General features: G+C 46.8%; 1 protein-coding gene across 1 annotated transcript; it reads left to right on the top strand.

The window, feature by feature from the left end:
* Positions 1–44,536: 44,536 nt before the first annotated feature.
* PCP4 (Purkinje cell protein 4) lies at positions 44,537–104,821 on the top strand. The gene is made up of 3 exons (XM_042903124.1): positions 44,537–44,669; positions 71,062–71,113; positions 104,421–104,821. The coding sequence occupies exons 1-3, from the start codon at positions 44,661–44,663 to the stop codon at positions 104,546–104,548; spliced, it is 189 nt and encodes a 62-aa protein (XP_042759058.1). The 5' UTR covers positions 44,537–44,660; the 3' UTR covers positions 104,549–104,821.
* Positions 104,822–126,205: the final 21,384 nt, after the last annotated feature.

Genomic DNA, 126,205 nt, shown 5'->3' with positions numbered 1-126,205 from the left:
CTCCAGATCATGCCCGAGTGCAGGAAATTCCACAGGGGTCTGTGGTGCTGCCCACACCAGGGCCTTTGCACGTGCTTGGAACATTCACTTCCTCCCTCTTCACTTTGTCCAACTGTAGCTGATCCTTTGGATTTTCCTCGGTGGAGCCACTGTGTCAGCTAGCTACTCTTCCCACTATAGTTTTGGGTGAGGGCTGGCCACAGAGAAATGTGCCCAACATCTGGGAGGTGGGTGTGAGGGCCCAGTGGCCACACATTCAGAAGGATGAAGCCCCAGATGCCCTTGAAGCTCACACGTGCTGAGGCTGATTTGCTGACTCTCTGGAACTGCAGCCCCTCGGGCACCCCCATCCCCATGACCTCCTTCTGCCCCTCTGGGTCCTGAGCATGGGGCGTGTGCAGTCTGAGGGGTAGGGAGCCGGTTTCCCCACAGCGCCTGTGTCATGGGGGTTAGGAGAGCTGGGAGAAAGGCAGGGTCCCAGTTTTTCTTCCCAGGTCCAAGTTTGTGTCTCTGCTGTCCCAACTCTTCTTGCTGATGGTGATGACCACAGGCCTATCCTGGACGCAGAGGCAGGAGTTGGCTATGGACTTCTCGTTGGCTTCTCTTCACGGTCCCTGCCTGGTGGCTCTCATGATCCTCTCACCTTCCCCTCTGGGCATTTACTTCCCCAGCATCTCTTATGCTTGTGTGAAGTCGAGTCCCTATAATGAATCCTTTACTCTATGTCACATGGGGCATTTTGCTTCCTTGATGGAACTCTGACAAACCTACTGCCTATTGGGTTCATGCCTCGACTATGTTTGCACATCACCTTAGACTTCGTTGTGCTACCTAATGACGTAATTGTTTGTATGATTAATGAGTTACCGAACGCCTACTTTCCCATTAAATTCTGCGGAGGTGGGCAGCTCTGTGTCTGCCCTGTTCCCCTCGTGGCCTGGGCACCACTTCCATCAACCAGCACATTCCATGTGGTCAATAAATACTTGCAGAATGAATGATTTATTCCAAAAGCAGAGAGGGGACATGAAAATTGACTTTGTTTACATTGCTTTCAGAATCTCTAGGCTGTCAAGGTCCGTGGACTCATGCACCTTAGTGGCCAATTTCCACTCATTGGCTCACCTGGTGTCACAAGTCAAGGGGGCATGGCACCCACCTGCTGCAGAAAGACCTACCAGTAAGGTAATCGCCATGATTTTTTTTTTTTTTTTTTGGCCAGGGAGTCATTTAGAGTTGGATTTGCCTTTTTGGAGGTCTGGAGGCCCCCAGAAACATGATACAGGGGAAAGAGCTGGAAAGAGGCAACAGAGCTTGCTGCCTGTGTGACCTTGGGCATGTCACTTGACTCACGTGAGCCTCACCCCATTGGTGAAGGTGGGAGTGTGGGTGGGTGCTTGAAATTCTTGATGATTGACAGGTGGCAGGCAGCTGAGGGCAGGTTTCCTTGGGAAAAGCCTGCAAAACCTTTCAAATGCTAGATGGTGATAGATCTGTGTATATGAGCTTGCTTTCCACTAAATATCCCACAATAAATAAAAACATAAAATGTGTTTGTCGTGCATCTAAGGTACCAGATTTTCCATGAACGCAACTGCCATGGAAATTGAGGGCAGATGGCAGTGGATTCTATGGGAAGCTTCATGGAGGGTGGTTTGCCATTTTGGAAAATGGCGTCGGCAACAGCACCACCGTTTGGAGCATCTGAGTTGCTGTCATGAGACACATGAGTCGCTGGAGAGTTACAGCTGCTGCATTCCTGGTAATTCTTTAAAAAAAATTTTTTTAACGCTTATTATTGAGAGACAGAACATGAGCAGGGGAGGGGCAGAGAGAGGAGGAGACACAGAATCTGAAGCGGGCTCCAGGCTCCGAGCTGTCAGCACAGAGCCTGACGTGGGGCTCGAACTTATAGGCTGTGACATCATGACCTGAGTCAAAGTCGGACGCCCAACTGACCGAGCCACCCAGGTGCCCTTGCATTCCTGGTAATTCTAAGCGTGGAGGCAGGGATGTGACTGTCTCACGTGTCCTCCTATGGAGTTCCATTGATCACTGCATTTGCTGTCTTATCAACAGCTTCCCGGAAAAATAGATCACCAAGATCCATTTTATTTATTTTTGAGAGAGAGACAGAATGTGAGCAGGGGAGGGTCAGAGAGAGGGGAAGAAACAGAATCCAAGCAGATATTCAAAGATATTAAGATATTCAAATGCACTCTCTCATGTAAATAATTTATGCAAGTATAGGCAGATTCCAGCACTGATATCCCATAATTAAAAATCTTGAATTTTGTATCTCTAAGCTTATCAATAACAAAGCAGTCCTCTAATTCCAAAATTTCTTTCTCTTTTTTAGATCAACCTTTTCATGTACCAGGAAACATACATATGACCAAATGACCAAAACAAAACCAAAACCCAGTAAAGCCCCAAATTCCCCAAACCAAAAGACCCCTGGAGTTATAGAAATTCATCCCTTAGCCCTATGAATATTTTAATATAGACATTTTCCCAAAGTATATTTTTGTGTATTGTAATACACAAGGAGTGTTGTTTGTTTCTTCTTCTTTTTTTTAATGTTTATCTTTGAGAGAGAGACAGGGAGAGAGAGCGTGAGCAGGGGAGGGGCAGAGAGAGGGAGACACAGAATCTGAAGCAGGTTCCAGGCTCTGAGCTATCAGCACAGAGCCCGAGGTGGGGCTCAAACTCACAAACCATGAGATCATGACCTGAGCTGAAGCCGAGTGCTTAACTGACTGAATCGCCCGGGAGCCTCAAGGAATGTTACTTGAATACTTGTTGCTTTAACATGATTTGTGTTAGTTTAGAAAACAGAGAGGAAAACTTCAATGAAATACTTTTCTGTCATGTGAGTCAGCAAATACTGTGAGTGGGAGTTATGTAAAAATTAAAAATGAATAGCCACAGAGAGCTTGACCGACGTTGGATGATCTGACTTCGAAGGCAAACCCTTGGTTCCCCCTGGGGTATAGCTTCTCTGGGACCATGGGAGTAGCATGTGGATGGAGGGCCAAATCTGCTTCAGAACCTTTATTTTTCTGTCTTCAATGGAAGCTAAAGAGTCAGCCAATCAACGTTTATTGATTTTCCAAGGTTCCTTAGGATGCAGAGAATGATACTGCCGCCCACACAGAATTTTTGAGTCATTGGTTTCATCAAAGTGCTGTTCTAAGGCTGACTATGCTCACGATGGTACCCTGGGGACCTGCCGTGGGTTCTCACGTGAGCTATATCATCTGAAAGAGAGATACAGCTTCTCTGCTTCTCCGGTCTGTGTACTTTACATTTCTTCAAAGACTTGCTATACTGCAGCCAACGTACAGGTCAGGACTTTCGGAGGGAGTAGGGACATTTTCAGAGGGTCCCAAATTGTCACTTAATGTTAAAATTGGCTCATATCCAGTTACCTCCTTGCCCAATATCCTGACTTGCAGGCACAGAATTCTAGCTCAACTCTGAAGAAGGTGATTCCAGGAAGCAGGAGTTAGGGAGTAGGGAGACTGAGGCTGGGAAGGAGGAAGACAGCGGGTATGGACGTTATCCCCAATGTGCACAAAGCCGGTAAAGTTGGCGACTGTGACACTGAGGGCTCAGGGGATGGGGGGGTCCTCCTGCAAGGACAGCAGGCTTATTCCCGCTCCATTCTCACTGAGTGGGGACATTAACACCCCCCTCCCTCCCTTCCAACTACCAGAGAAGGTGCTGGAGTGCAAACAGGGGAGGGTTAGGGGGCTGCCTGAGATGGGGTCCTGCAAAGCGTGGGGTGAGTCTGAGTGCACAGGGCGCTCTTTACCACACCCGTGACAGTGTGTCTGAGGGACGGGACTCCGGTCCCGGCGGCATTGGCCTCAGCAGCTTCCTCTCCCCTTTCCTTTTCCTGTCTGACTCCATAACCAAACAAGTGAAGATCAGGAAAGAGTAGAGGGGGGGACTCAAGCTCCTGGCACCAAGACTTGAATAATTTAAGTCCTGCTTTCTTGGCAAATTGCTGAGTGAGTTGCAGCTGTGCTTAGATCATGATGATTATAAGGAAACAAATTAAGGAAGAAGCCTGGGGGTATTGACGAGACCTTTCTTCCATTGTAATTGAGATGAAGTAGTTCTCCTGAAGACCCATAGGGCTAACCACATTCAAAAATTTACCAGGGTGATGTGCTTTAGACTTAAGTATCTTTTCAGGGCAAACAAAGGCAGGTGTGATTTCAACCTGCAAAATGCAAATTTTAGGTCTGTTTTCTGGAAAACGCACAACTCTACCCTTCAAAGACCAACGGCCAGCAGGGGTGGAGGGCACTGGCTACAGCTGGCCATGTTTTAGGACAGGACCAACATACCCTTGACTTTCTATTTCATCGTCAAGATAAAAATGCTAACATCTATCCGCCTGTGACACTGTGTGATATAAAGCTGTGATGTGTGCCTTCTTAAAAGCTTAAAATATAGAAGACATCACTGAGGGGAGAGACTAAATAATGTCAGGTCAACTGTGAACTGTTAAATGAACGTTTAAGGAAGCAAGTGATTAGCCTGATTACCAAGTGGCAAGGTCGTGAGTGTGGCTATTAGTGCTCATGTGTAGGGAAGGGTGGCTGCGAGATTTTGCTGCTGTTTTCCTGCAGTAATGAGTTCTTTTGGAGAAATGGAGTTCAAGGATGCTTACGTTTAGGAAGAGATAGTGATAAGAGAGCATCCATGGCTAGCCTGGGGCCCCAGAGACGACTCAGAGATGGAGCCCTGGCCAGTGGTACACCGAGCCCGTTTTCTGGAGAAGAGCACACATTTTGGGCAACGTGAAAGAGTTGTTGTTGGAAGGCAGGCTCTTAGTAATGTTGGAGGAATGAATAAAGACGTGGTATGTGACGTGCGTAAGTCCGGGGAAGGGGGGGGAAGGCAACAGTGAGGTGGTGATTTACTGTGCGAGGGAGGAAGGGGGCCAAGGATAGAGAAATCACCAAAAGAGGAAGAAACACTACCAGGGGTCAGAGGATAGCCCAAGAGAAGCTGAAGCAGCAGACAGTGGTCCCGTGAGGAACAGGTGTCCGTGAGAAGCAGGGTAGAACCCAGAGTGGGGAAGGAAACTCTAGGAAGGACGTATATTTGGCTGGGTCTTCCATATTCCATGCGTGATGGGTTACTGAGGACATTCCGAGGGAGATTTCTTTCTAATGTTTATTTATTTTTGAGAGAGAGAGCCAGAGCGTGAGCAGGGGAGGGGCAGAGAGAGAGGGAGACACAGAATCTGAAGCAGCTCCAGGCTCTGAGCCATCAGCACAGAGCCCGATGCGGGGCTCGAACCCACTGACCGTGAGATCATGACCCGAGCCGAAGTTGGACGCTTAAAGGACTGAGCCACCCAGGCGTCCCTTCTGAGGGAGACTTTTAGAATGGCCAGATTCTCTTTGGAGAGCTTTGACCGTGAATCATCTTCCGTTATGTGACCAAAGTGCTGGGTGTCATCCCTCATTCTCTTGGTGGTAGAAGCTGGTTGCTGGTGACTTGAGCTGAGTCTGCATGGAAACAGGCCTCCTGGTAGGAGGCCCTCAGTCCTGGCCGAGTGCACAGTCAGCAATTTCTGCAGGGGATGCTGTCCGTCTCGGGCACGAGTCTCACTGCAGCATTTAAGGGGGAGGGGTGTACAGGACACAGCAGCCCTGGCAAGACCTCCCCTCCCCCAGCCTTCCTTCCCGAGGATGAAATGAGAGCTGTTTACTTACTTTCTCCTGAAAGATTATCAGAAATAATCTCATCAGTCTGTACGTACATCTCTCTTTGGCTCAGGCTCCACCAGAACAGGTTTTTGGTGTCTTTTTCCCATCCTGACTTGTGTCCCGTAAGGTTCTCTATATCTCTTGAGAGGACTTGGTCTGCCACCCCTCAGGACGTTCCACCATGTCCTCTGCAATCTTGTCTGTCACCAGCCAAGTCTCCTGGACCTTCAAGCTCTTCTCAGAAAGTTTCCTTCTTTCTCAGAGTGGGAAGGACACTCCCCCAAGGAGGGGGGGACACTGTAGTCCTCTTGAGTGTTGGCTGTTTCTTCTCCAATTCCCCCTGGAGCACAGGGCCAGGACGGGGTTGGGCATCCTTTCTGCCGCGAATGGCCTTCTCCCCACCAATTTCTTCCTGCTTTCCTCAAAAATTCTGGCCTTGTCAGGTAACTGCTGTTACCATGTGTATCAGTCTGGGTTTTCCAGTGAAACAGAACCCACCTCTAATAATAGAAAATATTATTATGTCATATTGTAATGTATATAGGATATACTGTATATATATTTACTATAAGGAACTGGTTCACACGATTATGGAGGAGTCCAAGACCTGTCATGGGCAAGTGAAGACACAGGGAGCTGGGGGGTGTAGTTCTATTCTGAGTTCAAGGGTGTGAGAACCAGGACAGCCAATTTGTGTGAGCTCCTGTCTGAATCTGAGTCTGAAAGCAGAACACTAATGCCTCATTTTAAAAACAGTGAGGCAGAGAGAACAGACTCTTTCTTATTCTGCCTTTTATTCTATCTGAATCCTCAACAGGTTGGATATGGCCCACCCTAGTGGGAGAGGCCATTGCACTTTACTCAGCCTGCTGATCCACATGATAATGTCATCGTGAAACCCCCTCACACACACCTGGAAAAAGGTTTAACCAAATATCGGGGTGTCCAGTGACACGTACAATCAGCCATCACACCAGATTGTCCTGTTACAGTCCTCAGCTCATCTTCTGGTCGCTTCTTGTTCATTGAAAATTGGATACTCCCTTCATTATTTTTATCTGGGGAACTGTAGAGAAAAAAAAAAAAATATATATATATATATACACACACACACACACATTTATGTTTCTGCATAGTGAGAACGTTCTGAGAAAATTTTATTAAACTCAGGGCTGGGCTAAAAAAATAAGCCTTGGAAGTTGAAGTGTGAGTAGACAGGGAGAACTTTCCGGAAAGATTCGCCTCCCTGGAAGTGTATGTTTACAGTTCAAGGTGGGGATGAGACCCAGGGCCCTCCCTAGGTTATGAAGCTGGAGACACTAATCTCTTCCTCTTAGAGTAATTTATTTACATTCCAAAGGGTGAGAAGCCAGGATTCTTTCCAAGGAGAATTTATTTACACTAGAGAGAGTGATAAAGATTCTTTGCTTGACCAAACTTTAGTCAGGCTCCTGAACCTTCTCCTAGACCGGCTGTGTACTTCCTTGTAAGATCTGGTTTTAGCAAGAACGCTGCCATGTCAGTTCAACCAGCAGCCCCCACCCTGGGTTTCTGGTCAAGTTCCTCATCCTCCCCTCCCTGCCCATGTGGGGTCTGATCACCTGGCCTGCTTTCAACAACAGTCCTGTTAAGTCCATTTTGCCAGAGTCCCCCTTACCCCTGGTGTCTCCTCTTAGTAATTTTCATTTTCATTTTCATTTTATTAAAGTTTTTTTTAATGTTTATTATTATTTTTTTATGAGAGAGAGAGACAGAGTGAGAGCAGGGAAGAGGCAGAGAGAGAGGGAGACACAGAATCTGAAGCAGGCTCCAGGCTCTGAGCTGTCAGCACAGAGCCCGACGCAGGGCTTGAACCCATGAGCCAGGAGACCATGACCTGAGCTGAAGTCGGCCACTCAACCGACTGAGCCACCCAGGCACCCCTTAGTAATTAAAAAAAATTTTTTTTTAATGTTTATTTATTTTTGAGAGACAGAGAGAGAAGTGGGAAAGGGCAGAGAGAGAGGGAGACACAGGATTTGAGTCAGGCTCCAAGCTCTGAGCTGTCAGCACAGAGCCTGCTGTGGGACTTGAACCCACAAACCGTGAGATCATGACCTAAGCTGAAGTTGGACACTTAACCGACTGAACCACCTAGGTGCCCGTCTTCTTAGTAATTTTTTATCCACTGTCTCATACCTGCTCCTTGGCTATAATTTTCATTTGCCATATCAGAGTTTTAAGCCTGGTCTATAGTGAAGTCTCTTTTCCCCTATTTTAATAGGTCTGAATAAAATCTGTTTTTACCACACCAACTACTGTCCAACTCTGGTTTTTCTTAGACAAGAGATAAGTTTTATTTTCCTTTTGCAGAAGGGGAGGAGGGCTATGACATCCTATACAACCACCCAGATTTATGCTTTTATTTGTGGACCACAGTGTGTGTAGGGGGACATCTGATGTAGCTCTAATTGTATCTCACTGTATTACCCCAGGGGCAAGAATGGGGGTGTGAGGAAGGAGGGTGGTTACTAGAAGTACTAATTAATCTGTCCTTGTTCTGGAAGCTCACATCATCAGCCTGATACAAACAGCTATGGCTACTGCATGCAGAACATTGTCTTCAACGCTGCTCCAGCATTCTTGGGATAACAACACTCATGTCAAACCACCGCATTCGGTCTTCTCGGGTCCTTCATTTCCTCACGGTGCACACATTTTTCTCTACTCCACTCCCCACCCACTGCTTTGATCATTTCTCACACCTCCAAAATTTATTTTTTTTATTTTTATTTTTTTCAATATATGAAATTTATTGTCAAATTGGTTTCCATACAACACCCAGTGCTCATCCCAGCAGGTGCCCTCCCCAACACCCATCACCCACCCCCCCCCCCACCCCCCATAAACCCTCAGTTTGTTCTCAGTTTTTAAGAGTCTCTTATGCTTTGGCTCTCTCCCACTCTAACCTCCTTTTTTTTTTCCTTCCCCTTCCCCATGGGTTTCTGTTAAGTTTCTCAGGATCCACATAAGAGTGAAAACATATGGTATCTGTCTTTCTCTGTATGGCTTATTTCACTTAGCATCACACTCTCCAGTTCCATCCACGTTGCTACAAAGGGCCATATTTCGTTCTTTCTCATTGCCATGTAGTACTCCCTTGTGTATATAAACCACAATTTCTTTATCCATTCATCAGTTGATGGACATTTAGGCTCTTTCCACAATTTGGCTATTGTTGAGAGTGCTGCTATAAACCTTGGGGTCCAAGTGCCCCTATGCATCAGCCCTCCTGTATCCCTTGGGTACATTCCTAGCAGTGCTATTGCTGGGTCATAGGGTAGATCTATTTTTAATTTTCTGAGGAACCTCCACACTGTTTTCCAGAGCGGCTGCACCAGTTTGCATTCCCACCAACAGTGCAAGAGGGTTCCCGTGTCTCCACATCCTTGCCAGCATCTATAGTCTCCTGATTTGTTCATTTTGGCCACTCTGACTGGCGTGAGGTGATATCTGAGTGTGGTTTTGATTTGTAGTTCCCTGATGAGGAGCGACGTTGAGCATCTTTTCATGTGCCTGTTGGCCATGTGGATGTCTTCTTTAGAGAAGTGTCTATTCATGTTTTCTGCCCATTTCTTCACTGGGTTATTTGTTTTTCGGGTGTGGAGTCTGGTGAGCTCTTTATAGATTTTGGATACTAGCCCTTTGTCTGATATGTCATTTGCAAATATCTTTTCCCATTCCGTTGGTTGCCTTTTAGTTTTGTTGGTTGTTTCCTTTGCTGTGAAGAAGGTTTTTATCTTCATAAGGTCCCAGTAATTCATTTTTGCTTTTAATTCCCTTGCCTTTGGGGATGTGTCGAGTAAGAGATTGCTATGGCTGAGGTCAGAGAGGTCTTTTCCTGCTTTCTCCTCTAGGGTTTTGATGGTTTCCTATCTCACATTCAGGTCCTTTATCCATTTTGAGTTTACTTTTGTGAATGTCACACCTCCAAAATTTAAATTCTAAACATATTCCTCTTAGACTTCCCACTTCTTCCTTATCTTTATTTACTGCAGTCCTTCTTCTCCCATGATGCTTTGGTCTGCATTGGGACCACCAATGTATGAACCTTCCTTCTGCTCTTATCATTACTCCTCCCCCCACCCCCCTTCCCCCAGGTTGGAGTTCTTGGTCCTTAAATATAACTAACCGCTCCATTGCCAACACACAGTTCCTTTGCCCCTCTTGACATTGCTTGGCAAAACTCCAGCCTTCACTACGGTAAATTTTCTGGCTATTTCACACCTGCTTTCAAGCAGCAGCATGTGGTGCTAACTGGTCCCATTCTGAATTCCTTACACAACCTCACATAGCTCTTCCGCACTAGCTGCTCCATTGTGCCTGGATCCTGTCTCCTTTGGCCATGTCAGGTGGCCTCCCTGCACTGTTGGCTTTTCCTTCTCTCCTGAATCATTCCCATCAGCCAGCACACTCTATTCCCTGCACCGGAGCATCGTCCTTGTTTGGTTTCTCACCCTCTCTGGTCTTTCTCACCTCATCTGCTGTTCTTTATAGCAACAGTCTTCATTAAGAGTTCTCCAAAACACAGTTCCCACTCTCTTGCTTCCCAATTCCAAACAAGCTTTTGTCCTTTACACCAAGATCATGCTGATCAAGGCCACCAATGACTGCCATCTCGTCAAACCCAGTGGACACTCGGCACTCTCCATGACCCATCGGTGGCATTTGGTCACTTCCTCCTTGAAATCTCCATCCAGTTTCCATGAAGCTCCATTCTTAACTTTTCCTTTCATTAACTTTTCCTTCTGTGTTTTTCTGTTTGTTCTTTAAGATTCTCCTCTTCCTGTGATGTCTAGATGTTGGTTCACTATGGACTGAGTTTTATTGTTTAATTTTTTTTAGTGTTTATTTATTTTTGAGAGAAAGAGACAGAATGCAAGTGGGGGAGGGGCAGAGAGTGAGGGAGACACAGAATCCAAAGCAGGCTCCAGGCTCTGAGCTGTCAGCACAGAGCCTGATGAGGGGCTTGAACTCACGAACTGCGAGATCATGACCTGAGCCGAAGTCGGAGGCTAACCGACTGAGTCACCCAGGAGCTCCTGGACTGAGTTTTAGATTCTTAATGTATAATCTATCCCTAGGTGGGTTCATATTTCACTTAGTCTCATGGCTTTAAAAACCATACATAAGCTGATAGTTCCTCATTTTGTATTCACCCTTGACCTCCCCATGAAGGCTGGACTTGTTATCCACTTCTTGGCATCTCACTGGGTTGTTGAATAGACTCCTCAAATCTACATACCAATACTAGGTTTCTTCCCAACCTCACTGCTCCCTGTGTCAGTAAATGATGCCACCTATATAGTCTGGCCAGGTGACTTTGGTTTTCTTCTTCACATCTGTCATTCAGTGTCTTGTTGGAAATATCCTTCAGACACATCTAGAATTCACTCATTGTCACTGCTTCTGTGATTGGCAGAATAGTGGCCCCCCCAAATATGTCCATTCTGTAATCTCCAGAACCTAGGAATGTCACTTTACATGGCAACAGGGGCTGTGCCCATGAGATATGGTCACAGACTTAGGGGGGAGGTTATCCTAGATTATCCGGGTCACATGGGTCCTTAAAAGTGGAAGAGGAAGACAGAAAGGTGGGTCAGAGAGATGTGACATGAGTAGGAGTCAAGTGCTGCTGCAGGCTTTGAAGATAAAGAAAAGAGTCCATTAGCCTAGAAATGTGGCATCTTCTGGAAACTGGGATAGCCCTCATATCACAGCCTGCAAGAAAACATGGACCTTGGCTCTGTAGCCACAAGAAACTGGTTCTGACAACTCAAAGGAACAGGAAACACTTTCTTCCCTGGAGCCTCTAAAGAGGAACACCACCCTGCCAACACTTTGATTTTAGCATCGTGAAACTGTTCTGGACTTCTGACCTGCAGAATTGTAAGATCATACGTTAATGTTATTAGATACTAAGATGCTATTGAATAGTAAGTATGAGGTAAGTATGATACCAAGTGTGCTTGTCACAGCAGCAATGGGAAACTCATACAGCCTCTATTACTGTCACCCTGTTGAGGGCACCATCAGTTCTCATTGTCAATAGTCTCCTATTCACTTCTCCTCCACAAGACAACCAAAGCGATATTTTCATATATAAATCAGATCATGCCATTCTCCTGCTCCTCTAAAAGCCTCTCAACACATTTAGAAAAAAATCCACTAAAAAAAAAAATCCAGGTCCACAAGGCTCTGCATGACTGACGCCTGTAGAGCTTTATGATCTTGAATTCTTCTAGGCTCCTTCCTTCTCATTTTGCTCCAAACTCACTGGTCTTCTTGCAATTTCTACAATACACCAAGCTCATCACTGTCTCAGAGCTTTATCCTTGCAGTGTCCTTTTTCTTGAATCTTTGCTTTTCCCCCAGATATTCACCAGATTGGCTCCCTCATTTCATCAGGTCATGCTAACATGGCACCCACCATGGGCAGGACTTGTCTGTCAGCCATATTTATAATTGTCTCCCGTCCTACTCCTCCACCTCTATTCCTTCACCTGCTGTATTATTCTTGGTAGCATTTACTAGTACTTGAAACAAATATTACGGACTCATTCCTTTGGTAATAATTGCCTGTCTCTTGCACTACAAAATAAGTTTCATGAGGGCCCCTAAAAGTTTACCTTGTGTATGGCTGTTTTGTGCGTTACTGGCTAGAATAGCTTCTGGTATATAATAGGGTTCAATATTTTTTTGTTGAATGAATAAGTGAAGGGCAGTATCTGAGTCTTTGATTTGATAACCCATTTCTTCCATACCTAAGTGCTAGGAGAAGGAATGGAGACAGATATTCTCAATGTTATACATAATTAATTCATTATCAGATCAACATGTCATCAGGCTCCCCAGGTCAAGGGTCTTTGTAGGGCCATGGAGGGCAATGGTGCTGGATTGGGCTTGCATGTTGCACATATCCCAATACAGCAGAATCAGAGCCAAGGGGAGAGTCAAACAGGAAAGCATTTGATGGGTTTTAGTCAGCTGCTGCCTAAGGGTGTGGGGCTCGGAGGTGCGAGAGGTCAGAGCGTTTTGCTTGCTCCTTTGGTTTTCTGCTGAACTCACAGAGTTTTTGAACATAATGATGACTGGAAGAAGGTTCTCCCCCGCTCCTGTTTACAAAATGAGCCTGTACCATGCTGTCACAGCCTACAGGAAAGGTCACTGAGTATGACCTTCCAGTTAAGTCACACATCTAGCATCTCTCATTTCTGACGACATCGCTGAAGTGCTGAGACATCAGGGCATGGGATTTTTTTTTTTTTTTAAACAACAATTTATTCATGGAACAACTCCTTCACATAGGGAGGAAATTCCAGCAGGTGAGCCCTTGGGTCTACACAACCAGCAGAACTCCTTTGTCTCATCATCCACTTCCTTCCACCTATGCTTCAAGACCCAGTGGCACAGCAGGGCTCAAGCTTCTGTAGGCTTCTTTGTGTACATCACAAGTTTTCTTGTAGTTTTTTTTTTAACCTTTACTTGTCTATTAAAAAATAGTAATTTTGTCCTGGTCAAGTTACTCCTTTCCTGGATGAAGTTGTATTTTGGCATGCATGTTGACTTTCGTATTTCCATCTGTAGCAATCTACAGAGTCATGTAGAGCTGCACAGAGAGATACCTTGTAATGGATAATGATACATGATGACATTTCCTAGAGCTTACTATGTGCCAGGCTCTATGCTAAGAGTAATACAGTAAAACCTTGGTTTGTGAACATAATTTGTTCTGGAAACATGCTTGTAATCCAAAGCACTTGTATATCAAAACGAATTTCAAAAACCATTGGCTCAGTTGTGATCATGCGATGTTTGGTGTCACGTACTACACGTATTGCAAGACATGGCTCTTTATCAAGTTTAAATTTATTAGAAATGTTTGCTTGTCTTGCAAAACACTCACAGCACAAGTTACTCGCAATCCAAGGTTTTGTTGTACTTTATATGGATAGTCTTTCCTCCTCCATTCTCTTGACTTTAGTCCAGCTTCTGTTCCCAAGACAGCAGGGAATCTGTTCATGTTGAAGTCAATGACTGCCATCTTGTTAAGACTCAAGAGAGCCACATGGTTTCTCTCGCTGGCCCTCTTGGCCACATTTGACCCAACTGACCACTTCCTTCTTCCGAAACGTTTTCTTCTTTCACTCCCATTTTGCTTCATTCTCTTCATTTTCCTTCTTCCTCAAATTGCTTTCTTTTTTTTTTTTAATATTTATTTATTTTTGAGACAGAGAGAGCATGAATGGGGGACGGGCAGAGAGAGAGGGAGACACAGAATGTGAAGCAGGCTCCAGGCTCTGAGCTGTCAGCACAGAGCGTGACGCGGGGCTGGAACTCATGGACCGTGAGATCATGACCTGAGCTGAAGTCGGATGCTCAACTGACGGAGCCACCCAGGCGCCCCTCAAATTGCTTTCTTTATTGATTGTTTTTTTTACCAGATTTCATGTTGGGGAAACCTGATCCATGACCCTTTTCTTTTTCTGTTTACATGTTCTCCTTAGGTGATTCATTATGGTCCTATGCCTTGATATACCATACCTATGCTAATAACTTCCAAATTTATCTTTACTTCTGACTTTTCCCTTGAGCTCTAGCTTCATTTATGCAACTGTCCCCTTGACGTCTCTGTTTAGATGTCTACTATGATTCTCAAACCCAAAATCCCCAAATAGAACTTTTAGTGACACCTACTATAAAATGGAAAAAAAATTTAGAAGCCATTCTGGACTCAACTTTTTGCAACATCCAAATCCATTAGGAAGTCCTGCCAGTCTACTTCCATAATATACTCCCCCAGCTCATCCAGTTGGTACATCCCCATGGCTGCCACCATGGTCCAAGCCACCATCACCTCTTGTCTCGATAACTACCCTAGCTTCTTTACTGGTCTCCTTGCTTTTACTCTAGTTCCAGTCCAAATAGCATGAAGTGTTTAAAAATGTAAATCCGATCTTATTTATTTTTTTGTTAAAACTATCCAAGAACTCCTCATTACACTTTAGGAAAAAAAATTCCTCCAAGGTCTACTAATCTGGCTCTACCCTATTATTATGACTTCAGTTGGCACCCCCTACCCCTACTTTACCTGCCCCTGCGCACACACACTGTAATATCATGCTGCAGACTCTGTGGCCTCTTTTGTCTTTCCCTGTTGGTCAATTTTGTTTCAATTCCAGGGCCTTTGTGTTAGTTGCTCCTCTGCATTGGACACTGTTCTCATACATGTCATTCGAGTCTTATATTTGTGCCACCTTTTCAGAGAGGCCTTCCTTGCCTGATTGGGAAACTGAGGCTCAGAGAGGTCCAGTAACTTGCGTGAGGCTGCTGTGCTGGTAAGTAACATGTGTGAGATCTGATCTCGGGTGGCCTGACTCTACTTCCTGTGTTGTGACCACTGTTTTCTCAGTCACTACTTTCTCATAATAGGGGCTTGTTAATTAGAGCTGCACTTGCAGAAGGTACAAGGGATGAAAGGAAGTGGAGGAGTTGAATAAGGAAGAAGTGAGTCCATGAGCATTTCTGGCAACAGCAGCAGAGCCCAGTAACAGAGCAACTGGATGCTGAATAAAGTGAAGAGTGAGCCTGTTAAATCCTCAGGGCAGCCAAGAATAAGACATTACATCATTATCCACAGCTTACAAGATCAGGACTGCAAAACTAGCCTGCTCTCCCCAGCTAGGGAGGTATTGTTTATTTCCTAGGGACGTAAAACAGGCGTAAGAACCTAACGTGTGCTTATATCTGTGGTTAGCACCTTATATTTGATTTAACAACCTAGCAAATACCCTCAACAATTTGTCACAGTGTGACCGTTATTCTCAACTAAACCCTTTAGTTTAACATTGCTATTAAAATATTCCCCATGGGTATTGGTTGAAGTAGAAATACTTGAAACTGGTGAGTAACATTGTCACAGGACTGGAATCAGAAAAGGTGATGGAAATAATAATAGAAAGAGTGGATGTATCAACTCTTAGGTCACCTAAGTGTTCCTTTTGGGTGATCTCTAGCCCAACCTTCTTGGGAGGGAGAAATACAGGAGATCCTTATGAGGTGGCCAAGAAGGAGGGCTATTCCATAAACATACTCAGATGCCAGCATAATCTTTTAGAGCATGCACCTAGTTTAATAGGTTCCTCCCCGAATGTATGTCCATCTAGAACCTGTGAATGTGATCTTATTTGGAAACAGATGTACTCAAGTTAAGATGAGGTCATTAGGATAGGCCCTAAATCCAAAATAACTGGTGTCTTTACAAAGGGGGCAATTTGAACACAGAGGTGTGGATGCACAGGGAGAAAGCTGTGTGAAGACAGAGGCAGAGACGGGAATGATGAGGTTATAAGCCAAGCGCTGCCGAGGACTTCCAGCAACGTCCAGAAGCTGGAAGGGGTGAGGAGGGACGCTCTGCTAGAATCTTCAGAGAGAGCATGGCCCTGTTGATGCTTTGACTTTAGACATCTGGCCTCCAGAACTGTGAGAGAATAAGTCTTTGTTTTTATAAACCATCTACTTTGTGGTAATTTGTTACGGTAGCCCCAGGAAACGAATACAGAGTGACTAGATAATTGGCCACAATGAGATGCTCAATTTAAGTAAAAATTCCTATAAAATTTCAAAAAATAATATAAAAAATAGAAAACATGGTTTTCTTTTAAAAAGGAGTTTCTAGCAGTCTATGTGAGCAGACAGTGCATGCCCATGGTGCTCACATGAAAATCACTATGGGAATGCGTGAAAAGCACCCCCTCCTTCCTCTGCTCCCACTTACTCTCTTCATGGGCAACAGTTTTATTAGTTTCTTGTGTATTCCTCCCGGACAATTTTGTGCATATACAAGAAATTGAAGGACATATTCTCCCCCTATTTAAAAAACAAATCATAGCATCCTATATATACTCTGCCTAGCATCTTGCTTTTTTCACTCAATTATTTATCTTGGAAAACTTTCCATATGCATATATAAAGAGCATCTTGATCCATTTTTATAGCTACAAAATTTTCCATTGTGTGCTTGGAATGATAATTTATTTGGCTGGCCCTGTCATGACGGTCATTTAGATGGCTTCCAAGATTTTGCTTCCCCTCCTCCAGACCCTGGAAACCACCAAAGTACTTTCTGTCTCTATGAATTTGACCACTCTTGGCACCTCATACAAGTGGCATCATTTGATGCTGTACTTTTAATCTGGTGTATTTCATTAGCATGATGCCTTCAAGGTTTTTCTATGTTGGAGAGTGTGTCCAAATTTCCTTCCTTTTTAAGGCTTTTACATACATATTGCACTGTATGTAGAGACCACATTTTGCTCATCCATTCATCCATGAATAGACTTTTGGCTTGTTCCCACCTTTTGGTTCTTATGAATAATGCCACTATGAATATGGGGTTACAAATATGCGTTCAAGTCCCTGCTTGCAGTTCTGTTGGGTATCTACTCAGAAGTGGAGTTGTTGGACATGATAACTCTATCATTAAACTCTATGTTTAATTTTTTGAGGAACTTTCATACTGTTTCCACAGTGGCTGTAGCCTTTTACATTCTTGCCAACAGTGCACCGGGGTTCCCGGTTCTCCCCGTCCTCGCTAATACCTTGCTTTTTTCACTCAATTATTTATCTTGGAAAACTTTCCATATGGATATATAAAGAGCATCTTGTTATTTTCTGATTTTTTAAAATAATAACCGTCTTAATGGGTGTGAAGTGGTATCTCATGATTTTGATTTGCTTTTCTCTAATGGTTAGTAATATTGAGCACATTTTTATGGGCTTTTTGGCCATTTGGGTGTCATCTTTGGAGAAAAGCCTATTCAAGTTCTTTGATCATTTTTTAAAAGGATTTATTTATTTATTTATTTATTTATTTATCAAGGATGAGCAGGGGAGGGGCAGGGAGAGAGGGAGAGAGAGAATCCCAAGCGGGCTCTGCACTACAGGTGCAGACGTGGGGTTTGAGCCCACGAATCATGAAATCATGACCTGAGCCAAAACCAAGAAACAGACACTTAACCAACTGAGCCACTCAGGCGCTCCACTTTTTTATATATTTAAACACCACGATACATTTGTTACTTTTGATAAAAAATATATAACAGGCAGTAGTTATAACATAATGACTTTTCTGCCTCACATTAAACAGAATTTATCCTTTCCTTTCCAACTCAGTGATGTCTTGCCCCAGTGACTTCACCACTCTGCAGGACAGGAAAAACTGAGGTGTCGGCCATGATGCAAACATCCAGATGTTGCTGTTGTCGAGCCAACACTTTCGACTTCTTGGTGTAAGATTTTCAGTTCATTTATTTAACATTTAATATGATCCTGCTATAGTGGGCACTGTTCTTGCAGTTGACAAAAGGAAAGTGAACTAGAAATTGTTACTGTCTTTGTAGATCTTGCAGATGAATAGACAAATAATTATAAGAGAAGGTGCAAGGGCTGTAGGTCAATGGGAATGCAGGGAATGTTCTTGGGCATTACTCTAATTAGAAATGTCTTGGGCTCTATCACGTGAGTCCAAAGACATAGAGGACTGTTACTCTATAAGATAATCATAAATTAGAACCAGAACAAAGGCTATATGCAATGTCTCACCCTAAACTCATCACTTTCCTATAGGCTCTTCAGCTACAAACTGGTACAAAGGTGGGGTATAAATTCATAAAGTCACAAGAGTAGCGAATAGTGGAGATGAGTCATTCTAATTAAATTTTTCTTGAACACCTACTGGATGACCAATATTGTCTTAGGCAGGGTCAGAAAAATACTTCTCTGATCTTCTCCACCTCAGCCTTGTAGTAAATCCACCTCCTGGGGCAAGACTGACAAAAATGGCATATGGTGCTTATGACAGACATCACCAATTGATGGTGGCTTTTACCCACTTAGTCCGTGGTGGCTTCCCAACCCATGGCCATCAGTCAATAAGAGTTGGCATTATAGATTAAGCCCATTTGCTGTTTGGTTGCTGAGGTCTCTATTTGGGTCTCCTCAAATTTGGGGGTCTCTATTAACGTCTGTTGCTTGGAGGAGAGCAAACTTGAGTGATTCAGGGAATGAAGCCAGAGAGGCTGTCCCCTTCTGGGCCTGGATTCTGGTGAGTTAAGGTTGCCACCTCTTTTTTTACTCCTAAGTTTATAATTTCTCTTTAAAAAATATTATGTTTAAGAACAAAAGCTTCAATGTGCTGGTCCTTGAAAAGAAACAGTCATTGCAGGCTTTCATTTGACTGATGTGTTCACGCATTTGTTTTCATCCTGTTCGTCTCTGTATCCCGAGCTCCTGCCATAGTGCTTAGGACATGATAGGGCTCAGAGAACATTAGCTGGATGAATGGCTGAATTTACAGGAAGCCAGAGTGTTGAGACTACCCATTTGGTTAAATAAAAGTACACGTAGATGGTAGTATAATTACCAAGTCACTGTTTCCCAGGCAAGGAGGAGTGTTCTCTGATAAGATTGCTACTTGAAAGCCATGTATTCAGGTATTCATCCATTCATTTATTCATTCAGAGTATGTTTGTCTTGGGTACTTGAGGGCAGACCAGGAGCATGATCCCCCAACCCCATGGAGCTTCCAGTCTAGTTGAGGTGACACACCTTAGACAATTAAATACACAACTACAAACTGATAAATACTGGAAGAGAGAGTTCAAGAAAGATGCAGTTTAGATGGGGTGTAAAGTAATCAAAACCACAATGAGACACCACCTCACACCTGTCAGAGTGGGTAACATGAACAACTCAGGCAACAACAGATGTTGGCGAGGATGCGGAGGAAGAGTGTTTCTTTTGCACTGCTGGTGGGAACACAAACTGGTGCGGCCACTCTGGAAAACAGTATGGAGGTTCCTCAAAAAATTAAAAATAGAACATCCCTACGACCCAGCAATTGCACCAATAGGTATTTATCCACGGGATACAGGTATGCTGTTTCGAAGGGGCACATGCACCCCCATGTTTATAGCAGCACTATCGACAATAGCCAAAGTATGCAAAGAGCCCAAATGTCCATCGATGGATGAATGGATAAAGAAGATGTGGTATATAGATACAGTGGAATATTACTTGGCAATCAAAGAAGAATGAAATCTTGCTATTTGCAACTATGTGGATGGAACTAGAGGGTATTATGATAAGCAAAATTAGCCCAAGAAAGGCAAATATCATATGACTTCAGTTATATGAGGAATTTAAGAGACAAAACAGATGAACATAAGGGAAGGGAAGCAAAAATAACATAAAAACATGGAGGGGAACAAAACATAAGAGACTCTTAAATATGGAGAACAAACGGAGGGTTACTGGAGGGGTTGTGGGAGGGGGGATGGGCTAAATGGGGAAGAGGCATTAAGGAATCTACTCCTGTAATCATTATTGCAGAATATGCTAACTAACTTGGATGTAAATTAAAAAATAAATAAGTTGTTAATAACAAAAAAGATGGGGTGTAAAGAAAGGTTGGCTGGTGAAGAGGTGGGGTGGAACTCGGCACTCAGTCCTTCACCTGGAGGTCTTCTGAGCCCTGACACACGCCCCCAGAAGGAAGGACCAAGAGGTACAAAGAAGCTGCTCTTGTTGTGTCGGAGGCCCCTGGGTTCTTAGAGTGAACTGTTGTCCTCCATGAGTATGCGGTGTCTTATCTAACATGCTCTACCTGTGGTGGGATCGGAGTGTGCTTTCCAACATCATTAAAATTTTAGCTGCTCAGACTTTGGTTCCAGAGAGGCAATAAACTAAATATTTAAGAGGGCCTAGGATTAAAGTAGACAGACAACCCCAAAAAAGTCTCCTACTTTGTAATTATAAAAATTAGCATATTTTCCACTTCATGAAAATGTACGCTTACAGTTTATTGGTTTTCACTTTATGGTGGCTTAACTAAATCTGAGCTTGGATTTTTAAAATTCCATAAAAATAGTGACTTGATTCTGTTCTATTTAAAGCTTCAATTTCTTTTCTCAATTTTATGAAACAATTTTAATTTTATGTCAGATTTCAAATCCTGGTAAGACTTTGGAATGCTTATGCTATTTGATTGGCTCCCTCCCTCCCTCCTTTTCTCCTTTTTCTTCCTTCCTTTCTTCCTTCCTTCCTTCCTTCCTTCCTTCCTTCCTTCCTTCCTTCCTTCCTTCCTCTGTGTTCTCTCTCTCTTTGCAAAATATAGAATTTGAACCTAAAAAAAAACCTCTAAAATTAAACTCTAAAAAAAAGCTAGAACCCGTCTTCTCTTCACTAATACACTCTGTAAAGTTTTTTAGTTATCTCTAGAGTAAGACAGAAGAGACCATTTTACAACCCTGTCTACCAATAAGGATAGATGTAGGAAACAAAATGTTTAAAGACTGATTGTTAGTATTCTCTGTTCATGTGACCATACTATCGACTTCCAGGAAGTCAATATTCATCAACTTTCCATTTGCTTCTGCATAACCAAGTCTTCCTATTATCTATTTTTCATCCCTGGTATCCGATGTTTGGGCCCACTTGCTGCTCCCTTGGCTGGGACAGTGCTTCGACTTCCTGAAAGTCCTTCTCAGGGTGGTCTTTGCAGCAGAGGATCAAGATGAATGTCCCTGGGGTTCTGGCGATAGCCCAGGATGGCTTACCAAAGGCATGAGGCTCTTGTGTGATCTCGTAGTTTCATATTTCCCCTATAATTGCATTTTTATTATGTTCCTATTTGTTTTAAAAATGTTTATTTCTCCAAATCTTCAAGCAACCTTGATGCTTTCAGATGCTTTATCAGGCACTTGTGCCCTACAGCTGTGTGTCTGAGGAACAGGGAGTACTTGGCCCAGATGTGCTGCACAATGTCTAGTTAAGGTTGATTGAATGCTCTTGGTGGTGGGCGGAGACTGGAGCCTGACCTTCTCATGTTGCCCGAGGAGCCAGCAACCTGCTGTCCCAACTGTGAACACAGTCCTACTCCCACATCTTCCCCACATGGCTCCTCAAGTGAGTCCACAGGAACCAGCAGGAAACTGGAGAAAAGAGGGCCACTTACACGTGGCTCAGTCAGGGCACTGTTTACATTTGTAGGGAGAATCTCTTTCTTGATAGAAGGCACCAAATGCAGCTTTTTCAATATCCTCCCACGTCTCCAAATGCCATCTCCTGCCTGAGGGACCTCCTTTATTGCCCCAGCTAGAGATGGGATCCTCCTCCTTCAAACCCACATGGCAAAAGCAAAGTGGAACAAAACAAAAGAAAGAGACAGAGTTGAACAGAAAGTGATCGAATTAGAGAATCATTATTTTGTCATTGCCACTAATTGGGTCAGGTGAAACCATGAGCTGAAAAGTTTGGGAGCAGGGTCATCATGCCGTGTCAGAGTAGCACTCCCCAGGCTATTTATTAATCACAAGGGGAAACTTCCCTTCCCATCCCAGCCACCTGTCAGCATCAGGGTCAGGGGAGAAGCTGACATCATGGGCTCCTGCTCTGATGAAAGGAGAAGGGCAGGCATCAAATATTTAGCATTCTGGCCCAACACGTTGCACCTGAATCTAATAATGAGGCCACCATGAGACAAAATCAGACTGCATGACATTCTACAGAACAATAGGCTTGGACTCTTAAAAAATATGGTACTAATGAAAATGAAAACAAAAACAGAGGCAAGGGATCTGTTTTGGGTAAAAGGAGACAAAAGAGGCATGAAGATTGTGTGGTCCTTGGTAGGGGTCTTGGATAGCTGGGACATATGAATACACACTGTGCATTTGATAATGTTATTTATCAGTGTTAAATTCCTCAGGTGTGACAGTGATATTCAAATTATGTAGGAAAATATCCCCCCCTTTTTTTTTTAAAAGAAACATTTGGGGATGAAACCTTTGGGGATGAAGGGTTATAAAGACTTGAACTTACTTTCAAATAATAGATAAATAGATAAGGATAGAGCCAGCACCAGAAAGAGAGAGGGAGAGAGAGAGGGAGGGAGGGAGGGAGGGGGAGAGAGAGAGAGAGAGAAAGAGAGAGAGAGAGGAGGGCAAGCAAATGTTGGGGAGATGTGCATAGTTGGTGACGTGGGTTCAAAGGTATGTGAGTGTTTATTGTATTGTTTTACTTTTTTTTTGTAGATTTGAAGTTTTTCACACTTAAAAAAAAAAGATCCATGGCAACATGGCAACATTCCTATCTACAACTCTCATTTGGCAAATTTTAAATCTTGTGCTCCAGTTGCTTGTGGGTGTTCTACTGTCCTAGTAAGATGCTGACTTTTTCTCTCTCCTGCATTCTACAAGCACCCAATGAGGCTAATTCATGGCTTGCAAGCCACCATACAGATTCCATAAATATCACTTGCATGAGTGCTGTGTACTAATACCTTGAACATTGAGTAAATGAATGAGCTTCTCCTCTGGGGCAAGTCTCTCTTGCAAAATCTCTTTCGTAAGGAATTTTCACCTCTGTGGTCATGAAGGTCTTGTGGGTCCTTTCAGCATTCAGGCTCCACGTTCAGGATGCTGTAGGTCTTGACCTTGAAGGCCTGACCTTCATCTACACAAGGTGATGGGAATTTTTGTGTGTGTGGCTTATATGAGAGAGCTGCCCAAATAACTTGAAAGTAATGGAATAATAAGGCTTTTACAATGGAGGAGAGATGAGGCACATTTAAGATGATAAAGTTTTTATGAAGTTATGTTTTAAGCACGGACAATAGAAGGGAAATGCACATTTAAGTTAGAACAGTCAGTTTTTGCAAAACAATATATTTATTCAAGGTTCAGGAACCTTGTATATTTTTCTCATTTCCATTTGACTTGGGAAGCACTTGTTAATTTTATAAAGGGACTCTGTGATGGCGATGAGAGGCTCTCAACCTTCACATCACATCCCAATGAAGTCTTGGGACTCTCACGATCTTTTTCTCGAGTACCGCACAATTTGTTGCTTTTCCGAACCCATCCTGGATGGAGATGAAAGCATATAGCTTCTTCACTGAAGAGACAGGTTGATAGTGAAGGACTGCTCCCCTTCTCTTAGGAGGACTGGTGTTTTTCCAGTGGGGTTCCTTCATGAGTTTTGAATTCTGAGCACCTCCAGGTTGGGCTGGATGCTGATGGGGACTCCTGCTGCTGCTGAGGCTCCAGGTGGAGGGGTCAGCACTGTTCCTAGGGATGTACAGGAAAGCAGACACTCCACCTATAGTTCAACCCCATTATCAGCCAGACGGCCAGCTGACTGCCTTCCCTAGCTCACCTGCAAAGCAGGCACACCTTGCCAAGGTGAGCGTTATTACTTCTTGGAGACAAGGCAGTTGGTCTCACCCAATGAGAGGGATGTTGCTTCTACAACATGACCTTGTTGTTGCCCCCTTGCAAAGCAATAAACCCTGGTATGATTGTGCCCAGGAGTGTTTGGCTTCTTCCCAGGGCCAGCTTCCATTACAGGAGCCTCCTTGCTGGCTGTGAATGGGTTTGTCTTCATCTGCAGGAAGGAGGACACTATTCTAATGAGATTGTTTACCTCCAAATCTTTCCCAATGATTGGAACAGTGTCTGTGTTCTCAATTCATAGGCTTGCAAGTTATTGGAGGATATAATAAAATTCGACCAAAGCCCCCGCTAAATTCTACGTGTCATGCTTTGCTTTTGTTATTGTTTTTGACTCTATTTGAATTTTTTGATTCCAGTCTGGAGCACGAAGAGATCCCCCTCTTCTCTTCCAATTTCATGGACCAGTGGGGCTGAAGGGTATATTCACAGGGCACACTGTTGTTTCTCTCATCTTGGGTCCTGTGGTGTCCCAATGATTGACTTATTTGAATATTTAAATTTTACTTTATATTAATTTTTTAAAATAGGAAATATATTTGCAAGACTTGAAATTCAAAACAATGAGATGTTTCCACCCATTCCATCTCCCACCTGCCCTGTGCTATGATCCTCTACTTGCCCTCAATGTCCATTTTATGCTCTCTTCTGCCCTGTCAGCCTAAAAGCTGCCCTGTGAAGTGCACTGACTAGCCTTCTTGCCCATCAGCCAGGAGGAGGTGCTGTCAGGGGGTCGGGGAGAGTGCTGGAGGGAGCCTGGGTGGTATATATGTATACAGTTTTACTCTCCTCCTTAGACGAAGGGCGGCACAATTTTCACTGGATGGTATATCTTGGAAGTACAGTATATCAGTGCATAAGGAGACTCCTTCTGTTCTCTCTCCTTTTCTTCTTCTTTTCCTCCCTTCCCTCCTGCCCTCCCTCGTTTTCCCCTTCCTTCCTTCCTTCCTTCCTTCCTTCCTTCCTTCCTTCCTTCCTCTCCTGCTCTAGTCCTGCCTGAATTAATAAAGTTTTTGTTCACATTTGCTGTGTGTGTCAGGGTTGGGGGCGGAAGGTAAGTTGTATGTCCCGTGGTGTGGTCCCACTGAGTGGGAGAGGGAATCTGTGTTTGGGTTCGGATGTTCCCAAATCCACCTCCTTAGGGGATTGAGCACCAGGATGTTTGGGAGCTAGAGAGAAAAAGAGATTGGGAGAGTGGCAGGGAAGGCCGAGAGATAGGGATGGGTGGGTAGGTGGGGGGAGGTACAGTGTCTTTGACCACAGTGGGTCAGCACTGTCTTTTGCTTCACCTTTGCAAAGCTTTCTCCTCAGCCCTTTGGTCTACAATGTGTGAGCCCAGGGGAGCCCTTGGTCCTGTGACCTCAATATGTGCTTGTGGTCTGACAGAGGAGCTAAAAAGCAACCTGCATTAGGGTCTATCAAATGAAAAAAAATGTTTTAGCTATATTTGACTCAGGTTTTAATTTATTCATGGGGCTGATGGCCTCCCAGCATGTTGCCCATCTGGCATCGCTATCTGGGAGCACTATTTAATCTGAGGAGCTGAGAGCCTTTGACCCCCTTCTACTTTCCATTCCCAGTGGCTGACTTACTTACGCTTATCAAGTAAGAGTTACTAGTTCAATTTCCCTTCCAAGAAAGGAAGGAAAGAAAATGGCCATTCTGGAAAAAAGTGGGAGGCTTTCTTAGAAGAAGGTTTTTGGGGGAAGAAGTCACAAGGTATAAACAACTCAACAAGAGCAGTGGAAAGCCGTTGTTCTCCACTGGGAAGTTCTGCCAACATAACTATAGGGTCATGAGAGAGGAGAACTCTCCTGCTTTCCCACCTGGAAATGTTTTCCTTTGAGCTTTTTGACTGAACAGAAAATCCATCTTGACTTGGAGGTGGGCAGTACAAGTCATTCCTACCTGCATTTGGAGACCCAGGCTCTGTCAGGGGCAAAGCAGGCACAAGCTTCCAGAGAGAACAGTCTGAAAGGGGATCTCAGGCAGGACCCAACTTCCAAAGGTGACCAGCATGCCCACAGCTTCCTTTTCTGCTAGGCTTAGGTGCCCTTCCTCCTGAAGTTATTTAGAATAACATGGCCCCTAAATCTAGAGCCCTGGCAAACAGGTGTTGGGTATGGCTGCCCTTTCATCAAGTTTCTTGAAACCAGAAAAGAAGAGTGGAGGCAGAGGTATACTTTTATCATCACCCTTTCTAAACTGCAAGAAATAATTATTGAGGCCTTTTTTAAACACATTAATTCCCTTGTCTGAATAGAGATTGAAATTTGTTAACTGATAATTAATGTCTTTTTTGCCTTTTAATTAAAAGTTAACTGCCAGTGGAAAGTGCCAAGGAAAATTCTCATGCTGTACGCAGTCAGTTAATGCTTCTGTGCTTTCCTGACCCGTGGCCAGTTGGAGGGCCAGAGGGTGGCATCTGCATGCAAGTGACAGGTTAGGGACTTGGGGAGCTTGAAATAAAAGTTATTTCTTTTATGCAAAATTATGCAAAAGGTAAGCCTGGAATAATTAAAAATGAAATCCATGTCCAAGCCCATAACCCCTTGAGCTACCATTCCAAGACCTGATTCCTGCTTGCTGGGGAGGAGAAGAAAGCTTTGTTTTGTCTTCCTGAGGAAGACTGATGAGTCATCACAGATAATAGCTTTCTCCAGTATTTTCCATAAGCAGAGGACAGCTGGCCACCATACTCTAAGTCTCCACTGGGATGATACCTCCTTTTTGCCCTTCCAATTGTCATGAGCTGTCACAGATAGCGTTTAAAATTTCCCCAAAGGATTTTCTTCCCACCATTGTTTATACCTTAGTTAACGGCACGTGCTATGTTGTGCCCAAGGTCAGGGGGTGGGACACAATGTTCTTACCTAGAAGTTATTTTTTTTAGTGCATTTTGCATCATCCAAGTTTAATTTGCATCCTTGTAGGATTCATATTTACCATTTATTGACTCTTATTATGTGCCAAGCGCTGTGCTATAGCCCTGAAATGTTGGTTGAAACCCTATGAAATTGCAGATTATTCAAGTGTTTGACCTATAAAACTGGACATTTCCTATGGTTCAACCTAATACCCAATTTCACCTAATCCTCACAATAGATCTAAGGGGGAGGTATCATTTAATTCAAGCTTTGGATGGTGAAGAGCCACGGGTGAGGGAGATTAAGGTATTTGCTTCAGGCCACATGGCTGGTAGGCTGGCAGAGCCAGCCATCTTATTCTAAATAGCTTGTGTGTTTCCACCTTGCTCTGGGGCCAGGACAGGACCCACACATGTGTGTTTCAAAATGCTTGGACTGAAATTCGGGGCTTTTCAACAGGATGCAACACTGTATTCTGAGGAGGCACTTCAGGGGGCTGGTTTAGTGTCACAGTGACTGGGGAGGGGGCCCTTTTGGCATTTACTAGGTGGAACAAGGGGACTAAGTAAGCTGCAAAGTGTGCGGAGGTCCTGAACAATGACCAGTCATTGTGCTGCAATGTCAACTGCTTCCTCTTTAGCAGCGTGGCCCAAATGAATGCCAGGTTTCTTCAGACAAAAAGATCTGAGACTGCCAGTGTCAGGGCCAGCCGCTGGGGCCATGATTTTTTTTCCTGGACATAGTCAAGCCATCCAGGGGTGGGCACCTAGCTAAGCTGGGTTAATTTCTGGGAAATCTGGCCACATGTACACACAGAAACCCTGTGCAGCAGAAACCACACATGTGAACTTGGGCTTGTGGGTGGCCATCTTCTATTCATATGTGACCTTGAGTACCTGGGAAGGCCAGTTAGTGAGGAAAGAAGGTAGAAGCCAATCATCAATACCTGCTGGTTTCCTAAATCCGTCCCTCCAGGGACTCTCCAGGTCCCAAGTCCAGCCTCCTTCTTGATCACCTGCCTTCTTGTCCTTGGATTCTAGGACACAGCCCACCTCCCTGCAATCAATCCTTCTCTTTGGCTGACACCAGTTGGAAGTGGCTGCTGGTTTTGAAACTAAGATAAGCCTAAGCAAGAGAACTGTACCTGCTCTACCTTTGTGCACACATGATAGAATGTGGAAGATGAACCATTCTTCAGACTCTCTCGTCAGAAAATAAAGTTATCTTTCATGCAAATGAGAAGACACTCATCAATTTGACTCCACGGGAGGTTAATATTTTTAGAGCAGAAAAACTTAGCTTCCATTGTTCAAGGTGAATTTTCCATAATGAAAAAGGCAAATTACCTGTGAAACTGGCAGCTGTTATTAACTAAACAATTTCCAAAGGAAAATTTCCTGGTTTCTGTACTTAAAAACATTTTTACCCCTTTGAAATCCTTCTTTGAATTTGGTCTTGTTGTTCATCTGGAAATGTATCCAATATTTACCTATTTATTGTGTAGCTAATTTTCATAAAATGGAAATACTTTATTATAATTGGACTTCATCTTGAAGTAAGAACATGGGTGCTTTCTACATCAAATAACCATTGCGTCCGAATCCTTTTCATCCCGTGGATGTTTTGTGGGCAATAAGAGTAGCTATTTTCCTTGTGCTTGGATCGGCACTGCTTAAGTATTCCAGCTTAATTATCTTGAAGGCTTTATCTTCATCAAAGTCACCAAGCTACTTGGAAATAATAGCTCCAACATTGATTAACAGAATTATGTGTGAATAAATCCCATCCTCAGATGCTGAAAGGAGCCATGACAACAGTAGACATTTATACCACTCTTATTTTTATAATTACAAGTATTAGATCCCATCATTGTGGAAAAAGAATACACTTCATTTTTTTTTTAATGAAATGTGCCTATTATACAATGGGAATCAGATTCTCAGCTCATCAGGCACTTGGGGAAATTCTTGGAGATCTGAGAGTTTCTTGGAATTTTTTTGCCAGCATCAACTGTCCAGGTGACTGATCAGCGTTCTAGGTAACTTCTGGTGTTTTGGACTGTAACCCAGCTCCTGCAGAGCCCGTGGCTGTACCCCAGGCCTCCATCTGGATGATTCGTGTCTGAACCCCATTCACTCATTTATCTTTGCTCACACCTCAGGGGGCGAGAGGATGGCCTGTTGAATAGAGTTGGGATTTCCCATGGTCCAGAGCTTCAGGATGGCAGAGTGTGTGTGTGTAAGAGACACAGAGAGGTAGACTGTGATGGTGGCTCTGTCCATCCAGAAGCCCTGGCACACACACATCTGTGCAGATGCCCTCTCAGCTCTAGGCACTGTAGCTGCTGTCGTAGTAATCCTCACACTTTCATTTCTGAGTTGTGGGATGTGGGCAGGGAGGCCAGCAGAATAATGACTTCCACAAATATGTCTGCATCTTTTTTTTTTTTTTTTTAATTTTTTTTTCAACGTTTTTTATTTATTTTTGGGACAGAGAGAGACAGAGCATGAACGGGGGAGGGGCAGAGAGAGAGGGAGACACAGAATCGGAAGCAGGCTCCAGGCTCTGAGCCGTCAGCCCAGAGCCCGACGCGGGGCTGGAACTCACGGACCGCGAGATCGTGACCTGGCTGAAGTCGGACGCTTAACCGACTGCGCCACCCAGGCGCCCCATGTCTGCATCTTAATTCATGGGACATGTGAATATATTACCTTGCAGGGCAAAAGGGACTTTGCAGGTGTGATTAAGTTAATGGTTTTGAGGTGGGAAGATTCTCCTGGATTATCCACATGGGTCCACTGTGGTCATAAGCGTCCTCCGGGATCTCACTAAGACAATTCAGGGAGAAGACGGTGAGGCTCTGGAGATGATGTTGAAGTTCATGGAGAAGACAGTGTGACTCATGGAGAAGACGATGTGGCTTCATGGAGAGGATGGTGAGGCTCAAAGAGATAATGATACAGCTTGACAAAGATGCTCTCTTGACCAAACTCTAGTCAGGCCCTCTGAGCCCTCTTTTTGACTAGTCTTCAACCTTGGCTTATAAAATCTGCAGACTCTCAGCACAGATGATTTCACCTCCCACCCCACACTAAGAGACTTAAGCAAACACTAGCATAGTTTCTAACAGCTCAAGGCTGTGTCTCTAGGATGATGACTGCCCTCCCTTAAGTCCTGTCTGGGGGAGCTCAATGCTTCCAAAACCTGGGGGTAGGGAGATAGCCCTCTGAATCTCCTCACAGAGCTGCTACTTTAGAAAGCTTGTCATTATAGACATTATATGTCATTATAGACATTATAGAAAGAGCATTCTTTCTCTGCCCCTTGGAATATAAATCTACCACATAGAGCTATATTCTCAAGGGCCCCAAAGCTGTCCTGGGGTAACATTCAAGGAGATAACTCATTGCTTGCTCCTTGCTCTCAGTCCCTGCGGGAGGGTGAGGGCCTAACGTCAGTGGATGCCATACTCTAACCTGTACCACTGCCCTCTCTCCTAAAGACATGTGAAGTTTGTTTCTCTGTGAATAAGCACCAATGAACAAATCCAAGTGGCCTAATCACATGGACCAATGCCACTTAATACCCCTTAGTGCTTTCTATTAGCACATCCAGGCCTTTACAAAGTCCCTTGATTTTTGTCCAGGAAGTTGAGTTCAGTTCATGCTGGACCCTCTTCTCTATTGGAATAATTATGACTGAATGAAGTTTGTCTTTACCACTTCTGGTGTCAAGCTTGTTGATCTTTGACGAGCACACAGGAGACAGTGGAGTTTCATCTGTTTATAGCCCTCAGGCCTTTACTCCAGAGAGGGACAGACTTATACCACATTTCATCCAGCAACTTTCCTCGGTCCCTCATCACTGCAAAAAGTCTCACTTCTTCTGAAGCTTCAAGCCAAAGCCCCTTCACAGATGGATAAGGTGAACAAAATTTAGACACTGTTGAAGGGAGGCAGGGACTAATGCAATCAGGTAAAACCTCCTTGTTGCTCATGCCTCTGGGTCCAGACTGAGAGAAGTACTTCCTTTTTTTTTTCTGCTCTGGGAACTGTACTCTGCACTTTCTGAGGTGAGTGAGCCCAGTGATATCCTGGTCCGGTAGACTAACCACACCATGCATTCAACTGGAAAAGTACAATGGCCAGTAACAGAAGATGCATTCCTGGCAGATGTATGTTGAGTTGGTGCTCGGTCAACTGATACTAGTACCCATGGATTCCCTTTTTGTTAACCTGTTAATTCAGTCCAGTTTTCACCTATAAGAATTCTTCATGCCCATAATTACCTCCCTTCTGTACCTCGAGATGCAGTCTGGCCTCCTGACTCCAGGATGCTGACGTAGCTGGCCCTGCCTAACTCTTCTCATTTGGAGCATGATTCACTTACTCATAATCTCAGGCCCTTTCTATCCCTTGGCTCTGGGCTTCTCTGTCTCCTGCACTCAGCAATTCTTTGGGTGACCTCTAGGGGAACTTCCACTGGCTCCTCCCTTCCTGTGTCTTGGCTCCACCCTCTCCTATCTTCTCCAGTCCTTGGTCCTCCCATGCCAAACTACATACGGTGAGTACCACTGGCCTGCCACGGAGGCGCTGGTGGGCCCCCTCCCTTCTCCCAGGGGCGAAACCCCTTCCTGTAGCTATTCACCTAATTCCCTATATCTCTACCCCCTAGGCTGGTATTTTCACAAGTTTCTGGCTGCTCTTTCAATAGTTGAAATACCTCATGTAGTTCTAGGTATTTTTCTGTGGCACTAGAAATCAAAGGGTGCATAGGACCCTAAAGGATTACTTCTGTCCATGGATCTTATTAAAGGCATTGCTATTACAATTAAGCGGTATGTGTTTACGTGGGAGTGGGCAGTGAGCTTGTCTACACTGTAATGTTCTGGGTAAGGATGTTGCTGTAGATGGCATTCTGGCCCTTAGACTGTTCAGGCCAAAATTGGGCCACTGAATGGAATGTTATTACCCAAAATGTTTTTGACTTGCAGGTATGTGGTTGCAGAAACTATTTTTTTTTCAGAAGAGGAAACCATTTTTTGGAAGCCTTTTCAGAAGCCTTTTTCTGGTCAGTTTCTCTATATGATGAAAATGGCCTTGCCTTTTGGGATGCAAGTGTCTAATGGCGTTTATGCATTCTTAAGCTTCAGTCACCACAATGATGCTTTCGTCAAACTATCTCATTTACGAGGCCAGTAACTCTGAGGCTGCTCTGGTGGAACATTCTACTTGCTGCTCCCACCCCTCAGCTGTTTAATTAGGGGATTAAATTTTTCTAAAGACTTTTAGTTTCCTGCGTTTAATTGACTGAGATTTTTCCTAATTTTACAATGTTGGTAATAAGTTCTCCAGCATGATTTAGTATTTGGAATTATTTAAAGCAAGTATTCATATTAAATGGAAGGAACTTACCACTTTTTATGCTAATATTTTATAGTCTGGAAAGAACCAAAATGACATGAAGGTTTTGCAGATTAATTTTGGACCTCATTTTTGCTTTCATTTTGAAAGATATTAGCACAATTTCCCAGCATTCTACTGACATATGCATTAGGTCCAGATAGTGATGACCATATATAATTCTTTCATGACCCACTTAAATGCTGTACAAGTTGGTGTAGGAGAAGATGCCACTGGGAATATATTATGGTTGTTTACTTACTGTCGCCCCTTTCCCCAGCTTCCACATCACACACACACACACACACACACACACACACACACACACACACCATGTCTTTGTCTTGCTTTTGTATGCAGTATAACTCCTAGTACAAGAAAGATTCTATTAAGGGGCAGGAGAGAACAATATTAGTGGTATCCACTGTGTTAATACATCCAAGAAGAAAAACCATGATCAAATTTTAAATTTTGATTACCATACAAATTTTTCTTGAGGGAAAATAGTTGGATTGTCTGAATTCAGGGAATTGGAAGTTAATATCGTGGGTAACAACAGCTAAATTACCCATGTCCCTGGCATTTTTATTTCCAAGATCACTTGGAGATTCTCACATAGACACTGAGATGTGAGACTCATTGCCTCCAATATGACCCACATTGCCTTCTCTGGGATGCTCTTGTAATCGTAAACTGCCACTGTGATATTTATGAATTCTACCAATCCCTTGATAGCCCTTGAATGGACATTTCCTTTGATATCAATGAGTCCAACCATATCATCATATGTGCTCCTATGCAGGAATTTTTCCATGGTATTTTCAAGCACACAAATTTTGGAGTCAGACTGCTTATTTCTAAAGGTAAGACTTCACAGTTACTAACTTTGGGATTCTGGGGAAATTACTAACTTCTCTGAACTGCATGTTCTTTGAAAAAAATGAGGTTAATAAAATTGCCTATCTTACTCAGTTTTGTGGGAACTAAGTGTAATAAGTCACCTGCATCAGGGGCTACACAGATGGGGTCATCAGGAGGCAGGAACCACACTGGCTTTCACCCAGACAAACGTTTGTATAACAGTTGATAATGAGCCGTACAGTTGCTGAATGGCTGACCAAAGAGGCAAAAAGAGAATTCTAAGTTGTCATAGAGGTGTCTCTTGAAGGCAGCTATCAACCTGGGGGCTGGTGAACAAAGGGAAGAATCTGGGATTATTAAAATCTAGAAGCTTAGGGGAAGGACCTCAGGGAATTGAAGTTCAGACCTCTGTCAAGCAGGTGTCGTTCTGCTGGTGCAGTGTCTCTTGTGGGGAGTGTAGGGAGACTGGTTCTGCAGATGTGGGGAAAACCACTAACTAGATCAAGTCTGGAGGAATTGCCAGTCTTGAGGTGAAGAAGCACGGCCACCAATGGGAACAGGGATCAAACAGAAGGAGCAAGAAGGGAACAGGAAGGAACACACCCGTCCTGCCACCTCCAGGCTTGCAGAATCCTGACCATCCATGCTCTCCCTTGGTGGATTCTGGAAGGGAATGGCTGGCCAACTTGAAATGTGGTTTGCAGAATCCCAGATATAGAATCGTAGAATGGGGCTGTATGAAAGAGAGTCTACAAGCCCACCATCTCTGCAGTTGTGTCTATGAAATGAACAATAGTTATTTTCATGCTTTTTTTGCATGCCTGGTCATTTTTGGATCCTCGACATTACGAATGTCATATTGTGGGGTGCTAATTTTACTGTAGTCCTTTAAAGAGTGATGGGTTGTTTTCCTGGCATGTAATTAAGTGAACTGTGGGTCACTTTGAGTCTTTTGAGGGCTGGTGTTAGGCTCTGTTGTGGCGAGCCAAGAACACCCTTTATTCAGGAACTAATTTAACCCTACTTCTAAGGCAAGGCCTGTGTATTTCTTTTTTTTTTTTTTTAATTTTTTTTTAATGTTTATTTATTTTTGAGACAGAGAGAGACAGAGCATGAACAGGGGAGGGTCAGAGAGAGAGGGAGACACAGAATCTGAAACAGGCTCCAGGCTCCGAGCTGTCAGCACAGAGCCCGACGCGGGGCTCGAACCCACGGACCGCAAGATCATGACCTGGGCCGAAGTCGGATGTTCAACCGACTGAGCCACCCAGGCGCCCCAAAGCCTGTGTATTTCAAGGTCACTCCATTTTGGCTGGTGGGAACAGGAATGATTTCCAGTTCTGTGGCATCTCCAGGAATTGTCCAGGGGCTCTTTCCCCAGCATTGGGAAGTTTCCTCCACTTTGGTTTCAGAGGGTATTTTTTGCAAAGATCAGTATTCAGTCCAAGGCACCAGGGAACCTTCTGCAGCTCTCTCACTACAGCAACCTCTTCTCTGCCATCCAGTCTTGCAAACCTTGGTCTCCCTGGTGCCCCCTGGTGAAAGCAATGCCCTCATTGTGTTTTTCAGACTTCCATGGTATACACTCTCTAGCCCTCTATCAAACCTTGGCTGACATGAAATGCAACACTGTCCAAGGTGATGTTATGCAATATTCTGTATCGGTGGATTAAATGCTCTTTAAACCTCCAGACAGTGGTGCTAGAATTGGATAGATAGAGGCCTGTGGGCAGCAAAGGAAATACACCAGAATATATGCCCATTCCAGTTAAGGTGAATTACTGTCTCTTCCAGGGTAGGGGTCTAAAGATGTCAGCTTGCAACCAAAGGGTTGGCTGATCTCCTTGAGGGATGGCGTCATATCAGGGGGCTCACACCTTCTAATCTTCCTTTTATTTTTTTTTAAGTTTATTTACTTATTTTGAGAGAGAGTGTGCAGGCGTGGGAGGAGGGGAGGGGCAGAGAGAGAGAACCCCAAGCAGGCTCCATCCTGTCAGTGCAGAGCCCAATGCCAGGCTTGAACTCACGAACCTTCAGATCATGACTCAAGCCGAAACCAAGAGCTGGACACTTAACCAAGTGAGCCCTGTAGGTGCAGCAGTTCTCCTTCTTAATAAAGAAGGAAGACAACACACTTGCCAGATCAATGACCACACACCACATACCTGAGGCCACATCAGTCTCCTCTGGGAGAGATACCATGTCTGGCACAGCATGTCGGTTAAGCATCCGACTTCGGCTCAGGTCACGATCTCACAGTCTGTGAGTTCGAGCCCCGTGTTGGGCTGCTGTTTGGTTGGGATTGTGCAACTCTACTGACGTCTTCCAGGGTCTGTCTGGCTTCTGTAGAGATCAGACTGGTGAACTAAGTAAAGATAAGTTGGAAACCAACACTCCAGTCTCCTTTTGGTCTTTAAGGGTGGCACTGATCTCTGCTATTCTGTTGGAATATGATACTGTTTTTTTTTATGATCATTTTGGCTGGGGTGGGGTGGTTTCAGAGATTTTACTTGGCTGTCCCCACAATGAGAGCTCTTACACCACAAGCATGGGTCCATTGTGGAGATTCTGCCCATTGCCAAATATGTCTATTTCCAGTGGACCCACTCTGTGTTGCACCTGTGCCGGGACACCATTTACACTCAGCTCCCTTATACGCTAACAGACAGGCTAATGCTTTGAGTTCCCAGTTTCCACTTGTACCCTGTATTCAACAGTCGTCTAAATTTTAGGGTATTCTCTTTTTTATTTTATAGTTACTCAAGAAAATGGTCATGGGTCCTTCTGAGGAATAACTGGGAAAGTTAACACTACTCACTATGGCTATGATGTGGGTGGGTCCTTTTCCCTGGAGACCTGGCCCCCTTTTCGGTTGACTGCTTCTGAGTCTGTGAACTGGCTCAGATTGAAAACTGGGCAAGGAATCTTGACTTGTTATTGGGATGCTTGCCCTCAGCCTCTTGATTACTCACCTGGGGATCCTTGTACAGATTTGTATAGATCCTCGTACAGACATGTTTACCTCGATTAGGGTTTCTCATCCTCAGCACATGTTGCCCCAGATGATTCTTTGTTGTGGGAGACTGTTGAGAATATCATAGGAAATTTATCAACAACCCTGGTCTCTACACATTAAGTGTCATAAGACTCTCCCTGACCTGATCTCACAAATGTTTCCTCCCAGTTGCGACACCAAAAAATGTCTGCAGACATTGCCAGCGTCCCCTGGGTGGGGGTGGGGGGGCGGTCCCCTTGATCCTCCTCTAAGAAGCACTAGTATAGACTGAGAAAGGCCCTTTGTGGTGCCTTTATATGCTGTGTCTATGGATGCTGTGTTCTGTTAACATCTATCAACATAGCGCTCTGTGAGTCAAGCCCACTGGCTGCTCTCAGACCCTTCCACTCATCTTGATTATTGCACCCACCTGCTTTCAATGGTTGACTGTTGCCACTTGGCCTCCATTATTTCTGGATCCTATCATCCCTGTTGCCATCAGGAAGCCTGGTTCTGTATTGGCCCTTGCAACAGTCCTGGCCTGAGTAGAATAGATACCACTGTGCTACTCAGTGCTGTTGGAAGCACATTTCTTATTGCCTTGGTAAAGGCAAAGCCCTCACTGCATATTTATCCAAAGTTATATGGTATGATAGCATATACCCCTAGCATGCCCTCATCACTGAGCCTTTTGATCCTCTCTTCCTCTTTTTTTTTTCCCTTAGCAGTTCTGGCATTTCTACCTCACTCAGTGTGAACCACCACTTCCTTCAAGGTTCCAAAGCCATTCGAGCAGCTTGTTGGAATCACCTCTTGGGGTCTTGGCTGAATGATGAGTGTTCCATCATAGGAGAGTTTTCCCATCTCAATAAACTTTCTCTTGTCCCCACCTCTGGCTTTCTGCCTCCATCTAAAACTCAGAACCCAGCTGCATATGCATTTTCATCATGGCTTCTGCCAGTACGTGTTGGCCAAGCCCCAAGCTCCTTTGAGTTCTTCCCTTACCAGGCTCAACACTTGTGCCAGCTTATATAGTGATTTAACTCTGGTTATGAGTCTGGCAGTCAGGAAGGGAGGCGGGGAAGGCCTGGCATAGGCATGTGCTGTCTTGCAAGAGAGAAGCCTCCGTACCATCTTCAAGTACCAAGAACACTAGCCTTCAACAGGGAGGAGGAGGCCAGTGCTGTAGTCCCAGAGTGATCAGAGGGACCTGGGGGCTCAAGATATTTGCATGCATCTACCCACGACTCAGGATCTTTTTCCCTCCCATAGACCGTGACTTTGGCATAGATTAAGAGAACTTGCTTTCTCTGGCATTTGGCTACACTGTAGTTAGTCTTGGGCGTGTTCCTCTTTTTCTGCCCACAGTCATAGGACATGAGAATTTCTGTTTGCTGCTCGAGAAGCCCTGGGTTCCACACTCAGCCTTCATTTCCTGGTTAATCACTCTCGGCCTTGCCTTATTTTTCTCTATGGCCTTGACTTCCCCAGCAACAGCCTTCTCCTTCCATTGTCCTGCTAATTGTCTTTCTCACCTATTTCTGGAATGGCTCCCTGGAGAGAGGGGGATTCAGGCTGTGATCCAGACAGAACAAATGCCTCAGATGATCCAACAGGAAGCTTTGGAGCTGGAATGGATGACCCTGTAGAGTTGTCCTGAGTTGAGATAAGGGGCCAGGCATTGGTTGGATGTGGAGCTGACAGAACTGGATGTGGGTGGTCACCTGAATGACATGATGACCCTGAGCAAACAGGGCCCTTTGGCTGAGAGCAGCCTCCGAGGGAGGACTGAGTCGAGGGCTGAGTCCCTCACCAACACCCAGCACCTTGGGAACAAGCACTTCCATCCTAGGAGTGTGCGGGCCAGGGGGCTCCCCTAGAGTGTCCTCTAGAGAGAACCTCAGCCGTGGTCCAGATGTCTGAGTCTGCTCAGGCCACCACGGCAGAAGACCACACACATTTATGTCTCTCAGTCCTGGAGGCTGGAAGCCCAAGATCAAGGTTTCAGCAGGGCTGGTTTCTTCCGAAGGCCTCTCTCCTTGGCTTGTAGACGCTGCCTACTCCCCATGTCCTCACACGGCTTTTCTTCGTGCATGTGTGTCCATAGTATATCCTCCTCTTTTTATAAGAACGCCAGCCCCTTTGGAGTGGGGCCCCACCCTTATGACCCCATTTAGCTTTAATTGTGTCGGTAAAGACCCCATTCTACATACAGCTGCATCGGGTTTAGGTCTTCAAGGTATGAAGTTGGGGGGATGCTATTCAGCCTATAATGCCAGACAAGTGGGCTGGCTCTTCAGAATCACTGATTTGAAATTTTGGGAAGAGTTGCTGAAGCATGAACTGGAGGAGTTCACCTGTGCAGGAAGTGCACGCAGGGAAAATAGTTAGAAACTCAACAAAGCACAATTCTGAGAGCCATCGTGACTGCTGGGAGCAGACAGCCTTACCAGCAGGACAGGCATGGCCTTCAGCGATGGGCCAGGGATCCAGGCGTCAGAGATGGGATTGGGGGGGGGGGGCTCTTTGAATGCAAACACCGCTGACCTTTTCATCAAAGAGGGAGCTGAGGAGGGTGACATGGGCTCTGCGAGCTCTCCAGGCAGAACTTATCCCCAGGACAGCCTTGGACCTTTAATTGAGCTAAAAGGGACTGCAGGTTGTAAGATGACCTTTTCCTCCATAAACGGAGTAATTTAAACCTGAAGAACAATAGTGGCTTCCGGTGGGCCTGTAGCACTTGACATTGGAAGATAAGACAAGACAGGTGCCCAGATCTGACCTGTCCGTGTCTGCCTCCCACACCATCCCCTTTTCTCTCCTATTTTCTGGTGACTTTTAAAGAAAAAGTGACCTCACAGCGTGCCAAGGTGGGCTGGAAATTGCATATGTAGTAAACACAAGTTGTTTCAGGAAAGTGCGAGCCATGGAGGGGGAGGGATGGAGGGAGGGGGAGTGCCCGAGGGTAACAAATTTCCAATGTCTCCAAGAAATAATAAGATGTACACATCTCTGATGCAGAGTGCCCAGTTAGGGGTGACAGAAGAGATGGGGAAACACTCTTGCTGGATGGGAATGAAGGGGGCGGGGCAGGACAGCAGCCGTGCAATATTATTTGCTAAAACCTTGGGAAGCCACCGCCTAATGTTTCTTCTGTTAATCTATTTTTCCTTTAATTTAAAAAAATGTTTATTTATTTTAGAGAGAGAGAGAGATCATGAGTGGGGGAGGAGCAGAGAGAACAATACTGCACTGTCAACACAGAGCCTGAAGTGGGGCTCAAACCCACAAACCGTGAGATCATGACTTAAACCTAAGTTGGACGCTTAACCGACTGAGCCACCCAGGCACCCCTTTTTTCACTTTTAAAAGACAAAATTCTTACCTTGGAAGGTAAATCTTTTCATTTTATAGAGAAAAGAGTTTTCTTTATTCAGCAGCTTCTATACTCAGTGGCCAGTAGAAAACTTACTTGTTTGGAAGTGGGCTTTTTTTTTTTTTTAAGTTTATTTATTTATTTTGAGACAGAGACAGAAAGAGAGAGACAGAGAGAGAATCCCAAGAAGGCTGTCACTGTGGGTACGGATTCCAACTCAGGGCTCGAACCCATGGAACTATGAGATCATGACCCGAGCCTCTCAAACTCATGGAACCCTGCGATCATGACTGGAGCTGAAATCAAGAGTTGGACACTTAGTTGACTGAGCCACCCAGGCGCTGTGTTTGGGAGTGTTTTTGACAACTAACTCCGTGCACACATAGGGGATGGGAGAGAGAACAGAAGGGGATGGCCTCACCCTCTGTCCACAAGCTTAAAGGCCAGGAGGGGAGAATCAAGACCTGTGCAAGCCAGCACGCACCCGAATCAGTCGTTGGAATAAACAAGTGTTTCCTGGAGAGGTCTGTAGAACTACATTGCATGTCTACAATTGTGGCCATAGCCAGAGTGGCTTCCTGGCTCTGGGCCACGTGGCCTCCAGAGGTTGGCTGAGGGCTAGAATCTGCAAAGGAGATTAAAATTCAAGGCAGCAGGACGCAAGGTTGGGGACCAAAAGCAGGAGCTCACTGGGTCCACCCTTTGGACTAGGGAATGCTGAGCCTTAGGGATGGGGGCTGCATAGACACCCAGGGACCGCAGGGGCCTCCTGTTTGGGGGGACAGTGAAGGCAGAATGGAGGGAGGGGTCCAGTCACCGACGTTGGGCCGGGAAATCTCTGTCCTAGGAGGATGACCTCCTTCTCCCTCCGTCCATGCCTTCCACGTTTAGGGACGAAGCCCGTGCTGCACCTGTGCATGGCGTTCACAAGGAAGTAGAGAAGCAAAGGCAGGAAAATGACGCAGGGTGTCGGTTTTTTTTAAAGCTCCCACACCCTCTGAAATTGTATATATATGATGCATTTGGTATAAAAGTCTGATGAAAAGCCCCAGGTCATCAATATACAGTGGCCCTATAAATAACCCTAAAGGAGGATTTTGAAAGATTGCTTGGTTCAAGTCTGCACCTTCAGGCAGAATCACGCTCCCAAGAAGATGAAAATAATCTATCCATATTATCTGTTTTTTTTTCATAAATTATAGAGCCCCATGTCTGGATCTTAACTCAGCAATGTTGAAGTATTCCCCAAGATCTAATATATGAAGCTGTGCGTCTAATTCTCCTGAAGTTCTTTCAAAATTTATTTCTCAGCTCAATATATCTGTTGTTTCTATTTTTGCTTAGGTTGGCAGATGCACAATTTTAATATTTCTTAAATTAATTTTTAAGATTGAAAGCACCAGTGGAGGAGATGAGACACTGAGGAATGGTGAGGCTTTGCCAAGGTCACGTGGAAAACCATCGCTCAAGTCAAGGACTCAAGTTCTAAGCTTCTGGTTCATGACTCCATCTACCATGTAATACAGTGTTTGGCTAACATGACTCATGTGAGAGGGCCACATGGATTCTAAAAGGAGGTAGAGGGAGGAGGATGGGCAGGAGGCAGGAGGGAGCGAAAGTTTGGAAGGAGTGCGTGAGAAGTGTGTGTGTGTGTGTGTGTGTGTGTGTGTGTGTGTGTGTATTGTGTGATCACTGTTCTAAACAATGATCCTCAAACTTGACTGCTTATTGGAACCACCTGGAAAAGTTTAAAGACCATCTACTTACTGCCCTTATCCCTTGGGATTCCAAGATGAGGTCCAGGGACTCTTTGCAATCCTTGGTCTGATGGCTGGTCTGTGGGGACACCACTGCCCCAAGACAAGGGATGGGGCTGGGAGCTGTGGTCCCAGGGCCTACCTGCTGGGGAATGATAGAAGGAACATTCAGTGCCCGAGTGCCTGTGCAGCTGTCCCCTGAGCAAATGTGGAACCAGAACTGTGTGGGGTGCACCCTGGGATGCATTATGTGTAACCCCCAGGTCCTGGTTTCCCATGGCTGCTCTATGGGCACACTCAACTTCACTTTGTGTTTAAAACAGCTCCATGACCCATCGATTGGAGATAACTGTGTTATGAACGGTGTCCCAGGGAAATCCACAGGGTTAAGTTGCATGCTACATGGCAAATACTGGTCTAACTCCCCTTGAGATCCTTCTATTCTTTCCCTAAAAGTCTTCTCCAGCACTTGCTATGACATCTGTATTAGTTTTCTAGGGCTGCCACAAAGTACCACAGGCTGGGTGGTTTCGACGACAGAAATGTATCCTCTCACGATTCTGGAGGCTGGAAGCTGGAAGGCCAAGACCAAGGGTTGGTTTCTTCTCAGGTCTTTTTCCTTGGTTTGTAGATGGCCATCTTCTTCTCCCTGTGTCTTCACAGGGTCTTCCTTCTGTGATGGGTCTGTGTCCTAATCTCCTCTTCTTATATGGACACCAATCCTATTTGATTAGGGCCCACCCATATGGTCTCACTTTAGCTTACATACCTCTTTTATGGCTCTATCTCCTCTATTTCTAAATACAGTCACATTTTGAGGTACTGGAGAGTTAGGACCTCAATATATGAATTTTGGAGGGGACGTAATTCAGCCCATAATGCCATCTATCCTCTCTTCCATACCCTTTATAACCCCCGATTTGTTCCAAATTGTATACTCTCCTTGGCAAAGCCACAGCCCATCCCGGACACCAGTTCTGGCCCCTCCCCTGGAAACACTAGCAGCCGTTTACTGCTCCCCAAACCCCAAGCTGTTGTAAATCCGTATGTGCACTTGTGTTATGAGAAAATTCATGTCTGCACTACAACCAGGCCAGCAGAGCACTGGCTGGTCCTCTGTGTCTCCTCTATTTGTCCCCTCTGCCTGAGCATAGCCTACAAAACCACACAAGGGACCCTCGTCAGGCAAGCACTGGGTGCTCAAAATCCCCAACCAGACAGGCTTTCCCTGGGGAAGGTGTGGTTTTGCCATTCATGCAGAGAAGGGAGCCCCGTCCCTCTTCTTCCAGTCGGCTGCGCCTGGGCAGACCCACCCTCCTCTGTCTCCCACTCCCAACCACTGGGGGACACTAAAGGCATCCTGTCTGGGCCCTCCCACGTGTGACAAGGAGGGGTGGGGGAGGAAAAGAATGAGGAAGATGCTGTAAGAATGTGCTGGCAGGCAGCTCCTTTGTTCGCAAAAGATTCGTGTGGTTGGGATAGACAAATAGGTAAACAGTAAAACCTCGGATTGTGAGTAACTTGTTCTGTGAGTGTTCCGCAAGATGACCAAACAGTTCTAATAAATTTTAACTCGATAAACGGGTGATGTCTTGCAATATGAGTAGCACGTGACGGGATCACAACTGAGCCAATGGTTCTTGAAGTTTGCTTTGATATACAAGTGCTTTGGATTACAAGCATGTTTCCAGAACGAATCATGCTCGCAAATCAAGGTTTTACTGTATATAACCCATCTCTGTTTCTCTGTGAACGAAGAGTTATTATAATGAATGTACCTGTCTTCCCATTGGAAGGGGACTTTCTGTAGACACATTCCCATGTAAAGTGGCTATAAGTTAAGAAGATTGGCTCCCACAAGCCTTAGGAGTTTTGTGTTTCTTGCTGCTTTCTGTTTGTGGTCACTCACATTCGTATGGTAGATGCAAGAGCTCTGAGCCCTGGCTCCCGGCCTCAGCCTCCGCAGGTGGCGTGTACTCGCTGGTACCCACTGGGGATGTGTGGCTTTTCTCTCACTCGCCGAGGTAGCCCTGAGAAAGGAGGTGAAAGGAGAGGCCACTGTGGCGTTGGCCAGATAGAAGACAATGGAGGGAATCAGAGACAGGCCCGAGCTCAGTGTTGGTTCATCATACAGCTATTGGCAGAGTCTCCCCATGTGGGGTGATGGGTGAGGCCCCCGCGGGGCATCTGAGGACTGTAATAACTGCCCAGTTTCTCGTGTATTTACCCACCTGGTAGCTGTCACTTGGATATGCTTGTATCTCCCATAGGTCCTTTGAAGAGTTATTAGTCATCATTTGGCGTATCCGCCATGACAGGGCGTCACTGTCCGAGAATCCCGCGTGAACCCAGGGCCAACCTGGAGCTGGCAAGTTGCCAGAGGGTGTCCTGATCAGCCCTGGGCCAACGAGACAGGCCGCGGCACCCACCTCATTCCCTGCACTGGCCATGATCCCGGTTGTGAAAGTCAAGGCTTCACTTGGGTGCCGTGAAGGCTCTTCGGGGTCTCACAAGTCCAGGCAAAAGGACTGAACCTCTTTACAGAGGGGCTGGACAGGCTGCAGCAATGAAATCTTTAACAGATTCCACGGTCCAGCCCGCATCTCCCTCCGGATGCTGGTGAAGTTTATGACCACACAGATAAGGCCGGAGACTTCCTCTCTTGTCACAGCCTGACTCTCCAAGTCGATGTCCCAGCGCTGCTATGACCTCTTGCCAAGGGAGGAGGTGCCCGGGATACGAACAGCCTGGCAGATTTGGGGTTGGGGCGGGAGCAGTGGAGAATGTTCTCCTGGAAGTCTGGGATCTGTGCCACAAAGAACAGGGGAAGCCGCAGCTCCTGGGAAAGCGAGGGGGAGAGAGAGAGAGAGAGAGAGAGCGAGAGCGAGCGAGCATGGGCTGGTGTTTCCAGAACTGCCCTTCCTCTGAGATGCAAACATTCTTTTCACTGACGTTGAAAACGTATTTGAATCCTGGACCCTTGAATTAGTAAACGATGGCAAACCGGTGATGATCTTTGTACCTCTGACTTTGACCTTTAAAAAAGAAAAAAAAAAAACCCACGCACAAATCTAGCAGCTCTTTCCCTTGGCAGAATGTGGGGCTGAGACCCAGCTCACTTCCCACCTGGCTCCACTAGGTGGCCCCTCGTGCTCTCGGATGTCTGCGAGGCGTGCAGACAGGTGAATGAATCTCATTGGCTTACGGGAGGCATGATGCCACCGGGCAGCCCTTTTTAAGAGAAAAGCCAGGACCGGTGGAAGAGCGACCCCTGAGCAGCGATCCGGGTGCTGAGCACGGTGCTGAGCGCAGGGATCCCGCGGCTGCCGCGTTACAGCAACATGAGTGAGGTGAGTGGCCCTCGTCCTTGGAGAGGGAGACTTGGGGGTGACCAGTGCGCTGGCCACAGTGGGTCTCGGGAGACGCCAAGGGTCTCCGGGTGGTGGTCGATCAGCCCTGTGACTCTTTGCTCGGAGGGCTGACCCCTGTTGCTATCCTGGTTTGCGGTGGCAGGTGCAGAGAGGTTGGTGAAGTTTGCAACTTTTTAAAAATTCGCCTTGGAAAGAAAGGGATGGCTTGTTGGCTTCTGATTTAATCGTGACTTTGGAAAGTGCTTTGGGTTGGACACCTCGGGAGAGAAAGCCGAGGGTCTCAGCCTCGCCGGAGGTTTGCTGTGCTTCCCGCCTGTCCTCACGTGTTTGCTTTGGTGGATGGCTTTCAGGACGCTGGCAGGCGGGCCAGCCGGTGACAGTCAGCCTTGGAAGAGACGTGGGGGAAGGACTGCACGGCTCGGCCGCACAAACTACATCTGCAGCTAGTTAGAGCGTCAGTAAAAGAGGCAAATCGCTCGAACCATGAAAAATCTGTGTGTAGGGATGGGGCTCGGGCACCGGAGAGACTTTGACATAAGAACAGCTACATTTCTTCTGGTTGCAAGTCCCTTCTCTGAATATGTTTATAGAGACGGTATTTTGTTGGGGGCAAACCTATAGATAGCTCATTTTATTTCAAAAAGATCACGTTCTCTTTCTTTTAAACGAGGCAGGTTTGGGGTTGTACAAACCACCCTCTAATTCAGCTCAGTAGTGGAGACAAGTCCGTTTTTATTTCCTTTTGGTCGGCACTTAAATAATTACTTTTATCTTCTCTGTCTTTTTTTTTTGACAGATGGGTGATCCTTTTTTTGGGAATTCTAGAGTAAAATTAACGACTTCAGAAATAAGAGGCGTCTTCACTGCGTTTGTCTCTCCGATGGGCGACTTTTGACATAAACATGACAGGAAGACAGAGGAGACAAAGCGTAGACGGTTTAGGAATGGGGTTTGGGACGGAGCCAAGGGCTCGAGTGAGGAAGGGGGCAAGTGTGGAGGAAGATGGGAGGGCTGTAAGCCTCTCAGCCCCAGATAAGGCTGGGGGGGTGCTCCAGTAAGGCCAGTGCACCTCACTTTTGTCTGTTCTCAGCCCCCAGCTTGGCATCGCGCTCCACTTGTGTTACCTTATTTGCCCCCTCAAATCCTGTGAGGTAGGTGCTGGTATTTATTCCCCATTGACAGATGAGGAAACTGAGGCAGAGAGAAGTTCAAGGTCAGCCGGTTCAAAGTCGGCGCTAGCAAAGGGCAGGGCTTGGGCGGCCTTGCTGGGCGGCCGACCGCCGGGTGGGGGGGGGGGGGCGCGGTTTCTGCACACCGGGAGCCACAGAAGGAGCCGGAGGAGGGTGGGGAGGGGGCGAGGGAAAGGGAGCTGGGGCCTGGAGCAGAGACAGGGCGAGAAGGACCAGGCCTCTGTGCCTTGCAGCCTCCTGGTGGACTCCACGAGACTTCAGAAGCTTCCACCCTGGGTCAGCAACCTGTGCTCGCAAGAAGCCATGGCTGGCTGTGGAGAGTGGGCTTCCCAGAGGAGGAGTCACAAAGCAGTACAGCGCTGGGGGCCCTCCTTCGATAGTCGGCTCCCCCCCGGGCTCTTCTGGGGTCGTGGTGTTCCTGCTGGGTCCCCTCCGGCTGTCACCCCATCTGCAGCTGAGGCTGAAGCCCGGCGTCGTGAACACATGAGCTTTCCAGAATGCTTCAGCTCGGCGGTGTTCACCTCACCGTGGGTCCCCCGGGAGAGAGCACACGTCCCACAGCTCAGCCCACGATTAGGGTCACAGCCTCATTTCTGCTGCACATAAAATTAGGGCAGCTCTGCGGCCGCCCCCTGCCCCCGCCCATTCCATCAGCCTCGTCAACAGCCAACTGCAAGGGTTTCCTTTAATGTCGCTAAAATCCCGCAGGAGGCGCATCCGTCTCCTCTGCCCCCCTTTGCTTCCGCGACAGCCCTTCCGGCTCCTTCTCCCTTTCCCCCTCCTGTCCCTCTTGCACCTAGTCCCCCCTCTGTTACGTGCAGCCCCGGTGCTCTGGCCACCAGCTGGGTGACCAGCTCTCTGCCTGATCCCCGACTTCCCGGGCGTGTGTCCCTCAGAGAGTGGGAGTGAGTCCTTTCCCTAGAACTCAGACCTGCTTAAAACATTTAATAAAGTTGAACAGACGCTCCTTTCCGGGTAGAGAACTGAACATCCCCCCAGCCCAGAGCTTTTCCTTGGTCGGGTGAATTACGTGTGGCTTCTTGTTTTGATAGCTCTCAGGCAGGGATTGATTCCAGATGATCGTTTGCTTACTCGTGTCACTGATTGCTGCAGAGGGCCAAAGCCAGGGGTCTTGTCAGCCTCTCCTCCGACTTCGGGATTTGCTGGGGTCTGGTGGGCAAAGAGCGCCGGCTCCAGCTGGCAGGGTTTGGTGCCCGCTGCGGAAATCCCCGAGCTCACAGCTGCTCCCCGGGGGCCGTGCTGGGGCGGGGCTGGGAGGAGAGGCCCCCAAAGGGCCAAGTGCTCCCCGGTGGGCCTTGGGCCTGCGGGTCTTCTAGCCTTTAGGGGGAAGGCGGTGAGAGGTGGGGACTCGGGGACTGAGCCTGGAGCCGGCTTTCAACCGGGTGACTCCACGACCCAGTGTCTCCTCCGTCCCCCGTGGCAATGCATTGCTCGGGGAACGAGGCGATTGAAAAGAGCAGCTCCGGTACAGCGAGGGGAGTCAAGTCCAAATTTAGGGCACCGAGAGAGTGGAGGTGGTTTGTGGGGGTGTCTAATTTACATTTCAGTATTAAAGTATGTCAGATGGGCCGGGAGGTAATTTAGCAGGGATCAAAATGCAGGTTAAGGTGTGTTAACTGGATCAGAAATCCTAACCACCAAAGTCAAGGTTAACAAAGTCACCCTCTTCTCTCTCCGCCTGGACCCCCGCACAGGAGAAGAATGAGACTCCCTTTGCTGAGCCACCAAATAGGAGTCCCATAACACCGACAGTCCCATTTTCTCATCCAGGTGTGTGTTTTTAAGTTGCTTTTCATTTTTTTTTAATGTTTGTGTATTTTTGAGAGAGAGAGAGAGAGAGAGAGAGAGAGAGCGAGTGAGCGCAGGGGGCAGAGAGAGACACACACAGAATCTGAAGCAGGCTGCAGGCTCCGAGCTGTCAGCACAGAGCCCGATGCGGGGCTCAAACCCATGAACCAGGAGATCATGACCTGAGCTGAAGTTGGATGCTTAACCAATGGAGCCACCCAGGCGCCCCTTAAGTTGGTTTTCAAAAGAACTGATTTAGGAGAGCCAGGAGCAAGATTTTCATCCAATAAAGGTACACTTTTGGAGAATCAGTTTGAAAAATGACACCCACCATCACCCTATTTTTGAGGAAGTGTGTGTGTGGGGGGTTCCCATTGCATAATGCATCAGTTGACAGCTATTAATTAGACCTGAGACCCCCTTGGGAAAGCATCCAGGATCCTAACTGTCACCACTCTTTTCTTGCATCGGCTTGGATGGGATGTTGCAACTTGGGGCCAGGGTTTCAAGCCTTTCTTCCATCCAGACGTCACCCACGAAAGGACTGTGCCTCTCAGACGCACGGAGGGAACACACTGAGGACATTTCAGGGCAAATCTTTAGACCCACGTGCCTGTCCTTAGCACAGAATCAGAAGCTACTGCCTACACACTAAGTTCCTAAAGGAAGAAGAGAAGAGTGAACATTGTCTGGAGAGAGATATGCAAGGGGAAGGAATGCTCCCTTGAATCTTGCAGGGGGGCATAGAAAGGACAGGATTTTTGTTTTCAAAAGCAGCCGCCGCTTGGGGCTTACCTAGGCAGCCACTGGGACAACCCATTGCTAAGATAAATAGTAGGGAACAGAACTACAGTGAAAATCATCATAGTCGTGTGCTTCTTGTGATGTCATAGTGAACCGAGCAGATGCCGGAGGACGGACGAGCAGGCTTGCGGATAACTGTTCAGGGTAGACCAGTTACACCCAGATTCCAAGCGTAACTGCGTAAAATGTGGATTTTCCAACTGGCCCCAAAGGCCTGGCAGCAGCAGGCCAAAGACGATCCTGTTTCTTCTATAAGTATAACCTCATCTGGGGATGTACCAGTCAGTGGCAGAGACACAGGAAGATCCAGCAAGATCCCCCTGGTTTCTCTGGACCACACCGGGACGGGCACTCTCTCTACTCTACCTGGGGATGTTAGGTCTAGGAAGACGCCAGGTCCAACTTTGGTTCCCAGTGCAACTTTTCTTGCATGGGCAGAGGTCCCAATGCAGCCTGGAAATGTGTTTGCCGGGCTGATGGTTTATGGATTGCCATAAACTTTGTTCCCCCGGTCCCGCACCTCATTATCGGATTGTGTGTGGTTAAGAAGTCTCACTGTTTTTCTCTTTTGAATTGAGTCAATGACTTGCAGTTGATTTTATTAAAGGTTTAGTTGAATAGTGTGATCAAGATGAAAAGGAAATACAGGTTTTCGTTGTGGGAAGTGCCTTGAATTCATGATGAATACGTTCTCTGAACTTTTTTTTTTAATTATAATTTCTGCCTCAGTGCTTCATTAGAGATGTTGTTATAGGTGGAAGGCGTTCACACTGCATCTGGGGGCCTTCTGTCCTCAGTGAACTGTGTGCCCTGTACCATTTGAACACCTGAACAATATGAGCCCAAGCCTGGGGCTTTTCATTAATTTAGAATGGCTTTCTAGAAAGGGCTTCTCACTGCGGGGGAAAGAAGGACTTTAGGGGATGCATATGCACAGATTTATATAATATTTGGCTGATAGTTTTATAAAACACAGCATTAAAGCTCATGGTGTTATTGTCTTAGTCTGTTCAGGCTGCTATAATAAAGTATCACAGATTGAACAGCTTATAAATCGTAGGAATTTATTGCTCACGGTTCTGAAAGCTGGGAGGGAGTCTGAGATCAGGGAGCCAGTGCGATTCGGTGAGAACCCTCTTCTTGGTTCATAGACAGCCTTCTCCCTCCTGTGTCCTCATATGGTGGAAGGAGGGACAGGGAGCTCCTTGGGGTCTCTTTTTGTGAGGGCACAAGTCCCATTCACTGGGGCCCCCCACTCGTGACCTGATCACTCCCAAAGGCCCCACCTTGTCATGCCTTCACCGTGGGGGTTAGGATTTCAGCACATGAATTTTGAAAAACACAAACATCCAGACCATAGCAAGTATTATGGTTGCATTTTATTTATTAGCATTATCCCTCCTAGACTGTGAGCTTCCTGGGGACAGGAACAACTTTACATTGTCCACAGGACCTGGCTCCTGGTCTGGCACTTGGTAACGTTCCCTTATTGGATGAATACATACATTTGGGGGTATGGGTTTATCAGTTAATGTGACCAACAGACCAGACCCCCTCTTTTCTAAACGTTGAGATTTGTGGTCCAGACAGGTTTGGAGAAGAAAAGTTCTATCTTTTGTTTTTTACTCCCGGTTTGAAACCTGGGTTTGCCATTGAAATCCTTTTAAGTTGGAAATGGATACATTGTCAGATATACAAGAGAAGTGCGCTGACGGCAGGCAAGGCGATGAGAACTGGAGAGAATCCGGACAGGAAGAACTCTTGGCATTTGGAAAAATGTCAAGGAAAACAGGGACGCTGAGGGAGGGACAGAGAATTCTAATATCCTACAGTTGGGGGTCGTCTCCCTTGGGACTATTTCACTTCAGATAAGCTCTATGAAATTCAAACAAAAGGAGCTTCAGCCAGAGAGGCAGAGCCCGTGAATGCCCTACAAAGCTGTTGGCTGTACTGAAATAGAAAACCAATTTGACTGTGCTTACAGGGGGATAAGAGAGAGCCCGAGCAGATCTTTAGGAAGATTCGTGCCGAATCACGGTCGTCCAGACTGCAGATCCTGGCACACGGTTGAAGGCAAAATATACTTTGTGTACAGGAAGCACATCGTATATTCAAGTATTTTAATTGCTATTTAAAAATTAGCCATTGATGTTTCTATGAATTAACCAAATGTTTTCATTTCTAATTGCATATTTAAATGTCTTAAGTTGGTTTATATTTGAGCTAGGAAGACGTGACCATTCCTACACAAAAAGCGATGGGCTTGTGTGTCTTCCCCTGGGAGGTTAGGCACTGAGATATACGACCGTGTCCCCGTGTGGTCCAACAGGCTGTGACTCCACGTTCCTATCGTCCCCAGGTATCAACTGTTTACCATTCTTCATCCACCTTTGGAATGAAGTGAGGTATAAGTAATGAGATACAGGTACAGGTGTACTTTGGGAATGGGTATGAGAATGTTCTACAGATCGTTGTTCTGTGCCATAAGCCAAGCAAGCCTGACACACCCACCAGTGGCCCAGACCTATAAATCCAACATCCACTTCTGGGCTGTTGTACATGAACAATTCCGTGTAAGTTACACACGCCAGGCATCAATCTGCTTGAATATTGTTTGTGCCTTACACATAGCCCGAAATTTATGCCTCAGAATCTCACTGAATTACTTCTCGTTCCACTTCTGAAAGGGAGACGCTTGGCCATGTTTATCACATTGCCAGTGGAAAAATCAATCACCCACTAAATGCCATTATTTTACATTTTACTCTTAAACTGCCACCTTATAAATAAAAAGAAGACAAATTGGAATCATAAAGCAGGTAGGTAATCATCCACAAATTGAAAATTCTCCTGCAGAACATCTAAGGGGAAAGAAGCCAAAAAGGGTGAATTGATTAGAATTATTGCAATAAGGCAGTTTTCATACCACAGTGGAAACTAGAATAGAGACCAGGAGAGTCCTTTTCCCTGGAAGGTTTCTGCCTCTGGTTTGAGGAAGTCATGGGCTTGGCCAAGACTGAAATATCTCAATCACCCACACTTCAAGCCTTCACCCAATGGTCTGGATTGCCTTTTGAGTGTTAGTTTTTAAATATTTGTTTCTGACTCCCGGACAGCTATTTGATAGCTGGGGTTGGACCTGGTTTGGCTTGAGATTATGCTTTTCCTGCTATCACAATCCCAAACTGCGGAGGAGAGTCGTGACAAAAGAAACGGTCATCTGTCCTCATACCACCACATCTGTGGCTTGGCTAAGGTTCTAACAAGTGATTAGTTATTTTAATTTTATGCAATGCCTGGAAAGAGGACCCTGCAGGTAGCAATACTCATTAACATTTGTCTTACCCAAACAAGACAGTTAAAATGGGGCAAAAAGTGTGTTCTCTCTTTTCCGCCAAGATTTTCTTCTTTAGTCAATATACTTTTATGTCCATCAAGGGCTAAGTCCCACTATTTAAAAATTATTAAGAAATTAGGCCTGTTAATTATTTTTAAAGAATGTTTTAAAGATTTTTTTTTATTTTTAAGTAATCTCTATACCCAACATGGGGCTTGAACTTACAACCCCAAGATCAAGAGTTGCACGCACTCCCAACTGAGCTAGCCAGGTGCCTGGAAGGTTCTTACATATATAAATGGAAGGTTCTTACATATATAATTTTCTTATTAAGTAACATCACTCTTTCATTAGGGATTATTAGAAAAATAGCACTTTTCTTTCCCTGAGCCTGGCCAAATGGCACAGTGTACCTGGACTTTTCCTTTTCACATTTCCCGACACCTGTTTGATACACCGAGAAATCCCCGATGCCACGAATTGGTCAGATAGTCCTGGTAACGGGACTTCCTTTTGAGCCTAACTTGATGGCTGTGGTTTAGAGGCTCGTGTTGGTGCTCATGAAGATATCCTAGAACGAATCTAGCAGGATCAGTTCACATTTCTATTGTTTTCTTCTTGCTTTTGCTGACAGTGTTAGTATTCTTTTCAATCTGTGAAATTTTATGCAGGAATTTCATTGGGGTAAAAAAACACATGTCATAAAATTGACCACCTTACCCATTTTTAAGCGTATAAATTCAGTTGTGTGGTTTATTTATTTTGTTACGAAATAGACCTCCAGAACGGTTTCATCTTGTGAAACTGAAATTCCATTACCTATTAAACAGCAAATACCCTTTCCTGTTCCCCTTATCCCCTGTGACCACCTTTCTACTTCCTGTCTCTATGTATCAAATGTCTCTATGTATCTGACTCCTCTAGGGACCTTATAGATGTGGAATCACAGAGTATCTGTCCTTTTGTGCTTGGCTGATTATACTCAGCATAAGGTCCTCCAGGTTCGTCCGTGTTGTGGAGTGTGACTAGGCAACACTTTTTTTAACAACATTTTTAAAAATTGATTTATTTTTAGAGAGTGAGATAGAGAGTGAGCATGAGCAGAGGAGGGGCAGAGAGAGAGAGAGAGAGAGAGAGAGAGAGAGAATCCCGAGCAGGCTCCGCACTGTCAGCACAGAGGCGGATGTGGGGCTCGATCTCACAAAATGTGAGATCATGATCTGAGTGGAGAGGAAGAGTCAGATACTTAACTGACTGAGCCACCCAGGTGCCCCTGTGTGAGACTTTTTAAAAGTCACTTACCTACTTAGTGGGGAGATTAGTTCAGTTAAAAGTAGATTACATAATCTGTAAATCCTCCTCCCGGGGCTCAAGGAGCTGCATTGCAGCACGTGGCGGTGTTCTGAGAGCAAGCCAGGAGTCACAGGAACCCATTCTTCCCTACTCACCAAGTGACAATGTCAGTATCGATCCTGAGAGTAGCTATTGATAAAACCTAATTTCGTCCTTATAGACCTTTGATTCTAAACAGATGTAACGAGAAACGTCAAAGTTTTCTTCACCGTGCATGTGCGAATTAAGCACCTTACAGCCCCAGAGATGCCATTCTTGGCTGCCGTCTACCAGTGGTGCCCCCTGGGGTTGTGCTGTGCACAACCTGTGCAGCCGAACATAGTGGCCCTGCCCTTTCTTGGGGTGTAGTCACCTGCTTCAAAACCACTGACCTAGAGAGACTGTCATTTCTATGGTTCTTCTTAGAATTCAGAGAATTCAAGGAGACCGTATTTGTCATTTCCCTCAAAGGAGTCATTTTCAAATAGGGAACTGAGTGCCCAAAGGCGAATTTTGCTCAAAACCACAGAGCTTTTTGAGGAAAAGCCAGAGTGAGTTTCACTTACACACTTCCCCTCCTATTACATTTCTCATTTTCTGGCATATCCTGGACACAACCCAATTTCTTTTACACCTGCCCCAATTCCATTTAGGACTTGGGCACGAAATACATGAGAAACAATATTGTCCTGGATTTTTTTTTTTTCCATTAGTCTTGAGTGAAAAAAGAGCAGCTACGGGGATCTTGACCAAGTCATTCTTTCCCTCCCCAGGTCTTCCACTTGATCTCTAGAGGTTCAAGTATGCCCTCTGAGCCTCCCCCCGCCCCAACCCCAATAACACAAGGAGTGGCTGGTAAACGTCATCGCACTGTTGCCCCAAAAGTCCCTCACTGAGGTCTCCGTTGAGAAATCCTCTTCTGCCTCACGTGGCAGCTTCCTTGACGTTGACTTTACACCAGTGTCCTTTATGACCTTGCCTTACTCTCCATGGCTCTGCGTAAGAAAGAGCATTCTGAACCCCCAGATAAAACTCTCAAAAAACTTTTCCTCCCAGAATGGGGGCCCTGTCTATGGTCGAAACCACTGCGTGTGTAAATCAGAAATCACGTATTTGGTCAGTCACATTTCCTTCCGCCTTCTAGATTATGAAACTTGAAAGGACAGACTTGTGTCGTCCCTTTTCCTCTCCCCGGCACATGCCATTCAACCTACGTGGATGGGGACTCCATTGCGTGTTGTACGTTGTGCTGGGTGAATGAATAAGGCGTGGCTGGGAGGCTAGCCCCGGAGACAGAATCACATAAAATTAACTGGGCTACAGGTCTCTTCACTGTATACACTGATTGCCAGGGATGCACAGACGATAGCCATTGTGGAGGCTTAGGAAGGAGGAGAAGGATGTGTTCAGGGAAAGCTTCCCCGTGGAGTCCATGCTTCCAGAAGTAGGGTCTCCATAGATATTGATTGAGGAATAACCACCATGGCTGATGGTTACTCTTCAAAGTCTTGAATTTTAGAACCACATAGGGCTTTAGCAGTCTGAGTCCCATGAACCGATAGGTATCTAGAATGATACTACAGCCGATTTATGCCTCTTGCCTAGTGAAATAAATTCCCATACATGTGTCAGTGAATATTTGGGTTCTATTTAAATTATCACGTCTCCCTTTAAAAGTGCTAAGTTGAGTAAAATCTGTTCGGTACATTGGAAGAAGATTACATGTGTAGTTGTGCATGTTGTTTTCTTTTAAAAGTTCCACGTTCTACTTGTGAGAAGCGCCCAAATGAATTTAGATATGTCTGTAGCCTACCTTCCGTGCAAGGATTACTGTTTGTCCAGGGTGAAATATCACTGCACACGTCGCACCTCGGAGACCCCTGGTGGCATAATTTCTTCTCTTAGGAGTTTGTTCGAGGCATGGGCTCATCCCTATATTTATAACTCTGTTCTCACATATGCATAAGTCCTGTCAAAAGATAGAGATAATACAGTGCCGCATCGCAAATATTATTTCTGGCAATGTTCTATACTTCAGAAGTGTGGGCTCTTTTACCTATTCTGGAAGATAACTTCCTAAAATAGATGTAGCAATTAGTCAAGTCCTCTACCAAATACCTCATGCAAGTTTATTGTTATTTTTCCATCTAGATTTAATCCTTCCCATCTTCGAGGCAGATTCATTTCGGGGGGGCACTGTTTAGTGAATTCCCCTGCCATCATTTTTTTTTTTTTTTTTTTTTGGCTGAGTTCTTGCTGAGAGCCAGATTTGGCTGAAATTCATGAGAGAGCTCCCAGACAATTGAGTTTTGGATGAGGATTTCGAATCCTTGCATGACAAAAGCATAAAGGCAGCCTCACAGAACTTCAGCTACAAGCAGTACCCTCAGGGGACCCCACTCTCTGCTCCTGTGTCCCTTTTGTATTTCGATGAAGAAGGAACCTAGCAGATCTCCCTCGGAGATGAGGCGATTTAAAGACAAGTAGCAGCCTCTATAATTGTTTGCTCCCACCCGGCTTTGGGAGAAGTCCCTTTTGAGGTCCCGGTAGCTCAGACAGCACTGGAAAGTCCTGGGGAAGCCTGTGATTGGACTGCGGGGGCAGGGGGGTGACACTTGGTGGGGCCCGGTGAAAGACAGAAACGTGGGGCTCCATGGTAGACATTATTAAGAATTTCAAGACGGAAGGCGGGGGTTCCTGGGTGGCTCAGTCGGTTAGGCATCTGACTCTTGGTTTCGGCTCAGGTCATGATCTCACAGTTTGTGGGTTCAAGCCCCACATCAAGCCCGCATCGGGCTCTGTGTTGACGGTGCAGAGCCTGTTTGGGATTCTGTCTCCCTTTCTCTCTCTGCCCCTCCCCTGCTCATGCTCTCTCTCTCTCTCTCTCTCTCTCAAAATAAACAAGTATACTTCAAAAGAATTTTCAAGACCGTCATGACAGAGCATTACCAAGCTTGGGGCCTTTCTGAGCCGGACTCATGGGTCCTATATGACTGCATGGGTCACATGGCCACGAGGCTGGCTCTGGCTGAGGCTGGGGGCTGCCTGATTGCTTTTTGGTGGAGAGAGAGGGGGGCGGAGAGAGAAAGCGTGCGTGCTAATGAAACATGTTATCCCTTTGCAATGTCAGGGGCCATATATATATATTTATTTGTTATAAATATATATATCTATATATATATTATCTATATGTATTTATATATAGATAATATTTATAGATAGATAGATAGATTCTTTTCTTCCCTCACTGAGAGGAGGTTTTCAGAATGGCCCATGCCTGACCACGGATGCAAGTGGCTTGAGGGCCTTCCCTCTGAAGGAGACGGACCACTGAGGCTGGCTCTAAGGAAGCCCACCTAGCCGCATGCTGGCATAAGAAATCAGATGATTTCTGACCTGACCCTGCAGGTCTGCTGCGAGGTGGGAGTACTAAAACTGATTAAAAAGCACTTGGAAAGCATATGCTTTTCAAAGACCGTATAAATGCTAAACGATGACCCCAATATGAAAAACTCCCCGCATTCCGATTCCAAACGTTTTTGCCAAGGGTGGGTTGTTGACTCCGATGAATGTCTCGGGTGGCCTGCTCCGGCCCTCATGGCTTCTTCCCCGGGGCGTGGGGGGGCATGTCAAGGGACACGGAGAGCAGGTGCATGAGGCTTGTTCAATTAAAGAAACATTTCGTGCTTGGGAAGTAAAGGGTTTTCATCGGAGCAGGATCCAGGGTCAGTATGTGCAGATACGAAGCCACGCGGTGGCCCAAGCTTCAGCCATTCCCATCAGCCCTGTCCCAGGAGCGCGACCGTGACGTAAATTACAGCTGAGTTGGTTTTCCAGCAGACTACGTGGGTCTGGATTTTGTAGGGGTTTAAAAATGAGAGAGGGAGCGAATGCCCACCATGAAGGAGGCAGGGCGTGAGGCTGAGTTGGGAGGCGGTGCTTGCTGGTGGGCATGTGTGCATTCTGTTTCCAGCGGGGAGATTGCTAGAATTTTCACCTCCCCGGGGCGCAGCTGATCAAATAGCCCTGGACAGCTTCATCCGGTCTTCTAATCCGTCTCAATTCGCTCCTCGGGCCGTGACAGCTGATTTATGACCAGGCAGTCCCGTTTCTTCCAGAAGTATACAACCTCAGACTTGTACGGGTTCTGAAGCTATTTTCGTTTTAGTTGAGTGGGGGAGAAAAGCTGGCTGCTTCTTTATTACCAAAAAAGAGAGTCTCCGGCTTCTGAAGCCTCAAGCTTCAGCCCCCTCAAGCCCCCTCCCCCCACGCCTCCCTCCACCCCGGGAGAAGCGCGCTGAGGAGGACCCGGTGCCAGGTTAGTATCTGCGTTTTATCTCAAGGAGTCAGCGCACGACACTGGGCTTCAGCCTCCATGGGAGGAACGCACGGAGAGGAGTCCGCGAAACTAGTTAAATGTGCGAAAAAGAGATCAGGACACCTGGACAGAGGGAATTACTGAGCCAGAGCCGTCTGGGCTGTCCCCAAGCCCCGTTGTCACGGGTGTGGGAAAGGCGTCTGCAGGTGCGGTGTCAGAGTGGCCTGAACACCGACCGCGTGGTGGTTCCCAGGGTGGCCGGCAACCTTGTGACGTGCGTTCACCCCAACCGTCCCCTGAAACCGTCCGGCATTTTCACCCACGGAATTTTGTGTGATGTGGGTGGACGTCTACAATCAGGAGGGTCAGGAAGCACCCTCGATGCCTACTCTGCCACCAGATGGGTCGAGGCACAGAATGCCGGTACCGTTGAGGGCAGGGGCGCCATCAGAGGCAGACCTCCCATCCTCCAAGGCGGTGGTGTCCCCCGTAGACGCGCAAACTGCGGCGGTAGGGGTGCCGTCTGCCTGCGTCCGAGCCCCGTCCCCTTCCACTCAGCGGCTGCCAATCCTCGGCCGTGTCACTAAACCTCTCGCTCAGGGTGTCTGTCCGTGCATCCATCAACTGGGAATGACCGTCCCCCCGTTTCAGAGGGTTGTGGCAACCCAAGTGTCACGCTGTTGCTTTGCAGAGACAGAGCGGCCGTCTTGGTGGGAAAAAGGGAAGAGTCGTGGCCAAACTGGGAAGCCTGACCTTTCAGTCAGCCCTAACTGCGGCCTCTCTTGGCCAACCGTGGACGTGGCTTAGGCTCTTTCCTGCTCTGATGAGGAAGTTGAGCGCGGCGGGGAATCACAACCGGCTCAACCACGGCGGAGCCATGTGGCCGTGGTGGGTGACCGTTCGGTGCCCGGGGTGGCTGGCCGGTTAGAGTCTCCTGCCCACGGTGGCTCCTTCATTCTGCGGTCTCTGGCCACGCTTTGGCCTTCGTTTGATGATGCCCAGCACCGCGTTCTACTAGCTGTCCCGGGGAAAGGAGGCAGGAATGAAGTCCTGGTGTTACGGCTGAAAGCATAGCAAAGAGGTCTTTCTCTGTGGCCTCTGTGATCTGGGGATACGTGGACTCTGGCCTCATGGCAGCTTCTCTGGCCTTTGAAATATAAAAGTGCCCTAAAAATAACACGACTATGGGGGGACCGGCAGCCTTCGTGTTTTCACAGTGGTATGGTAGAGGTTTCATTTAGTTCTAGAAAAATGACGATCCTTGTTGTTTTTTTCCCCTTCATCATCTGTGTCAGGTCGATGCGTCCTTTCCTGAGTTAGTTTGTGGGCACATCTCTGTTTCTGCCTTTATATTCATCTTTTATTGACAGTGTTGTACCTTTCTTCTTTCTCCCGGCATTGGGCTGGCCGGCCGTAGCTCCCGGGATGGGATGGGGAGAGAAAGCCAGTCTCTTCTGTCCTTTTCTGCTCCGCGTGGATCTGGTATCTTCTGTGCACACTGTGAGAAACCATGAGCGTTTGGGTACCCGTGTCTTTGTCTGAGAGCCTACCGTTGTCCTTTGTGTCAGTCACGGCAGTGGCCGTAGGAAGCATCTGCCCTTTCTGCCGACAACCTGCATCTCGAGCATATTCTGAGGAACCGACCCCACTTTAGGAGGGCAGAGAAGGGAGTGGGGCAGACGGAGAGGCATTCCTCTGGGTGTCTTTCAGACGTGGAAGGTGGATGATCTCCACATTCACGGGCCATTCTGGCCCCTTGCGGACCCATGGGGTCAGTGGAGGGGGCTGGGGATCGGCTCACGCTTCCTTTCCAACCTGAGCCATGCAGGGACTCTGCAGACGGGTCCGCTGCACACACGCTGCCCCAGGGCCACTCAGTTCTCCCCACTCTCTTCGGTCACCGCCCTACCCTCCTCCCGCATCTTCTCTTCCTAGAAAAAATACAAGCTGTCATTTGTATCAGCGCACAAAACACATCCACCTGGGAATAGAGGTCCAGGAAGCTTCGACTGAAATTAATATTAGCTAACAGGTAGAGACTACATCCTTTATGAAAAAAAAATAATCACAAATCCTAATATTCTCTCTTTAGATTCTCATGATAGCCATATGAGCTATAGGTTTAATTTAATTTAATAATTTAATTTAATTTAATTTAATTTAATTTAATTTAATTTAATTTAAATTTAATCCTTCATGGAGAAGAAACGGAGCCAAGATGTGAGGAATGAAATCAGTTGTGCAGGGTCATTTGGCCACTTGTGGGAGCTGGGGCTTCTCCTGGTCCTCAAACTGCTGAGCCCAATGTGCCTTTAGTTCCCTAGCTTGTTGCAAATTGAACAAAACAGAAAGGAAAGAGGCAGACTTCTTTTGGAGCCTGGTTTCCCATTATGTTGCCATCTGATTCCTTTCAGGGACCAGACCCATGCACTGAGACCATTTTTATCACATGTAATTCTCATGGCCTGATGAAGTGGGGATAGTGTTGTCCTGGCTTTTTAGAAGCAGAAACTGAGGCCCAGAGAAGTCAAGTGACCTGCACAGGGTCACACAGCTGCTAAGTGGCAGGGCTGGCTGGGAGAGTCTGGACAGTCTGAGTCCAGGATTGCAGGACACGTTCCTTCCTTTCCTTTCCTTCCTCCCTTCCTTCCTTCCTTCCTTCCTTTCTCTCTCTCTCTCGCTCTCTTTCTTTCTTTTCTTCCTTCTTTCTTCCTTCTTCTTTCTTTCTTTCTTTCTTTCTTTCTTTCTTTCTTTCTTTCTTTTCCTTCCTCCCTCCCTCCCTTCTTTCTTTCTTTCCATTTATTTATTGGGTCATGTTTACTAAGGTATAACTTTCATCTAGTAAAAGTTATCTTTTTTAGTTGCATCCTTGTTGCGTTTTGACATGAGTGCTGTCTTATAATTGAGATATCGACTATTTTGCCGCCCCATAAAGTTCTTTGTGTGCCTTTAGAGTCTGCGCCTTCCTCTATCCTTAGCTCCAGAACCTACATTCTTCAGCATCACACCTTAAATAACAATTTCCCCATTTATGATGCAAGCTATTCACACAGTCTCGAGCAGCACATGACACATAGGCTTGTACAGGTGCTTGATAACTGGTAGCCGGAGCATTAGAAAGGTAGGAAAATGATCAAGAGAGTGAGGACAGTCCCGGTTCTCGTAAATCACGCCCGCGTCTCAAGCTGCAGAGACGACATCCGGTGATAGAGGAGTCCTTGCCCCTGCATAGCTGCTGCAGCCCCAGTCTATAAATGGGTTTCCGTCCTGCTCCTTAAATGGACACTGCCACCTGCTCACGGGGCCTCTTCAAGCCCATCTGGGAGAGAGGGCTAGGGAGGCTGCCTTCCCACACAGCAAAGAAGAAAGTGCCTCAGGGCCGCCTCAGGTCCCCGCGGCAGTCACTTTGCTCTGCCCATACCTCCTTCCCCCCATCCCTGCTGGTGGCTGGGAAACCCAGGGCTCTGAGCCGGACAACTGGTTTTAGGAGGACACGTATCTTCCTTCTGGCCCAGAGTCAGCATCCTCCCTCCATGTGGTTGGGGGTTCAGGAGAGAATTCAGCCCATGCCTACAGAATTGCACACCCCAAGGAGAGGGGGTTCCCCAAGTGGTACAGAAGGAGGACACCCTCCTTTGTGCTCTGGGCACCGGAGCCCGGGGCGTCCTTGGTCTCCTCTGTGACTACGGTTCGGGGGCATCCCGGGTAAGGCCAGCGGCAGACCTTTCTTTTGGGTGCATCTAGTTTTCTGCCCAAGTGGAGAAATCTGGGCTTTCCCATGGGCTTAGACAACAGAACTGTATTGTCCCACAGTCCTGGAAGCTGAAGTCCAAGGGCAAGGCATCAGAAGATTGGCTCCTTCTGAGGCTGTGAGTCAGAATCTGCCCCAGGCTCTCTCCTTGGCTTACAGGTGACCATCTGGTCTTTGCGTCTTCCCCCTATGCATGTCTGTGTCCACATTTCCCATTTTTCAAAAATTGTGAATGTTTATTTATTTTGAGAGAGAGAGAGAGAGAAGAGTGAGAGCGAGCGTAAGTGGGGCAGGGGCAGAGAGAGAGGGAGACACAGACTCTGAAGCAGGCTCCAGGTTCCGAGCTGTCAGCACAGAGCCCGACGCGGGGCTCGAACTCACGAACCCTGAGATCATGACCTGAGCCAAAGTCGGATGCTTAACCGACTGAGCCACCCATGCACCCCCACATTTCCCCTTTTTATAAAGCCCTCAGTCATATTGAATTAGGGCCCATCCTAAGGATGTCATTGGAACTTGATTAGCTCTGTAAGAACCTGGGCTCCTAATAAGGTCACTTTCTGAGGTACTAGAGGTTAATACTCAATTTGGGGGGCACACAGTTCAACAAATAACACTGCAAACACTGTGGTGAATTCCACCCAATTTCAAGGAGCATTCAGAACATTCCATGCCCCTCATTTTCAAAGAGAATTGACAGCCACACAGTCTTATGCCTCTTTTTGAGCTTTGCTGAATAAACAAGCAAAGTGATTTTATTGGCATATTTGAGATACGTGGATTTGAAAATTTAGAGACGTTTACTATAAATGAACTTAATAGGACATGAGCTCATCCATGATGAACTCACAAGATACATCGTTAAATATACAAAATTAGAGTCTTCCACATAGAAGCCACTAGATAGCAATTGTTCTCAAAGTTCTAGCAAATACCAGGTATGAAATTGCATGTGTGGCGTGTGGCCATTTTTATAAAACCGAGACTATATTTGTGCGTGTCCACACAGAAAAAAAAGATGGGAAGGAAATATTCTGGAACATTTCATGAAATGGGAACAAAGATTTACCCTGATGAGTTGGGTTATATGCAGTTTTATGCTTTCCTCTTTGTACATTTATTTTCTGAAACGTTCAAATAGATAACAGTGTTATTTGAAGAGGAAATTGGCACAGGGAAGGTTCTTAAGGGGGGAAAATACTAATTTAAAAATGTGGCTGTAGGACAAAGTATAAAGTGCATTTCAATAAGACAAACCACGCACAAATTCCTAAAAATGAGGGTCCTTTTGTAAATGTTCTGCCTAACCCACAGCAGTGCTAATTATTTCTATTACCATAAAGGTCAGGATGAAAATGCTAGGGGCAGAATATAGCATCTGGGGTGGAATTTTGGCCTTTGTGTCTTTCCTGGGTGAGAGCGGGCACACAGAAGGGGGTGAAAAATTACGGGGGTTACTTCACTTGTCTTTGAAGATCCCATCGCTTTTTTTTTTTCTTTTTTTTTTTTTTTGGCCAGCCATTTTTTTTTTTTAAACCCTTCCAGCCGAAGTTCTCTTTTGACATTCGTTCCTATACCTTTAGGGACTAAATTAGTAGAGTTTCTAATGCTCCATTTTCAGAATGTTACTAGGAGAATTGTAGGCGATTTAAAATATCAGTGGCAAGAAATTAAATCCATTCTGTCCTTATCACCTAATGTTGGCATAAAAGTCACTTCTGCTCTTCAGACAAATTCGGGGACTTTGATTTGGAGGAGGCTTCTAATGACGTGGCTTTGATGTTCCCAAGAAGCCATTCAGTGATCGTAGCAGCCCCAAGCAATCATCAACTACTTTCTGGCCGACCAGCCCATTTCACTGTGCCGGGGCCATGGATTTTGCTCCACTGTTCATTTAAAGTCTGATATTTCATCCAAGAGACTCATGAACCTCTGTCAATAAAATGTTAACTATCATTCCATGGAGGGGCGCCTGGGTGGCTCCGTCGGTTAAGCTCCCGACTTCAGCTCAGGTCATGATCTCGAGGTCAACGGGTTCGAGCCCCGTGTCGGGCTCTGTGCTGACAGCTCAGAGCCTGGATCCTGTTCCAGATTCTGTGTCGCCCTCTCTCTCTCTCTCTCTGCCCTTCCCCAGCTTGCTCTCTCTCTCTCTCTCTCAAAGATAAATAAACATTAAAAAATTTGTTTTAAATAAAAAAAATAAAATAAATTTTAAAAAGCTGTAGCAACATGCCTTTCTGTTTCTTTATAAACACGGTGACTGAGAGAAAACACAGAGAAAGTGCTGGGAAGGGTGCACTGAGGTCTGTGGGGTCGGTCCCCATCTTGATGTCTCTCCAGCGTAGGGCATGGATTCTGAGAACCCGTCCGAAACGCCAAGGTCCCCGTGTGCAGCCCACACCACAGGCAGACAGATTTGCGTTTTTCTTCCTACTTGGGAGCCATCTGAGGAGCCGCTCATCACGATGTTACCATTTCAGGCACACTAGAAACCCTGAAACCATTGGAAATATGAATATCGACAACAGCAAGACAGCACCAAGGAGAAAAATTACTCAGGAGAAAACGCATCCCCAGGGGATAGATGGTGTTAAGTCGCACCTGCTAACGAGAGCTTCCGAGGCAGCATGGGAATGGGATGGGTTTTTCTTTCCTTCTTTTGCCAAATCTCTACAACTAGTTGGCAGACAGAAGCCAAGAGAGGCCAGATGATGGGAAGAGACAGCAACGTGCTTTAAAAACAAATGCCTTCAAACAAGTACTTTGCCTTCTCTTGATATAGAGATGCCATCCAGTCGATATCACCGAGTTATGCCCACTGTGGCCCGCGCTGTCGTTGATGGACAGGGAGAGCACGCCTACTCACTGCCAGGTCCCGACTCGTGGCCGGCAGGAGCCAGAGTCGTGATCTTTCCCTCTCAGAGGCAGGGACAGAGACTCCAGTAAGGGATGTCCCCAGGGATGCCCGGCCGGTTGGGGTGCCGTGACTCACACTGAGCAAAATGTGGAAAACCCCCCTCGACTCCACTCACTTCTGTGTGAATCGTGGTCCCTCACCTGCGCCCCCGGCCTTAGTCCCCTTGAGTCAGGCTCTTACCCCAGTTCGTTGAGATGACTGGTGTATTCTCTGTCTGTCCCGCCAGGCGGTGGGCCAAACAAAGTCAGACACTGTGTCCCCTTGTCCTGGGGACCTTCAGGGCCCAGCCTAGCACCTGGCTCACTGGAGAAAGTAAACAGTCCAGGAACTCGAGTCTCTCCCCCAGGTTGAGTCCAGGCCTCTGTCTGATGCCGAATCTGCACACTTCACTGCAGATGGCTTTGCATATCGGTGAACGTGCCTCATTGACAATCCACTTGTCAATGAATCTTTTATTTCTTAGCCTGGGAGGGACCAAAGCCCTTTAGCTGGAGTATTTTGCTTTTGCAACAGCAGCGAGAGGCTGGAGTCAGGATCGTGTACAACCAGTTTCACTTCTTTCCCAATGGCTTGATAATAGGACTGAGAAGTCACGTCTTTGGGAGCCGGAGGCTGCTGTGGACCTCGTTCCAAGAGGGTTTTGTCTTTTCTCCAGTGTTGCCAAAGCAAGTGCACGCACAGAAATCTTTCCAATATTTGGTGGCAAGATAGATGAGTCCCTTGGGGAGACTGAGGAAGAAGGGGTGGAGAGTGGCTGGGACCCTGGGGATGGCCTGGGACACATACTTGAGAAGGCTCTTTATTCCCCAAGCCTGGGGTGGGGTGGGGGGGGTGCTCTGGAAAGGGCGACCCTCTAGTCAAATCAAATCTCACTAAACCAAATATCAAGCCAATGCAGATACAATACAGATTTAGCCACTTACATGTACAAGGGTAGCTTCAGAAAATATTCTCGGACTATCATTTGGACCCTAAATTTAACCTGCTAAAAATTCATTTCACATTTCCTTCTCTTCAAACTTCTGGAATGAAAAGTAAATGTCTTGTAACAGGAACCCATGTTTCATCCTGTAACTGAAACTGTGTGTTCTGGTTGAATGATTTTCTAAGTAGACGTAATCTGTCCGGTGTTCTGAGTTTGCACTGATGAAGAGGGAGGTTCTGGAAATTCAGTCTCATCTACGACACAGGAGAGTAACATACCAATTTTATAGGTATCCACGGCAAAGTGTTCTTTGTGTTCTGGAAGTTGTATAATAAAAACTCATACCGTGACGGCCTGAGCTCATAACCTACAGTTGTGGCCCAGGAGAAAGCTAAGAATGGAAGTTTTCAAAGACTGTAATAGAATAATTTTCTAAATCCTTGAAATGACTTAACTTCTTGAATCTTTTACTTACTTTGGGGAAACGTGTGACCAGTGCCTGGGGGAGGCGCACAGAGCCTGAGGCCAAAGGAAGTATCAGTCTTACGGGCGGCCCTGTCTTTATGTGCAATGCTGATGTGTATCCAAACTTTTCATACTCCTTTTGATTTTCTAAAATATTGCCTTAAAATGTTGTCTTTTTTTTTTTTAAAGCTCTCTTGGGGTGTTGACAAATAAAACTGTAACATACTTACAGAGTACAATGTAATGAATGGATTGGTATATGCTCACATTGTGAAAGATTCCCACCTTTGGGGTAACCAACGACCACAAATCTCACCTCACATGTTTACCTTTGGTTTTTGGTGGGAACCCTTAGGTTCTACTCTTTTAGCAAATTTCGATTCTACAACACAATGTTATCAATAGTTACCACGTTATACATTAGATCCTCAGACTTTGTTCATCTTAAAACTGCAAGTTTGTACCTTTTTAGCAACCTCCCCCTATTCGCGCCCCCCAGCCCCTGGCAACCCCCTTCTACTCTGTTTCTATGAATTTGTCTTCCTCCCTCCCTCCTTCCTTCCTCCTTCCTTCCTTCTTTTCCTTCCTTCCTTCCTTCCTTTTTTCCTTCTTTTGTTCCTCCTTCCCTCTCTCTCTCTCTTCTCTTTCTCTCTCTCCATTTCTTTCCTTCCATCCTTCCTCCCTTCCTTCCTTTTTTCCTTCTTTTGTTCCTCCTTCCCTCTGTCTCTCTTCTCTTTCTCTCTCTCCATTTCTTTCCTTCCTTCCTTCCTTCCTTCCTTCCTTCCTTCCTTCTTTCTTTCCTTCCTTCCCTCTCTCTTCTCTTTCTCTCCATTTCTTTCTTTCCTTCCTTTCTTCCTTCCTCCTTTCCTCCCTCCTGTCTTTCTCCCTCTCTCTTTCTCTCTCCCTCTCTTTCCTTCCTTCCTTGCCCTCTCTCTCCCCCTTTCTTTTCTTTTCTTTCTTTCTTTCTTTCTTTCTTTCTTTCTTTCTTTCTTTCTTTCTTTCCCTTTTCCCACATATAAGTGTTTGTATAATTGTTTGTCTTAATTAATGACTTTTTTGGTGCCCCCTTACATTTTGTGTCTGATGCGAATGCCTCACTCACATTACCCAATGGTGGCTACTCCAAGAACACCAAGATTTTGTAGTCGATCTCACAAGGAAGGATAGAGGACGGAGGAGTAATGCAGTCACTCGTTCTCAAAGGAAGGGTGATTTTACCATGAGCATGCAATAAGGTTGCTTCTGGGTCTATGTGTGAAGGTTGGGGCACCTCCCCATTTCCTACTGCAGCTGGCACCATTAGGACATGGGTATTAGTGATGTGTGCACACGCCTAGATGCAGCCTACATGTGATCAGACGTACCTCAGTCTCCAGTCTAAGCTCAAAGTACAAGAAAAAATGGATCCAAAGCCACTTATTTACTGGAAAGTGGTCGTGGCCAATTCTGCTAGTGGAGTATCTCATATGAAGGGATTGTCCGTGAGTTTGCAACTTGGTTGAAAGAGTCAGCCAGACAAATGTACGTGCTGAGTCAGACACTGCTCAGATGTCACTTCAGGCTCTGTTGGTGAGGATCCCGTGGGTGGCCGGCTCAGTGCGGGCTCCACAGGCTTCAGGGAGGTGTGAGGTGACAGCACGCAGCTCCGGCCATGCCAGGAGTCTCCACCTCTGAATCTCCCGTTCTGGGGCTTCCTCCCAGTCCCCCTGCAGATTCCAGCTTTGAGACATCGCCCAGTCTAGAAGCACCAGGAACTGACACTTGGTGGCGTGGGTCTGGACTGGCGAGGGACAAGAGCTGGTGGCTCACTGGCTTACCTTTCCTCCCCTGGGTCCGCTGGGTCACACAGCTCTCAGAGGGGCAAGGTCAGGGTCAGGCGCACCTGGATGGCCAGCTTATGATGGGTCTGCCTTCTCTCCTTCCTTCCTCTCTAACAAAGGGTATTGCAGATGCCATTTGCCTCAGGCTCTGCTTTCTGGGAAACCAAATGAAGACAGATTCTTTGTTATTTCCCTGCAGCCCTTGGCGCAGTGGGACTGTCAGAAAAATTCCTTCAAAATTTATACCTTGAAGTACCAATCCTGCCTTTTTTATGGGTACATGGCATGTACTAGATTTTCAGAAGAAACTATCACACACCCAGTCTTCATTTAGGCTCCTTTTAATTGGGACTGTATTAAATTCTGACATGCTAGCTTTTTATTAGTTAACATCCCTGGGGAAGGACACTTCCCCTCTGAGACCCTGGTGAGTTGCTTGGCAAGTGTGTGAGGGTTGAGGACAGTCCTGTCTGGCACTGGTTCTGCCTCATTCCCTCCTGTCTTCTCCCTGCTTCTCTGCAGATTCTGCAGCGGTCGTGCCGACCAGCAGCCTGTACTGGAGAAGGTTCCTTAGATGGCTATTTAGTGTTTCCTTTTGTTTTTTCAATTTTTTAAATGTTTATTCATTTTTGAGAGACAGAGAGACAGAGAGTGAGTGGGGAAGGGGCAGAGAGAGAGAGAGGGAGACACAGAATCCGAAGCAGGCTCCAGTCTCTGAGCCGTCGGCACAGAGCCTGACACGGGGCTCGAACCCACAAACCAGGAGATCATGACCTGAGCCGGATACAGACGCTCAACCGACTGAGCCACCCAGGCGCCCCGGCTCTTTAGCATTTCCTAATGGTGAAATGAGGGCAATATAGGGAGGTAGTTTTCAGGAAAATGCGTCTGTGTTCTCATAAGCTGAGTAGTTGTCTCATTGGTGATCGTAAAGGCAAATTCAGTGGAAGCTTTCTCACACGAGACCCTCTGTCCCTTCAAGAGGTCTTGGGGACGATGACAGAGACACTGTCTTGATACGTTGGAAGAGAGAATGCCATTGTGTCTGAGGAGATGAGCACAGAGCTGGCCTGAGCGGCAGGGATGCTGATTTTGGATGGCCGAGGAGGGAAGGGTCTGTTATTCTTCAGACACTTAGGAGGGCGTGGAAGAAGGTTCTGGGTCTGTGGTGGGACAAGATGTGGTGGACGGTCCCCGACGGGAGTGTTTTATGAATGTGAAGTTGTTAGGGTGGCGGTGGGGGTGGGGGGAGGCTGGAGTGGGCCGGGAGGGGACCTGAATGAGAGCATCTGTGCCAAAGGCCGTGACAAGGGGTGGACAGCAAGAACCATGGCGATAAAGCAGTCGGGTGTGATGACCGCCGTAGACCCCCAGAATGGGAGAGCTCTTGGATTGTTCTCCGCTGCTCTCAGCCTTCCCCGAGAAATGCTGCAAGGTCTCAGAGAATTTTGAAAAGAGATCCTCCCGGTGAATAGTTCTTTTTTGTCAGGATCATTTTCTGATCATCTCTCGTGACGCCCATCAGTTTCACCTTGCCTCCATCATAGAAGACCTGACACTAAACCCTTTTCTTAGAGATCCTGAAAAAATGAACTCCTTTTCTCCCCTGTGCACCTCTCATGTCGGATCTCCTCGGGTTTCTACAATGTGACCTTTGATGGAACGAAGTATTCGTGACATTTGAAAGGTGTCAGTGTTGAAGGTTTTTAAAGACAGCGAGGGTTGACTGTGCATCTATTCTGCATCTGTATGCCATTTAGTTCGACTTTATTCAGCTCTCCAACCCTGTCCTTTTATTCCCTGAGAGTCGCTTTTTCCCCCTGACCCCTCCCTGGGTTACGCGGGGAGGGATGGAAGGCGCAAACACTGGAGTAGTTCAGTCGCCAACAGCTGACAGGGAGCCAGCTGGATCCTCCGCATGGGCGGTCCGATTCCCTCCAGGACAGCCACCTCACCGCCTTGAGGTTGAAAAGGGGACTTCAAAACAAGCGCAGGCGAGGAGAAAGGGGCCTTTTACTGGTAAATCCACTGTATTGAAGAAATGTGTAATTTATTTAAATGGAGATGATGCACGCTCTTGGTTGACTGTTCAGCCGATGATGCCGTGGCGTCATCGCCCTGCACGGCACGGGCCCTACTCGAAGTGTGTCGAAGAAGAGTGGATGTCTGGTTAAGCAGTGTAGCCTTTCTCCCTAAGAACACACCGGCAGGTCTAGCATTCTGAAAACTCAAGGTGTTCTACGTTAGACATGAAGACGGGGCCCACGCGTATATAGTCTTTCCAACTTGGCCATTCCTTCCACCTCCTGCCACAGAGAAGTGGTTTACCTTCCCAGAACGGGACAGAGCACCCCTGAATTGGGTGGGCAATTTGCACTTCACATTGGCCGGGATAGGGTGTGTGGCGGGCTGGGCGAGCCCCGGGACACTTGGCTTTGCCACATTCTCCTGAGTAACCATCTGCGCGGGGCATCAGGAGTCTGTAGGGATGGTTCACTCGGTTTACGTGAGTCTTTATCATTCACCCGATTTATTTACACTAATTAGGACCCGAAAGCAAGATTTTTCCGGATGATCCCTCGACTGTTAATCAAGGGTGGACGAAGGATCTGGGAATTTCTTATGACAACATTGAACGCTAATGGGAGCTGATAATTATTTTCATGATACTGTTTTTAGGCTGGAGTCCTAGACCCAAATATAAATTTTGAGGATATCCTTATCCCTCAGTGAGAGTCATCTGTAGTGGTTTTCTCCTTGTTTAGCTCTCCGCCTCTCTCTCTTTCCAGGATCCTATCTGAATAGTTAGTAACAATGACAATTCCCGGAAGACGCTAACCTCTGGGCATGGAAATTCTGTCTGTAGTCTTAATGTACTACCCACTAGCTCCTGACCTTGGACAAATCAGGCTCCCTTCCTGGCTTCATTTTCTTCACCCGAAACTTAGAAACTTTATCATCTCTTCGATCTTGTTCGACCTGAAGCACATTTTCTGATAATGACCGGAAAATTGGATTGACACAATGCTTCTCTCTCCACGGCCTAGAACAACTCTGAGCATGATGTTAAAGACAGTAGTTGGATAAGCTCTGAAGAAACGTGTTTGTATGTTGACATGTGTAGTGCATTTCCCATGGCTCCCCAGACCTCACAGCCAGAGAATCTTGCCCAGCGACCCAAGACTAACCGTAAGAGGCCAGCCTGGTAAAATGAAAGTGCACAGGGTAGGCTTAAACAAGGACGGAAAGGTGTCTCAACAGTAGGAGAAGCTGACTAAACATAGTAATTTTTTAGTTGATTAACATTTTTCTTTAACAGTAAGACCCTGGACATTGTGATTAGAATGACAACGGCCATCGCTGGCAAAAACGACAATTCTCATCTTCTTGACGGTTGGCACAAAGTCTTGGCCGTCCTCCTCATATTCCAGATGAGGTTTTCGTCAGACAACGGCTTCCCATCTGGTGCTCCTTGGATGTGGGTCGTGGGGGGCGGGGGGGGGGCAGTCTGTGCAACTTGAACAGATCCTTCCTGGGGTTGACCCTTTCCTGGTCTCATGAGCGCCACGTTTTAACCATCTGAGCTAAAGTAACACAGAATGTGATATAATGCAACAGATATTTGCAGCACCAGAAGAGATGAAAAATAATCCCGAATACATCTGATAACAATTCCTCTCTCTCTCTTTTTTTATGCCTTTAGCGACAAGGCACTGGGGCAACCAATGGAAAAGACAAGACGTCTGGCGAAAATGGTAAGCCTACGTGCGTAGTCTAGACATTTACTTTCGCCGCCTCTGCGGCCTCGTGCACACGGCGCGCGTGGGTAATAACGCCTCGTATCCAAACCAGCTTACCAGCCGTGTTTGTGCTGCGGGTTAGAGCGGATCCGAGCAACCCACGGCGTGCGCCATGGTCCGGTTGTTGCAAAGAAAACCAAGCTATAGCTACACGCGGTGATAAGAAAACGGTTTCCTTCCCAGAGGAGGACTCCCGTTTTGGGCGACGTGATAATTACAATGCAAATATAGTTCTGTGCTTTCTTCATTAGGGCTGGTGACAATCGTCGGAGTTGTTGTGAGGATAGAATGAGATCACGTGACATAAGCGCTCGGAAAGCTGTGAAGCGCTCAGCCCCGGGCGGGAGGCTCTGCAGCCTGCCTCGCGGCCCAGCCCCCCTGCCCCCTCCCCCTTCCGCTTCCCCCTCCCCCTCCCCCCCTGGACTTAGGACGCAGAGCTCCGCGCTGGCCCCAGGGAGGTCTGGATCCCGGAGGGTCGTGCGTGTGCGGCAGAGGCCAAAGCGCGTGCACGCCGGGCTGCCGTCCCCAGCGGGCCTGGATCTGCAGGAGCGATCGTCACGCACGGGGTCTGAGGCTTGGAGGGGGCGCGCCGGGTGCGAGCTGGCCCCCCCCCCCCCCCAGCTTTAGCGGGTGAAGGGAAGGACGCATGCTAACGAGGACCAGAGTGCCCCCCCCCCCCCCCCCCCCCCGCCGTGAGGTGGGGTTCCAGGTGTCGTCACTTTGTGTCGATGACCAAATGAACTCACGTTTCTGGAACGCGGGTCCCGCCTCCTGCCGGACCGGGTCTGTGCGGGTGCCCGCTCCTCTGGGGGTTGGGGGGGGGGGACGGTGCCCCTCTCAGTACCGGCTGCAGAAACTCCCAGCCGGCCTTCAGGGGCCTCTGCCCGAGTCTGCGCTGGGGCCCGAGCGAGACCCAGGTGCCGGAACGTTCGTCCCTCGGCGCGGCAAGGTCAGTGGGCCGGCCCCGGGGTGAAAGGGCATTATGTGGATGGGGAGAGGGGTTGGTGGCCAAGCGTGCCCCGATCGCAGCGGGGGGGGGGGGGCACCGGTCTTTTCCGTGTGACGTGGGGGGTGGGCCGCTGGCGGCGGGAGGGGAGCTGTGCAGACCCGGGAAGGGGGCGGCCCCCTCTCCCCGGTTGGTGGCACGGTGGCCGCCATCCCTTCCCGGACCCCAACGCCCCGCGATCCCGGGTCTGGAAGACCACGGAGAGCTGTCGTTTTTGTTGGTTTTGTCCGTCGACGGTTCCCATGGGAGAAACTAAAAGGGGGAAGATCGTTTTAAAAAAGGTTTAGGTCCTAGTTCAGTAAAAATAAAGCGATAAACCCCTGACATGTTCACGCAAGTCGCATTTTAAAATAGAGAGTAATTGCATTCTCCAAAACAGAAAAAACTATTTAGTGAAAGAGTGGCAATGTTTTCCATTTTTGCAAACCTCTTTAATGTCTGACTTAATAGAAGCCAGCTGCCTCCGCGTTCCATCCGGCGACGTCGGGTCACGTGGCCGCAGGAAAATTCCACTGTGCCCTCGTGAGAGAACTCGGTTTAACAAAGCATTATTGTATTAGTATTTATAACAAATAATTCTGATGTGAGCGCTTCCTCAGAGGAGGGCAGCACCCCCAGGGCGCCTGGTCCACACCGTGAGACTACTGTGGCTCCTTTGTCAGCTGCAAGGAGCCGGGAGTCTGCAGGGAAGGCAGAGTCAGGGCCCAAGGGGGGCCCAGTCCCTCCTGGTCACTGTCTCTGCCCCGTGGCTCCACCCTGGCATCAGACCCATAGGCGCTGGGAAGCATGCGGACATGCTCGGTGCTTTGCACCCAAGAGAACTGTCGGCTGTTACAGAAGACACGACTTCCTGCCACTGTTCTTTTAAAAGTAATTAATTTTATTTTGGGAGGGGTGGGGTGCAGAGAGAAAGGGAGAGAGAGATTTTTATTTTAGTGTTTTATTGATTTATTTTGAAAGAGACAGAGAGTGAGCAGGGGAGGGGCAGAGAGAGAGGGAGAGAGAGAATCCCAAGCAGGCTCCTTGCTGCCAGCACAGAGCCCGGGGCAGGGCTCAAACTCCCGAACTAACAAGATCATGACCTGAGCTGAAACCGAGAGTCTGATACTCGACTGAGCCACCCAGGCGCCCAAGAGAGAGAGAGTCTTAAGCAGACTCCACACTCAGCGTGGAGCCCAACGTGGGGCTCAGTCCCCCCACCCCAGGATTATGACCTGAGTTGAAATCAAGAGTCTAACAGTCAGTTGACTGAGCCACCCAGGCACCCCATCTAAGGTTCCATTCTGAGGCATGTAATTTCTTTCAGCCAAAACCTGATCCCTTCTAGTGAAAACTAAATGTGTCTTTTCTGGAGGTATGAAAATTAGTGGAAAGAAAAATGCGAGACGCTGTGGATAAAGCTTTCCTTTATAGAATTCTAGATTTTAGAGGACATTCACTTCCGAGTAAGAAATGGGATGTTTAGAATTAGACATTCCTCAATAATTGTAGAACAAAGTGCTGTATAAATTCAAATTATTAACGTGTTGCACCTTAATTTCAGACAAAACTGCTCATGCATGATATATGCACACGGTATTTTATCCTAATATTAAATTTGTGCTTTGCCTCTAAAAATGAACCAAGACAAAAGTCAGGAACAACCCGGTGGTGAGTGGGGTGAAGCCTTCTGGAAGAGGTCTAAAAGACATTTTCCTAAAAATCTGAGACGCTTAGTTCTTAAATTTCTTAATTTTCTTAAATTTATAGTATGAGAATGTCATCTTGGAATTTGTTTTAAACTAATATTACATTCCATTGAAATTCAAATTATTTTACTCTGTCATCACAGGAGTGAGATCTTTTGTCTGAATGTATATTTCCTATTAACACAAATGAAGGTGCCCACATATGTTGAAGGAACAGGGACCCACCAAGATGTTCCGAGAAGTGGGCAGTAGTTAAACACAAAAGGATCATCCCCAGATTTCATTATTGTCCCCAAGTGTTCTCATTGCAACTATTATAATCGTACTTTAGGCCTTCATTTTACCACTTAAAGCCAAACAGACTGTAGGCGTGAGGTGTGAGGGCCTCCACATTCTTGGTCAGATCGCCAGATCACAGAAGACACAAGTCAGATGTGTTAAAACTCCAGAGGGATCCAGATTGTCGGCTCTGCTGGAATTTTGTGACATTAAATATTATCTCAATTATCTCCAGGGACTCTGGATTCTTGGTATCCCAAGATTATTTTTACTGCTGGTGTTGTTGCTGTGGATGTGAAAAAGGACGTTTATCCACATTACATTCAGAATGCCCCTGAATTCTTCCTCAGTCTCTGGGATGCCAACCTCTGGACACACAACCCAGCAAATTCGAATGTTTTCCATCACATCTGACAGGTTTTTCAGAAATTTTAGGGTTATATATTTTATTTTTATTTTTTAACGTTTATTATTTACTTTAGAGAGAGTGAGAGAGAGACAGAACGTGAGCAGGGGTGGGGCAGAGAGAGGGAGACACAGAATCCGAAGCAGGCTCCAGGCTCCGAGCTGTCAGCACAGAGCCTGACATGGGACTCGAACCCATGAACCGTGAGATCATGACCTAGGTCAAAGTCGGACACTTGATTGACTGAGCCACCCATATACACTCTGAGGGGTATATTTTTTAGTTAAAAAATGAATTCGTTAGGATCTTGTTAGTTCTGGGGCGCCTGGGTTATTACATGTCCGACGTCAGCTCATGTCATGATCTCACGGTTCGCCAGTTCGAGCCCCGCATCAGGTTCTCTGCTGTCAGCTCAGAGCCTCCTTCAGATCCTCTGTCCCTCTCGCTCTCTGGCCCTCCCCCACTTGCACGTGAGGCTGTGCTCTCTCTCTCGAAAATAAACATTTAAAAAGTATTCGAAAAAAGGGGTCTTGTTAGTTCAGAGATATTCATTCCTGTATGAACGAACTACCTGCATTGGCTGATTAGTTTGGGCCGAGAACTTCATTTATCCCTTGACGCAGCGTTCTTCCTGGAGGGACACAATAATTCCCGGGCTGTGGTAATCTCACACACGTTTACAAATAGAGACACAAACCATCTGACTTCAGAATATTCACCTCCAATCAGTAGTTTGGACACAAGCAAAAGGTATTTTTCAAGTCAGTAGTTTTCCTCAATGCCTTAATCTGTATCTTGATACTTGTCATTGGAGGGATTCCAAGAGTTAAAGTTTTTATTGACATAGAAAAGTAGAAAAATACTGGAAGGAGCGTGGCCTCTGGGAGGCCTCCAGTCTGAAGGAAAGATTTACGAGTAATAAACCTCTGGCAGAGCTTATGTTCAGAGCCTGGAGGCTTACCCCAGCTAAATTGAATTTCTAAAACTGGGATGGATTTCTCCTGATTTGGTGAGCTGTGATACATTTGTTTCCAGAAAGTTCTGTCTTTGGAGGTGGAGGGCATGAGTGCATCTGACTGGAGGAAAGTCTCCCCTCCTATCCAGGCTCTGGGTAGATGTCCAGAAGGAAGGTATTATTCTGCATCACTTGTACCACCTGTGGGGCTCACAGCAGTTGTAATTTCTTTGAGGTGTGAGTGCCCGTGCCAAGATCTCAGGCGCCATGCTTGAGTAGGTGAGCCCCTTCTTTGGGAAAGGGGTTGTGGCTTGAGAAACTTCTAGTAGGTGTGGGGATATGCTAGGACCACATAGCGTTCAGTTTGCTTTGATATGATTCTATGATCGCTAACAATGAATGAGATCAAATGCTGTACTGGGTGCTCTCTTCTCGTTTTTTTTTTTAAATATGAAATTTATTGTCAAATTCGTTTCCATGCAACACCCAGTGCTCATCCCAACAGGTGCCCTCCTCAATACCCATCACCCACCCTCCCTGCCCCCCTACTCCCCATCAACCCTCAGTTTGTTCTCAGTTTTTAAGAGTCTCTTATGGTTTGGCTCCCTCCCTCTCTTTTTTTTTTTTTTCCGTCCCTTCCCCCATGGTCTTCTGTTAAGTTTCTCAGGATCCACATAAGAGTGAAAACGTATAGTATCTGTCTTTCTCTGTATGACTTATTTCACTTAGCATAACACTCTCCAGTTCCATCCACATTGCTACAAAAGGCCACATTTCATTCTTTCTCATTGCCAAGTAGTATTCCATTGTGTATATAAACCACAATTTCTTTATCCATTCATCAGTTGATGGATATTTAGGCTCTTTCCATACTTTGGCTATTGTTGAAAGTGCTGCTGTAAACATTGGGGTCCAAGTGCCCCTATGCATCAGCCTTCCTGTATCCCTTGGGTATATTCCTAGCAGTGCTATTGCTGGGTCATAGGGTAGATCTATTGTTAATTTTTTGAGGAACCTCCACACTGTTTTCCAGAGCGGCTGCACCAGTTTGCATTCCCACCAACAGTGCAAGAGGGTTCCCGTCTCTCCACATCCTCTCCAGCATCTATAATCTCCTGATTTGTTCATTTTAGCCACTCTGACTAGTGTGAGGTGGTATCTGAGTGTGGTTTTGATTTGTATTTCCCTGATGAGGAGCGACGTTGAGCATCTTTTCATGTGCCTGTTGGCCATCTGGGTGTCTTCTTTAGAGAAGTGTCTATTCGTGTTTTCTGCCCATTTCTTCACTGGATTATTTATTTTTCGGGTGTGGAGTTTGGTGAGTTCTTTATAGATTTTGGATGCCCTTTGTCCGATATGTAATTTGCAAATATCTTTTCCCATTCCGTTGGTTGCCTTTTAGTTTTGTTGATTGTTTCCTTTGCAGTGCAGAAGCTTTTTATCTTCGTGAGGTCCCAATAGTTCATTTTTGCTTTTAATTCCCTTGCCTTTGGGGATATGTCAAGTAAGAAATCACTGCGGCTGAGGTCAGAGAGGTTTTTTCCTGCTTTCTCCTCTAGGGTTTTGATGGTTTCCTGTCTCAGCTTCAGGTCCTTTATCCATTTTGAGTTTATTTTTGTGAATGGTGTGAGAAAGTGGTCTAGTTTCATCCTTCTGCATGTTGCTGTCCAGTTCTCCCAGCACCATTTGTTAAAGAGACTGTCTTTTTTCCATTGGATATTCTTTCCTCCTTTGTCAAAGATTGGTTGGTCATACTTTTGTGCGTCCACTTCTGGAGTCTCTATTCTATTCTGTTGGTCTATGTGTCTGTTTTTGTGCCAATACCATGCTGTCTTGATGATTACAGCTTTGTAGTAGAGACTAAAGTCTGGGATTGTGATGCCTCCTGCTTTGGTCTTCTTCAAAATTACTTTGGCTATTCTGGGTCTTTTGTGGCGCCATACAAATTTTAGGATTGCTTGTTCTAGCTTCGAGAAGAATGCTGGTGCAATTTTGATTGGGATTGCATTGAATGTGTAGATAGCTTTGGGTAGTATTGACATTTTAACAGTATTTATTGTTCCAATCCATGAGCACGGAATGTTTTTCCATTTCTTTATATCTTCTTCAATTTCCTTCATAAGCTTTCTATAGTTTTCAGCATACAGATCTTTTACATCTTTGGTTAGGTTTATTCCTAGGTATTTTATGATTCTTGGTGCAATTGTGAATGGGATCAGCCTCTTTATTTGTCTTTCTGTTGCTTCATTTTTAGTGTATAAGAATGCAACTGATTTCTGTACATTGATTTTGTATCCTGCGGCTTTGCTGAATTCATGTATCAGCAGACTTTTGGTGGAGTCTATCGAGTTTTCCATGTATAATATCACGTCATTTGCAAAAAGTGAAAGCTTGACTTCCTCTTTGCCCATTTTGACGCCTTTGATTTCCTTTTGTTGTCTGATTGCTGATGCTAGAACTTCCAACACTATGTTAAACAACAGCAGTGAGAGTGGACATCCCTGTTGTGTTCCTGACCTCAGGGGAAAGTTCTCAGTTTTTCCCCATTGAGGATGATATTAGCTGTGGGCTTTTTATAAATGGGTTTTATGATTTAAGTATGTTCTTTCTATCCCGAGTTTCTTGAGGGCTTTTATTAAGAAAGATGCTGAATTTTGTCAAATGCTTTTTCTGCATCAATTGACAGGATCATATCGTTCTTTTCTTTTCTTTTATAAATGTGATGTATCACATTGATTGATTTGCGAATGTTGAACCAGCCCTGCAGCCCAGGAATGAATCCCACTTGATCATGGTGGATAATTCTTTTTATGTGCAGTTGAATTTGATTTGCTAGCATATTATTGAGAATTTTTTCATCCATATTCATCAGGGATATTGGCCTGTAGTTCTCTTTCTTTGCTGGGTCTCTGTCTGGTTTAGGAATCAAAGTAATGCTGGCTTCATAGAATGAGTCTGGAAGTTTTCCTTCCCTTTCAATTTTTTGGAAAAGCTTGAGAAGGATAGGTATTATCTCTGCTTTAAATGTCTGGTAGAATTTCCCTGGGAAGCCATCTGGTCCTGGACTCTTATTTGTTGGGAGATTTTTGATAACTGATTCAATTTCTTCACTGGTTATGGGTCTGTTCAAGTTTTCTATTTATTCCTGTTTGAGTTTTGGAAGTGTGTGGGTGCTTAGGAATTTGTCCATTTCTTCCAGGTTGTCCAGTTTGTTGGCATATAATTTTTCATAGTATTCCCTGATAATTGCTTGTATTTCTGAGGGATTGGTTGTAATAATTCCATTTTCATTCATGATGTTATCTATTTGGGCCATCTCCCTTTTCTTTTTGAGCAGCCTGGCTAGAGGTTTATCAATTTTGTTTATTTTTTCAAAAAACCAACTCTTGGTTTCATTGATCTGCTCTACAGTTTTTTTAGATTCTATATTGTTTATTTCTGCTCTGATCTTTATTATTTCTCTTCTCCTGCTGGGTTTGGGGTGTCTTTGCTGTTCTGCTTCTATTTCCTTTAGGTATGCCGTTAGATTTTGTATTTGGGATTTTTCTTGTGTCTAGAGATAGGCCTGGATGGCAATGTATTTTCCTCTCAGGACTGCCTTCGCTGCATCCCAAAGCGTTTGGATTGTTGTATTTTCATTTTCGTTTGTTTCCATATGTTTTTTAATTTCTTCTCTAATTGCCTGGTTGACCCATTCATTCTTTAGTAGGGTGTTCTTTAACCTCCATGCTTTTGGAGGTTTTCCAGACTTTTTCCTGTGGTTGATTTCAAGCTTCATCGCACTGTGGTCTGAAAGTATGCATGGTATGATCTCAATTCTTGTATACTTATGAAGGACTGTTTTGTGACCCAGTGTGTGATCTATCTTGGAGAATGTTCCATATGCACTCGAGAAGAAAGTATATTCTGTTGCTTCGGGATGCAGACTTCTAAATATATCTGTCAAGTCCATCTGATTCAGTGTATCATTCAGGGCCCTTGTTTCTTTATTGACCATGTGTCGAGATGATCTATCCATTGTTGTAAGTGGGGTATTAAAGTCCCCTGCAGTTACCACATTCTTAATAAGGTTGCTTATGTTTGTGAGTAATTGTTTTATATATTTGGGGGCTTCTGTATTTGGCACATAGACATTTATAATTGTTAGCTCTTCCTGATGGATAGACCCTATAATTATTACACAATGCCCTTATTCATCTCTTGTTACAGCCTTTAATTTAAAGTCTAGTTTGTCTGATGTAAGAATGGCTACTCCACCTTTCTTTTGACTTCCAGTAGCATGATAGATAGTTCTCCATCCCCTCACTTTCATTCTGAAGGTGTCCTCAGGTCTAAAATGAGTCTCTTGTAGACAGCAAATAGATGGGTCTTGGTTTTTTTTTTATCCATTCTGATACCCTATGTCTTTTGGTTGGAGCATTTAGTCCATTTACATTGGATGGGATGGGTCCAGGAGAATGATGGGTCCAGGAGTGGGATGGGTCCAGGAGTGGGATGGGTCTGGGAGTGGGATGGGTCCAGGAGTGGGATGGGTCTGGGAGTGGGATGGGTCCAGGGGTGGGATGGGTGCAGAAGAAGGATGGGTCAGGAGAGGGATGGGTCCAGGAGTGGGATGGGTCTGGGAGGGGGATGGGTCTGGGAGGGGGATGGGTCCAGGAACAGAGGTGACTGAGTGCTCTCTCTTGAGCCGGAGAGGGACAGTCAGTTCTGGCAGGAGGCGCTGCCTGGCTGATCCTGCTTGTGTGCACAGGAAGTTTGGATGGAAGGCAAGAGGAATAAATGCAGTTTCTAGAAAGACTACAGAGGCATCACGCCATGCCACCGCCTAAAGCAGGGAGGTGACCTGGTTCTGCTTCGAAGGCAGTACGATAGACCAGGGTTGAGGGCTGATGGAGAGAAAGCCGTGGCCCCTCAGTGTGGATTTGTGGCGTGCATCTAGGCTGGCGTGTGCAGGCATCTGGAAGGCAGGGATTTGTGAAGCCCTGCTCCACACCTTGATCTAATATGCCAACTCTGTATAAATCCCCATAGGAGTTCAGGCGGGAATTTACCATCTTCTGCTAAGCCTCCCTGAAAAGGGGGGGAAAATAGGATGTCGAGCAGCAAAATGTATCCGAAATATGCTGTTTAAAATGTTTCCAGCCTGCACCTGGCTGCGGGAAAAGCACTTCCCCAAAGTTATCAATCTCTAGGTGTGCAACGATTACCAGCCCGGAAAGCTCTAAATCTGTCTCCGGCTGGCGTAATAAAGCCGGGAGCTGCATGAAGCCCGGAGTTCGCCTGTGCTGACATATTGCGAAAACTGCCACGAATGCCACGGACACATGAAGCTTTCAATGCGAAAAATCAAATGACTCTGGGCTCCATCTGGGGCCTCTTGGCCCTTTCTCTCCTTCTTTTTCCGGTCTCAAAGCAACCAGCATAAAAACAAAACAAAACAAAATCCAAACAAGAAACACTAACAGGGCCTTCAAATATTACACCGGGATATTCCCCTTTTGCTGTCAGCGTCCAACACTCTGAAGATCTGTATTCCAGAAGGAAGGGATGGACACACAAGGTTGCTTCTGATATTGATCCAGAGGGAGACAGAATGAAATCGGAATTGCTTATTAAGCCGGGCCTTTAAACCACCAGGGTCTCCGCACAATCCTGGTCAATGGGTAATGTTGTTCAACAAGTGAGTCGATTCCGTGTGAAGGTTATTTTAGGGATTAGTGCTGACAGGAAATTTATTTCTGTTCATCTTAGTTATATGAGCGATTTTTTTTTTGTTTTTTGTTTTTGCCTCTCAGGTTGGGCATTATAATAACTTTAGTGTGCAGGTAATACCTTGGATAAATATGGCGCTTCTAATCCGCTGTCTTGGAGTAAACGCGCTTGAAGGATTGTCAGTAGGAGACGAGATTTGTAGCTGTGCCCAGTTGTCATTCTCTACATCTGTATATTTTGCGTGGCTTAAAATGCTCTCATGCATGACCTTCTGTCAAGGCAGCCTTGGGAGTTTCGTAGGGAGGCTGCATCAGGCAAAGCTCCCCGTGACGTCGGTGAATTGTCCAAGGTCACACCAATCAGAAGAAAATGATTTTGGTTATCTGGCCAGCAGTGTAGACACTCCAGGTTGTCTCCACAGACACTCACTCCTGAGATTCCTCCTGACCTGGGGTCTTGGTTGTAAACTGGCAACTAGGGTGGGTTCGGGTCTGAGCCCATGGAACAGAATGAGGTTCACAGGCTTACATCCTGGCCAAACCAGAAACCATAGTCTCAACAGCACTGTTATCTCATCAACTCAGTTAACCAGCCTCTGGAAAATATGTGTGATGTCAGACTCATTACAGGGACAGCCACATTAATTTTTAAAATTAAAACATTGAAGCAGTATGCTAATTTATGGGCTTATCCATATTTTTCACTTTTTTTCCTCCCTCCCTCCCTCCACCCCTCCTTCCTTCCTTCCTCCTTTTTAAGATTGAACACTGGATAACTTTAGACCAGCCGAAGATAGAATTCTGTTTCCTATCATATGGAGAAGGCCCATATGCCTTGGTGAAAAGCTGAAGGTAGAAATTATGCCCAAAGAATTGCTGTTTAAGGTCTTTTTAAGCCTACAAAGCAGCTTGTAAGCAGGAAAATGGCGATCCTTCCTTTCTTTGGAACCCCTCCTTAACTAGGACACAGGAACATTTCATATTCTGCTAATCAATTATTCGTATGGAAATAATATTTCTCAAGTGCTTGAAAACATTTTGCTCTTTTAAGCACGTGAAACCCTCACAATTTTACTTCTAGAATTAATTTGCACAGCAAGCAGCTTTTCAGAAGAGAAAACCGACTGGCATCTCAGCCTGCGCTCTCTGATAAGATGGTTTAAATTTGTAGGTTTCATATTTGTGAGTTCATCTGCGATTACGGAAGCATGTGTAAATGCTAATGTTCCTTCTTGAGAAAGGGTGTTCTCGGTAGATAGTGGGCTGAAGTGTCTTCAGCAACTGAATTCCCTCTCAGGCTGGACTGACTCTCCCATTCATAGGAAGAGGAAGTCTTGGGGTTTCTAAACATGCCTCCCTGCGCATCCCTACGGCCACCACAGATGTCGCTTCAGACCCTAGGGCAGAAGTTGCCCCGGGCCTCCCAAGAAAGCTCTCTGCAACATTCTAGAACATAGCTTTGGGGAGAGCCCCTGGGGCCTGTGGTGAACTTATGTAAATTCCACTCAAGCTATTGATTGGTTTCTCCCAGCATTCTGCATCAGTAACGAGTCTGCGTTTCTGATCAATACTAATTAATTGCGACAATTTGGCCGCATTTGGACCGTTCAATCAAGAGACAGCATTATTTTGTTCAAGTACCATTTTTATGCCTCCTTAGCGAGCTCCTCCGTGTTTTCAGGAAGCAACCAATTTTCATTAACTTAGGCAAGCTGAGAACAGATTTGGCTCTGAATCCTCTTTTTAAAAGTTACTTCAAAAATGTGATAACGTTTTTTGGTTTTTTTTTCCCCCCCTTTGCTAAAACCTAGTGGAGCAGACGGGCAGAGTCACTGTGGCAGAGGGCAGAGGCTTTGCCCTGGCTTTTTTGGAGGAGTCGGGAGAGCAAACGCTGTCCTGTTCACCAGCTCACCCAGCCCTGTGCTCTGGACCACCAGACCTAGCAAACTCAATCCTGGTTGTTCGTGGATTGCTACCTCCTTTCCTTTCTCACTCTCGGCGAAGGAGAGACCCACCAACATCAGGGTGTAGGGAAAAATGAAAACATGGCCCCCTTGTTCAGAAATTACCAAGCTGAGCATTAAATCACCCTGCTGAGCGTGGGGGCCCTACACACGTTGCCTGGCTGTGAGGCCGGCCTCGAGGCGGGGGGTGGGGGCATACAGACTGTTTTCTTTAAAACCGGTAAATATGTATCATTCATTTTATAATACATTTTCTTTCTGGCACTTTCTTTTTTTTTTAACTTTAAAAAAATGTTTTTATTTATTTTTGAAGGAGAGAGAGAGAGAGAGCATGAGCGGGGGAGGAGCAGAGAGAGAGGGAAACACAGACTCCGAAGCAGGCTCCAGGCTCCGAGCTGTCAGCACAGAGCCTGACACGGGGCTCGAACTCATGAACTGTGAGATCATGACCTGAGCCGAAGTCGGACGCTTAACTGACTGAGCCACCCACCCTGACGCCCCTCTGGCTCTTTCTATTTATTTATTTATTTATTTATTTATTTTTTTTTTAAGTTTGATTTTTATTTACTTCTTGAGAAAGATACAAAGAGCAAGCAGGAGAGGGGCAGAGAGAGAGAGACGGATGCACAGAATCTGAAACAGGCTCCAGGCTCTGAGCTGTCAGCACAGAGCCCGACACGGGGCTCGAACTCACGGACCGCGAGATCATGACCTGAGCCAAAGTCGGACGCTTAACCGACTGAGCCACCCAGGCTCCCCTATTTTCCTTACTTTTTAATGCACTTGGTGAATACTCCTGGATCACTTTGTACACTGGCTGTAATTATGGATGATTTCTGATTTTGCATGGTACTTTGTAGAGGATCACAGATGGCTATGAAGTCTTAGCTCAGGGAGAGGGAGTTCTGAGTCCCCTTCTCTCACATCCGGGCCCGTGTGGCCTCTCCGACCAGCAGCAGGCAGCACACGGGATGCATGGGGGGTTTTGAACCCAGGCCCTAAGAAACTGGCAGCTTCCACTTTTTCTCTCTGGGAACACTTGCTGTGGGAGAGGCCAGTTGGCGTGTGAGATGTCCTGTATCCTGAAAGCATCATGTCGTGAGGAAGCCTGAGCTAGACACGTGGAGCAGTGGCTTGGTGACATGCCCAACCAGCCAGTGACGGTGCGGGTTCTCCCAGCCCCACTGCCAGATGTGCAGTGAGGGTCCTCCAGGGGACTCCAGCCCCAGGGCCATCTGGCGGCAGCCCCATGGACGACTCCACGCAAGAAGTGCCCAGTTGAGCCCATGGACCCGGTGGGCAGAATAAACACTTCCTGAGTTTACGCTGTTAAACTTGGGGACAGTAGTTAACTGTCACATGCCTAAACCTCTCGTCTTCGCTAACCCGTTGGCTGCTTCTCCTCTCCCCTGCTTCTTCAGACACAATTCTGGATTGTGTTCCATTCTTGCTGGTAGGAATGTAATCTCTTCTGGATGCAGACCTTGAGGTTCTTACAAACCAGAAAAGGGATGTCGCGAAACAGTGTCAACTCTAGCTTCTTTTGCGCATTCAGAGTATTTGCTCAGCACCTGCCATGTGCTGTATGTTGGGATCAGAACGGGTGAAGGCGTATTTTGAAACAGCAATGCTGGGACAATGGGGCCAGAAGTCCTTAGTGACAAATACGCGGGCCATGGTCCTGGGAGGGAATGGGGGGGGTGCACCCCGCCCCTGAGTAACTTGAGGAGCATCAACTAGGAAGGGGCTGTTTGCAAAGATGTGTGCAGGGTTCAGGGAAAGCCACACAGAATAGTTTACTTAGAACCTCAGACGGGCAGTGGAAGAGCCTGACAGGAGGCACCAGGATCCAGAGAAGATGCTGTCCGAAGAGGCAGTCTGATGGGGGCTGTGTTCTTCTGTTGGTGGACGTACCTGAGCTGCAACAGCTTTGCAGACGTGTAGGGTTGCCAGATTTAAAAATAAAAATACAAGATGCTCGGTTAAAGTTCAGTGTCAGATAAGCAAAAAAAAAAAAAAAAATTTTTTTTTAGTATAAGTATGCCCCACGCAGTATTTGGGGCATACTTAGACTGAACATTTTTTTCATCGTTTATCTGAAGTCCGAATTTAACCGGGCAGTCCGTATTTTATCTGGCAACCCTGGCAGAGAAGGAGGCAAGGAGATCAATGCCCAGATCTCTCTCTTTCTGTCTTCTGACGGCCTGTACTACCCCCCTTGGAGGAACCCAACCAAAGCCACAGAACGATGGTCAGGAAAAGCAGGGAAGCGGGGAGAGCAAATCCGAGGAGCCAAGGTTGAAAGATGGCATTGTGTCTTTGCCCATGCACTCTCCTCACCGAACCTTGGGGCCGGGTCATCTGCTCCCCTTTCAGTCTTCCCCAATTAAAAAGGTAAGTGATTGAAGCTTTACACAGACAAAACAGGCAGGACTTTTGCATATGAATTCTGGATTGGTGTCAGAAAAGCAAAAAACAAAAAAACAAGCAAGCAAGAAAGACCGGCTATTGATGTTATCCTTTTAACTGTATGGTGTCATTGGTTGGCTTAGTATTTTTAAAGGAAGGAAAGATGTCAGATCTATTTTCAAAGATCAGTTAGGCTGTCCTGTAAAGTTTAGTGTTTTCCAGGGAGTCAGTTGAAGACACCACAGACCCCTGTCATTCAGGAGCAAAGGGAGGTGGCCAAAGTCTGGGGAGGAGAACTTAACAGGAATGCAGCCAGGCTGGTGTGTGTGTATGTGTGTGTGTGTGTGTGTGTGTGTGCACGCGCAGAGGGGGCACCGTCACCCCCTCCCAAAGTCAGGTTTATCAGGGTAGGAGGGAGGGACCACGGTTTCAGCCTCTTGGGATTTGGGGCCCCCAGAGACCAAACAGGGGTAGGGCGTGGTCAGGCACCTCCAGGGATCTGGGGCTGGAAGCCACAAACTGAAGGCTTCCAGAAAAGCTGCCTCCCACTGCACCCAGCTGCCCTGAGCCACAGGAAAAGTGGGGAGAAGGGGGGCTGCCAGTGACCCCAGGTGTTGCCCAGGAGGTCTGGCCTGGGAACATTCCAGAGGCAAATGCTGAGGTGTGCTTTCACTGTCCTGGAGAGGGATCGGCTGCAGATCGCTTTCATTTAGTCCCTCTTGCAGTCCCGAGTTTTGGAACCTTGAATTAAACTTCAAACTTGTGACTGCAAGATCAGTTGCTTAAGAAATATGGAAATATGAGAAACACCATCTCCTCCTTTTAATTAAGTGCCAACCAGAACCAAGATATTCCTCCTTCTCTTCCCCCACGTGGCCAGCAGGATTGTTCCTTCAGGCATGTCGGGGAAGGCCATTTCCCACAGATATGAGGATTTGAGCCTCTTAATGTAAACCATCCTTTGAATGTTCAAGAGAAAAAAAGGTGACCAATATTATGGGATCATTGAATTTAAAATGCAATTATTTGAGGCGCCAGGGTGTCTCAGTTGGTTAAGCATCCGACTCTTGACCTCAGCTCAGGTCTTGATCTCAGGGTCATGAATTCAAGCCCTGCATTGGAGTCTACTTAAAAATAAAATAAAATAAAATAAAATAAAATAAAATAAAATAAAATGTAATTATCTGTAAACTTTGCTTTTTCCAATATTAATTTGAAGGCATATTTATTATTATGTTTTATTAAAAAATTTTTAATGTTTATTTACTTTTGATAGAGAGAGAGAGGCATATAGAGTGTGAGTGGGGGAGGGACAGAGAGAGAGGGAGACACAGAATCCGAAGCAGGATCCAGGCTCTGAGCCATTAGCACAGAACCCGACATGGGGCTCGAACTCACCAACCATGAGATCGTGACCTGAGCCAAAGTTGGATGCTTAACCAACTGAGCCATCCAGATGCCCCTTTATTATTATTATTTTTAACAGAGATTGTTGCTTGTGTTTGAGAAGGCTATTTGCATGTCACTAGATTTAATTTAATGAGATATTAAAAAAAATTATATTTCTGGGGCACCTGGATGGCTCAGTCAATGAAGTGACCAGCTTCAGCTCGGGTCATGATCTCCCAGTTCGTGAGTTCAAGCCCACATCAGGCTCTGTGCTGACAGCTCGGAGCCTTCTTGGGATTCTCTGTCTCCCTCTCTCTCTGCCCCTTCCTCGCTGATTCTCTGTCTCTCTCTCTCAAGTAAAATTTAAAAAAAAAATTATATTTCCCTTCCTCCCCCAGAAAAAAAAAATAACTGAGTAGTTGATTCTCCTAATCTGGGATTCCTAACAGTTCTTGCCATCCTGTGCCAGAGGCTACTTTCCTTTTTCCTGTTGGGATGTGGAACTGTGTAGACCAACACTTGGCTGAAAGATGCATTGATTCCATAGACCCAGAAGGGGGGTGAGGAGTAGGAAATGAGAAGACGGAGATACGGCCTCCTTCACGACGTTTATGAGGATACTCCTTCCAGTAATTTACGATAATGCGAAATGGAAGCTTGATGCCATTTTTGTGCTTGGCAAGCGGCCTCTTCAATATTTCTAAAACACATTCTTCTCTCTCTACCGTTCCACTGTCCTAGACCCTGAAGATCATTGAAAATTGAACTGTGCTCCAGCATTCGTTTAGAAAGCAAAGGGTCCTTGGGTGTCAGAGAGAGGCTTTCCTGGGTAGGTGCTGATGTGAGCAAAGTAATTTCCCCTTTAGACTCCTCCCATCCTAATAAGCTCACAGACCTAAGTGTAACAAGATTGTCCTTTGAACACGGCAGAACTCATTACCCACGGCACAGAATCACTAGCTGTGCTGATCAGAATGGCGTCGATGAGTCTTCTGGGCTCTGATCTTTCTGAGATTTTAGAGCTTTGGAGTTTCAAGGCAAACATAAACCTGTAGGCAGTTTGAACTCAGGTGCACTCCCCCAAATGCAATTTCTCACCAGTCCATAAAGCAAGCGTTCCTACGGTGCGCTTTGCCAACGGTCTGGGGCATCAGAAACAGCCCATGAAGATGTGCGTTGTAGATCATAATTGATTTTCTGGCCACAAAGAGTTCCCTAAATGTTCCTCCCAGGTAGTGGCATTCAATGATTTCATAGGAACTTCAGGAGAAAATAGAGAAACGTTTAGCACCGAAGTGTTGCTGGGTTCATCCGTGAATTGGCCATGACCGTGCCACCATCTCCGCAGAATTTTGATGTTTTAGTCGGCTCGTTTTTAGGTTTTTCTTTGCTTTTTGGCTGTTGCCCCGATCGCAGTGCTGGTGAACCTGCTTGGCCGCACGGTCTGGCAAGAAAACCACGTTCAAGTCTCCGTTTGCTCAGGAAGGAACGGGCGAAGAGTGGATCCGTTTCTTGTCCCTGCCCTTTGTGGCTCGGCCATTGGCTGGTGGTTCATCTGTGGCGAACGGTTTCCCACCTTTCGGGTCCCATTCCTCACTGTGGGACAGCGTCGTGTCTAGCCTCTTGCCTAGTTTTAACGCTTTATGATCCTACGGCTGTCCCTTTCTGGGACCCGAGAGGCTGCTTGAGTCCTTTGGATTTTATTTTCTGCACCCATCGAGGGAATATTGCCTGCGAGTCCCAAGGAGAAACCTGATGCTATTTCTTGGTAGAGGCAGTAGAGGGGAAAGCAAGTACAACGAGCAGAATCTGAATAGGGTTTTCGCCAGCTGTGAACATGTGATAGCAACTATATAACCATTTGCACAAAATGGGAGAATTTGTTCTTTGATTTGGACGGACCGCCGTGCCACATGGCTCTCTGCAGAACACACAAAGAGGGCTTGTTTCCTGGGACATTTCCACGGCGTGCATTCGGGTTTGTCGTTAGGCTGCATGACCAGTGACTAGCCTCCTGGTGCGGGCAGGTGTAGACGGCAAGGGTGCACTCATCACAGGGATACAAAAGAAGTGGGTGGCCTCCTAGGGCTAAATGGGCACGCCTGGGCACATAAAGCGGTTGCTGTCAGCCTTCCTGCTACCCCTGAAATTAAACTGTGTACGCGATGTTGTAGCCAGAAAGTATGCCAGTTTTCTCTTGAACCTTTGTAACCATTTCACTTGTGGGTTTAGGCAATGCTGCCTGGTGCCACGCATTACTGGAATCGTGCACGGGCTTGCCGACGAGTATCCCCCCAGATCCTGGCAACTTGGATATGGAGTTGCAGCTACGTGTTGAAAAATGTCTCACTGGCATTTTCCATAAACCCAGCCCACTGACACTTTATTTAAAAAAAATTTTTTTAATGTTTATTCATTTTTGAAAGACAGAGAGAGAGAGAGCACAAGCAGGGGCGGGGTGGAGAGAGAGGGGGGACACAGGATCCGAAGCGGGGTCCAGGCTCTGAGCTGTCAGCACAGAGCCCGACGCGGGGCTCGAACCCACGGACCGCGAGATCATGACCTGAGCCCAAGTCGGACGCTCAACTGACTGAGCCCCCCAGGGCGCCCCCCCACTGACACTTTAAAGGACAGCCATGCGTGGAGGAGTTGAGCTATGATCTAGAAATTATGAGCGAGATTAGCCGGTGGAAGGTTAGAATAGTGTCTTAAAAGACGTGGCCAGCCACCTGCCGATAAAGTGTGCAGTCTCATTCTGTTCACACACCTCAAAGCTGAACAAAACCATAAAACCTTGCCAATTACATATCTGGGATGGGAGCAGTCTGTTAGGTCACCCTGGCCATCCACAGCTGGCAAAATATATCCCCGGTGTGTTATTTCCTCAGTTCAGCTTGCAATGACTTTAGTGAGAGATCAGATGCCACAGCTCCCGGGAACACTCCCGTCCTCGGCCAGACTGATGTTAGACATTTTCCCCTAATGTTCTGCCTAAATTGGTTTCCCGTATCAGTTCCGTGATATCAGCCTGCATTAATGTTCCCTTGAGCTACTAGAACTAAAAATGGAGATTTTATCACTGCTTAAATTTTTGATCTAGACAGAAATGCTTCTATTACCTGTGTCGATAATCAGAGTACTTCAAGGGATGTCATTTGAATGCCGGTCCTTTGAAAAATGATTTTTTTTTTAATTTTATTTTTAATTTTTTTATTTTTAATTTTTTTAATTTTTTATTTTTTTAAAGCTCTTTAGAGAAACTGAGTAAGTTTGGATCATGTTGCCAGACACTGGAAATTTCTCTGTTTCTGGAAATCTTGAAATAAAAATACTCTGCTTTACTTTTGGTCCGTAAGGACTTCTGCTTGGCGGGGAGGGGACTTTGATGACTGTCCTGTCCCAGTGTCACATAAAAAGCCTTGAGTAGGGGCGCCTGGGTGGCTCAGTTGGTTGAGCGTCCGACTTCGGCTCAGGTCATGACTTCACAGTCTGTGAGTTCGAGCCCCGCGTCGGGCTCTGTGCGACAGCTCAGAGCCTCGAGCCTGCTTTGGATTCTGTGTCTCCCCCCATCTCTGCCCCTCCCCCGCTCATGCTCTGTCTCTCTCTCTCTGTCAAAAGTAAACATTAAAATAAAAGCCTTGATTAAACAGTGGTGATGGCTTGTTGGACCAAAGCACAGTGCACGTCTGAATTTTTCCCAGGCGCTTGCCCACCTAAACCAGTAGGGGAGATGCCTGGAGCCTCAGAACTTCACCACTACCTGGGGACTCACTTCTAATTCCATTTCTTCTTGAGATGAGTTGTCAGAACATTGTTATTAAACAACGCTTAAAATTCAAACCGAAGCTCTCCTGTTGGCTAGTCCTTCCGAGTCTGGGTACCACATGTGGTTCACCTGCTTGGTCCAGACCGCACAACCTCATTCCTTCTTGGATATTTGATTTTATTCTCTTTTTGCCAATATGTGATCCCATCTTCCCGGTAAGGAGAATAACAAATCCAAAGCTTAAAGTGACTCACCTCTGAAAAGCTGTTTCTGCCAAATCAGCAAGTATTCGGCCATGAACTCTTAAGACAAGTGTCATTAAAAAAAAGCAAATAGAAGCGACGTGTCAAACATACGTAGAGGAATGTGGAAGAACAGGCTTGTGGGGGCAGGACACCAGCCAGCGTGCAAGGAGTTTAAATCCACAACGGGCATTTCCTGGAACCCAGCACCCGTCTTCGTTTACGCACACTTACAAGAGAGGGTCACACCCCAGTGCAAATGCCATCCCTGTGCGTAGGGTATTCCTACGTGGAACGCGTGGTCACATTCAGGACGTGTGAAGGGTATTTAAAATACGGAAAGTCGGGGACACGGATAGTCGCGTCTAATCCCGCTTTTCTCCTTCTCGCCGTGAACGAGAGGTGCAGAGTGAAGTGAGGTGCATGATGTGTGACCAGATGGGGAGTCAAGGTTGGCGGCAGCCTCAAGTTTGAGACTTTAAGCAGCGGCGGTGGGAAGTGGCTTGACTGCACCTGACTCTGGCTGTGCTTCCCAGACCCCCTTCCGAGCTGCCGTCTGGAGCGTCATCCCCAAAGTCAAATTCTGGACACGCAGCGGACGCATCTGCCCAAGAGTCCTGTGCATCTAAGGAAGCTTGCAATCCCTGAAAATCCACGCAGGAGAACGCCTGTCCACCCAGATTAGAGACGCAGGGCCGAGAGCCAGGATGGGAATGTGTCCAGTGAGACGGTGCAGCCCGTGGGGGTCCAGGAAGAACAGAGCTACGTCTGCCAGGGCCGAAGCCAGCTGCTGGCGCACGGCTGGAGGAAGGCATCCCTCACCAGGCAGCACCTGGTGGTGCAAAGGGGAGGAAAAGAGACCCACAGTCCAAAGTCTGAATGCAATGTCGGTCTCTTTCCGGTGTGCATGGAATGTTCTTTCTGTCCTCACTGCTGCTCCGTAAGCCTGGGGCTCGTCTGGTCCATAGACCTCTTTGAGCCTCACTGAGTCTGGAAGGCGATCCATCTGGCTTAGCCCCTTCTTTCTCTCCAAAGGCAACTCCTCTGGAATGACGGGCGAGGGGAGTCAGCACACTCAATGCGCTCAAGTCAGGTTTCTAAATTAATGAGGTGAGCTGCTTCTCTGAGGCTTCTTGAAGATGTCCTGTAATTATGATTGCATTTTCTTTCGTTTTAAGCCTGGAGACCTTTGTAAAATTCTCCATGGTGCTGACATCTTCAGAATTTAATCCTTTAAAACTTGGAAGCGTAGCAGCTAGGGGCAAACGATCCCAACAAGATCCCACCCTTCTGAAATGGTAAAACCAGGTAATATAAAGGAAAGGAAAAACCACTAATATTCCAAAGCTCCAAAAGAAGAAAAAATGGGCCCGGAGCAGAATGAAGGGTGTCGGCTAAACCCTGAGTAAGGAAAACTCACGTTCCTTTCCTATCTGTTCAAGCATTTCAAGTTGCATACTTTCACAAGCTGGAAGGCGAAGGCACAAACCATAAAGTAAGAAAGGCTGTGAGTAATGGTTGGCAAAAGTTGCCGAATAGAGACATATTTCTGTAAAAATCCTGAGGTTTTATTTGTTTATTTGGTTTTTAAAGTTCATTTATTTTGAAAGAGAGAAAGCATGAGTGGGGGAGGGGGAGAGAATTCCAAGCAGGCTCTGCACTGTCAGCGCAGAGTCTGATGCAGGGCTTCAGCTCATGAACCATGAGATTATGACCTGAGCTGAAGTTGGACACTTCACCGACTGAGCCACCCAGGCGCCCCCGAATCCTGAGGTTTAAAAAGTATTAAGTGCTGTAAAGGAATGGCTATCCATATCAGAAATTGGACAGATGTACACATCAGAAGAAAAAGCATATAGTTAAGGGGAAAAATATAGCCATACCATGCACAGTGATATATATTTGAGTTTATGTTATCAGCCTGAAATGAATTCAAATGATTATGTGCTTTTATAATATATGTGTAAGTAGATAAGGTTCATCTACAAGAAGCTGAAATCCTAAAACAGCAACAGCTTAAATAATAAAGTTTATTTCGATCTCATATAAAAGGTATGTACTTGAGGGCAGTCAGTGCAGTTTCAAGGAGCATCAAACATTTGTATTACTTTTTGCCATTCTCAGCAGAAGACTCTTAATTCAGGGCCCCACGTGGCTGCTTGAGCACTAGCCATTGCATCTGCATTCCAGCTAGCAGAAAGCAGATAGGAATAAGAGAAAAGGGCAAAGACTGTCAGCTTTCTCTAAAGGAGATTTCTGTTTTCCTACCCACGTCACGCCAGCCAGAACTTAGCTGAATGGCCACACCCAACAGCAAGGAGGCTGGAAACCTAGTTCTGGGTAATTATGTACTCAGCTTTAAATCAGGGGTTGAGAACTAAGGAAAAGGGGACAGGTGGAGGCCAGGAGCAGACTCGGCCACGATACATTTCTGCTCACGGAGTTTCTCGAGCACTTACCTATCTGGCTGGCTTGCTTGGAGGGCTGGTCTAAGGTGATGGATGGCTCGTTTGTTCTCCGTCCTCCCAACCTGCCTGAAGTCATTTTTCTTTGTCAGCATGTGAAGGAAGGCAAACTGTGGCTTTTCTGAGGGGGTTGCTGTTAGGGAAGTTAGCTGCTGTTTCCTGGGAAGGAATTGTCATTCTTCGCACGTGCTCAGAAGAGGAAAGAGACACTTCCTGTGTTATCCTAAAGGGCTCTCATTTGCCCACTTTATTCAGGCGATTCTCCAGTAAGCACTAAAAAGTTTCCTATGCGAATGAAATGAAAGCCTGCTCTCCGATCCCTAAACACACAGGGGGTGACCCCCTTACAGAACGCCCCCATCCTTTCCCTGCCCCCATGTGAACTAGGGGTGCCCACAGCAGACGATGGCACAGAGAATAGAATACACTCGTAGATTCAGTAGAAGGGGCTTATTACAGGGTATCAGCGCCTTACGGCATTTCTGAGCAGCAGAGACCCCAGCCCGTCCCACGCACAGCCAGAACAGTGCATCCAGAAACACCCAACCGCATGCAAGTTTTTCCGGCAGAAGCCTCACTGGGGCGTAGACACAGGCCAGCCGATGTCCCTGTGGCTGCCCCGGAGAAACCCGAAGCCTCTGCCTCCGTGCTTACCAGCTGTGGGGGCTTTCTGGGTTTGTTTGCCAACCCCCCAGGGCTCACTTCTGCCTTCTCAGAGCCTGACACATTGCACCTGCCTCCCGGCCCTAAGCCTGGGGAGGGGGCGGGGGGGCGGAATCCTACTTCCGGGCCGTCTGGGAATGGATTTCTTCCAGCTTCTCAGCATCTGTGCTGGAGGGGGTGGGTGGGAGGAGAGGGTGTTTGGGGAGCCAGTCTGCGTGCAGGAGCCCTGCACTTGTAATGTTCTTTATACATCACCAAGCAGGCCTGTGCACACTTTCTCCTTGTCCCTCTAAACATCTTGAGAGGCCACCAAGTCTCAATTCCTCGTCGTCCCCGTTTCAAACACGGGGGGAGCATTTGAACCTCAGCAAGGCCAACCTGGCCACATTCTTCAATCAGTTGGAATTGGAGTTTAAGCTCTCCCCGGTATAGCTCTCTCATCATACCTCATCGGCCTGTCTTCATTTTTCTCCCCCTAGAAAATGTAGGCATTTTGTCTAGTGCTATGGGCTGGTGTCCCCCACCCCCCAAATGGTGCACCCCCACCCCCCAATTCATATGATGAAGCCCTGACCCCTGGTACTTCAGAACGTGACTGTATTTGGAGACAGCATCTTTAAAGAGAGAATTAAGGTCACAACTGATTAAGAACACGACTGGTGTTCTTACAAGAAGAGATCAGGACACAGACGCACACAGAGGGGTGACCATGTGAGGACAGGGGGAGTAGGTGCGGTCGGCATGCCCAGGAAAGGGGCTTTAGAGGAACAAAACCTTGCAGGCACCTCAGTCTCGGACCTCCAGCCTCCAGGTTGTGAGCAAATGCATTTGTATCATTTAGGCTCCCAGCCTGTATTACTTTGTTACGCAGCCCCAGCCGACTAATACAACGGGGAACGATTTTGCCTTTCCAGTAGAAAAGTTAGTGTTTTCAGTGATATTTATATCTTCTCGTTGTGCTCCTCGTAGGCTTAATGGGTTTTGGAGAAAATTTGATCTCAGCAGCACATATGGGCACCCATGTGATTACTTAAATGCCCCAGCCGGGTAGTCATCTTATATAAGCAGGGCGTATGGAGGTAGGGGCCGGGGCAGCCGCGTAACTGAAGCCGAGGCTGTCATTTTCAGCCGGCCAAATTAGGCTTTGCATTAACAACAGCCCATTTTGAATAATGGAGACTGTGGGTTTCTGAATGCCTCTATTTTAGGACAAGAGAGAATTTCCCGGTCTTGGAGAAAAAGCTGTAAGTACCAAAAAGGTGCTAACGTAGTGTGGAAAGTTGGAAGAAGCGGGAAATGGGTGTTTATCCCGCGTGAGAACACAACAGATGCAGAAAGCCCCCTCTCCGGCTGCTGCTAATGCCTGACCTTGTCCTTGCTCATTAATCTCCGCTGCTTAGCCAAGACCTGGAAAATTGCAATTCTCCGCACCAGTGGCCCCTGTTCAATAAATCCTGAGCCAGTGGGCAGGAACGAGAAACGGCTTGGAGCTCAGAGCTCCGGCCCCGGCTTGCTGGGGTTCCATGCTCCTGCCCAGCCACGGCATGGGGGGAGCTGCTCTAACTCGGGACGAACTGGCTTTCCCCCCAGCTTTTGAAAGAACATGCTGTCACTGTTTTTTTTTTTTTTTTTTAATTGTCATTTCATAAGACGGATGTTTGATGCTAGCATTTGTTTGAACTAGGGGTACAAATTTATCTTTATTATTTTTGGGAGGGGAGTACGTTACCCTTCCCTAACGCCAGGTGCTTTGTTCTCTGGGTAGGAGTTTGCTTCAGCTTGAAGCTTGAGGGATACAGTTTCCAATCTTTGCTTGGTTTTCTGGCTCGTCTCTTTGCTCTCCCTGCCTCGAAGGCCTGGGTTTGTGTCCTTAGGAAGGAAGCCACACTGGCTGTCCGTGACCAATAGGTAGGTGGCCCCCCGTGCGGGAGAGGGCGGAGAGCCCGCTGAGAGGCCCTGGGAGCCCACAGTCGCCCTGGATCAGTTAGCTTAAGTACATCAAGGGTAACACAATGGACAGGTGTTAATTCTTTCCAAGTTACTATTATACTTTGAAAGAAGGTAGGGCATTCTAAAAACCTTAGTATTCTAATACCCCATTTGCAAGGCACACTTAGGTTAAGTGGCTGTTATTTCTTTATGGTGTGCTAAAACCTAGGTCCTTTTATAGTAGGCTCAGAGCTGCGTCTCCTTAATCAAGGCAAACTCCTACTCAGGACACTTATATCCCAATTTACTGCTTATGCGCAAATTTCTGACCTACAGGATTAGGACTTAGGAGGTAATTTGTTTCTGTAAAATAGCCCTTCAAGTACGGGGAGTTATATCTACGTAAATGAGTGTGCGTGTGTGCGTGTGCAAGCCCGTGTTCACGACTTATTGCTAGTACCTCTAGGCAATGACTGTACATCATCATAAACTCAGGAACAAATGTATTTAAGAGTTCTTTCGATCCAGCATGGGGGTTAGCGTGATGTATTTTTGAACGATGCTGAATTTCAAACTTTTAATCAGATCCTGGGCTGTCACAGGATCCAGGAATAGATCTGTTATGCTCTGGATGACTACGTGTCTGATAATTTCTAAAGAATTTATGCTAATTATTTGACGTCTGCGACTTAGATTGCAAATGCACGGATGGGGAATAATTCTTCAAAACGAGTTGTTTCTTGGCAGCCGAGGGCCCCTGCCGCCCCTCCCTCCCGGGCAGATGGGTCTTAGGCTATTTTTGGGGACAGGCCTCCTCCCCCAACCCTGTGTCTTTCCCAGACGCCTTACCTGACCTTGTAACACACACACACACACACACACACACACACACACACACACACACACACGCACATTGTATTCTTGGAATTTATGAAATTCCATTACTATTTGTGCATTTACCTTCTTATTTTCTGTCTTCCCCCAAGACGGCAGGGTTTGGGGCTGGTTCTTTGCTCTTTCTCTCGGCCTCTGGAACAGTGATGGACCCACACTAGGCATTTGAGACCCTTTGCTGAATGATGAAATTTGGTGTAAATTCCCCCTGGACTGCCCACTAAACAAGCAGATTTTGCAAACTGGTTGACTGCATCATGTATATAAGTTGGACCATTTAAGATTTTCTTTCCCCCTAAGCAAAATGAACTGGTCCGTACAAACGGCTGTCATCCTGGCCTCTAAGAATCTGAAAGTAACCAACACTGCAGATTAAAAACAAGATTTGGAGCGAGACTGGGCTTCCGAATCAGCCCTTTGCCAAGGTGATCTCGGGAGAGGCACGTTATAGTCACTGCCCCTTCGTAAAATGGGGACAGTGGACATTTCCTGCAGCTCTTGAGAAGACAGAAGCCAGACAAGGGAAAGAATACAAAGCTACTTTAGAACCTATAGAACCCAAAGTTAGGTTTGGTGTTATAGATTGAGTTGTGTCCCCCCAGATTCATATGCAGAAGCCCTGACCCCCAGTGCCTCAGAATGACGCTGTATTTGGAGATGGGGACGTTAACACGGTGATTACTTTAAAACGCGGTTTTTTACCCTGTCTGACCCGTGTCCTTCTAAGAAGGCGAAGAGACGCCAGACCATGTGAGGACACGGTAGGCAGCCAAGGAGAGATGTCTCAGGAAAAACCAAGCCTGCTGACACGTTCGTCTTGGACTTCCAGCTTCCAGAACTGAGCGAGAACAAACGTCTCTCATCTAAGCTGTGTGTTCTGGGCTACTTTGTAGCAACCCTGCAGACTAACACAGGTGCTCGGTAAGCACCTGCTGATGGGCCGTCGCCCTGACTTGATGACCACTTACTCTAGTGCTCGTTCTGCATTTACTAGAATAGATGCACGTGGGCCGCCTGGAGGGCTCAGTCGGTTAAGCGTCAGACTTCGGCTCAGGTCACGATCTCACGGTGCGTGAGTTCGAGCCCCGCGTCGGGCTCTGTGCTGACAGCTCGGAGCCTGGAGCCCGCTTCGGATTCTGTGTCTCCCTCTCTCTCTGCCCCTCCCCTGCTCATGCTCTGTCTAGCACTCAAAAATAAATGAACATTTGGGGCGCCTGGGTGGCTCAGTCGGTTAAGCGTCCAACTTCAGTTCAGGTCACGATCTCGCGGTCCGTGAGTTTGAGCCCCGCATCGGGCTCTGGGCTGACGGCTCAGAGCCTGGAGCCTGCTTCGGATTCTGTGTCTCCCTCTCTCTCTGCCCCTCCCCTGCTCATGCTCTGTCTCTCTGTGTCTCAAAAACAAATGAACATTAAAAAAGTTAGAGTAGATGCACGCAAAAACGGGATCATAGTATGTCAACCCATTTTCCCTTTCGACAGATTTTCATGGCAACAGCAGAGACTTGGTGATATTCATTCGGGATTGTCTTGAACTGGTATAGCTCCTTCCCTTTATATTTATGATTCTCTATTTTACATTTGCCATCAAATGATCTGTAAAAGAAAACCCACTTAAATCTATGAGGGAGGACCTGTTTAATGCTCACTGAAGAGTGGCTCTTATTACCATGACGTCTTAAGAACGGCTACCTGACCGTCTCTCTTATGGCATCATAAAATCCAAAATAGCAGGCCTACTTCCTATCTCGGTGTCTGCAGGGAAAAGGCAATATTTCAGGAAAATAGCGTAAGAGATATCCACGGCAGTGCAGAGTCTATCTGAATAGCACTGGGTTGTTTCCTGGGGAGGGGAGGTCACGGCAGCACTGAAACACGAGGCTCCTGAGCCTGGGGGAGCGTGATCGCTCACGTTGCTGGCCGTCGGCTGGGCTCTGTGTCGTGTCTTGGTGTGTGATGAGGTTTCTGCCCAGGGAGAGAAGTCCGGTTGTTTGGGACTGTTTTGCGCTGTGCTCCTTGCTCTGAGAGGGAAGTGGGGGAGAGAAGACGGGTGGACGCACGGATTGGAGAGGGGGTAAATGGAAGAGAAGGTGCATAACAGAGTAGACAGTAATGGCCCAGGACCCTTACCTTTGAGACTAAGGCTGCTGGGTAATGAGCTGGCAGAGCTGGGTGAAACCTGCGGGGCTGGGGCGGGGGGCGGGGCGGGGTGGGGGGGGGGTGGCTCCTGGCCCACCTGGGCTCACAGGACGTTGCACTTATGGGGGGGCTCGTGAGTTACACGGTCAGAAAGTTGGGTTCCTTCCCCTTCCCCAGGGGAGTTGCTTGCTCACCACTAGCTTTTTATATGAAACCAGCTAATTGGTATGAATAACCTCTTGACCGTTCTCCCGGCCAGCCTCAGAACTTCTTCACAGAGGGACGCACAGAAACGCTAAGATTCCAGAACCCCAGACGTGCAGGAATAACAACGACCATGCAGCAGCGGGCAGGTTACAGAGTGTTCTGGGGAAACACTGCTCACTCCGGCTGGTGGAAAGCCGCTGTCAGGGACGGGGGTGGGGGTGGGGTGTCACCATGCCTTTTTGTCTGCTCCCGGCAGTGGGATCCTAGAGAAGCATGTCAGGGAGCCCACCCGGCCCAGCGGGGAGCAGGCGCACGTCTTTATGAAGGGACACGTGGAAGAATCCGGGGAACGGCTGCAGGGTGGCCTGGAGATGAGAAGGGCACACGTTTGCCAGCTGCCATTTAGATCTGTCCCTCCCGAGAGAGAAGCCGAGCCGACGGGGGCGGGCGCCCGCAGTGCCCCCTAGCGACGGAGACTGGGGACTGCAGGTTTAGTTTAATCAGCTGAGTGTGGGCTGCACCTGTCTTTTGGTACAGCCTCTGGGCCTTCCGCTGCCCTGCCGAGCGAGGACATGAGGCGACAAGCCCAGCAAACGCCTCCTGCCATCCAAGAGGCTGGGGAGGGCCTGACGCCTCGGCGCCGCGTGGCCGGCCCTGCTGGAAGGCATTCGTTCCCTTCGCCTCCTCATGAGGCCCCAACAACTGAAGGTCTGAGCGGGTGCAGGGCCTGGTGGCTGGAAAGCCATGTGACCGCCCACACCCCCCTCCACCTGCTTTGAGCTCTGGCGTGTCCTGCTCAACACCACTCACTGGGCCAGCGCTTCAGTTTGCAACGTGGCCTTGACCTGCACAGAACACCGGTGGCCGGGTGCCAGTGGCTTTTAAAGATGATTTTACCTCTCCCGTTTCGGAGATGGGCAAACCGAGGCCCAGTGAGGCGATGAACCTTCATGAGAGTCACAGAGCAGTGGGACATACCCCCAAGTCACTCTACCTGGACCCACGACCCCTGCTTCCGGCAGCTGCCTCACGGGACCAGGAGGACCTGGGGGTTGGGAGGGAGTCAGCCTTAGCCCAGAGAAGGCTGGAGGCCACTGCCTGCCTGAGGCTGCTTTTCCTTTATTCTTTGGCCAGGCGCTGATGCCAGGCCCTGTTCTAGGCACAGAGCCCACCCAGAACTCACCCCTGAATGCCTGTGAGTCCTTCTGTCCGCCCAGGCCCTGACCATTCCCTGCGGCAAGCCCCCACCCCCCACAAACGATGCTTCCTCATGTCGCTCCAGCGTGGCCCCATTTTCCAACTTGTGCACAAGTCATCCGTGGACGGTGCCCCTCAGCTGGCCCCCTGGAGGCTTTGCCGTAGCGCCTCCCAGCCTCCCCCCTTTCGAGTTCAGGTAGAAGTGGAGAGGAGACGGTTACCGCTGAGGGCGACCGACTCGTGTAGTCCTGAGATAGAGGCAGCCCCGGACAGCGACCTGTCCTCTTCATTACCAGACTCACTTGCAATCAGCGGTCACTAACTGAACACCTACTATGTGCTGGCCCTGTGTGAGCTTCTGGAACAAGGCGGATGAAGCCCCTGACCTCATGGAGCTCAGGCTGTCGTGGGACGAGGGACCACAAAGCAGGGAGGAGAGAAAGAACAAGGTAGTGATTGCGTGTGAGGAGCCATAATGTGGGGTGCAGGGCTGGGGTGTGTCGGCACTTCCTGTCCCCCCCCACCCCGACTCCACCTCCCCCGCAGACGTGGACCAAATCCTCTCTCCGAGCAGCAGAATAGGATCCTGGTGCTGCCCCTGAGCGATGGGGAAGGGAGGCGCTCACACAGCCACCTGTACCCTGTTGCTGTCCCCATCATCTGGAGGGTGGGAAGGAGACCTTCTGGAGCAGCTCCGTGACTCGGTTTCTCCAGGGCTTGAGGCTTGCAGACGCGGAGTGGCCCTGAGGGCTGTGGTGCCTCCGGACGCCCTCCCCCCACCATCCCTCGGCTCCTGCTGAATCTGGGGCGCTCGGAGCTGTGCCTTCCTAGTCTTAGGACCACACGGATCATTTGCATCATTTGCATCATTTGCGGTGAACCCTGTGGCACCAAATGTAACTAATTATTCCTTCCCCACGGCATTCTGGGCCCCCCTCCCCCGCTTTACAAATCTCGGTGGAAGGAGTAAGAGTATCAGACCTTCCCCAGGGGATGCTTGACTCTACTCAGTAACCATTCCTGAAATAGTCATGCTTTCTTCTTTAAACATTATAATATTTTCCCAACGAGGGAGGAATGTATAAATCACTTTTGGCTGAAGATATTAGTTTCAGATGAGATTGTGAAATTTATTTTTATGGCCCATCTTCAAAGTCTCGTGCAGCTCCTAAATATACCTCATTTTCCACACCTTCCTTTGTCGTTTGCCAAAAAATAATATTGCTGTTTTCTTCATTATTGTTAAGGGGACGGATGAGTCAGGCCGTTCAAAGGCTTCAGGTTGCAGTGTTTTAAGACCGAAAGGCCTTCCACGTCCCCTTGAAGGAGAGCTGGTCTCCCACTTTGTGATCACCACACACCAGATGCTGGGGATCCTTGAGGAGAAAGAGGATGTGGGGACCTGAGCCGTCTTATGACAAGTCCTAGGGCTGAAGGTGTTATCACCGCTCTGGTTGGTGCAGAGGGTCCATTTCTGGGAGCACGTCAGCTGCAACGGGTCACAGCTCAGGTTTGCCAGACACTGTCCCATCCCGGGCTCATGCGATAATGTTAATGCAACACGTTTAAGGTCCTGACATGAGCCTCAGGGAACTCCTGCCCCGCCCGGAGGCCCTAATCTTAGTAGATTTCCTGCAACGTCCTTTGAGATGTGAATGGCTACTCGATGCAGCACAAGACAAACCCATGTGTGCCTCCGTATCATCTGGGCTCTTGTGGGTTAGAAAAAGATGGCCCCCAGATATTCCCTGGACACTGGGGCTCTTCACATTCCCTGCTGTCGTGGACATCGGCAGCCAATCTGGGATCGAGGAAAACAGTTGTACTGATTGAGGTCACAGACCGATCAGTCTGGCAAGGCTTGCAAAACTCTATCTCCTCCCAGATAGAGTTGAGACTGGAGGGATCTAAGCAGAAACTGCTTAGTCTCTGGTAAAATTGACAGGAACCTCCTGAAGGGTCTGCAAAGGAAATGTCACATAACCAGATGCACTTGAAATAAGGGGCAACTCATGTATATTTATATTCTTATCTATGTATTATCTATCATCTACCTACCTACCTACCTACCTACTATATCTATCTATCTATCTATCTATCTATCTATCTATATCTATTATCTATCTATTACTTATCTATCTATCTATCTATCTATCCGTCTGTCATCCACCTAAGAGAGAGAACGAGCAGGCAGGGGGGAACAAACCTGGTTCACTTGAAAGGAATCTCATATCCTCCACTTTGTCAGGGTGCTGCCTGAACATTATTGTCCAAAGTCGCGGAGAGAGGAAGTGAGTGAATGGATGAACTCGGGCTGCCTGGTGACAAAGTCAGGAATAGAACCCTGTCCCTGCTACCTGGCTGGGGCTTTCTCTCCTTCCTCAAATGCCTCTGACATTCCCATTCCAAGCTGGATGAGCCCAGCACACTGCTGGGCTCCAGGTACAAGTCCAGGTGGCAGTGAGGTGTTGTGGGGTAGGTCGTGTCCCCATTTCCGCCTCGAGCCAACTCTAGGGCTTTATTCTGCACTTCGTCTGTGGACAGAGTAGTTGAGTCTCAACTTTGCCTGCATCTTACAACCACCTGAGAGCCTTGTATAAAGTAGGGCTGTCTGGTCCTCCCCCAGGGCTACTGACGCACTTGACTTGGTTTTGCCACCAGGGTCTCTTCCTAGTGCAACCCCGAGTCTGGAGTGGGGCCCAGGGCCTGTTTATATATATATAATAATGCTTTATTTATTTTTGAGACACAGACAGAGTATGTGCAGGGGAGGGGCAGAGAGAGAGAGGGAGACACAGAATCCGAAGCAGCTCCAGGCTCCGAGCTGTCAGCACAGAGCCCGACGCGGGGCTCGGACTCATGGACCTCGAGATCAGGACCTGAGCCGAAGTCGGACGCTTAATCGACTGGGCCACCCAGGCGCCCCTAGGCCTGTATATTTTTTAAAAAGACGCCTTGGGGCACCTGGTCGGTTGAGTGTCCGACTTCGGCTCAGGTCATGATCTCACAGTTCATGAATTCGAGCCCCACGTTGGGCTCTGTGCTGTCAGTGTGGAGCCCGCTTCATATCCTCTGTCCTCCTATCTCTCTGCCCCTCCCCAACTTGTGCTCTCTCTCTCTTTCTCTCTCTCTCAAAAATAAATAAATATTAAAAAAAGATTTAAAAATTACCTTGGCAATTGTGATTAACTTTCATCAGATTGAAGGAGTTGTAAAGATTCTTCCCTTTTATGACTGGAGGATTTTATTTATTTATTCGTTTTTATATTTGGCCAGAAGGCAGCTGATGTTCAGCACAAAAGCCTGTGTGTTCACTTTGCTTTGGCTTATATCCTATTTTCTGCGATCATTACAGTGTGAATTAGTTAAAGCCTTCTGGCATAGCAAACACACCGCTAAGTGTACCTCCTTGGAACAAAACGTAAAACCTGTGGAAGTGTGGCCAAATTGTGAAGGTCAGATGCGGTCATCCGTTGGCAGCTATGATGAAGACAAAAGTCCTAATCCAATCAGCAATGTCACTGACAATCCAAGTATACACAGAAACCCAGTGACTTTAACCCGGAGCTCTTGTGAACGTCAGTCGTCCACTGGGTCAATATCTGTGGCACTATTAAAACTGTATCTCCGTGAGGCATCAGGAAACGGTAAAAACACAGCTAATATTTTTAACACTATGTAAAATAAGGCCATGAGACACAGAAGATCAGGTACAGAAAATGTCGGAGAGGTTGGGACTGTGTTCTTGAGTTTTGCGGTCTCTGACAGGTGTAGAGTTGGGGCAGCCAGACAACAGCCCGTTCTGGGCTCTGATGGGGATCAGGAGCCCTTGCAAACCAGGGTTCGTGCGCGTGGGGCGGGGGTGGTGGGTGTGTGCTTCACGGTGGACGGACGGCTGTCCGCCCTCCAGCTCTCAGCTCAGTGACCGCCTGATGCTTGTGTTTTCTGTTGTTACAGACGGGCAGAAGAAAGTTCAAGAAGAATTTGACATTGACATGGATGCGCCAGAGACAGAACGCGCGGCGGTGGCCATTCAGTCTCAGTTCAGAAAATTCCAGAAGAAAAAGGCTGGGTCCCAGTCCTAGCGGGAGAGCCCCCTCCTAGTCTGCCAGAAGACACCGAATTCAACCATCATCTGTCAAAGAAGTTAAAAGAACATCACCCTAGAGAGAATTCATCTGCACACGATACACACATGCACACCCGACCTGCAATGCATGTACAGAGACCCGTGATATTTATTCCCTGATAGGAAGGTGTAGACAATGCAGCTGTGAGTGGCTTCATCTCTGTTGATCTCTAGTATCGTTCCTCCTGCACCTGTTTTCCTCGATGTTGTAATAAAATGGAGTTACGAAGCGTGATTAAAGTGTCTGCTTCCTGTCTCCCCTTAGATTAACCTGGGAAGTTACCCAGAGCTAGAGGTGACTGCAGGGCAGCTGTCTGTGTTCTCCATCCCTTAAGAGTTGGAGCTGAAACACGGTGCTTCCGTGAGGAGGCTTTCTGTGGCAATGAGACGTCCGCTCTTTGCCATACCTGGAGAGTGCGTTTTCCTCTTCTGATGGGAGTGTCAAAGGGTCCGCAGCTTCCCAGGGGAATTATGACTCACCCGGGACGACGAGAAGGGGGTGGGTGGTGCATCAGCATTTGGCGTGTGTCACTCAGCTGTGCTCAGCAGGTGCGTTTCACAACTCCAAGGGGGACGCTCCCCACTTCCGCCCCCGCTGCGGCCGTTCTCTCTGCGCCCGTGTGGCTCCGTGGGGAGAGGTGGCCCTCTGGTCTCCCCCACCTCCCGGAGCTCCTCACCCTGTGATGTGCTACTTGCTGGGATCATTCCCAAGACCTGCAATTTGGAGAAGCTGTCTGGCTTCTCTGCTATCACATATCTTCCCCTGAGGACCTTGCAAGTAAATGGTTTCACACGCCCTGGAGGGGCTCCCCGGCCGGGGAGGAGAGGATGGTCCACAGGGTCAAGAGCAGGGGGTTGGATGCTTGCCTTGGGGCCCCAGATGGCAGGAGCCCTGAGCTACTGAATCTTGCTGTCGTTGGAGCTTTGCCAGGTGGGAAGCTGGTACAGAAGCCGAATCTCACGTTCAGCGTCCTGGGGCGCTCGGGGAAGGCACGACGTACCACTGAGGGCCATCCCGTCTCCCTGCGCCAGCTCCTTCACCAAGGGTCGAGTTGGAGCGCGCAGAACGGTGGCCAGAGGAGAGACAGGGCTCTGCGTGCCTGCGTGTGCTCACACTTGTGCCTGGGAGCGTGGGTGTGAAGTATGGTGGGAGGGGCATGGTGACGGCTGGGGGTGGGGCCCATGCTGTGCCTCTGGCAGGGCTCACTTGCTGCCACAGGTGTCCGGACCGAGAAAGACGGGCATCCTTGGGAAGATGTACTGCTTCGAAAAATGCACCTGAAAGTGTGTCTATTGTGTTTGGTGGGGAGAGCCCTCCTACTGGACAGTTCTCTGGGGCTGTTGGAGACAAGACAGGGCTGGGCTCTGGCGTTCCTCTAACAGGTTTCTGATTAGATGAGTAGCCAATCGGATCGCGTCAGTGGCGGCAACCAGCCGGGGCTTCCCGGGGCTCCCGGCAGCCGGGGACTCACTGAAAACAGGACAGCAGGTTGGGGGGGGGACGACTGAGAACAAGCTTCCCGAGACAGCAGGGGAAAATGCCACAGAAGTCCTAGGGGCCGCTGTGTAGTCTTTATGGAGGTAAAGAAAGTTGGGAACATAATTCAGTTGAATTTCTTTTATGTCCTTCTGTGCTCCCACTGTCCCCTTGTTCTCTGAATATTATCACATAAAGGGAGTGGCCGCCTTACTAAGCGTGTCTAGCCCTGATGGCCGGCATGGGTCTCCTCCAGCTCTGATTCACCTCGAAGCAAGTCTGCTTTTACAGTTAGGATGCTCCCCCTAGAGGGGACTCTCCATGGGAAGCTGGAGAATCTAAGGAGTGTTCTTCCCCAATGTTCCAAAGGGATGGGAGGCACTCCTCAGTAATAATGGCCCATTGGTGAAGAAAGAGGAGAGGGGAGGCGAGAGCTCTCATGTATGGAGAGACCCCTGAATGGTCCCGATACACCTCTCTCACCCTAATCGCAGGACCAGGGGACATCTGGCTTCCTTTGAGCCATGGGAATGAATTTAATTTTTCACTTCCCAGGTAGATTCATAAAAGTGTCAAACTCCAACTAACAGCAAGGGGAAGATTCCAAATGTGCCCCCCTCTGCGTGGGAATTGGGTACGTGCAGCCGATGGCTTCCTGGAGCAGGTGTGGTTTATGGCTCCAGGCTTGGAGGAACCTTCTCTTCCCGTGGGCTGCAGTGTTCATCCCAGAAGGGAGGAGGGAACTTCCTCAGGGTGTGCCCAAGCAGGGGTACATAGGGTATCAGCAAGCTGGGACATCATTAATTCAACTTCATTCCACACAAATTTATTGGACTCCTAGTACATGTATGCACCAGGGCTGTGGCCGTGCCTTGTCAAGGTGCTGGCAGGCTGGTGGGGAGGAAGCCCAGGTGAACAGATGATAAAACAGAGAGATTTGTGCTGTGGCAGAACATAGGTAGGGGCAGCTTATCCAGGCTTGGAAAATCACCCAAGTCTCCCCGACAAACTGCCACCCCAGCAATGATGGGAAAGATTATGAGAGTCACTAGATAAATAAGGTGGGTGGTTGGGGTTGGTTGGTGGGGAAGGGTCTGGGCAAGGCCCAGGAGAAGGGGATGTTCAGCTTTGCAGAGGCTTACTGGATTACCACATCCCAGCCCAGGGCAGGTGGTTATGTCACCCACACCCGGGCAGGTTAGAAGGCAGGACCCAACACTTGAGTCTTGGAACTGGATTCATCTTCTATTTCAGATCGGCCAAGTGACTGCAGACAAGTTACCTATTTAAGCAGCGCTTTTCCTGACCATCAAGGTGATGATAAAGTGTACTTGGAAAGGTGGATGGGAAAACGTTAGAAATAAAATACTTGAGTGTCTGGCTCAATGTAGGTATCCAACATATGAAAGTCAATACTGACAGAACCATGTGGTAAAGAGTTCATCATTGCTTCCAGCAGCAACAACCTGTTTCCTAGCTCAACCCAATGCAGAGTTCCACAGGACTCCACTACTCTTGGTGACAGCCAGTTGGGTCAGTGATGGGCACCAGACCCAAGATGTGGGATCAGCCAATCAGAATCCTTCTCTTGTGAGTTTGAGCTAATGGTCATGGTACTGAGCTAATTAATGAGAAACAGATGTTGAGTTGGGGTCAAAGCTAGTATTGTGGCAGGTAAGTCTGCAAGAAAGCTTTCCACAAAAAAGCACCCCCCCCCTTTTTCAAGAAGTAGCAAAAAAGCCCATTTGGAGAGAGACACAGGAGGGCGCCAAGAGGAATTTGAGAGCCAAGAAATATGGGCCCGCGAGAGACAAAGGGTAGCTTAGGTTGAGTTAGTTACTTGGTTGCAATGAGCGGAAACCCATTCACATGAGCTAAAAACAGAGAACAATTCAGGTGCCACAGACGTCCAAGAATAGAGCATCCAAGATGTCCAAGAAAAGAATAGAATGCCATGGGCAGAGGAATGACATTAAATTTATAAATAAACTGGGCACAGTGGGGAAAGAATTGACATCTTTATATTATTATCTTTATAGCATTTTATGACTTTCAGTAGAGTTTTACAGTTTTTTTCATATGGGTCTTTTTGTTCTATTTCCAGATACTTCATGGTTTTTGTTGTCCTTCTAGATAGTATCTTTGCCCAAAGTATTTTCTAGTTGATTTTACTGTTATCTAGGAAAACTACTAACATTGTGTATTTAACTCTGTAACTATTCATCTTATTGAACTATATAATATCTTGTGGTTTTTCAGTGGATTCTTTGGGATTCCCTGGTAGGCAGTCCTATCATCTGCAAAGAACGATGATTCGTGTCTTCTTTCCCCCAGTTTTTAGCTTCTTTCTTTTTTCTTGTCTTCCTTATACTTGATTCTTGTATTTTGAGGGAGGCTGGGGGGTTCAGTCAGCCTCCAGTGACAGTGACAGACCATCTCATGAGATGTGGTTCTCCCAGGTCATCTGTTTTGGGTCCACTGATTGCAACTTCTTGGGACATGTAGTCTCGAGTCCTGCAGGCTTTTTGTCATACCTTTGAATAAACACATTTTGTACGCCCTGATGATTAGCCTGCATGGACAGGTAGAATTGTAAGGGGAAGAGTGGAGAGGGGAAAGAGTTTAGGATTGGAGCTTATTTAAGGTTTGTGTTGCAGGTGAGGATTCACATGGATTGCACGTTCAGGAGATTTCACTTGATTCAACTCAAAGCATAGATCATTGAGGTGGGGTCCCTTGGTCAGTCTACAACGTCCACTGTCTTAGCTCAGGCTGCTATAACTAAATACCACAGACTGGGGAGCTTAAATAGCAGACATTTATTCTCACAGTCCTGGAGGCAGTAAGTCCAAGATCAAGGTATCAGCTAATTCAGTTCCTGGTGAGAGCCCTTTTCCTGGTTTGCAGATGGCCTCCTTTTTGCTGAGTCTTCATATGGTGGAGAAAAAGAGACCTCTGGTGTCTTTTCTTCTTATAAGGGCACCAGTCCCACCATGGGGACCCCACTGTCATGACCTCACCTAAACCCAATTACCTCCCAAAGGTCCCACCTCCTAATACCATCACGTTGGGAGCTAGGACTTCACCATATGAATTCGGTGGTGGTGGGGGGGCACACAAGCATTCAGCCCATGACATCCACCTTTGCAGAAGCAGGGATGGGCAGTTCTCCTAGACGTCAGGGACTGTAATGTGATCAGACTGAATAGCACATTGGATTTTATTCACGACCCTGCTGATTAACTGCAGGGCTAGAATTTGTAGCCACTCCCTGACACTATTTCCTCTCAGTTGCTGCTTTGAGGTTGGCTCTCCTTCCCTCATGGCTGTGGCAGTGGACTCCATTCGGTGCCACATTGCCCTTTTGGAAGTAGTGTGTTCTTTGCTAACAGATGCTTAATTGAATAAGAATTAAGGGTGAGTGAGACATTGCTATGCTTTCTGTGACCTCCCCGGGAGGCAGGGATAATGATGGGTTTGGCAGGGCCCTATCAGCCTTCCTGAATAAAACAACCAGGGACTGTGAAAACTGGAGCCACTAACCTTGTTCTCTCTCTGCCCCTTGCCCTGTAAAGCTGATCTGAATATGAAGATTTTAACCCACACCCCGTCCTGAAGCCAACAATTCTCATTATTTCTGTGTGCCTGTTCTGCAGGGTCTTGGCCACTTGAGTGCTTTCAAAGATGCCATCCCATGAGTCACGATTGCTCACAAAGGATGGAGAAGTGCTTCTCTGATAGAGGTTTTTGAGCTTTGGTTGGGAGTCTTTCTTCTAGCCCACAAAACTCAAGACTCACTTCTCAGCCCACCTATAAAATGAATGGCAGAGCTTCAGTTAGAAGCTTCACTTGTCCTGAGTCCTTGACTCGTGGAATGGATTCCAGTGCAGAAACACCTAGATACAGATGAGACCACACAGGGCAGTGTTTGATGAGACCGGGAGGGGTCTGCACCTTCCTTGCTGGGTTCTGCATGACTGCACGTCCCCCTCTGGTGCAGCCACAGCCACCCTTGTCCCGGACTTTTAATCAATCCCTGTGTTTAAAGCAATCACACGGTGTGTGTCCAGCCCCAGACAGGACGGCTTTGGCTGACTGGTTAAGTGTTGACTGGTAGAATTCATGGCGGGGAGAGAGCCAATGCCTTTCCCCCCCCGGGTAATTTCAGCAGTCACCCTTCTGATTTCTCCACTCTGTACCCTTGTTCCTCTTTCCAATGCATTCCTTTGTGTCAGCCCGTCATTTAAGAACGCAGATTGAATCATGTAATCTTTTCCGTGCCTTCCCACCCCCAAACTTAAAATCCTTGAGGGCTGCACTGTGCTCTCAGGATAAAGCCAATTTCCTTGACGTGACCTGTGAAGCCCTGCGTGGCGCCCTTTCCCCTCCCTTTCCGGGGTTTCTGTTCCGCAGGGGCACTCCTCCCACATCAGCTCCTTTGAGTCTGCTCATCTAGTTCTGAGCTGACATGCTACTTCCTGGAACAGCTGAGATACAACTAACTACCGTGAAAGATGAATCCCCAAATCCTGGAGGCTGCAGCCCATGGAGTTTTATTCCTCACTCACGGCAGAGTCTGATGCAGGTGTTCTGAGTCACGGCTGTTCTCCACGTGGGAGATGGCATCCAAGGTTTGTAATGGGCCAGACCCACAGGTGACTCACATCAGTTCCACTGGCCAGAATGCAGGCACGTGGCCACACCTGTTTTAGGGAAGCCAGGAACGTAGTCTACCCGTGTGCCCAGGAGGTGGAGGAAACAGGCTTGGGGGGACGTCCTGTAGTTTCCGCCACAAGCCTTCCTGTCCCATCCCCACCCCACGCATGAGGTCCTGTTCTAAATGGCCCTTATTGCAGCTTTAATCTCGCACGTGTTTATGTGATTCTTTGATCAAGGCTGGCCTCTTCCCCTCAGCCCCGTGAGGTCAGGAACACTCATTTTATGGGTAGTTTAGTTGCTTGGTAAATACTCACCTTGAGAATTAATGAATACATCCGAGCCCAAGTGTTTTGCGTGTGTGGTACAGAAAATGTCTCCCCTGACATAGTCGAGGGCAGAGGGACGTAGAGAAATCCTGTGCTTTCATTCAGTGAGCAGCCAAAAAAGATTGTGATTTGGTCAGAGTTCAAACTCAGCCTGTAGTCTTTGGTTTTCCATTTTCCTTTCTGAAGAGGGCCTTAGAAAGCCAGCCTGTTATGGATTTTCTTGTCATCCCACTTTACGGTGACAGACATACAAAGAGTTCAGGACAGATGGGCACTGACTGAGGCAAAGGCATGTTCGTAGGCCACCTCTCTCCTGAAAAAAGCAAACAAATCCCCAAGCTTGTGGTGGCTTCAAGGACAAGAGGGTTCTCAACACTGCAGATCCAGGATCCTGGCTATCATACTTTTTCTCACGTCATTCCTTCCATACAGAATGGAGCCCCTCCTTTCCACTCACCCTTCTGGGGAGAGGAGTCCTCCCTGGACTATGATCAGCAGAGCCAGGATTTGACCTCAACTCAGTGACTACTGTCCGTGTTATCCTGTGGGAACTATAACTTCTTTCTGCCTCAGTCTTCCCCTCTGTAAAGTGGGTATAGTAAGCTCCCAGCAAGGAAGGGAGGAAGTGAAATCTTTTCCATATGTCGGCCTGAAGCAAGATGCTGAGCACTTCACGTGTATTCATTTAATCTTAGCAGTCTTAGAAAGATTATACCCATTTTGCAGATGAAGATGTTAATGTATTAAGTCTGAAAGAGGATAAAGAAATGCTAAGGTTATGCACCCAGTGAGGGAAGAGATGGAATTCTTACCCAGGTCTGACTTAAAAGCCTGTGGTCTTTGACACCTACATCACCCGGTTTGAGGCACTAAATACCAATGCACTGTAGCTAATGATATTTCTTATCCACATAGGGCACCGTTCAGGTTCTATAGTCCCCAGTGACGCCCATGGTGCCTCCCTCATCCATTCAAGTCCTTAGGGGGTCTTCTTGACTCTGAATTATGACAGTGTTGGTGGCAGGTAGAACAATGGCCTCCAAAGATGCCCACGGTCTAGTCCCCAAGACCTGTGGTTATGTTCCAGTACAGGGCAAAATGGACCTTGCAGATGTGATGAAGTCAAGGGTCTTGAGATGGGGAGGCTACCCTGGTGGTCTGGCTGGCCCCGTGTCATCACGGAGTCCTTATCACAGGAAGATGGGAAGGACGTGTCAGAAAAGATAAGGCTACGGGGGTTGGAGAGATGCCCTTGGAAGGTGGTGGAAGGGCTGAAAACCAAGAAGTATGGGCAGCCTCCAGAAGCTGGAAAAGGTGAGGAAGCAGAGCTTCCCCGGGGCCTCCAGAAGGAACTCAGCCCAGCCAAATCCTTGACTTTACTCCATAAAGCTCATTTTGGACTTCTGACCTCTACAACTGTTACAGTAAATTTGTGTTGTTTTAAGCTACTTGCTTTCAGTAACTTGTAGCAGGAACAGGACACTAATACGGTGTTTTCCTGTGCCTTAACACTTGGTGTGGCCTCGTCGCTTCACTGTGACCAGCGTGTTGACTATTACCGCCCTAGCTGTGGAGCAGCTAGGGCGGGGGAGACCACGGTTTATCCCTCTCCATAAGGACACTGCAGACACCTAAGAGGGGTTGAGAAAAAAATCTGTTGGGTCCAAAACCATGGCCTAGTGGTGAGGCCATTGAGATGGGCAGCAGGTCACCGTGTCACTGGCCCCGGCTCTGGGGATAGAAGCTGCACAACTTTACACTGCAGCCTCCTTGGTGGGACCCCCTCAGACAGGGAGGTGTTGATGGTGGGGGAGAGCTGGCAGCATTATGGGGTCCGCAGCTGGTGGGGCCAGACTACTGCAGCTGGACTCAACACAGCGGTGTCAGGCCTTGGGGGCGGCCAGCATCGGCTGTCACCACCGATTACCTCGTGGTTCAGGTATAGCTCAGGCTCTTTCGTGTGATTCGTTTGCAACCCAAGCCAGCAGGCTCTGCAGCACCAGGCCCTGAGCCAAGCTGATGAACACAGCGGCCGCAAGAATGGTTTTGCCGCTGCAGTGCCGTGAGCGGAGACGCAGCAGGTGCAGGCCCTGTACCACCTGGAATGTTCCTCCGGTGCACCCATCCTCCCAGCCCCAAGCGCTGAGCAAAGGAAGATGCGTATCTCTGACATCATCCCGGTGTAGATTAACAGTAGGTGAGGCAGACAACTTGGTTAGTTTGATGACCTCCTAGGCGGGCGTTCAGGGGTGCGGGACCTCCATGGAGCTGCTTGTGGGGTGGCTGGGCTTGGCTCTTATGATTGTCTGGGTCTAAATGGACAAAGGCGTTCTCCAGCTCCCTGGTGAATGGGCGGGCTCTTAATCTAGCCCTTACTCGTTACAGCCCCTTCTGTGCCTCCGTGCTCATAAATCAAAGAGCGTTCAGTCCCGCAAACCGCTGTAGGGATCTCACCCACCCCCTGCATTTTATAAACAAATAAAGCAAAGCTCGGAGAAATGGAATGGCTTGTCTGTGGCCGCCTGGCCAGGCCCCGGCCCAGAGCCCTTCAGGGATGGTGTGTCTCCAGACAAGGTTAGCCCACAGACAGGGCTGATACAGCCCATCTGGCCTTGCCATCAGACACATGAAAGTGCACTGTCCCACATCCTAGGGACCCCTTGCTGGCCAGCTTGTACAACTTCCTGCTCATGTTCCCTGGGAGTGGCAGTGGAAGAAAGATCAGAAATAAACATGGGCTACTCCTTAGCTATTTTAGTCCAGATCTCAGAAGAGTGGAGAGGAGGAAACGTGGCCCTCAGGTTAAGCCCAGCTGCTTTCACCAACACCCCGAATAATAGTGGCTCCAACAAGAGGGCTGTCTCACCCAGGACAGTCTGCATGAAGCATTCCAGGGCCCCTCCTGGTATCAGGAACAGTGTCTTACCTGCTCGTTCCATCATCCTCAGGCCCTGCCCTTTCCCTTCTGGTCACTGTGGGTCCACATTCCAGTTCTAGGAAGGGGACATGGGGATAGCCGCCTGGGAGGATGGATATAGAGGGTCAGCACACAGTCTACACCACGTGAGTCATCCTGTGGCCTGACCTATGGAGATGGGCACGTTTATGGCCCAAGTTCTTCAGACAGTGGACATCTGTCCACTTCTCTTGGCCAGGGTGGCCTGGGAGCATGAGACCCATCTGTTCTCTGTGCTTTCCCATAACCCCCCAGCACTGGTCATTTCAGTTAACGCAATGGCCTCCTCTTTCCAGCCTCTGTGACTCCACTGGGACTTCTCCCAACCTGTGTGCAGGGCAGCTAGAGGTGATAAGATGTCACTGCCACTCATTATAGCCCCCAGTCAATGACTGATGGTGGTTGGAGGACAACTGTCCCAGCTCCCTCGCTCCTCGGGTGAGATCGCTCCCAGGCTGTTCCCCACACACAAGCAACCTGCCCGACGATGCATCTTTGTTGGCTTTGTGTTTTCCTGTGTCATGTCCTCACTTCCCTCCCCATGCCCTCAGATAACCTCCACAGTAAACCACTTACACTTCAATCTTTGCCTCAAAGTTTACTTCTGGGAGGAGCCAGTCCCAGACATATGGTGAGGGAGACATGTGGGCATTTTTAGCGAACACTCCAGCTTCCAAGGCATCTGGACCATATGTTTTGTTTACATCCTATTTTTCACAACCTCTTTTTATTAAGAAATCAGCTTCTTAAGATTAAAACGGGCAAGAATTGATTTAGTTTTCATCCATCAAGGGTTGTTTTGTCCCTTTCCTTGAAGGAAAAACTTTTCTGCCAGGGAGAAGGACGGTGGAGGGAGATGGTGTAACCAGTCTGCTTTGTGTTGGGCTCTGGACAAGTCTCGTAGATGCAGAAATGAGAGACTCAGCCTCTACTTCCCCCAGAAGGCCCCCTTCCAGCAGGAGATTGAAGATGTAAGTAGATGAGGAGGAAAAAATAAAGCCACGCTGGCCAAGAGATCATCCTTTTTGGATGAGCAGCCCGCAAACATGTCATGTGGAGCTCATGTGTATGAGAGAGCGAGCATGGCCTTGAGAAATGAAAGGGTCTCTGTGGCAGGGTTGGGTGGGAAGAAGCTTCTTGGATTGGAGAGTTGGAAAAGGGAGAGAGGACAGTCCAAAATGGGAGTTACGTGTCTGTAACAAGCCCACGCATTCTTGCATCAGCTTCAACTACTTGATCACAGGAAACTGAGCCATGCAAACCTCCCCCTGGCTCCTTGGGGATTGCACATCCACTTTCCCTCAGCTTAGCTGAACGTGCACTCCAGGTCACTTCAGGGACGCCACTTTCTTCATTGATTTGTTATGACTTGGTGCTCAGGTCTCTGGGATATGCTGACATTTTGGATCTGCTTCTGCACCTCAGGTTAAACAGGGATGGTGTTCTCCACACGTGTACCCCTGTCCCTTCCCCCAGTGATGTTTCTCACTGCTTACTCTCTGTTCCTCTCTCTTGTTCTTTGTCGAAGTCCCTTACCCTCCAGACCATTTTCAAGAAGGACCTTGCTTCTCAAGAGCAACTCCTTGTGTTTGGTCCAGTCTTACTAATCTCAAGATTCTCTGCCTGAGGGGTAATTGCTTCCCAGGAAGCTCTCTGATGCTTCATGACAGCACTTCTCCGGTGGACACAAACTCTCAGTGGTCCTGGCTGCAGAGAAGCTTGAGTTGACAGTCTGCACAGAGCTGAGCCTCTTTCCCAGCACCTATGCTATTCTAGAACCATGAAGAGCTATTACAGTTAAAATAAGTTCAGTTTGGGGGTTACCTGGGGGACTCAGTAGATTAAACATCTGACTCTGGATTTTGGCTCAGGTCATGATCTCGCAGGTTCATGAGTTCGAGGCCAACATTGGGCTCTGTGCTGGCAGTGTGGAAGCTGCTTGGGATTCTCCCTCTGTCTCTGCTCCTCTCCCACTCATGCTCTCTCTCAAAATAAATAAATAAACTTAAAAAATCAGTTCAGTTTGGGATGAGGCCAATTTTACTGTGTTCCTTCAAGGTTTTCTGAGTTCCAATTCTCCACTTTTTCCTGTGGTTTCTAAGCCCCAGGCTGTGAGCTTCCAATTTTCTTAATGGGCAACCTAACAAACGGAGTTGTCTTTCAGACAGATTACATCATATTTATCTTGCTTTAAACTAGATGCCTGACCTGGATTGAACCAATCCTGGGTGTGCCTCTTGGCTTCCTCTGGTCTGGGGCCACACTCATCTTCATTGTGAGTTCTCTCCAGGAAATCATGTCAGTGTCTCTCCATGGGGTATGTGGACTTTAAAACTTGGCTTTGCAATAAGTGGTCTGACTCTGAATGGAAAGTGACTCCAGTAGGTTTTAGGGATCAGGTAGGACCAGCAGGGTGTTGTGTGAGTTTCTATTGTGTGAGTCATTCTATCCTGGGCCCATATTCACAAGAAAGATCCAGAACTTGATTTGCCATTGAAGATGAGGAGGTGGACTGCCTCCCTCCTTTTCTTCCTGTCTTTCCTACTATTCAGGTTGCTTTTCCTTTCTGTCTCATCTAGATTCCCATTTTAGATCCTATGATAATAATAGCTGTCGTTCAGGATAGTTAATGCTAGCTGCTGTAACACACATCCCCACATCTCAATGGTTTACTGCACAAGAAGTATCTCGCTTCTATGAAGTCTGATGAGCATTGTGTAGCTCCCCTGGGCAGCTCTCCACCCAGGATCCATCCCTGGGATCAGGGACTCAGGGACTCAGGGACTCAGGGACTCAGGGACTCAGGGACTGAGGGTCAATCCCTTGGGTGACTCTGCTATCTTGGTTCATTTGCTTCTGAGAGAAAGAGCTTGAGGGATTACACCATGTGCTGGTTTTCCATAGCAAATTGCCACAAAATGGGGGCTGGAAGCAACAGAAGTTTATTGTCTCTCAGTTCTGGAAGCTGGAGTCAGAAATCAACGTGTTGGCAGTCATGGTTCTTTCTGGAGACACTGAGGGGAAATCTGTTGCATGCTTCTCTCTTAGTGTCTTGTGTTTCTGGAAATCCTTGAGTTTCCTTGGCTTGTAGACACACAACTTCAATCTCTGCCTTCACTTAGGCCTCTCCTATATGCATCTGTGTGTCCTCTCTCTCTCTCTCTCTGTTTTCTCTTATGGGGCACCTGTCAGGGTGCCTGGCTGGCTCAGTTGGTTGTCTGACTTCAGCTTAGATCATTATATCGCAGTTTGTGGGTTTGAGTCCCGCGTCGGGCTCTGTGCTGTCAGCTCAGAGTCTGGAGTCTGCTTCAGATTCTGTGTCTCCCTCTCTCTCCGTCCCTCCCCCATTCATGCTCACACTCTTTCTCTCAAAAAAGTAAATAAACATTAAACAAATTTAAAAAAAGGACACCTGTCATTTGATTTAGGGCCTACCCAAGACCTTTGACTTAATTGCACCTGTAAAGACCCTTTTTTTTTCCAGATGAGGTCACCTTCCCAGGTTCCAGGGGCTTGAACTTGGATGTATCTTTTGGGGGACCACTACTCAACCTAGCACACACAGTTTGTTTTATTGTTGATCCTGGAGGCGCACACTAATCTACCCACTTTCTACTGGTCAGAGCTAATCACTACAGCACAGCCTTAGCTGTGGGGGGGCCTGGGAAAGATGGTCTTCCAGTTTGTCGAGAGAAAAGAAATGGAGGTAGTGGGCACCTGGCCAGTCTCTAACAGCAGCTAACACTCAAGGGGCATTGCCTCAGTTCTCCAACTTTCAGATCAGTAAACAGAGGCACAGAGTCCTTTGAATGATTTCCCAAGGTTATTTTTTGGTGATGGAAGCACTGTTTTCATCTAAACTGACAGTTTTAAAGCCTGTCCCTTTGCCTCTGTATGACATGTCCTCTACTACACTGACCTCTGGCTGTTTGTCCTTGGGGGACACAATTGTTACCCTTCCCTGCATGTCCCCAAGCCTGGGGACTGACCTGGCTGGAGCCAAATGCTTTTCAGGTGCTGCCTTTCCTCAGAAATGCTTTTCCCTTCACTCTGGAAAGTCTCTCAGCCTTCTTTCCTTCACAGTGACTTGTTCAAGGACACTTCAATGGACACGATGAAGCAGCCAAAGTTGTTACCTGTCAGCCCAGTAACTGGATGGAACCTACTGGCAGGAAGGACAATGCAGATGTCCCAAGTTGATTGAAGTAAATGCTGACAAGTTCATTTGCCAAAGAAGAGCTGGCAAGTGTAGCCTGGTGAGTGGCCCGCAAGCACAATTATTGACTTTTGAGCTAGAGGATACTGAACATTTATTTCTGCTTTGGCCGCCCACAGGACTGCATGTCGGCAGCTTAGCATAACCTACATCAAGCTGCAAAACATCAATTGGCCGCTTGTTTGAAGTGGATCCAAACTACCTCGTCTGAATAGAGAACACAGCATATTTGTAAGCAAGAAGGCCTTGGATTCACCGCGTGTGGGGAGGAAGGGATCAGGGTTACTTTCCTTTCCCTGCTGCCCCTTCTGTTCTGGAAAATTTTCTGTTGGCTTGCAGAACTCTAAGAGGGAAAAGATGCTTGTGTAATTTTGGATTTCATTACTGGTTATTGATCCAGATCTGTCTTGTATACAGAGCAGAAAACAATATTTTTGTGAAGAAAATGAAGTCTAGGAGAAGAGTGAGGCTGGAGGAAGGGTAAGGAGAAGGAAGAAGGGAACCAAAGAAAGGGAGAGAGGCAAGAAGGGAAGAAAAAAAAAGAATAAATAAGCAGGAGGAAAGATTTCTCTCTAGCTTAGTTTTGCGGTAAGAGAAAAATGTTTCTCACAAAAAAAGGAACAAATAAGCAGGAGGAAAGATTTCTCTCTAGCTTGGTTTTGCGGTCAGAGAAAATGTGTCTCACCAAGCCCTTGGCTGGTACATAGTCAGGAGATATCCATGGCTGCTAAAAGTTCTGTGAATTCTCTCAGTGTGTGCAGAGGCAGTAGATTGCATTATAGGAGCTGGAGACTTAAGGCCAGCCCATGAATGTGTGGGGCACCTGAGGGTGTGAGTTGGCACGAGTTCACTTTGCACCTGCTGTGTAAGAAGCACTGTACCAATTCCACAGGGGCACAGAGCGAATGATGCAATTAGGCACAAATCATTCTTGCAGGTTTGCTTTGGTTAGGCACAATGTTCAGGCATGACCATCTGTCTGCAAGGAGCTTGATTTTTAATGGAGGTGATAGACATGCCCACAAATAAGATAAAATGTCAAGTTCTTTGGCAGACAGACAGAGGAAGAATGGAAGGGGGTGAGATCAATGTCAACAAGAGATTACGTCAGGGGAAGTGTGAGTCTTGAAGATAGCATAGAACTTAAACATGTGGGGATAGGGAAAAGGGCATTCTTGGAGGGGATGATACAGCGGCAAGAAAGCTTGTTTGGCAGAATAGTAGCTATTATTATTTGGGGAAAGTGCAGGGAGCTTTGAGTGATGTGGTAGAATGAAAGCCTGGAGAGGTAGGTTAAGGCCAGGCGAGATTACAGACAGCCATCGTGGCATAGACAGCAAGTAACTCACCAGCCTGTCTTCTCCTTGGCCTGGAAACACAGTCAGTTTACACTTCCCAGCTTTCCTCACAATTGTATGTGACCATGTGACATGAGAATCCCAACCAATGAAACAGGGGCAGAAGGCATCTGCCAGAAAAGAGTAGACACCATGGTGGGCGGAGGGTGAGCCTGTGCAACTGCACCTCTACTTCTTATCATGCCAGTTGCCACCACCATCACCATTACCATCATCACCATCCTCATCATCCCCAACAGTGTCAGACTCACAATTACCTTCACTCCTATCCCGATGCCATTACTACTGACATAGTGCACATGCCATGCCAGGTGTTATTCGAAGTATTCTTACATCTTCTATGTCTCATTAACCCTGCCATGGACCCTGTGACATGTACTATGATAAACTCAATTTTGAAGATATCTTTAAAACCACTGGTTGTGTTCTAGATTTCAGAGATTTTAGTTCATTTATGGTTTTGGATTTTTTGTGAAGTCAGTTCTTAAATCACAGTATTTAGGTCATGGTTTAGGCTTTATTTTCCTTTTTTTTTTTTTAATTAATGTTTATTTTTAAGAGAAAGAGAGAGACAGAGTGCGAGCAGGGAAGGGGCAGAAAGAGAGAAGGAGACACAGAATCCAAAGCAGGCTCCAGGCTCTGAGCTGTCAGCACAGAGCCCAATGCAGGGCTCAAACCAACGAGCTGTGAGATCATGACCCGGGCAGAAGTTGGATGCTTAACCGACTGAGCCACCCAGGCACCCCTAGGCTTTGTTTTCCTAATCATGTTTGCCATGAGTCTTTTAGTTAATTTTGAATAGTATACCAGGGTTTTCAAAGATAAGCACATTCAGCTGCAGATAGAAGGGTTTCCCAGCAAAGTGCTACCGCGTATAAATGTTTAGTGTCATGTGACTTTTTAAAACGTGAGCAGTAACAGGCATTGCCTTGATAACTGTCTTTCACTATTATGACTCTTGCTCTGTTGATGAAATTATAGAGGACAGAACAAAATGGACATTTTGTTTGAGAAATAAAATTAGCTGTTTAGAAACTTAACCTATGGTGGAAGAGAAAATTGATGGAGATGATTTTTGAAACAAAATGTTCTGATCTGAGTGCTGAATCCCTCTGCTACCTCCATTAATTCCTTCCGCCTCTCTACGACTACCATCATTTACTGACTTTGGTCTTCATCCAAGACATGACCTGTGTCTCTAATCTCTACTGTCCTTCCAGCTGCCTCCATTTCATCTTCACTTTCTTTCCAGCTTCTGCCCCTGTCTCAGTCACTTCTCATGATACACATTCCCTCGCTCTCTTGATTCACTGTCTGTAGTTTTTAAATTTCACTTTCAAAAATGTTACATAGCTCTACTAGGCTTATAACAAAAACAACAATGCTCTGACTTACCCTTTCCATCCCCATGTCCTGTTTCCCAGAGGAAACTCTTTGAGTGTTTTCAGATATTTCTTTGAGCATTACCTCTCTATTTCTAAAACATGCTTACATAACTCTTAATATTTCAGTTTCAGATGTTTCATGGACTTCCTAAATTGAATGTAAGCATTTACCTCCCTCTCAATCTTCCCCTTCTATTTTCTCAATATAATTATGTTTTAACCAGGTTTGATATTGTCATTATTATGTCTGTGTTAATACAGTCTTAGCTGACTCATTTAATGTGCCGTCCATTGCATTCGCTTTCCTCAGAGTTAAAAATTATCTTTTTTTTTTGCTTAGGTTTTATGTACTTACCACTATTTCAAGCTCAAATTTTCCACCCAATTTTATCTGTCCTCAATATCTTCAAATACTTCAAATAGTCTGGATTTTCCTTCATTATTTCCTTCTGACATATTCCCCCATCCTCTTCTTCATTAGGACTGCAGCACAGCTTTCATCCTGGAGTGTCTATCTATCTATCCTGCAGGCAGTCACTTAACCTGTCTTCTGAATTAAAGTTCTCATCTTCTGGTTCTCATATGTTCCTCTTTCTTGGTTAACTTCTTTTTTTAAATGTTTATTTATTTTGAGGAAGAGAGAGAACTGGGGGGCGGAGCAGAAAGAGAGTGAGAGACAGAATCCCAACCAGGCTCCATGCTGTCAGTGCAGAGCCCGACACGGGGCTTGAGTTCATGACCCGTGAGATCATGACCTGCGCTGAAACCAAGAGTCCATCATTTAACTGCCTGAGCCACCCAGGTGCCTCTCTTGGTTAACTGCTTCATGTTGATGGGACAGATCTTTGGGTTCCTACTAAGAAAGAGTACCTGGAAGGTATATTTTTTGAGATCCCGAATTTTTGAAGATATGTTTTTCTTAACTTTTACAATTGAATGGCAGTTTGGCTAGGTATAAAAATTTAGGTAGTAAATAATTATTTTCTGATTTCTTATATTGCAACCCCTACTGCTCTGGTTTGTGTCACTATAGTTTTATCTTTTCCAAAATTTCATATAAATGGAATCATACAGTTTATAGACTTTTGTGTTTGTCCTTTTTCACTTAGCATGTTTTTGAGACTATATTGTTATATGTATTAATATTTTATTCCTTTTATGCCTGAAAAGTATCCCATAGTGTAAATATACTGCAATTTGTCTCTTCACTAGTTGATGGACATTTGGTTTGTATCAGTTTTAGGATTTTATTCGTCATTCTGCAACAAACATTTGCATACAAGTATTTGTGTGCACATATGTTTCTATTTCATTTCTTTCTCTGTGAGTGTGTGGACTTTCTGGGTTACATGGCAGGTTTGTGGTTAGATTGATTAGAAATAGACAAACTGCTTTCCAAAGAGGCTGTGCTGTTTCACATTCCCACCAGCAGTGTTGGGCTGTTTGGCTAATTTCATATCTTTGTCAACACTTGGTATTGCTTCTTAAGGTTTTTAAAGATGTTCTTTATTATATTACCATCTCCACTGTTCCTAAAGAGAAATCACATACCGTTCTGATTTCTTATTTTTATCTGTGTCTTAATTTTTTTGTTATTTATTAAGCTTTTATTTTAATTCCAGTATAGGAAACATACAGTGTTATATTAGTTTCAGGTGTACAGTGTGTGATTCATCACTTTCATACAACACCCAGGGCTCATCGCAAGTGCACTCTTTCATCCCCTTTATCTATTTCATCCGTCTCCCCCATCGCCCTCCCCTCTAGTAACCCTCATTTTGTTCTCAGTAGTTAAGTGTCTATTTCTTGGTTTCTCTCTCTCTTTTTACTTTGCTCATTTGTTTTGTTTCTTAAATTCCAGACATCAGTGAAATCATATGGTGTTTGTCTTTCCCTGACTGGCTTATTTTGCTTAGCATAATAACTCTAGCTCCATCTATCTCATTGCAAATGGCAAGATTTGCCCCAGAAGCTTTGAGGTTCTTCTCTGTATCCCAGTTTTCTGAAAATTTACAGTGATGTGCTTTGAGACAAGTGTCTTTCATCCTTTTGTACTGGTTGTTTAAAACAGACTTTCCAACTGAAGCCTCATTTCCTTTAGTTTCTGGAAATTTTCCTAAATTATTATTTTTTTAAAAATAATTTATTCCCTGGCACAAAAACAGACACATAGACCAACGGAATAGAATAGAGACTCCAGAAGTGGACCCACAAAAGTATGACCAACCAATCTTTGACAAAGGAGGAAAGAACACCCAATGGAAAAAAGACAATCTCTTTAACAAATGGTACTGGGATAACTGGACAGCAACATGTAGAAGATTGAAACTAGACCACTTTCTTACACCATTCACAAAAATAAACTCAAAATGGATAAAGGACCTGAATGTGAGATAGGAACCCATCAAAACCCTAGAGGAGAAAGCAGGAAAAGACCTCTCTGACCTTAGCCGTAGCAATTTCTTACTTGACACATCCCCAAAGGCAAGGGAATTAAAAGCAAAAATGAACTACTGGGACCTTATGAAGATAACAATCTTCTGCACAGCCAAGGAAACAACCAACAAAACTAAAAGGCAACCAAAAGAATGGGAAAAGATATTTGCAAATGACATATCAGACAAAGGGCTAGTATCCAAAATCTATAAAGAGCTCACCAAACTCCACACCTGAAAAACAAATAACCCAGTGAAGAAATGGGCAGAAAAGTTGAATAGACACTTTTCTAAAGAAGACATCCAGATGGCCAACAGACACATGAAAAGATGCTCAACGTCGCTCCTCATCAGGGAACTACAAATCAAAACCACACTCAGATATCACCTCACGCCAGTCAGAGTGGCCAAAATGAACAAATCAGGAGACTATAGATGCTGGCGAGGATGTGGAGACACGGGAACCCTCTTGCACTGTTGGTGGGAATGCAAATTGGTGCAGCCACTCTGGAAAACAGCGTGGAGGTTCCTCAAAAAATTAAGAATAGATCTACCCTATGACCCAGCAATAGCACTGCTAGGAATGTACCCAAGGGATACAGGAGTGCTGATGCATAGGGGCACTTGTACCCCAATGTTTATAGCAGCACTTTCAACAATAGCCAAATTATGGAAAGAGCCTAAATGTCCATCAACTGATGAATGGATAAAGAAATTGTGGTTTATATACACAACGGAGTACTACGTGGCAATGAGAAAGAATGAAATCTGGCCTTTTTTTTTAAATTTTTTTTTTTAACATTTCATTTATTTTTGAGACATGGAGAGACAGAGCATGAACAGGGGAGGGTCAGAGAGAGGGAGACACAGAATCTGAAATAGGCTCCAGGCTCTGTGCTGTCAGCACAGAGCCTGACGCGGGGCTCGAACCCACGGACTGCGAGATATGACCTGAGCCGAAGTCGGTCGCTTAACCGACTGAGCCACCCAGGCGCCCCGAAATCTGGCCTTTTGTAGCAACGTGGATGGAACTGGAGAGTGTTATGCTAAGTGAAATAAGTCATACAGAGAAAGACAGATACCATATGTTTTCACTCCTATGTGGATCCTGAGAAACTTAACAGAAGACCATGGGGGAGGGGAAGGAAAAAAGAAAAAGGAGGTTAGAGTGGGAGAGAGCCAAAGCATAAGAGACTCTTAAAAACTGAGAACAAACTGAGGGTTGATGGGGGATGGGAGGGAGGGGAGGGTGGGTGATGGGTATTGAGGAGGGCACCTTTTGGGATGAGCACTGGGTGTTGTATGGAAACCAATTTGACAATAAATTTCATATACTGAAAAAAATAAAAAATAATAAAAAAAATTTAAAAAAACCTGAGAACAAACTGCGGGTTGATGGGGGGTGGGAGGGAGGGGAGGATGGGCATTGAAGAAAAAAAAATTCATTCCCTTCTATTTTTCCCTGAACTCATTTTTTTTAAAACCTCTATTGTTTGGATGTTGGCTTTCTACACCAATCCTTTCATTGTTTTTACTTTTCTTTCCTGTTTTCCATCTCCTTATCATTTTGTCTTACTAGCTGGGAGATTTCCTTTCAATTTTGTCTTCAATATTTCTAGTGTGCTTTCCATTTTGATCTCACATTTTCAATTTCCAAGATCTATTTGTTTGTTTCTTGAATGTAATTGTTTTTTTAATCACATTATACTGTTGATTTATTATTACAGTATCTACCCATATTTATCAGAATATTAATTGTAGTTTCCCTCACCCCACATCCCCAAGATAGATTATTCCTCTTGCATCATTTTTGTGTCTTTTTCCCTATTTGTTTTGGAATTTGTTTTTCCTTTCATACTAGCTCAGGGATTCTCAACAGGGCAGGTGTGAGCACAGAAGGAGGAGGAGGAAGAAGAGGAGGAGGGGGAGGAGGAGGAGGAGAAGGAGGAGAAGGAGGAGGAGGATTTTACTCTCAGGACATATTTGACAATATCTGGAGATATTTTCGGTTGTCACAGCTGGAGAGAGGGTGCTACCCCCTGTAGTGAGTAGAAGCCAGGGATGTTGCTAAGCATTTTACAGTGCACAGGATGCCCACCCTCTACCCCATGTCAAAGAATTATCCAGCCTCTGGGGTGCCTTGGTGGCTTAGTTGGTTAAGCGTCCAACTTTGGTTCAGGTCATGATCACACAATTTGTGAGTTTGAGCCCCGAATGGGACCACCTGCTGTCAGCAGAGAGCCAACTGTCCCCCTCTGTCTCTGCCCCTCTCCTGCCCGTGCTCTCTCTGTCAAAAATAAAATAAACATTAAAAAAAGAGAATTATTCAGCCCCAAATGTCAATGGTGCAGAGGTTGAGAACTCCTGTGTTGCTGGATGCTTTTGTCAGATGTCTGCTGGTCCTTGGCTGTCAGTTCATATTTGAAGTGCAGCACAATAAAAAGTATCTCTTGGCAGAGCTTGTTGACTGATGGATCTAACATAGAGAAATGTGGCTGGGTCTTTTCATTGCTGTGTGTAGGTCATTGTCAGAGCTGAAGAGAAATCCTTAACTCTCCCCAGTATGAATGTGTAGGAAGAAGACAACAGGCATTACATCCCGTGTGCTCCCAGCTGAGGAGGGAGAGGGGCCAGGGGTCTCCCCAATGAGTGTGTGAACTTATTTCATTCTCATGCTTCGGTCTATTCCTTGACCTCAGCTCTGTATACGCTGCCTTGTTGCCTCTGTCTCAGTCTCTCCAGAGAATAAACCTCAACCTTCCTTTAGGTCAAGGAGTATAATTCAGGGTATTATGTCCCTT

Source organism: Panthera leo, chromosome C2 (genome assembly GCF_018350215.1).
Source record: "Panthera leo isolate Ple1 chromosome C2, P.leo_Ple1_pat1.1, whole genome shotgun sequence".
In the NCBI taxonomy this organism is placed as follows: Eukaryota; Metazoa; Chordata; class Mammalia; order Carnivora; family Felidae; genus Panthera; species Panthera leo.
The sequence above is the reverse complement of the archived record's forward strand: the minus strand, read 5'-3'. Positions and strand labels throughout refer to the sequence as shown.

Bases quoted from the DNA above. Each gene is read 5' to 3' on its own strand.
- PCP4 (XM_042903124.1), top strand. The intron at 71,114-104,420 runs GTAAGCCTACGT...CTGTTGTTACAG, and splicing joins CAAGACGTCTGGCGAAAATG to ACGGGCAGAAGAAAGTTCAA.